This window comes from Prenolepis imparis, unplaced genomic scaffold (genome assembly GCF_030444845.1).
Source record: "Prenolepis imparis isolate NDT839.2.m4 unplaced genomic scaffold, iyPreImpa1.0 SCAF_38, whole genome shotgun sequence".
NCBI lineage: Eukaryota > Metazoa > Arthropoda > Insecta > Hymenoptera > Formicidae > Prenolepis > Prenolepis imparis.
The window spans coordinates 104765-248943 of record NW_028141196.1 but is presented as its reverse complement, the minus strand read 5'-3'; the positions used below and the strand labels follow the sequence as shown (position 1 = coordinate 248943).

At 29.2% G+C, this 144179-nt stretch overlaps 10 protein-coding genes and 4 pseudogenes across 14 annotated transcripts in view; 2 read left to right on the top strand and 12 right to left on the bottom strand.

Annotated features, from left to right (window-relative positions):
* Positions 1–40954, bottom strand: part of LOC145947032 (proto-oncogene tyrosine-protein kinase ROS-like) — a 65277-nt pseudogene extending 24323 nt beyond the window's left edge. Inside the window, exons 1-4 of the transcript XR_014427113.1 lie at positions 40480–40954; positions 38778–38928; positions 38325–38406; positions 37541–38203 (exon numbers count right to left, since the gene is read on the bottom strand). The product of XR_014427113.1 is annotated as a proto-oncogene tyrosine-protein kinase ROS-like (transcript). The remainder of the gene's footprint in view (positions 1–37540; positions 38204–38324; positions 38407–38777; positions 38929–40479) is intronic.
* On the bottom strand, positions 4012–9365 carry LOC145947023 (proto-oncogene tyrosine-protein kinase ROS-like). The gene is made up of 8 exons (XM_083056803.1): positions 9141–9365; positions 8495–8576; positions 7714–8373; positions 6036–7477; positions 5767–5868; positions 5422–5615; positions 4697–5158; positions 4012–4428 (listed from the first exon to the last, which is right to left on the bottom strand). Exons 1-8 carry the CDS (start codon positions 9307–9309, stop codon positions 4084–4086), a joined length of 3456 nt encoding a protein of 1151 aa, XP_082912929.1. The 5' UTR covers positions 9310–9365; the 3' UTR covers positions 4012–4083.
* Positions 15360–16530, bottom strand: LOC145947042 (insulin-like growth factor 1 receptor). Its single transcript, XM_083056815.1, has 2 exons — positions 16065–16530; positions 15360–15796 (listed from the first exon to the last, which is right to left on the bottom strand). The coding sequence occupies exons 1-2, from the start codon at positions 16470–16472 to the stop codon at positions 15452–15454; spliced, it is 753 nt and encodes a 250-aa protein (XP_082912941.1). The 5' UTR covers positions 16473–16530; the 3' UTR covers positions 15360–15451.
* On the bottom strand, positions 20618–28642 carry LOC145947044 (proto-oncogene tyrosine-protein kinase ROS-like). Its single transcript, XM_083056818.1, has 9 exons — positions 28281–28642; positions 26362–26512; positions 25712–25793; positions 24927–25592; positions 23249–24690; positions 22982–23083; positions 22633–22826; positions 21347–21817; positions 20618–21059 (listed from the first exon to the last, which is right to left on the bottom strand). Exons 1-9 carry the CDS (start codon positions 28431–28433, stop codon positions 20721–20723), a joined length of 3600 nt encoding a protein of 1199 aa, XP_082912944.1. The 5' UTR covers positions 28434–28642; the 3' UTR covers positions 20618–20720.
* Positions 32397–35693, bottom strand: LOC145947036 (insulin-like growth factor 1 receptor). The gene is made up of 4 exons (XM_083056811.1): positions 35604–35693; positions 35256–35449; positions 33975–34445; positions 32397–32834 (listed from the first exon to the last, which is right to left on the bottom strand). The coding sequence occupies exons 1-4, from the start codon at positions 35659–35661 to the stop codon at positions 32490–32492; spliced, it is 1068 nt and encodes a 355-aa protein (XP_082912937.1). The 5' UTR covers positions 35662–35693; the 3' UTR covers positions 32397–32489.
* On the bottom strand, positions 35858–37036 carry LOC145947045 (protein sevenless-like). Its single transcript, XM_083056819.1, has one exon. The coding sequence runs from the start codon at positions 37034–37036 to the stop codon at positions 35858–35860; it is 1179 nt and encodes a 392-aa protein (XP_082912945.1).
* Positions 40955–48252: 7298 nt separating the features above from the next.
* On the bottom strand, positions 48253–58561 carry LOC145947035 (uncharacterized; annotated as a pseudogene). Its single transcript, XR_014427114.1, has 12 exons — positions 58488–58561; positions 57789–58192; positions 56734–56829; positions 55890–56080; positions 51618–51856; positions 51281–51439; positions 50380–50514; positions 50213–50302; positions 50045–50125; positions 49275–49504; positions 48998–49157; positions 48253–48913 (listed from the first exon to the last, which is right to left on the bottom strand). The product of XR_014427114.1 is annotated as an uncharacterized LOC145947035 (transcript).
* An 18737-nt stretch (positions 58562–77298) lies between these two features.
* On the bottom strand, positions 77299–78154 carry LOC145947031 (juvenile hormone acid O-methyltransferase-like). The gene is made up of 3 exons (XM_083056808.1): positions 77968–78154; positions 77681–77852; positions 77299–77518 (listed from the first exon to the last, which is right to left on the bottom strand). Exons 1-3 carry the CDS (start codon positions 78152–78154, stop codon positions 77299–77301), a joined length of 579 nt encoding a protein of 192 aa, XP_082912934.1.
* Positions 78155–80222: 2068 nt separating this feature from the next.
* Positions 80223–82352, top strand: LOC145947041 (juvenile hormone acid O-methyltransferase-like). The gene is made up of 4 exons (XM_083056814.1): positions 80223–80250; positions 80631–80842; positions 80967–81138; positions 81801–82352. The coding sequence occupies exons 2-4, from the start codon at positions 80836–80838 to the stop codon at positions 81856–81858; spliced, it is 237 nt and encodes a 78-aa protein (XP_082912940.1). The 5' UTR covers positions 80223–80250; positions 80631–80835; the 3' UTR covers positions 81859–82352.
* A 2123-nt stretch (positions 82353–84475) lies between these two features.
* On the bottom strand, positions 84476–89716 carry LOC145947030 (uncharacterized). Its single transcript, XM_083056807.1, has one exon. The coding sequence runs from the start codon at positions 89714–89716 to the stop codon at positions 84476–84478; it is 5241 nt and encodes a 1746-aa protein (XP_082912933.1).
* A 7300-nt stretch (positions 89717–97016) lies between these two features.
* On the bottom strand, positions 97017–100240 carry LOC145947029 (juvenile hormone acid O-methyltransferase-like; annotated as a pseudogene). The gene is made up of 4 exons (XR_014427112.1): positions 100135–100240; positions 97667–97877; positions 97380–97551; positions 97017–97212 (listed from the first exon to the last, which is right to left on the bottom strand). The product of XR_014427112.1 is annotated as a juvenile hormone acid O-methyltransferase-like (transcript).
* Positions 100241–111360: 11120 nt separating this feature from the next.
* On the top strand, positions 111361–113474 carry LOC145947037 (juvenile hormone acid O-methyltransferase-like; annotated as a pseudogene). Its single transcript, XR_014427115.1, has 5 exons — positions 111361–111791; positions 111928–112099; positions 112270–112405; positions 112765–112909; positions 113046–113474. The product of XR_014427115.1 is annotated as a juvenile hormone acid O-methyltransferase-like (transcript).
* Positions 113475–118685: 5211 nt separating this feature from the next.
* On the bottom strand, positions 118686–122050 carry LOC145947039 (juvenile hormone acid O-methyltransferase-like). Its single transcript, XM_083056813.1, has 6 exons — positions 122009–122050; positions 120125–120335; positions 119838–120009; positions 119529–119664; positions 119012–119156; positions 118686–118885 (listed from the first exon to the last, which is right to left on the bottom strand). Exons 2-6 carry the CDS (start codon positions 120309–120311, stop codon positions 118746–118748), a joined length of 780 nt encoding a protein of 259 aa, XP_082912939.1. The 5' UTR covers positions 120312–120335; positions 122009–122050; the 3' UTR covers positions 118686–118745.
* Positions 122051–131321: 9271 nt separating this feature from the next.
* LOC145947038 (juvenile hormone acid O-methyltransferase-like) lies at positions 131322–132998 on the bottom strand. Its single transcript, XM_083056812.1, has 5 exons — positions 132812–132998; positions 132525–132696; positions 132219–132354; positions 131699–131846; positions 131322–131566 (listed from the first exon to the last, which is right to left on the bottom strand). Exons 1-5 carry the CDS (start codon positions 132996–132998, stop codon positions 131346–131348), a joined length of 864 nt encoding a protein of 287 aa, XP_082912938.1. The 3' UTR covers positions 131322–131345.
* Between the last annotated feature and the right edge of the window lie 11181 nt (positions 132999–144179).

Here is a 144179-nt window from a genome sequence, read left to right as displayed (position 1 = left end):
TTATTACATGGTTAGTCACCCATTACAGAGTTAGTCATTATATATTTTCTTTAGTTCTTTGTATTTTTTTTCAATTAATTTTTTTACACACTTATAAATGTGTTTCTTTTTTCCGTGTTAGTTTCGCTCGTGCGTTATTATCAACGTGTGTTGTACCGTACGATATGTGTAACATAGTACTTTCTGTATTATATCAACACGCTTTAAGTGTGTTTGAATTAACGTGTTGTTAACGAGTTGTAATCGAGAACACTGCAAAAAATGGCCGTGTTCGATGTGTGTTCAACGTGTGTAGAAATAAGACATAACACACTTTGCTCACGTGTACTGAACGGCTGTTGTGTTGATACTACACACTTTGAATAGAATAATACGTGTACAATACACGTAAATGTGTAGTTTTAATATGGTTAGGTGTTATACACACTTCTCGATTACAACTCGTTAACAACACGTTAATTCAAACACACTTAAAGCGTGTTGATATAATGCAGAAAGTACTATGTTACACATATCGTACGGTACAACACACGTTGATAATAAAGCACGAGCGAAACTAACACGGAAAAAAGAAACACATTTATAAGTGTGTAAAAAAATTAATTGAAAAAAAATACAAAGAACTAAAGAAAATATATAATGACTAACTCTGTAATGGGTGACTAACCATGTAATAAAAATGTATAATATATAAGCTAACTAATATATAGACCTATCTATATAACATGCTACCTAACTAAAATATATATATGTAAACACAACTCTATACAAATATATGTATAACAAAATATTATAATTTATAAAATCATTAATAATTGATCAGATCAGTATTAAAAGTTTGTATTTTGTGTTTAAATTCGTATAAAAGAAATAAAAATTTAATATAAACATATAAATAAATTAATCCTACGGAAAATCCATACGAAAAATGAATCAAAAAAATTAGAAATCCCGCTGTAAAACAATTTTAGGGGTGTTCGACGGTCGTAGAAGTAACGTGCAAAATGTTGCATCATGTACATCGTATACACATAATGCAACGAATACGCGTAAAACGTGTAAAAACAACACGCATAGATGCATACATTCAACACACGTGTGTTCTTATTTTACACACGATGAAACGTGTAAAAAGTGTCTACAGAATAACACGCTTAAAATGTGTAAAAGTAACACACTTGTTTTTGCAGTGAAGTGTGTATAACACCTAACCATATTAAAACTACACATTTACGTGTATTGTACACGTATTATTCTATTCAAAGTGTGTAGTATCAACACAGCAGCCGTTCAGTACACGTGAGAAAAGTGTGTTATGTGTTATTTCTACACACGTTGAACACACATCGAACACGCCCATTTTTTGCAGTGTGGTCATAGTCGAGAATCGTATGAAAGCCGATCGAGTATAAAAATATCTACAAGAAGAGAAAATTGTTATGTTAAAAACGTTACAAACGTTATGTGTTTTACTAAACTGTTAATGCTAACAAAAATGACCATAATGTTTTCGTCAGGAAATCTAGGGATTCTGGAGGATCTTTGAAGTTTCGGTCCAAGAAGTTACGAAGAAAAGTATTAACGTGTACTCGAATTTATATACTTTACGCAAATTAAAGGTTTTTTTCATGAAGAAAATTGAATGTTACATATTGCAGATAATACACTATTTGTGTAATTATAAAACTTTATAATACGTAAAATAAAAGAAAGTTTAAAAAAAAAAATGTATATAAACTTTATTAATTTTACGTCACACATTCAAAAATCAATGTTATGTAATCAAATTAAAACGTAAAATTAAATTTAATTCAGACGATATATTAAAATTTTTAAACAATATGTATTATTACACAGTTGGAAAATGTGTTTTCTTGTTAAAAACGGTCCCCGTTAAAATTTTTGTGTTAAATATTTAACACATTCATGTGTTAATTTAACATATTGCTGTTATGTTAATTGGACTGAAATGTTAAATTATTAAAACAACTAAAAAAAGTGTAAAAATAACACAATGTATATCTATTTTTTATTTTAAACAATAAATATGTTCCGTATTATTAGTGACAAGATTTATCTGTTAAAATTTACAGAAAAAAATGTTGATTTTACTTCATTATATAAATGGGGGTGATAAAATGTAAAATTAACAATTTTTTTAGTTAATTTTTACAATAAAACTATATTAATATTACACAAAATTTATTTTAAGTTTATTTGAAGTTTGCATTTATTTTATGTTAAAATATTAACACAATATTCGTACCACCATTTAACATATCCGTATTATGTTAAATTAACACAAAAATTTCTGTGTACCGTTTGGGACAGGTGATATTTGTTAAATTTAACAAAAATTTTTCAACTGTGTATAATATAATTGTTAGATTTAAAAGAAAGAATTTAAAAAATTAATGATTTCGTTGATTTCATTTTTTTTTTGTTACTTAATAAGTTTGTGACACATTTAGATAAATTGTTTTAATTTCTAAAACATTTTTATTTCTCTAGATATGTTTAAAATTACTAATTTTTATTTAAAACTTGCAGAGTAAATTATTTTTTATTTAACGATATTTATATAGAAAATCAGAAAATTTGAGTTAAAGTAATTCGCATGCTCAACAGCTACTAAACATCGAAGTGAAAGATTGGTGCAGTTGAACTTCGAATTGGGGACAATTAATCAATCTATGAATAATATGCGCAATAAGCTGTCACTTTTGCTATATGTGAGAATTTATATACACTATTTATCACTTAATATATATATATATATATATATATATATATATATATATATATAAATATGTATATATGATATATGATATATATGTATGTACATATTTTTATCAGACATAAATCAAAAGTTTATAGCATTGTGCTCTCCAGAAAATTCGTTTGCATTAAAAAATATTTCATAAGATGTTTTTAAATACAGGAATTTATAAAATTTTTATGATCATGAAGAAAATAATAATAAAAATATATATACCATATATATATATATATGTAAAATATAAACATTATTGAAATTTTTGTAATAACAAACGCACTCGTGAAAAAGAAAGTCAAGTTAAGATAGAGTTAATTATTAGAAGAAATTAATTAATTAATTTGAAACTAATATAAAAACTGAATTATGAGACAAAATTCCTTCAACAATCGAAGAAAGTCAAGCTTCCATTCCCATGATTTATTTACTAAGAGAAGTAGTTCTTACTTAGAGAAAAAATAGAAAAAAAAATTTTTTACTTGTTTTAAGTTTTTAATAAACATGCAATGCCATAATGAGATAAGTTGGAATCGTTTTTCAAGAAGTCATTTGATTCTTCTCTGAGATAACATCTATGCAACTAGCGAATTTACGGAGTACGGAATTCTCTACCACTTTCTAATAAAGCATTGACTTGGCCTAATTAAAAAGCGTTTGTCATTTTCGTGCTATGATACTGAATTAATATGATAATAAATAAAACTTTAATCTCTAAAATGATATACTTTTTATTTATCATTCGGTAGATTCTTTAAAGCTAATTTACGAATCGCAAGTTAAATTTTTCTCTTACGTATTAAGATTTTCCTTTGTGACAGATCAGGCTGCATCTACATTCGAGCAGTTATACAACTTCTAGTAAATATATAGTTTATTACGCATCTTTGAAAAATAAATATAAATTATGAAATGACAATAACCAATTCACATACAGATATATAGATATATATATATATATATATATATATATCTGTATGTGAATTGGTTATTGTCATTTCATAATTTATATTTATTTTTCAAAGATGCGTAATAAACTATATATTTACTAGAAGTTGTATAACTGCTCGAATGTAGATGCAGCCTGATCTGTCACAAAGGAAAATCTTAATACGTAAGAGAAAAATTTAACTTGCGATTCGTAAATTAGCTTTAAAGAATCTACCGAATGATAAATAAAAAGTATATATATATATATATATAAACGTATAATACAGTATAATTATAAATATCTCATAGATGTAAAACTCATCGTTTCTTCTTAAAATACACATATACAAACAATTAATTAATTGCCGGCTATATAATATTCATTGATGCGTCGGATTCAATATTGCGTCTTCTGTGTGGCTTCTTAAAGCTATAATATTGTTCAGACAAAATTTAAAGTTTGGTCTGTCATTTGATGCACACCAGCAATGCTGCAATAGTTGGTATAACAAGGATGGACAGTTGAGAGGCATCCGCAATCTGCCTCCCGTGCGTACATAATCCATCACTTCGAGATTAGTTCTGGTAGAGTAAGGTTGCTCACCTAACGATGTAATCTCCCACATTAGTACTCCAAATGACCAAACATCGCTATAAGAAGTAAATATTCCGTCCACTAAAGATTCCTGTGCCATCCAACGAACAGGAAGCAGATCTTCTCCTTTCTAAAATATAATTTCAATAAAGTTAAATCTTCTATTCTAATTATCAATTTTTTCAATAAGTATTCTTAAGCAAAAAACGTTTACTAATATTTTGCATTATACATTATATACATAAATGAATATTGGAGAAATATATATGAAAATATATAAATAGAGTTAATTTTTCTTAAATTCAATTTGACTTAAAGATATACAATAATATTATAAAGACGCAACAATAGAAAAATACTTCCAAATAGTTTTATCTTTTTTAATTTATTATATCTACCTTGCGGTAATAGTCATCCCTGTAAATATCTCTGGCAAGTCCGAAATCACCGATTTTGACGATACGATTCTCGCGATCTCTCGCAGACACTAAGCAATTTCGGCACGCGAGATCTCTATGCACAAAACGCAGCTCTTCCAAATAACAACAGCCTCGCGCAACATCTTCGCAAATGGCGAGCAAGTCATGTAGACGCAAAGCGTGTAAATCAGAAGGTTGGAATATTCGACACTCTCTCAAATATTGTTGCAGATCACTTTCCATTAATTCCAACACGAGTAATGGAAAATCCTCGTCTAAGCAGACAGCTAACAGTCTTAACACATTTTTATGTCTAAAGTGATTCATAAGCTTAGCCTCTTGCAAGAATTTCTTTTTTTCTTCCATGGAAGCACACTTTCCCAACATTTTTATGGCAACGGATGTCTCTGATTTCGGTTTTTCTAAATCCTTGACGTTCACCTGCGAAATTTTGAAAATGAATGTAACTTATATTTAAAAAAAAAAGATAATTTAAATTCATATAACATTAAACATATATATTTCGTTTTATTTCAAGTAATTCAACGAAATAGAATAAAATGCATATGCATGTCTAATAAAAATTATTGTATTACTATCTCTTTTAAAAAGTTGATTTATATAACTTTTACAAAGAAATGTGTATTTCTCATTTCTATATCTAAACATTAATGGCTTAAAATATGACGTTACAAAAATTTTACCATTCCGAATGCGCCGCTGCCAATGATTTTCGTTATTGTGATTTGCTCACGTTTGATTTTAGTCAGCATACATTTATTTGGATTAAATTGCAACGCTGGACTGTATAGCGCATTGAGCTGAACGTTTCCGATAGGCACCTCATGTTGAATCCTAGTCAAAACCTGCTCGTTACCTTCTTTGCGTTGTCGGTATACTATTATAAAGTTATAATATATTTTAATAATATTATGCATTGCAAATTTTAAATATTGCTCTTTTAACAAGTTAACTTTTTTTTAGAAAATCTCTCTACTTACTACATTAATCATAATTTGTAATTTAAAAAATGTGTATCAAATACTTACAACAATAAATAAGATAGCAGATGCAGGTTACAATAACGATAGCAGCAAGGCTTAACATCAATGTTAGATTATATTGTGTAGCTCGAATTATCAAATCATCACCTTTGTTACATAAAAATATAGTTTTAATTTTCTTGTCTTATTTGAATATTTCTACTTATAATTTTATCATTAAAAATATTTAATTCTTAAAATTCTGTAATACATTTATATGCATGTCAAATAAACAGATCATATTAAAATATCTACATATTATCATATTTGCTTACCAAGAGTTTGAAAAATAAATCTTTCATCAGATGGCCATATAAAGTTCTCGTATTCAGGATATGTCAGTATCAAACGAAACTTGTATAAAGTTGCCGGTAGCAAGTTTTCTATATAATACATTACTGTCTCATCATTATTCTTCTCAAAACTATCTGCGATTTGCCACTTTTGCATCACATCATTTTTGTATTCCAGTACGTAATGGACCTTCAAATTAACGCTAGGAATCCACGAAATATTCATATTGTTTATGCTAACTCCGCTCAAAGTAATATTGTTCGGTTGCGAGTACGTGTTCACAGTTTCGCTCAAACTGTCATTATGTATATTGCTGTAGTTGGCTGGATACACACGTACATATACAAAGTATTTCTGTTGTGGCAGCAACGGTTGGATTATTGTAAAAAGTTTGTTGTCTACTTTATTGTTAATAAATGGTTCTTCTATCGGTTGCGTGCTGTTCACCGAGTTAATTGTTTCCCAATATACTTTATAAGTTACTGTCGTACAATTCAGTTTCGTGGGTGGAATCCAATAAACTGCCGCTGTAGTTGGCGTCAGAACCTGAATCGTTACATTTTCCGGTGCATTGAGCTTGCTCACGTTAGTTTTCAATATTACTTCCGAGCTGAATTGCAGGTTCGTCGATAATTGATCAGAGAAAAAATTGCTCACAGCTAGCTTCAGCTTGTATTTTGTAAACGGTGTTAAATTCTGAATATCATAATATTGCTCGTATGTCTGTATATAGAATTCATCGAACTTGTTATTAAAGTTATTATTCAAACAGCTTACGTAGATGATATATTTAGGAGTTGGTATGTTGTTTTTGCATTTGTGCTTGCGAGTCGATTCTGTCGTACTAAATTTCAAAACAATACCTTTCGCTGTTATCTTTATTATTGTAATATTATAAATTTTTTCATCAGGTATAAGGCATTCCGTCCGAGGATATGGTTGTAAGGAGGATGATTTACCAAACGATATTAGGGGATTAAAATAATCCGTGCTGTTTATTATTTGCACGTGTTTAGATGCGTTTTTTTCACTGTCGACAAGTGCATACTTCTTTTTCAAATTATAAAGATAAAAATCTGATGTTTTTAAATTATGTCCTCTTAAATAAATGTTTGTATTATCAGTTATAAAATATCGAGTAAACTGTGCGCCCATTTCAGCAGTTGAAATCAAATTGCATTTATTTATTTTAATGTTCGCCTCAGATAATCCGTGTTTATCTAGCCAGTATAATATTGGCTCCTCTGTATTTGTGATCTCAAATATCATATTATGATAAAATCTTGAAAATAATTTATAGTATGCACAGAAGATCATATTGGTTTCTAAAAAAGGTTGCACATTTTTTCCGTCAAGATCCGATTTCATTATTACATACTGTATATGTGACTCTGCATCAAACATTTCTATCCAGTATAAAAATCTGGAAAATATATATATTATTATATATGTGTATTATAAAACATAATTTTAAACGTGAAGTTAAATAAAATAATAAGCTTAAGTTATAACAATTTTATGATAAGTAATGATTTTATGATTCTTTATATCTTCATTACAAAATCATAGTATATTATTGCAAAATTAGAAAATAATATAAATTCTTAAGTGAAAGACACAAAAGTTTTTATTTTTTCAAGTGAATAAAAGTTAACGTACCCCATAGACGGTTGTACAGTAAAATGAAAATAATTTTCACTGCTCAAAATTTTATAATATTTGATTATGCCATTTTGCCACATTGTTAAGTCCAGCTTTATAATGGATGTCGCTGACAATGAGATGTCAAATTCCATCCAATATAGATTTCTTCCTATCCAATCGATGCAGAGATTGTGGGAATTTTCTTTTAATCTAGTTATTTTCGTAATATTATTTTTATTCATATCCCCTATCATTAAATCTTGTATAAACTCATAATCGGCCTCATGGATCCAATAAATTTTATGTTCTGCTACAGAATAAGTCACTTCTACTGCATTAATATTGCTATTAAAGGTAAAGAGATTGACGTAGGTTCTTGAATCCAGATCCCATATTGAAATGGTATTATTCACTGTAATCAATAATTGAGGTATCGGATTTTCGTGCGTCGTTGATACGTTCATTAAATCCGTATAAGGACCAGCACCAGCTTTAGTATGCGCTCGTACTCGATAATAGTACGTTGTATTAGGTTTTAGATTATGTTCTGTGCATTCCATTGTAGTTAAAATAGTTTTGTCGTCAAAGATTTGAATCTTTTTTAGGTTCTCGATGAACCAACATTGCACTGAATATCCTTGTATCACTTTGTTTTCTTGTTTAGGTTGATTCCACCTGTAAGATAAAATTTAGCCTTTTCATATTTAATAAATTTTTAACAGAATCAATATTTTTATATGTCTATGTTAAATTTTAGAGAAAAAAAGGATATAGACTGTAAACTTTGATTCTTCACCTGAATGTCACAGAAATGTTGAATTTTTCATTTAGAAATCCATTGAACTCTACGAATGCTCTTGGCTCGCTCGGAATTATTCCTAGAGATTTTAAGATAGTACATATTAATATGTTTAAGTTGATTATCTCGGTAAATTAAAAAAAAAAATAATAATATAACGTGCAATGAAAATAAAGAAAAAAGAGAAAAATAAACATATATTTCAAAATTAACATCGCAAGTTTTTAAAATAATGAAATGACATAAAACCTCTGTGTATGTGTGTGTGTGTATGTGTTTCAAGACTTATGTTAGAAAAGTAATTGCTAAGTTATAATCGAAAAACCTTCCAATAAAGTGCCAAACCCTTTTCTAAAATTTCCTATTTCTTCACAAGTCAGTAGTATATTATTTGCGACAGATTTAAAACAAACAAAAAAATAATGAAATTGATGGTGTTATCTAAATTCTGCTTTATTTTACATACAGTTTATACATTTTTTTCTCTCTTTTCGAAAATAAATTTTATATTATCTTTGTTATTAGAAAATAGTTTGATATATTTTTAAATTTAATTTTTACTCTCTTAAATTACATTATACTTACAACTTTTAAATTTTTTGTAAATTTTTTATTAACGTTCTATATATTCATTGCATCTTACCAAAAGATTCTGGGTTCATGGACATATTTGCAAATGTAACTTCATCGACTTCATCGACTTCATTTCTTATAGTCACGCTCTCAGAATAATTCTGATCCGGCTGGAGATTTTGTAAAATGAGATGATTGTTGTTTTCGGGCACTGGAATATCCTGAATAAAATATAACATATAAAAAAAATAAGTAAGGCAACTAGGCCAGAAATTCCACGGTATCTTTAATGATAAATAAAATAGTCGTATATATAAAAATATATATAAATAAGATTTTCATAAAAAATAACATATATATGTCGAAATAACTAAAATGAACATATCATTTTTTGTTTTTAATAATATTAGCTTGATATTTTTATTTATAATTCCATTTCTCATTTATAATGTGTTAAATATTATGTAATTTCATTTTAAAAATATTTATTCCTATTATTTTTCAACATATTTTCTTGCGAAATATCAAACATTATTCTTATATTAAAAAGAACACTGCAAAAACAAGTGTGTTACTTTTACACATTTTAAGCTTGTTATTCTGTAGACACTTTTTACACGTTTCATCGTGTGTAAAATAAGAACACACGTGTGTTGAATGAATGCATCTATGCGTGTTGTTTTTACACGTTTTACGCGTATTCGTTGCATTATGTGTATACGATGTACATGATGCAACATTTTGCACGTTACTTCTACGGCCGTCGAACACCCCTAAAATTGTTTTACAGCGGGATTTCTAATTTTTTTGATTCATTTTTCGTATGGATTTTCTGTAGGATTAATTTATTTATATGTTTATATTAAATTTTTATTTCTTTTATACGAATTTAAACACAAAATACAAACTTTTAATACTGATCTGATCAATTATTAATGATTTTATAAATTATAATATTTTGTTATACATATATTTGTATAGAGTTGTGTTTACATATATATATTTTAGTTAGGTAGCATGTTATATAGATAGGTCTATATATTAGTTAGCTTATATATTATACATTTTTATTACATGGTTAGTCACCCATTACAGAGTTAGTCATTATATATTTTCTTTAGTTCTTTGTATTTTTTTTCAATTAATTTTTTTACACACTTATAAATGTGTTTCTTTTTTCCGTGTTAGTTTCGCTCGTGCGTTATTATCAACGTGTGTTGTACCGTACGATATATGTAACATAGTACTTTCTGTATTATATCAACACGCTTTAAGTGTGTTTGAATTAACGTGTTGTTAACGAGTTGTAATCGAGAAGTGTGTATAACACCTAACCATATTAAAACTACACATTTACGTGTATTGTACACGTATTATTCTATTCAAAGTGTGTAGTATCAACACAGCAGCCGTTCAGTACACGTGAGAAAAGTGTGTTATGTGTTATTTCTACACACGTTGAACACACATCGAATACGGCTATTTTTTGTAGTGAATGTCACGCAGAATAGGCAGAATAAGGATTATTTAATAAGAATTAATAATCGTTTTTTTTTTAATAAATGATATATGAAAATGTTACTCTTTTCGATTCCTGAAGCTATTTTGCTGATAGTTATAGCTAATGATTAGTTTTTTGCAATCGTTAGTTTTAACTTTTCAAAATAAACGAGGTTACTTTTTAATAATCCTTCAGTTATGTTTAAAATTTCAATAATAACGTTTGTATTTCAAGAATAAAAATCTTTAAAATATTCTCTTTTATGTGTATGTGTGTGATTATAAAAATGATATAAATTTTTGTACTTAAAATCTTGTCGAAATTCTTTTTGATTATGGTTATATCTTTTAACCCAAACAAATTCTGGAAAACCCGATACCAAAAACTTTCGATTGACATTGCTACGATATATGAGAATATATATGGCTATATAAATGGATATACTACGAATATTATATACATACATCAATAAATTTAAACGCGGGTAGCTGGTTATTGCTGTTATGTATATTGTTTATTTAACTATTGGCCTTATAAAGTTAATTAATACAATTTGAATTTTATTATACCAATATAGTCGACATTTCTTTATATGTATATAGGACAAATGCAACTATCCTTGATACATCAAAATGACGCTGACACTTTGAATTAATTTAGTTATATAAGAATTAATTTACAAGTCTTATTATATCATTAAATAATTATAATTATTTAATAAAGTAAATTAGTTTTTATTACAAATTGATGAAAAATCACATGAAACACAATTCAAGTGTCATATATATATATATATGTGTGTGTGTGTGTGTGTGTGTGTGTGTGTGTGTATGTGTCTCTGTGTGTGTGTTTATGTATGTATGTATGTATCAAAATAGTGAAAAATTAACAGAACATCTCGTTAATATTAATAATTATTATTCTTAAAAATAGCAATAGAAACACAAACATAATACAGTCAAATTTTAATATTTCGTCTTAATGAAGTTTAACTTTGTACTATATTATACATCCATTTATAAACAAAATAAAATTTTCAAGCTTTATACATCCTTTCTCATTGCATCGTACTTTTTAGTTTCATGTGTAGTTTTATTTTATTATACAATTTGTAATATTATATTATATTACACATATGTGAGTTTGAGTTACTCAAATAAACTGCACAATTACTTGTAATAACATTTAATTGTTTTTTAATAAACAAAAAAATTTCTTAATTGCGTAAAAAGATTGTCCGGGATGATTCTTTGTCAAAGTGGCGATAGCTGATTTCACCATCATAAAACTTTTCAATAAAACGCATAATCTCATCTTAAACATAATAATCTCTTCCTTTGGTGAATGTTGGCGATCAATTTTTAGTCACCAGTATTCTTTTTCTTTTTATTCTATGGATTATTCAGATTTGATCTAATCGACTCGATACTTTATTATGAGCTCGATGAATTCTTTAGAATCTAGTTTGCGAATCGCGTTACTGTCTTCCAATATTACATTTTAATATATCTTTTTATAATCAATCACAATATATATATCTTAGATCATATGAAGGAATTTTTAGTAAATAGTAATTTTTATAATTTTTCGATGGGAACCAATAACAGCACGAAGCAACACGTATTCACTTGATTGTATCGAAGATAATAATATATTTTTGTTGTAATTTCTTTTAATATTTCGTAAAAAGATAATCAATAAAAATGTAAACGAACAATTTATAACCAATCCGAAAATTATAGAATTATAGGTTTTCTGTCACTTTCACCACTATTCTAGCATCAAATATTATCCACGTTGATATTTGTCATATTTTTTGTTTCACTAAAAATATAAAAAATTATGATTACTATTTTTATGCATATTGTATACTATGCATGTTTTTAGAATCCACTATTTGTGCATATTGATGTGTGATGTTTATATGACAGTATATTATTTGAATCAAATAACGCGCAACATTGTCCTTTTTCGTGGCAATCGCAATCGTAACTGACTCCCCAGACTAGACCGATCTGATCATGCTTTATTTGCTGCCCTCTCTTTATGATTCATTTCCCTCAGCTTGATCGATGATACTCAGTGTTTCTTCCAACAGTTACTTATTCCAACAGTTTTCACGAATAATAATATTCTATATATATATATATATATATATATATATATATATATGTATATCCTATATGAGGCGCATTTTTAAAGTAAGATCCGGTTTGAAATAAGAAAAGATCTTGACATATAAATTTAATTCATTATAATCAAAAATTTCTAGCTTACTTTACTGCAATAAATTTTGTGTTCTGCTATCGAACAAGCGAATTCAAACATCGTATTAAAATAATGATTAAAGAGATTAACGTAGGTTCTTAAATGCAGATCCCATTTGAATACTTTTATGCAATACAATCAATAATTAAGGTAATGGATTTTCGTGCGTCGTTGATATGTTCATTAAATCCGTATAAACGTCTTAAATAGCTGATTTCTGTCAAAAAATATTAATGAAACGTTAGTTTGTTAATTAAATGTTAAAATAATAATATATTAAGAATATTAAGATAGTAATATTTTGTAAAATAATAATATATATTTTTTTTCATTCGATCGCTTTTCTACTTGAAAATTTTGAAAAATTGCGAAATTTAATTACGCTTATATTATTGTTTTTGATACAATCGAATATACTACACTCGTTACATTGTACATTGAGTTTAATCGAAGAAAATATACTACAAAATTTTTATAGCTTGATTATATAAATCATTATAATCGATCTTGAAATAGTTTTATCAACTAAGAGTTTTATTAAGTAAGAGAAAACTCAAAATTTATCGAGATACATGGAGGAACATCAATTCGATTAGTGGTATTTAAATCATTGTGAAGATTACATGGAACATTGGTCATAGTCGAGAATCGTATGAAAGCCGATCGAGTATAAAAATATCTACAAGAAGAGAAAATTGTTATGTTAGAAACTTTACAAACATTATGTGTTTTACTAAAACTGTTAACGCAAACGAGAATGACCATAACGTTTTCGTCAAGGAAATCTAGGGATTCTGGAGGATCTTTGAAGCTTCGGTCCAAGAAGTTACGAAGAAAAGTATTCTCGTATACTCTAATTTATATACTTTACACAAATAAAAGATTTTTTTCATGAAGAAAATTGAATGTTATATATTGCAGATAATACACTATTTGTGTAATTAAAACTATATAATACGTAAAACAAAAGAGAGTTTCAATTAAAAAAAATTGTATATAAAGTTTATTAATTTTACATCACACATTCAAAAATCAATGTTATGTAATCAAATTAAAACTTAAAATTAAATTTAATTCAGACGATATATTAAAATTATTAAACAATATGTATTATTATAATATAATTGTTAGATTTAAAAGAAAGAATTTAAAAAATTAATGATTTCATTCATTTCATTTTTTTTTTGTTACTTAATAAGTTTGTGATACATTTACATAAATTGTTTGTAATTTCTAAAACATTTTTATTTCTCTAGATATGTTGAAATTTAGTAATTTTTATTTAAAACTTGCACGGTAATTTATTTTTCATTTAACGAAATTTATATAGAAAATCAGAAAGTTAAAATAATTCGCATGCTCAACGGCTACTAAACATCGAAGTGAAAGATTGGTGCAGTTGAACTTCGAATTGGGGACAATTAATCAATCTATGAATAATATGCGCAATAAGCTGTCACTTTTGCTATATGTGAGAATTTATATACACTATTTATCACTTAATATATATATATATATATATATATATATATGTGTTATATATGTATGTACATATTTTTATCAGTCATAAATCAAAAATTTATAGCATTATGCTATCCAGAAAATTCGTTTGCATTAAAAAATATTTCATAAGATGTTTTTAAATACAGGAATTTATAAAATTTTTATGATCATGAAGAAAATGATAATAAAAATATATATATCTTATATATATGTTAAAATATAAACATTATTGAAATTTTAGTGATAACAAACGCACTCGTGAAAGAGAAAGTCAAGTTAAGATAGAGTTACTTATTAGAAGAAATTAATTAATTAATTTGAAACTAATATAAAAACTGAATAATGAGACAAAATTCTTTCAACAATCGAAGAAAGTCAAGCCATGATTTGTTTACTCCCATGATTTATTTACTAAGAAAAATAGTTTTTACTTAAAGAAAAAATAGAGAAAAAAATGCCTTACCTATTTAAAGTTTTAAATAAACATGCAATGCCATAATGAGATAAGTTGGAATCGTTTTTCAAGAAGTCATTTGATTCTTCTCTGAGATAACATCTATGCAACTAGCGAATTTACGGAGTACCGAATTCTCTACCACTTTCTAATAAAGCATTGACTTGGCCTAATTAAAAAACGTTTGTCATTTTCGTGCTATGATACTGAATTAATATAATAGAAAATAAAACTTTAATCTCCAAATTGATATACTTTTTCTTTATCATTCGGTAAATTCTTTAAAGCTAATTTACGAATCGCAAGTTATATCTTTCTCTTACGTAATAAGATTTCCCTTTGTGACAGATCAGGATGCATCTGCATTCGAGCAGTTATACAACTTCTAGTAAATATATAGTTTATTACGCATCTTTGAAAAATAAATATAAATTATGAAATGACAATGACCAATTCACATACTGATATATATATATATACATATATATATATATATATAATATATATATATATATATAATATATATATGTATATATTATATATATATATATAATACTGACAGTATAATTTCAAATATCTCATAGATGTAAAACTCAACGTTTCTTCTTAACATACACATATACAAACAATTAATTAATTGCCGGCTATATAATAATCATTGATGCGTCGGATCCAGTATTGCGTCTTCTGTGTGGCTTCTTAAAGCTATAATATTGTTCAGACAAAATTTAAAGTTTGGTCTGTCATTTGCTGCACTCCAGCAACGCTGCATTAGTTGGTATGACGAGGATGGACAGTTGAGAGGCATCTGCAATCTGCCTCCCGCGCGTACATAATCCATCACTTCGAAATTAGTTCTGGTAGAGTAAGGTTGTTCACTTAACGATGTAATCTCCCACATTAGTACACCGAATGACCAAACATCGCTATAAGAAGTAAATATTCCGTTCACTAGGGATTCCTGTGCCATCCAACGAACAGGAAGCAGATCTTCTCCTTCCTAAAATATAATTTCAATAAAGTTAAATCTTCTATTCTAATTATCAATTTTTTAAATAAGTATTCTTAAGCAAAAAACGTTTACTAATATTTTGCATTATACATTATATACATATATATTGGAGAAATACATATAAAAATATATGCATAGTCTTCATTTTTCTTAAATTCTATTTGACTTACAGATAAAATATATAATAATATAAAAAGTCGCTACAATAAAAAAATACTTTGAAAAAGTTTCATCTTTTTTAATTAATTATATCTACCTGGCGATAATAGTCATTTCTGTAAATATCTCTAGCAAGTCCGAAATCACCGATTTTGACGATACGATTCTCACGATCTCTCGCAGACACTAAACAATTTCGGCACGCGAGATCTCTATGCACAAAGCGCAGCTCTTCTAAATAGCAACAGCCTCGCGCAACATCTTCGCACATAGCGAGCAAGTCTTGTAGACGCAGAGCGTGTAAATCAGAAGGTTGTAATATTTGACACTCTCTCAAATATGTTTGCAGATCAGTTTCCATTAATTCCAACACGAGTAATGGAGAATCCCCGTCTAAGCAGATAGCTAGTAATCTTAACACATGTTCGTGTCTAAAGTGACTCATAAGCTTAGCCTCTTGCAAGAATTTCTTTTTTTCTTCCACGGAAGCACCCTTTTTTAACATTTTTATGGCAACGGATGTCTCTGATTTCGGTTTTTCTAAATCCTTGACGTTCCCTTTAAACACCTGCGAAATGTTGAAAATTAATGTAACTTATATTAAAAAAAAAAGATAATTTAAATTCATATAACATTAAACATATATATATTTCGTTTTATTTCAAGTAATTCAACGAAATAGAATAAAATGCATATGCATGTCTAATAAAAATTATTGTATTACTATCTCTTTTAAATCGTTTTTACTCAAATAAACTGCACTATTACTTGTAATAACATTTAATTGTTTTTTAATGAAGCGAAAAAAATCTCTTACCTGCGTGAAAAGGTTGTACGGAACGGTATGATTCTTTGTCAAAATTGCGATAGCTGCTTTCACCAGCATTTAACTTTTCAATAAAACGCATAATCTCATCTTAAACATAATAATATCTTTCTTTGGTGAATGTTGGCGCTCAATTTTTAATCACCAGTATTGTATTTTTTTTATTCTATGGATGATTCAGATTTGATCTAATCGACTCGATACTTTATTATGTGCTTGATGGAATTCTTTAGAATCTAGTTTGCGAATCGCGTTATTGTCTTCCAATATTACATTTTAATATATCTTTTTATGATTAATCACAATATTCTAGTAAATAGTAATTTTTATAATTTTTCAATGGGAACCAATAACAAAAATAAATACGAAGCGACACGTATTCACTTGATTCTATCGAAAATAATAATATATCTTTGTTGTAATTTCTTTTAATATTTCGTAAAAAGATAATCAATAAAAATATAATCGAACAATTTATAAGCAATCCGAAAATTATAGAATTATTAATTTTCTGTCACTTTCACCGCTATTTACCCATACGGCACAGGACCTTGCAGCAATATTGCAGCAATATTGCAATCTTCCATATTGCAATGCAATATTGCAGCAACATTATTGAAATATAAATATGGAACGTTGCTGCAATAATGCGATAATGATGTTGCAGCAACATTGTAAAATTATATATATATATAATATTTGAATATTATTAAAAAATATTTTCAAAAAATCAGTTTATTAATTGCATATATGTATAATATAATGTATGTGCAAATTATAATACCTTCATAAAAAAACGTATTATATACAAGTATTTTAAATTATAAAATATTGCCAACAGTCATACATGTAAAAACTTGTTTATTAGTTTTGTAAAAATTGTTACTCAAATTGGCATAATAAACAACTTAAATAGCTTCAACAACAGCATCAGTTCTCGTCCGATCACTGAAGGTTAAGCAGCGTTTGGCACGGTTAATACTTGGATGGGTGGTGACCGCTTGTGAATTATAAAATATTAAAATAAGGAATTATTATCAACTTACACACACACACACATACACACACATACGCGCGCGCGCGCACACACACACACACACACACATATATATGTATATATATATATATAGTTACTATACACGTTTTTGAAATGTTTTTTATTTTATTTTAGTTGGAACAATAAAATATTTGGTTAATCATATATATTAACCAAATTATTTGGAACGGTTTACCAAACTTTTGTTATGTCAACAAAATTGTTTTTTCAGTGTTATTAGGTGTAGATAGGACAATATATTGTTAGAATGTAAAAATACCAATTATTATGTCATTACAAAGCATTATAATATATATATTACATTGCAATATTGCTGCAATATTGTATTGCAATATTGCTGAAAGCGGACATTTTACCGTTGCTGCAATATTGCAGCAATGTTGCAGCAACATTTTGCAACATTTCTGAAATCTTGCAATATTGCAAAGAAATATTTCTGCAATGTTGCTGCAGTATTTTTGTGTCGTAAGGGTAAGCATATAATATTATCCACGTTGATATTTGTCATATTTTTTGTTTCACTAAAATATACAAAATTATGATTACATTTGTATGCATATTATATACTACGCATGCTTTTAGGATCCACTATATGTGCATATTGTTGTGTGACGTTTATATGACAGTATTTGAATCAATTGACGCGCAACGTTGTCTTTTTTCGTGGCAATCACAATCGTAACTGACTTCGCAGACTAGACTGATCTGATCATGCTTTATTTGCTGCGCTTTGTTTATGATTCATTTCTCACTGCATGATCGCCGATACTTACAATCAGTGTTACTCCAACAGTTACTTATTCCAACACAGAGAATATTTTCTTATAATTTACTTTGAAAATCATGGTAATCGTGAGACAATATGGTATGGAAAGAATTTGAAAAATATGCTTGATTAATTTTACTTTACTTTTAGTAAAATTAATCAAACATATTTTATATTTTAATGTAATAGATATTATTATTTTATATTGTGATAAATATTAATCAGAGAAAATATAATATAATTATTCGTGGAAACTGTTCACAGAGAGTTTTAATTTTTTAATTGCACTGCTTTACATTTAAAATTAAAAAATGTTTATATTTACAATCTTCGTGAAAAAAGTAAAAAAAGTGCATACTGTATACCCTATTTAAAATTATATATAGCCTCACATATATCATAGACCATTCTTTAAAGCTTTAAAGGAAACCGTAATTCATTAAGTGATTTTTTAATACATGGAAATGATCATTAAATGCTCTTAATTAATGGTCATATGTTTAAATTAAATGCTTACAAATATTGTCCCGAAGTATAATTAATGCAATAAATAATTGGCAAGTTGTGTTTGCTTGTAGGTATTCTATTCATGTCGATCAATAGTAGCTTTATTCTCTATATAGGATTGCAAGATAAATTAATTTATGCAAACATATACTATTAAGAAGTAAATTTACTACATCGAAAACATAAAAATAATATCTATATTATTCATAATAAATCTAGGAATTTTTACACTCCAATAAAGCATGTTTATTAAAATACTTTATAATTATAATTTAATATTTTATAAATATATAATTTATAAATAATTTTTAAATAATAAATATATAAAATAAATAATTTATAAATAATTATAATATAATTAATTAATAATAATTATAAATATTATATTATTTGTTTTTTTATTCTATCGTTTTTATCGATCACTCATAGTCGAGAATCTCGTAAAAATCGATCGAATACCATAGAAGAAAATTATTATGTTAGAAACATTAAAAATATTATGTGCTTTACTAAAAGTATTCATGCTAATTTAACAATTTTATAGAAAATGAAGACTCATTAATATTAAAAATGTTTATTTTTAAATATAAAAGTTTCAAAAACATATTTGGACTACGTTTTAATATACGTATACGGCCACATTTATAATTATAAAAGCATAATTTTATACTACATAACATCTATTTATAAATGTGGCAATTTTAAATGTAATATTAACAAACTTTATACATCTTTTTTATATCTCAGCTTTTAATATCAAGCTTATATAATGTCAAGCTTTTTGATTATGCAGTTTAAATCATTTAAATAAATTTTTTTAACATCAAATTTTTTGTTTATAGTTTTACAGTTATACATGTAAATTAACATATGTAAAAATATTTAATTTTTTATAATAAAGAAATCTTTTATTGGAGTGAAACTTACAACCATATATAGTAGAGTACTTTTTCTGGAAACTGAACAGAACTGCAATATATCCTAAATTCTACGAGAAGTACGTGATTATTCGTTAGTACTTTTAGTTAAACATGCAATGCCATAATGCAATAAATTAGAACCATTTTTCAAAGAGTCATTTATATCCTCTCTGAGATAACACCTATTGTAGGTCACTGGCGAATTTACGTAGCAAGGCAACAATTCTCCCACTTTCTCATAAAACATTGACTAGCCTTTACATAATTAAAGAGCACTTGTAATTTTCGCGCTATGGTACTGAATAAATGCAATAATTAAAATTTTAATGTCCAATATTAGATGTTTTTTGTATATCATTCGATAAATTCTTTAAAGCTAATCAACGAATCGCAAAATACTATCTCTTTCATTCTTACATATTAAGATTTCCCTTTGTAATAGTTCACGATGCATCTGCATTCGATCAAGTTATAAAACTTCTAGTAAACATATAGTTTATTACGTTTCTTTGAAAAATAAGATTATAAAATGACAATGATCAATTTACTTACAAATATACATAGAGATGTCTAGTACAGACTTATTTTCAAATATTTCAAATAAATGTGCAAAAATTCGTTTTTCTTTAATATACACATGTTCAAATAATTAATTAATTGTGCCGGCTAAATAATATTCATATTGGATGCAATTTTGCGTCTTTTATGTCGCTTCTTAGATCTATAATATTGTTCAGACAAATTTTAAAATTTGGTCTGGCATTTGCTACACCCCAGCAACGTTGCATCAATAGATATAACAAGGATGGACAGTCGAGAGACATCTGCAACCTGCCTCCCTCGCGTACGTAATTCATCACTTCGAGATTAGATTTTGTAGAGTAAGGTTGCTCACCCAATGATGTAATCTCCCACATTAGTACTCCGAATGACCAAACATCGCTCTGAGAAGTAAATATTCCGTTCGCTAGGGATTCCGGTGCCATCCAGCGAACAGGAAGCAGACCTTCTCCTTCCTAAAATAAAATTTTAACAAAGATAAATCTCCTATTCTAATTATCCATTTTTGCAGTAAGTATTCTTAAGCAAAAAATTAATATTTTGCATTATACATTTTGTTAACTAATATTTTGCATTATACATTATATACATATATATTGGAGAAATATATATAAAAATATATACATGGTCTTCATTTTTCTTAAATTCTATTTGACTTAAAGATATAATATAATAATATAAAGACGCTACAATAGAAAAACACTTTCAAAAAGTTTCATCTTTTTTAATTAATTATATCTACCTTGCGATAATAGTCATCCCTGCAAATATCTCTAGCAAGTCCAAAATCACCGATTTTGACGATACGATTCTCACGATCTCTCGCAGACACTAAACAATTTCGGCATGCGAGATCTCTATGCACAAAGCGCAGCTCTTCTAAATAGCAACAGCCGCGCGCAACATCTTCGCACATAGCGAGCAAATCATGAAGACGCAAAGCGTGTAAATCAGAAGGTTGTAATATTCGACACTCTCTCAAATATTTTTGCAGATCAGTTTCCATTAATTCCAACACGAGTAATGGAGAATCATCGTCTAAGCAGACAGCTAGTAATCTTAACACATGTTCGTGTCTAAAGTGACTCATAAGCTTAGCTTCTTGCAAGAATTTCTTTTTATCTTCGACGGAAGCACACCTTTCTAACATTTTTATGGCAACGGATGTCTCTGATCCCGGTTCTTCTAAATCCTTGACATTCCCTTGATACACCTGCGAAATATTGAAAATTAATGTAACTTTTATTAAACAAGAAAAGATAATTTAATTTCTTATAACATTATACAAATATATTTCGTTTTATTTTAAATAATTCAACGAAAATAATGAAGTGCATATGTATGTTTTAAAAATTAATGTATTACTATCTCTTTTAAAATGTTGATTTATATATCCGAAAATATTGTATTCTCATCTTAAGTATATGCCACTTATCTTTATAATATCTTCCACTAAAATAGGCGCCAAAAGGATCCTCTTAATTTAGGAGGAAAATTCTCTAAAGAGATATTCTTAACATGCAAGAATATATACTTGATGAGATGTTTTTTTATCCGTGTATTATTAAAATTATTAATCGATATAACAAAAAACAGTCTTACAAATGGACATATACTTACTTATATAGTTACTTATTACATGTATATTTAAATGTTACACATATAATTGAATATTTTTTATGTATTTGACATAGTTAAATACACATTTTTGCTTATTATGTTATTATTTTTAATATTAATTGTAAACTTATAAATTTATTATAAATTTAAATAATTTTATTTTATTAATTTTTATTTTAAATTTATTATTAATTTATTATATTTATTTATTGCGGCGCTGAAGTTGCAAAAGAAATTAAAAATATATTCTCAATTTAAAAATTGGAAATATTCTTATCTGTTTAGAGGACTTATTAATGCATTTCAAGAAAACAATTTTTTTGGTGTAAGATTTACTAAGAAATGTGCATTTCTTATTTCTGCATCTAAACATTAATGACTTAAAATATGACGTTACCAAAAATTTACCATTCCGAATGCGCCGCTGCCAAGCAGTTTCGTTAGTGTGATTTGCTCACGTTTGATTTTAGTCAGCATAAATTTATTTGGATTATATTGCAACGCAGGACTGTATAGCACATTATGCTGAACGTTTCCGATAAGTACCTCATGTAGAATCCTAGTCAAAACTTGCTCGTTATCTTCTTTGCGTTGTCGGTATACTGTTATAAAGTTATAATATATTTAAATAATATTATGCATTGCAAATTTTAAATTTTGCTCTCTTAATGAACAAGTTAATGTTTTTCTGAAAAATCTCTCCACTTATTACATTAATCATAATTTGTAATAAAAAAATGTGTATAAATATACTTACAACAATAAATAAAGTAGCAGATGCAGATTACAATAACGGTACCAGCAAGGCTTAACATCAATGTTAAATTATATTGGGTAGATCGAATTCTCGAATCGTCACCTTTGTTACATAAAAATATAGTTTTAATTTTCCGGTTTTTTTGAATATTTCTACTTATAATTTTATCATTAAAAATATTTCATATTTAAAATTCTGTAATTCATTTATATGTATGATAATAAACAGATCATATTAAAATATCTACATATTATCATATTTGCTTACCAAGTGTTTGAAAAATAAATCTTTCATCAGATGGCCATGTAAAGTTTTCGTATTCAGGATATGTCAGTATCAAACGAAACTTGTATAAAGTTGCCGGTAGCAAGTTTTCTATATAATACATTACTGTCTCATCATTATTCTTCTCAAAACTATCTGCGATTTGCCACTTTTGCATCACATCATTTTTGTATTCCAGTATGTAATCTATCGTCAGATTAACGCTAGGAATCCACGAAATATTCATATTGTTTATGCTAACTTCGCTCAAAGTTATATTGTTCGGTTCCGAGTACGTGTACACGGTTGTGCTCAAACTGTCATTATAGAGATTGGTGTAGTTGGCTGGATACACACGTACATATACTAAGTATTTCTGTTCTGGCAGCAACGATTGGATTATTGTGAAAAATTTGTTGTCTACTTTATTATTAATAAATGGCTTTTCTATCGGTTGCGTACTGTTCACCGAGTTAATTGTTTCCCAATATACTCTATAAGTTACTGTCGCACAATTCAGTTTCGTGGGTAGCATCCAATAAACTGCCGCTATAGTGGGCGTCAGAACCTGAACGTTCACATTTTCTGGTGCATTGAGTTTGCTTTCGTTAGTTCTTAGTATGACTTCCGATCGGAATTGCAGGTCCATCGATAATTGATCAGAGTAAAAATTGCTCACAGCTAGCTTCAGCTTGTATTTTGTAAACGGTGTTAAATTCTGAATTTTATAATGCCGCTCGTATGTCTGCATATAGAATTCATCGAACTTGTTACTAAGGTTATTATTCAAACAGCTTACGTAGATGATATATTTAGGAGTTGGTATGTTGTTTTTGCATTTGTGCTTGCGAGTCGATTCTGTCGTATTAAATTTCAAAACAATACTGTTCGCTGTTATTTTTATTATTGTAATATTATAAATTTTTTCATCAGATATAAGGCATTCCTTCCGAGGATATGGTTGTAAGGAGGATGATTTACCAAACGATATCATGGGTTTAAAGTAATCCGTGCTTTTTATTATTTGCACGTGTTTAGATGCGTTTTTTTCACTGTCGACAAGTGCATACTTCTTTTTTAAAATATAAAGATAAGAATCTGATATTTTTAAATTATATCCACTTATATAAATGTTTGTTTCATCAATTATAAAATATCCCAGAAACTCCGTGCCAATTTCAGCGATTGAAATTGAATTACATTTATTTATTTTAATGTTCGCCACAAATAATTCGTGTTTATCTAGCCAGTATATTATTGGCTCCTCTGTATTTGTGATGTCAAGCTCTATTTGATAATAAATTTCTAATAATGATAGATTGTATGGACAAAAGGTCATATCGGATTTTAAAAAAGGTTGCACATTTCTTCCGTCAAGATCCGATTTCATTATTACATACTGTATATGTGACTCTGCATCAAACATTTCTATCCAGTATAAAAATCTGGAAAATATATATATTATTATATATGTGTATTATAAAACATAATTTTAAACGTGAAGTTAAATAAAATAATAAGCTTAAGTTATAACAATTTTATGATAATTAATGATTTTATGATTCTTTATATCTTTATTACAAAATCATAGTATATTACTGCAAAATTAGAAAATACTATAAATTCTTAACCGAAAGACACATAAGTGTTAATTTTTTTTAGTGAATAAAAGGTAGCGTACCCTATAGATGGCTGTGTAGTTAAATAAGCAAGCCTTTTCTCTCTGCTCAAGATCTTATCATATTTGACTATGCCATTTTGCCACATTGTTAAGTCCAGCTTTATAATGGATTTCGCTGATAATGAGATGTCATGTTCCATCCAATATAGATTTCTTCCTATCCAATCGATGCAGAGAGAGTTTGCATATTTTTTTAATCTAGTTATTTTCGTAATATTATTTTTATTCATATCCCCTATCATTAAATCTTGTATATCCCCATTCTCCTCTTTGGTCGCCTGGATCCAATAAATTTTATGTTCTGCTACAGAATAAGAAACATCGATTATATACAATTTGCTATTAAAGGTAAAGAGATTGACGTAAGTTCTTGAATCCAGATCCCATATTACAATAGTATTATTTACTGTAATCAATAATTGAGGTATCGGATTTTCGTGCGTCGTTGATACGTTCCTTAAATTCGTATAAGGACCAGCACCAGCTTTAGTATGCGCTCGTACTCGATAATAGTACGTTGTATTAGGTTTTAAATTATGTTCTGTGCATTCCATTGTAGTTAAAGTATTGTCGTCAAAGATTTGAATCTTTTTTAGGTTCTCGATGAACCAACATTGCACTGAATATCCTTGTATCACTTTGTTTTCATGTTTAGGTTGATTCCACCTGTAAGATAAAATTTAGCCTTTTCATATTTAATAAATTTTTAACAGAATCAATATTTATATGTCTATGTTAAATTTGAGAGAAAAAAAGGATATAGACTAAAAACTTTGATTCTTCACCTGAATGTCACAGAAATGTTGATTTTTCCATTTAGAAATCCATTGAACTCTACGAATGCTCTTGGCTCGCTCGGAATTTTTCCTAGAGATTTTGAGGTGGTACATATTAATATGTTTAAGTTGATTATTTTGATAAATAAAAAAAAATAATAATAATTTAACGTGCAATGAAAATATAGAAAAAAGAAAAAAAAACTTATATTACAAAATTAACATAGCAAGTTTTAAAAATAATGAAATGACATACAATCCTTATGAATGTGTGTGTGTATGTATGTGTTTCAAGATTTATGTTAGAAAAGTAATTGCTAAGTTATAAACAAAAAAGCTTCCAATAAAGTGCTAAACACTTTTCTAAAATTTCCTATTTATTCACAAATCAGAAGTATATTATTTGCGACAGATTTAAAACAAACAAGAAAAATAATGAAATTGATGGTGTTATCTAAATTCTGCTTTATTTTACATACAGTGTATACATTTTTTTCTCTCTTTTCGAAAATAAATTTTATAATATCTTTCTTATTAGAAAATAGTTTGATATTTTTTTAAATTTAATTTTTACTCTCTCTTAAATTTACATTATACTTACAACTTTCAAATTTTTTGTAAATTTTTTATTAACGTTCTATATATTCATTGCATCTTACCAATAGATTCAGGGTTCATGGACATATTTGCAAATGTAACTTCATCGTCTTCATCGACTTCATTTCTTATAGTCACGCTATCAGAATAATTCTGATCCGGCTGGAGATTTTGTAAAATGAGATGATTGTTGTTTTCGGGCACTGGAATATCCTTAATGAAACATAACATAAAAATGAAATAAGTAAGGCAGCTAGGCCAGAAATTCCACGGTATCTTTAATGATAAATAAAATAGTAAATATAAAAATATATATAAATAAGATTACCATAAAAAATAACATATATGTCGAAATAACTAAAATGAGCATAAAATTTTTTGTTTTGCAAAAATATAAGCATGATATTTTTATTTATAATTCCATTCCTCATTTATAATGTGTTAAATATTATGTAATTTCATTTCTAAAATATTTATTTCTATTATTTTTCGACATATTTTCTTGCAATATATCAAACATGATTCTTATATTAATAAAAAAGTCACGCAGAATAGGCAGAATAAGGATTATTTAATAAGAATTCATAATTGGTTCCATTTTAACAAATGATATATGAAAATGTTACTCTCTTCGATTCCTGAAGCAATTTTGCTGATAATTAGAGCTAATGATTTAGTCTTTTAGCGATTGTTAGTTAACTTTTTAGAACAAGCGAGTTTACTTTTTAATAATCCGTCAGTTAGGATTAAAATTTCAATAATAACGGTTGTATTTCAAGAATAAAAATGTTTAAAATATTGTCTTTTATGTGTATATATGTGATTATACAAATTATATAAATTTTTGTACTTAAAATTTTTTCGAAATTCTTTTTGATTATTGTTATATCTTTCAACGCAAACAAATTCTAGAAAACAGGATACCATATACTTTCGATTGACATTATCACGTTATATAAGAATAGGTGCATATTCTACATATAACTATTTAAATGGATATCTATATTCATATGGCTATATAAATGGATATACTATGAATGTTATATATATATACATTTTTACTAGTTAGATTGGAATAGATTGCTGTTACGTATATTGTTCATTTAACTATTGGCCCTATAAAGTTAATTGATACAATTTGAATTTTAATATACCAATATAGTCGACATTCCTTTATATGTAAATAGCACAAATGTAACTATCCTTGACACATCAAAATGACGCTGACTTTTTGAATTAATTTAGTTAAATAAAAATTATTTTACAAGTCTTATTATATATATATCATTAAATTATTATAAATATTTAATAAAGTAAATAAGATCTTTTTACAAATTGATGAAAAATCATAAAACTCAATTCAAGTGTCATATACAGTATGTATGTATGTATCAAAATAGTGAAAAATTAACAGAGAATCTCTTTAATATTAATCATTATTATTCTTAAAAATAGCAATAGAAACACAAACATAATCCAGTCAAATTTTAATATTTCGTCTTAATTAAGTTTAATTTTGTACTATATTTGTTAGAATTTAATTTATATCTCTATAAATCCATATATGGCGCTTGAGGTTAGTACTATATCAAGTGCTGCCCCTAGTAACTTATGTATCGAGTATGCGTTCTCTTATATAGCTTTAGCGTATGTCTTTTTGTCCTATCTTGACTTATTTTCCGTCGGTTGTCCTGTGATTATATTTTTTAGTCTAACCAAGTGTTATTATTTATTACTGCATTCCTCATCCCGCAAAGTATACCTGCTACAATACAAATTATACATCCATTTATAAGCAAAATAAAATTTTCAAGTTCTATACATCCTTTCTCATTGCATCATACTTTTTAGTTATTTGTAGTTTTATTTCATTATACAGTGTGATATTATTATATTACGCGTTTTAGTTACTCAAATAAACTGCACTATTACTTGTAATAACATTTAATTGTTTTTTAATGAAGCGAAAGAAATCTCCTACCTGAAAATCCTGCGTGAAAATTAAAGCCGGATACACAGAAAGGCCCTTTTCCTGAGGATTGTCCAGAACGGTATGATTCTGTGTCAAAATCTCGATAGCTGCCTTCACCAGCATTAAACTTTTCAATAAAACGTATAATTTCAACTTAAACATAATAATTTCGGTGAATGATGACGCTCAATTTTTAGTCACCAGTATTGTTTTTCTTTTTATTCTATGGATGATTCAGATTTGATCTAATCGACTCGATACTTTATTATGTGCTCGATGAATTCTTTAGAATCCAGTTTGCGAATCGCATTATTATCTTCCAATTTTTAAAAGTATCTTTTTATTATTAATATAAATCTTAGATCATATGAGGGAACTTCTAGTAAGTAAAAGGTAATTTTTATAATTTTTCGATGAGAACCAATAACAATACAAAGCGACACGTATTCACTCTTGATTGTATCGAAGATTATAATATATCTTTTTTCTAATTTTTCTTTAATATTTCGTAAAAATATGATCAATAAAAAGATAATTGAACAATTTATAAGTAATCCAAAAATTATAGAATTTTTAATTTTTTATCACTTTCACCGCTATTCAAGCATAAAATATTATCCACGTTGATATTTGTCATATTTTTTGTTTCACTAAAAATATAAACAATTATGATTACTTTTTTTATGCATATTGTATACTGTATACTATGCATGTTTTTAAAATCCACTATTTGTGCATATTGTTGTGTGATATTTATATAACAGTATTTGAATCAAATGACGCGCAACATTGTCTTTTTTCGTGGCAATCGCAATCGTAACTGACTCCGCAGACTAGACCGATCTGATCATGCTTTATTTGCTGCGCTCTATTTATGATTCACTTCTCTCTGCTTGATCGATGACACTTGTCAGTGTTTCTTCCAACAGTTACTTATTCCAACAGCTTTCACGAATAATTATATTCTATATATATATATATATATATCCTATATGAGGCGCATTTTTAAAGTAAGGTCCGGTTTAAAATAAAAAAAGATCTTGACATTTAAAAATAATTTATTATAAGCAAAAACTTCTACAAGCTTACTTTATTGCAATAAATTTTGTGTTTTGGTATCGAACAATCGAAATCGAACATCGTATTAAAATCATGATTAAAGAGATTAGCGTAGGTTCTTGATTCCAGATCCCATTTGAATACTTTTATGCAATACGAATCAATTAATCAATACGAATTATGCAATACGAATTAATTAATAAATAATTATGGTATTGGATTTTTATGCGTCGTTGATACGTTCATTAAATCTGTATAAACTTCTAAAATAGCTGATTTCTGTCAAAAAATATTAATGAAAAGTTAATTTGTTAATTAAATATTAAAATAATAATATATTAAGAATATTAAAATAGTAATACGTTGTAAAATGATACGCTATAATATCTTATTCGCAAATAATATTTTTTTTACAGAAATCAGTTTATAACTGTCAAAAATATTAATCCAGTTTAAAATATTGTAACATATTATTTAAAACATTACTTTTACTTATGTAATATATTAATATGAAAATTTAATTAGCAAATAAACGCCTCAAATAGCTGCTTTCTTTAAAAAGTGTTAATTAAGCGTTAATTTGCTAATTAAGTTGTAAAATATTATGTTAAAAAAATTAAAATAGTGATATGTTGTAAATAATATGTTAAAATATCTTATTCTGGATTATAATATTTTTTTCCTAGAAATTAGCTGATAACTGTCAAAAATATTAATCGAGTTTAAAGTATTATAACTCATTATTTTAAAAATATTATTTTTGATTCTGTAACATATATTATTATTATAAATATTTAATTAGCAAATAAACGTCTTAAATAGCAGATTTCTGTCAAAAATATTAATTTGTTAGTTAAATTTTGAAATAATAATATATTAAAAATATTAAGATAGTAATATGTTGTAAAATAATAATATATATTTTTTTTCATTCGATCGCTTTTCCACTTGAAAATTTTGAAAAATTGCGAAATTTAATTACGCTTATATTATTGTTTTTGATACAATCGAATATACTACACTCGTTCCATTGTACATTTGGATTAATCGAAGAAAATATACTATATAGTTTTATAGCTTGATTATATAATTCATTATAATCGATCTTGAAATAGTTTTATCAAGTAAGAGAAAACTCAAAATTTATCGAGATACATGGAGGGGAGAACATCAATTCGATTAGTGGTATATAAATCATTGTGAAGATTACATGGAACATTGGTCATAGTCGAGAATCGTATGAAAGCCGATCGAGTATAAAAATATCTACAAGAAGAGAAAATTGTTATGTTAAAAACGTTACAAACGTTATGTGTTTTACTAAAACTGTTAATGCTAACGAAAATGACCATAACGTTTTCGTCAGGAAATCTAGGGATTCTGGAAAATCTTTGAAGCTCCGATCCAAGAAGTTACAAAGAAAAGTATTTTCGTATACTCTAATTTATATACTTTACGCTAATAAAAGATTTTTTTCATGAAGAAAATTGAATGTTATATATTGCAGACAATACACTATTTGTGTAATTAAAACTGTATAATACGTAAAACTAAAGAGAGTTTTAATTTAAAAAAAATGTATATAAAGTTTATTAATTTTATGTAACACATTCAAAAATCAATGTTATGTAGTCAAATTAAAACTTAAAATTAAATTTAATTCAGACGATATATTAAAATTATTAAACAATATGTATTATTATAATATAATCGTTAGATTTAAAAGAAAGAATTTTAAAAATTAATGATTTCTTTCATTTCATTTTTTTTTTGTTACTTAATAAGTTTGTGACACATTTACATAAATTGTTTGTAATTTCTAAAACATTTTTATTTCTCTAGATATGTTCAAATTTACTAATTTTTATTTAAAACTTGCAGGGTAATTTATTTTTTATTTAACGAAATTAATATAGAAATTCAGAAAATTTGAGTTAAAATAATTCGCATGCTCAACGGCTACTAAACATCGAAGTGAAAGATTGGTGAAGTTGAACTTCGAATTGGGGACAATTAATCAATCTATGAATAATATGCGCAATAAGCTGTGACTTTTGCTATATGTGAGAATTTATATACACTATTTATCACTTAATGTGTATATATATATATATATATATATATATATATATATATATATGTTATATATGTATGTACATATTTTTATCAGACATAAATCTAAAGTTTATAGCATTGCGCTCTCGAGAAAATTCGTTTGCATAAAAAGATATTTCATAAGATGTTTTCAAATACAGGAATTTATAAAATTTTTATGATCATGAAGAAAATGATAATAAAAATATATATATCTTATATATATGTTAAAATATAAACATTATTGAAATTTTAGTGATAACAAACGCACTCGTGAAAAATAAAGTCAAGTTAAGATAGAGTTACTTATTAGAAGAAATTAATTAATTATTTTGAAACTAATATAAAAACTGAATTATGAGACAAAATTCCTTCAACAATCGAAGAAAGTCAAGCTCCCATGATTTATTTACTAAGAGAAATAGTTCTTACTTAGAGAAAAAATAGAGAAAAAAGTTTCTTACTTGTTTAAAGTTTTAAATAAACATGCAATGCCATAATGAGATAAGTTGGAATCTTATTTCAAGAAGTCATTTGATTCTTCTCTGAGATAACATCTATGCAACTAGCGAATTTACGGAGTACGGAATTCTCTACCACTTTCTAATAAAGCATTGACTTGGCCTAATTAAAAAGCGTTTGTCATTTTCGTGCTATGATACTGAATTAATATGATAATATATAAAATTTTAATCTCTAAAATGATATACTTTTTATTTATCATTCGGTAAATTCTTTAAAGCTAATTTACGAATCGCAAGTTATATCTTTCTCTTACGTATTAAGATTTCTCATTGTGACAGATCACGATGGATCTGCATTCGAGCAGTCATACAACTTCTAGTAAATATATAGTTTATTACGTATCTTTGAAAAATGAATTATGAAATGACAATGATAAGTTCACATACAGATATATATATATATATATATATATATATATATATATATATAAACGTATAATACAGACAGTATAATTTCAAATATCCCATAGATGTAAAACTCATCGTTTCTTCTTAACATACATATATACAAACAATTAATTAATTGCCGGCTATATAATATTCATTGATGCGTCAGATTCAGTATTGCGTCTTCTGTGTCGCTTCTTAGAGCTATAATATTGTTCAGACAAAGTTTAAAGTTTGGTCTATCATTCGCTTCACTCCAGCAACGCTGCATTAGTTGGTATAACGAGGATGGACAGTTGAGAGGCATCTGCAATCTGCCTCCCGTGCATACATAATCCATCACTTCGAGATAAGTTTTGGTAGAATAAGGTTGCTCATCTAACGATGTAATCTCCCACATTAGTACTCCAAATGACCAAACATCGCTCTGAGAAGTAAATATTCCGTTCATTAGGGATTCCGGTGCCATCAAGCGAAAAGGAAGCAGACCTCCTCCTTCCTAAAATATAATTTTAAAAAAGTTAAATTTTCTATTCTAAATATCCATTTTTGCAATAAGTATTCTTAAGCAAAAACCGTTTACTAATATTTTCCATTATACATTATACATATACAGGGTGTCCCATTTTAATCTCCCCAGGCAAACATCTCGAAAAATATGGAAGATACGAAAAAATGTTTCAGACAAAAGTTGTAGGACTTGAAGGGGGACAGATGATGAAAATATGGATTTGACCTTGAATGACCTATTGAAAGTCAGGTCAAGGTCATCGTTGTTTTCTTAAATAGAACCCCCTATTTTTTATTGCATATTCTTGTAGGCCTTGTTGAGACGTTTTCAAAACACTACCTATTGATGTCTCTTACGCAAGCCGTTTCTAAGATACGAAGTTTCAAATTTGACATATCATCGGCATTTGCATTATCCAGTGTACACCGTGGGGAGGTTGTTCATTCAAATTGTGTATGTGTGCTTCTTTAGTAAAACTTTTATCTCTCTTTCTCTACCATTTTCTTATTCTTTCCCTTACATTAAAATAACCAGAAGAAAAATAATTAGAGAAAAGTTTTACTACAGAAGCACACAAACACACACATACACACAAAGTCTCCTTTTTAAGGCCACTTGATGTACAAATTTGACTGAACAACCTCCCCGCAGTGTACATTGGATAATGCGAATGCCGATGATATGCCAACTTTGAAGCTTCGTATCTTGGGAACGGCTTGTGTAAGAGACATCAATAGGTAGTGTTTTGAAAATGTCTCGGCAAGGGCTACAAGAATATGCAATAAAAAATAGGGGGTTACATTTAAGAAAACATCGATGATCTTGACCTGACCTTCAATAGGTCACTCAAGGTCAAATCCACATTTTCATCATCTGTCCCCCTTCAAGTTCTACCACTTTTGTCTGAAACATTTTTCTGTATCTTCGATATTTTTCGAGATGTTTACCTTGGGAAATTAAAATGGGACACCCTGTATATTGGAGAAATACATATAAAAATATATGCATAGTCTTCATTTTTCTTAAATTCTATTTGACTTACAGATAAAATATATAATAATATAAAAAGTCGCTACAATAAAAAAATACTTTGAAAAAGTTTCATCTTTCTTAATTAATTATATCTACCTGGCGATAATAGTCATTTCTGTAAATATCTCTAGCAAGTCCGAAATCACCGATTTTGACGATACGATTCTCACGATCTCTCGCAGACACTAAACAATTTCGGCACGCGAGATCTCTATGCACAAAGCGCAGCTCTTCTAAATAGCAACAGCCTCGCGCAACATCTTCGCACATAGCGAGCAAGTCTTGTAGACGCAGAGCGTGTAAATCAGAAGGTTGTAATATTTGACACTCTCTCAAATATGTTTGCAGATCAGTTTCCATTAATTCCAACACGAGTAATGGAGAATCCCCGTCTAAGCAGATAGCTAGTAATCTTAACACATGTTCGTGTCTAAAGTGACTCATAAGCTTAGCCTCTTGCAAGAATTTCTTTTTTTCTTCCACGGAAGCACCCTTTTTTAACATTTTTATGGCAACGAATGTCTCTGATCCCGGTTCTTCTAAATCCTTGACATTCCCTTGATACACCTGCAAAATATTGAAAATTAATGTAACTTTTATTAAACAAGAAAAGATAATTTAATTTTATATAACATTATACATATATATTTTAATATATTTTAAATAATTCAACGAAAAAATATTAAGTGCACATGTATGTCTCATAAAAATTAATGTATTACTAATTCTTTTAAAAAGTTGATTTATATATCCGAAAAAATTGTATTCTCATCTTAAGTATATGCCACTTATCTTTATAATATCTTCCACTAAAATAGGCGCCAAAAGGATCCTCTTAATTTAGGAGGAAAATTCTCTAAAGAGATATTCTTAACATGCAAGAATATATACTTAATGAGATGTTTTTCTATCCGTGTATTATTAAAATTATTAATCGATATAACAAAAAACAGTCTTACAAATGGACATTTGTTACTTATTACATGTATATTTAAATGTTACACATATAATTAAATATTTTTTATGTATTTGACATAGTTAAATACACATTTTTGCTTATTTATGTTATTATTTTTAATATTAATTGTAAACTTATAAATTTAAATAATATTTTATTAATTTTTATCTTACATTTATTATTAATTTATTATATTTATTTTTTGCGGCGCTGAAATTGCAAAAAAAATAGGAATATATTCTCAATTTAATATAAAAAATGGAAATATTCTTATTCATTAAGAATATCTATTAAGAGGACTTATTAACGCATTTCAAGAAAACAATTTTTTTTGGTGTATAATTTACTAAGAAATGTTTATTTTTCATTTCTACATCTAAATATTAATGACTTAAAATATGACGTTACGAAAATTTTACCTTTCCGAATACGCCCCTTCCAAGGTGTTTTGTTAGTGTGATCTGCTCACCTTTGATTGTAGTCAGCATAAATTTATTTGGATTAAATTGCAACACAGGATTGTATAGCGCATTGAGCTGAACGTTTCCGATAGGTACCTCATGTAGAATCCTAGTCAAAGCCTGCTCCTTATCTTCTTTGCGTTGTCGGTATACTATTATAAAGTTATGATATATTTAAATAATATTATGCATTGCAAATTTAAAATTTGCTCTTTTAACAAGTAAGTTAACTTTTTTTTAGAAAATCTCTCTACTTACTACATTAATCATAATTTGTAATTAAAAAAATGTGTATCGAATACTTACAACAATAAATAAGATAGCAGATGCAGGTTACAATAACGATAGCAGCAAGGCTTAACATCAATGTTAGATTATATTGCGTAGCTCGAATTATCCAATCATCACCTTTGTTACATAAAAATATAGTTTTAATTTTCTTGTCTTATTGAATATTTCTACTTATAATTTTATCATTAAAAATATTTAATTCTTAAAATTCTGTAATACATTTATATGCATGTCAAATACACAGATCATATTAAAATATCTACATATTATCATATTTGCTTACCAAGTGTTTCAAAAATAAATCTTTCATCAGATGGCCATGTAAAGTTCTCGTATTCAGGATATGTCAATATCAAACGAAACTTGTATAAAGTTGCCGGTAGCAAGTTTTCTATATAATACATTACTATCTCATTATTTGTCTCAAAATTATCTGCGATTTGCCACTTTTGCATCACATCATTTTTGTATTCCAGTACGTAATGGATCGTCAGATTAACGCTAGGAATCCACGAAATATTCATATTGTTTTTGTTAACTCCGCTCAAAGTTATATTGTTCGGTTCCGAGTACGTGTACACGGTTTTGGTCAAACTGTCATTATAGAGATTGGTGAAGTTGGCTGGATACACACGTACATATACTAAGTATTTCTGTTCTGGCAGCAACGATTGGATTATAGTAAAAAATTTGTTGTCTACTTTATTATTAATAAATGGCTTCTCTATCGGTTGCGTACTGTTCACCGAGTTAATTGTTTCCCAATATACTCTATAAGTTACTGTCGCACAATTCAGTTTCGTGGGTAGCATCCAATAAACTGCCGCTATAGTCGGCGTCAGAACCTGAACGTTCACATTTTCTGGTGCATTGAGTTTGCTTTCGTTAGTTCTTAGTATGACTTCCGATCGGAATTGCAGGTCCATCGATAATTGATCAGAGTAAAAATTGCTCACAGCTAGCTTCAGCTTGTATTTTGTAAACGGTGTTAAATTCTGAATTTCATAATGCCGCTCGTATGTCTGCATATAGAATTCATCGAACTTGTTATTAAGGTTATTATACAAACAGCTTACGTAGATGATATATTTAATAGTAGGTATGTTGTTTTTGCATTTGTGCTTGCGATTTGGTTTTGTAAAGTTCAAGACAATACTGTGCGCTGTTATTTTTACTATTGTAATATTATAATTCTTTTCATCAGGCGTAAGGCATTCCGTCCGAGGATATGGTTGTAAGGAGGATGATTTACCACACGATATTAGAGGATTAAAGTAATCCGTGCTGTTTATTATTTGCACGTGTTTATATGCGTTTTTTTCACTGTCGACAAGTGCATACTTCTTTTTTAAAATATAAAGATAAAAATCTGATGTATTTGCATAAGGTCCACTTAAATAAATGTTTGTTTTATCATTAATAAAATGTGACACAAAGTTTGCGCCCATTTCAGCAGTTGAAATCGAATTGCATTTATTTGTTTTAATGTTCTCCAACAATTAATTCAAGGTTTTTTCTCCAGAATATTAGCGACTCCTCTGTATTTGTGATGTCAAGCTTAATTTGATAAAAAGTTTTAAAAAATGGTGTTTTGTATGGACTACAGGTCATATCGGTTCTTAAAAAAGATTGCACATTTCTTCCGTCAAGATCCGATTTCATTATTACATACTGTATATATGACTCTGCATCTAACCCTTCTATCCAATATAAAAATCTGGAAAATATATATATTATTATATATGTGTATTATAAAACATAATTTTAAACGTGAAGTTAAAAAAATAATAAGCTTAATTTCTTACAATTTTATGATAATTAATGATTTTATGATTCTTTATATCTTTATTACAAAATCATATTATATTATTGCAAAATTAGAAAATAATATAAATTCTTAAGTGAAAGACACAAAAGTGTTTATTTTTTCAAGTGAATAAAAGTTAACGTACCCCACAGACGGTTGTACAGTAAAATAAAAATAATTTTCTCTGCTCAAAATTTTATCATATTTGATTGTGCCATTTTGCCACATTGTTAAGTCCAGCTTTATAATGGATTTCCCTGAGACGTCATATTCCATCCAATATAGATTTCTTCCTATCCAATCGATGCACAGAGTGTGTGTATTTTTTTTTAAACTAGTTATTTTCGTAATATTATTTTTATTCATATCCCCTATCATTAACTCTCGTAGTATATAATCCTCATAATGCTCATCCAATTGGATCCAATAAATTTTATGTTCTGCTACAGAATAAACCACTTCTATTGCATTAACATTGCTATTAAGGGTAAAGAGATTGACGTATGTTCTTGAATCCAGATCCCATATTGCAATAGTATTATTCACTGCAATCAATAATTGAGGTATCGGATTTTCGTGCGTCGTTGATACGTTCATTAAATCTGTATAAGGACCAGCACCAGCTTTAGTATGCGCTCGTACTCGATAATAGTACGTTGTATTAGGTTTTAGATTATATTCTGTGCACTCCATTGTAGTTAAAATAGTTTTGTCGTCAAAGATTTGAATCTTTTTTAGGTTCTCGATGAACCAACATTGCACTGTATATCCTTGTATCACTTTGTTTTCAAGTGTAGGTTGATTCCACCTGTTAGATAAAATTTAGCCTTTTCATATTTAATAAATTTTTAACAGTATCAATATTTTTATATTTCTATGTTAAATTTTAGAGAAAAAAAGGATATAGACTAAAAACTTTGATTCTTCACCTGAATGTCACAGAAATGTTGATTTTTTCATTTAGAAATCCATTGAACTCTACGAATGTTCTTGGCTCGCTCGGAATTTTTCCTAGAGATTTTAAGATGGTACATATTTATATGTATGTTGAAGTTGATTATCTCGGTAAATTAAAAAAAAAAAATAATAATTTAACGTGCAACGAAAATAAAGAAAGAAGAAAAAAAATTAATGATATAAAACAAACAAGAAAAATAATGAAATTGATAGTGTTATCTAAATTTTGCTTTATTTTACATACAGAGTCTACATTGTTTCTCTCTTTTCGACAGAATGCATTTTATATTATCCTTGTTATTAGAAAATGGTTTAATATTTTTTTTTTTATAATTTTTACTCTCTCTTGAATTTACATTTTGCTTACAACTTGTAAATTTTTTGTAAATTTTTTATTAACGTTTTATATATTCATTGCATCTTACCAATAGATTCTGGGTTCATGGACATATTTGCAAATGTAACTTCATCTACTTCATTGACTTCACTTCTTATAGTCACGCTTTCAGAATAATTCTGATCCGGCTGGAGATTTTGTAAAATGAGATAATTGTTGTTTTCGGGCATTGGAATATCCTTAATAAAATATAACATATAAAAAAAATAAGTTAGACAGCTAGGCCAGAAATTCCACGGTATCATTAATGATAAATAAAATAGTATATCTAAAAATATATATAAATAAGATTACCATAAAAAATAACATCGTATGTCAAAATAAATAAAATAAGCATAAAATTTGTTGTTTTGTAATAATTTTAGCTTGTTATTTTATAATTCCATTTCTCATTTATAATGCGTTAAATATTATGTAATTTTATTTCTAAAATATTTATTCTTATTATTTTTCATTATATTTTCTTGCGAAATATCAAACATGATTCTTGTATTAAAAAGAAACTCACGCAGAATAGGCAGAATAAGGATTATTTAATAAGAATTCATAATTGTTTCTTTTTTAATAAATGTTATATGAAAATGTTACTCTCTTCGATTCTTGAAGCGATTTTGCTGATAGTTAAAGTTCATGATTTAGTTTTTTTGCGATTGTTAGTTAACTTTTTAAAATAAGTGAGTTTATTTTGTAATAATCCGTATGTTTTAATTAAAATTTCGATATAATAACGTTTGTATTTCAAGAATAAAAATGTTTAAAATATTTTCATTTATGTGCATGTGTGTGATTATAGAAATTATATTAATTTTTGTACTTAAAATCTTGTCGAAATTCTTTTTGATTATGGTTTTATCTTTTAACCCAAACAAATTCTGGAAAACCTGATACCAAAAACTTTCGATTGACTTTACCACGATATATAAGAATATATATGGCTATATAAATATGGCTATATAAATGGATATACTATGAATATTATATACATACATCAATAAATTTAAACACGGGTAGCTGGTTATTGCTGTTACGTATATTGTCCATTTAACTATTGGCCCTATAAAGTTAACTGATACAATTTGAATTTTATTATACCAATATAGTCGACATTTCTTTATATGTATATAGGACAAATGCAACTATCCTTGATACATCAAAATGACGCTGTCACTTTGAATTAATTTAGTTAAATAAAAATTAATTTACAAGTCTTATTATATCATTAAATAATTATAATTATTTAATAAAGTAAATTAGTTTTTATTACAAATTGATGAAAAATCACATGAAACTCAATTCAAGTGTCATATATATATATATATATATATATATATATATATATATATATATATATGTTTATGTGTGTGTGTATGTATGAATGTATGTATGTATCAAAATAGTGAAAAATTAACAGAACATCTCATTAATATTAACAATTATTATTCTTAAAAATAGGAATAGAAACACAAACATAATACAGTCAAATTTTAATATTTCGTCTTAATTAAGTTTAACTATATTATACATCCATTTAAAAACAAAATAAAATTTTCAAGCTTTATTTATCCTTTCTCATTGCATTATACTTTTTAGTTTTATGTATAGTTTTATTTTATTATACATTTTGTAGTAATATATTATATTACACATGAGTTTGAGTTACTCAAATAAACTGCACAATTACTTGTAATAACATTTAATTGTTTTTTAATAGGGCAAAAAAAATTTCTTACTTGCGTAAAAAGATTGTCCGGGACGGTATGATTCTTTGTCAAAATCGCGATAGCTGCTTTCACCAGCATTAAACATTTCAATAAAACGCATAATCTCATCTTAAAGATAATAATTACTTCCTTCGATGAATGTTGGCGCTCAATTTTTAGTCACCAGTATTGTTTTTCTTTTTATTCTATGGATGATTCAGATTTGATTTAATCGACTCGATACTTTATTATGAATCGATGAATTCTTTAGAATCTAGTTTGCGAACCGCGTTACTGTCTTCCAATATTACATTTTAATATATCTTTTTATAATCAATCACAATATATATATCTTAGATCATATGAAGGAATTTTTAGTAAATAGTAATTTTTATAATTTTTCGATGGGAACCAATAACAGCACGAAGCAACACGTATTCACTTGATTCTATCGAAGATAATAATATATTTTTGTTGTAATTTCTTTTAATATTTCGTAAAAAGATAATCAATAAAAAGATAATGGAACAATTTATAAGCAATCCAAAAATTATAGAATTTTAGATTTTCTATCACTTTCACCGCTATTCAAGCATAAAAATATTATCCACATTGAGATATTTGTCATTTCTTGTTTCACTAAAAATATAAAAAATTATGATTACTTTTTCTATGCATATTGTATACTGTATACTATGCATGTTTTTAGAATCCACTATTTGTGCATATTGATGTGTGATGTTTATATGACAGTATATTATTTGAATCAAATAACGCGCAACATTGTCTTTTCTCGTGGCAATCGCAATCATAACTGACTCCGCAGACTAGACCGATCTGATCATGCTTTATTTGCTGCCCTCTGTTTATGATTCATTTCTCTCTGCTTGATCGATGATACTCACAATCAGTGTTTCTTCCAACAGTTACTTATTCCAACAGTTTTCACGAATAATTATATTCTATATATATATATATATATATATATATATATATATATATCCTATATGAGGCTCATTTTTATAGTAGGGTCCGGTTTGAAATAAAAAAAAGATCTTAACATATAAAAATAATTTATTATAATCAAAAACTTCTACAAGCTTACTTTATTGCAATAAATTTTGTGTTCTGTTATCGAACAAGCGAATTCAAACATCGTATTAAAATAATGATTAAAGAGATTAACGTAGGTTCTTAAATGCAGATCCCATTTGAATACTTTTATGCAATACAATCAATAATTAAGGTATTGGATTTTCGTGCGTCGTTGATACGTTCATTAAATCCGTATAAACGTCTTAAATAGCTGATTTCTGTCAAAAAAATATTAATGAAACGGTAATTTGTTAGTTAAATTTTGAAATAATAATATATTAAAAATATTAAGAAAGTAAAATATGTTGTAAAATAATAATATTATATTCTTTTTCATTTGATCGCTTTTCTACTTGAAAGTTTTGAAAATTGCGAAATTTAATTACGCTTATATTATTGTTTTTGATACAATCGAATATACTACACTCGTTACATTGTACATTGAGTTTAATCGAAGAAAATATACTATATAGTTTTATAGCTTGATTATATAAATCATTATAATCGATCTTGAAATAGTTTTATCAACTAAGAGTTTTATTAAGTAAGAGAAAACTCAAAATTTATCGAGATACATGGAGGAACATCAATTCGATTAGTAGTATTTAAATCATTGTGAAGATTACATGGAACATTTAGTATAAAAATATCTACAAGAAGAGAAAATTGTTATGTTAGAAACGTTACAAACATTATGTGTTTTACTAAAACTGTTAACGCTAACGAGAATGACCATAACGTTTTCGTCAGGAAATCTAGGGATTCTGGAGGATCTTTGAAGCGGTCCAAGAAGTTACGAAGAAAAGTATTCTCGTATACTCTAATTTATATACTTTACACAAATAAAAGATTTTTTTCATGAAGAAAATTGAATGTTATATATTGCAGATAATACACTATTTGTGTAATTAAAACTGTAAAATACGTAAAACTAAAGAGTTTTAATTTTTAAAAAAATGTATATAAAGTTTATTAATTTTACGTCACACATTCAAAAATCAATGTTATGTAATCAAATTAAAACTTAAAATTTAATTTAATTCAGACAATATATTAAAATTTTTAAACAATATGTATTATTATAATATAATTGTTAGATTTAAAAGAAAGAATTAAAAAAATTAATGATTTCGTTGATTTCATCTTTCTTGTTACTTAATAAGTTTGTGACACATTTACATAAATTGTTTGTAATTTCTAAAACATTTTTATTTCTCTAGATATGTTTAAATTTACTAATTTTTATTTAAAACTTGCAGGGTAAATTATTTTTTATTTAACGAAATTTATATAGAAAATCAGAAAATTTGAGTTAAATAAATTCGCATGCTCAACAGCTACTAAACATCGAAGTGAAAGATTGGTGCAATTGAACTTCGAATTGGGGACAATTAATCAATCTATGAATAATATGCGCAATAAGCTGTCACTTTTGCTATATGTGAGAATTTATATACACTATTTATCACTTAATATATATATATATATATATATATATATATATATATATATATATATATATGTGTGTGTTATATATGTATGTACATATTTTTATCAGACATAAATCAAAAGTTTATAGCATTGTGCTCTCCAGAAAATTTATATAAGATGTTTTTAAATACAGGAATTTATAAAATTTTTATGATCATGAAGAAAATGATAATAAAAATATATACATATATACCATATATATATATTAAAATATAAACATTATTGAAATTTTAATGATAACAAACGCACTCGTGAAAAAGAAAGTCAAGTTAAGATAGAGTTACTTATCAGAAGAAATTAATTAATTAATTTGAAACTAATATAAAAACTGAATTATGAGACAAAAGTCCTTCAACAATCGAAGAAAGTCAAGCTCTCATGATTTATTTACTAAGAAAAATAGTTCTTACTTAAAGAAAAAATAGAGAAAAAAATGTCTTACCTGTTTAAAGTTTTAAATAAACATGCAATGCCATAATGAGATAAGTTGGAATCGTTTTTCAAGAAGTCATTTGATTCTTCTCTTAGATAGCATCTATGCAACTAGCGGTTTTACGGAGTACGGAATTCTCTACCACTTTCTAATAAAGCATTGACTTGGCCTAATTAAAAAGCGTTTGTCATTTTCGTGCTATGATACTGAATTAATATGATAATAAATAAAACTTTAATCTGATGATGCTAGAAGTCGGTCCGAGAACTTGGACGTGCTTTATTTGCTGCGCTCTGTATGATTCATTACGCTCTGCATGATCGATGATACTCACAATCAATGTTATTTCCAACAGTTACTTTTTCTAACACAGAGATATTTTTCTTTTAGAATTTACCTTCTTTAGAATTTACCCCAGAAGATCATGGTAATCGTGAGACAATATAGTATGAAAAAATTTTTTAAATATGCTTGATTAATTTTACTATCCTCTTAGTAAAATTAATCAAACATATTTTATATTTTATTTTAATGGATATTATTATTTTTTATTGTGACAAATATTAATCAAAGAAATTTTCATAAAATTATTTTCAAACCATATGGTCTCACGATTATCATGATTTTCAGAGTAAATTCTAAGAAAAAATTTCTCTCTGTGAACAGTTTCCATGAAACTATATATATATAGAATATAATTATTCGTGGAAACTGTTCACAGAGAGTTTTAATTTGTCAATTGCACTGCCTTATATTTAAAATAAAAAATATATTTATATTTACAATCTTCGTGAAAAAAATGAAAGAAGTGCATAAGGTGTATTTAAAATTATATACAGCCTTACACATATCATAGACCTTTCTTTAAATGAAACAGTAATTCATTAAGTGATTTTTTGATACATGCAAATAATCATAAAATGCTCTTTCCAGAGAAATCGTGATTGAATCGATCGTGCAATTGACATCGATTCAACCAATCATTTCTCGCTGGGTTAATGGTCAAATGTTTAAATTAAAAGATGCGGACAAATATTGTCCCGAAATATAATTAATGCAATAAATAATTGGCAAGTTGAGTTTGCTTGTAGGTATTCTATTCACGTCGATCTATAGTAGCTTCATTCTCTAAATAGGATTGCAAGATAAATTAATTTATGCTAATAAGAAGTAAGTTTACTATACATTGAAAGCATAAAAATAATATCTATATTATCCAAAATAAATTTAGGAATTTTTACGCTTCAAGAAAGCAAGTTTATTATAATACTTTATAATTATAATTTAATATTTTATAATTATAATTTATAATTATAAATAATATATTATTTGTTTTTTTATTCTATCGTTTTTCTACTTGTAGATTTTGAAAATTGCGAAAAAAATTTGATTACGTCTGTGTGTGTATAACAATCTTTAATACAATTGAATATCCCAGGTAGCAAGCACACGTCATTTTGACGTCGAATACTAGTCATGTTCGTACGAATGACGTCAAGTGACCAAAAACTGACGTCATATTTGAATGACATTATAATGACGTCTTTATTTTACGTCAGTATGACGTAATATTTAAGTCCTACATTCATTTTATAATGACGTCATTATGTAGTACGTCAGTATGACGTAATATTTAAGTCCTACATTCATTTTATAATGACGTCATTATATAGTACATCAGTATGACGTAATATTTAAGTCCTACATTCATTTTATTTGGTGTCAATCTAAAAAAGGATGCCATTTATTTAAACAATTAATATAAATATATAGATATAGGCATTTAAGAGCCGAACGCAAACGTACAATTTTTATAGGTAGATCCTACATATTAAAATAAAAAATATATATATGCGAATATTTGCAAGCGTACGTCATATTGACGCCGAATGACGTCATTAGACGTAAAAATAACGTCATTTTGACGTTTAATGACGTTAGTTTGCCACTTGAGTACAATCATATCGTGTCGAAGTAACAAAAGCAAATAGAAAGCGTTTGCAACACTTGCGAGCATAAAATGTCTTTTTTTTGGTAAACAATAAAAATAAAATAATGCCACGAGCATTGCGAACGTAAAGTACGTGAAACAGATCACGCGCATGCAATCGCGCAATCATTTATCGCCCATGTTCTGTTTGCTACATCGGCGCGAAAAAATTATCAGTCTCATTGTCAGGTTAGGGTTAGGTTCACGTGCTTTGTGTAAATCCTGCTTGTTCAGACGCAAACAAAAAAATTCCGTATAAATTTTTAATTATTTATTATACATTATATATTTTCTTGATTATATAGTCATTACTGAAATGACTTTTGTTGGAGTCGAATTTATTATCAGTGATAGTGATAATGAAGCATCAATTGCTTTAGTACATTGTTCATGGTTAACGCCACGAAAAAAAGAGGTTTGGTGGCCTCCGTATAAAACTGGTGCACAATTTAAGAAAGCACTCTTCCGCGAAGAAAAGCCAAAAGATCAAACATGGACATTATACGGTATTAAACAAATACTTTTTTCTTGTGGTACGTATACAATATATATATTTATGTGTGTGTGTGCGTATTGAGTATATTGAGTGTATTGAATATATTAATTGTTTATTTAGTTAATATTATTATATATTTTATATTGTGATATTTTTAATTAACAAATTTTATTGCATAAAAAATTAGGTTATGTTTATAAAACTTGAATTTAACTATGTTATCTTTGTTAATTATAGATGAATATCAGAAAGCTAGTAAAAAACTAAAAAAGTGTGAAGAGTTTTCTGATGTACAGTCTTCTACAGTGGAAGATAAAGAGCAACCAAAGAAAAGACAGTCAAAACGAAATTCTAAATACATATCTACTAGTGAAGAAGAGGATGATGAAAGTGATCATTCTTTACGTCGACCACCAAAGATTTCCACATTTGGTAAAAATATTTTTCAATTAGAAATTAAAATTTTTAATTAATAATTATAAATCTAATTTTATCTTTTTGTAAATATTGGAAGCATTTTGTTATCTAAGCATTATTATGTTTAGCACATGCGCTACAAGATAAACATAAAAAATCTTTAACATCAATGCCATCATCAGTATCTATGACATCAAAAGACCCACCAGAAACAGGTATAAAGAAATAGCAAAATATTTAAAAAAAATAAAGCACCATATATTTTTGAAATTTTGTTTTCTAATTTTTCTTTAAATTTGTTATATTACAGTATCGCAACAAGACATAAATTCAGATTCTTCTGAATCTATTCCTGCACACAATACTCCTAGTAGGAGATTAAAAGAGATAGATTTTTTAAATAGAACCACAATACCATCACCATCTTTAACTGTTTCCACAAACATCAGTTCTCGATCAGAGTCTGTAAATTCAACTCTTATTAATGAAGCGAATGGAGTACCATATTTTCGTAGCCTTACTGGTATGTCTTATTATTATTCTATATAATAAAACGATATTTTTTTATATACTAGAATGGTTGCCTATTTATATTAAATTTTTCAGAACAAATTTTTACTGAAATAAGAAAAGTGCGAGAACAAGTTAAAGAAATGTATGGAATATTGAAGCACTCCAACACTCAAGGTGGCATGCTCTCTATCCCAGATAATTGTCCTGTTGAGTTTCCATTGAAAACACGCGAAGAATTGCAACTATTAGAAAATTATTTTAGCTCCCGTGAAAATAAACACACTGTGGTATATATACAGGGTTGGCCATATTAGGTGGACCCATTTATTTAAAAGAAAAACATGAAAAAAAAAACACATTTTTTGCTGTTCAAGTGAAAAATCATTTAGCGTTCGATTGGTGGTTGCTCCATAGCAAAAATCTCCTAAGACTGACGCTTCGAACACGTGCTATCATTAGTCATTATCACATTCCTTGTCAAAGTTACAGTGTTACCAGATGGGTCCACCTAATATGGCCAACCCTGTATTTATTTAAATCACATGTTTTAACATACATATACAGACATATACTATCCCAGCAAACACGGGTATATAACTATTATATTGTCATAATAAAACGAAATGTAACACGCAATATAACACAAAGGTATAAGGTTATATACACGTTAGTAGTAATTTCCTACTCATATATATTACAGCTATATAACATTTAATGTAACATGTAAATAACGTGTTATATAATTTTCTTCAAAATTATATAATACTTACATAACATGTACAAATATTAGTTAAAAATTTATATAACTGTAATGTAAATTATAAGAATTATGTTATAAAACTTATATACTTTTGTTACTGAATAGTTATATATATATATATATATATATATATATATATTGAGAATAAAAATTTTAATTATTGCATACTTGTTACAAACGCAAATACTATAAATATTAAATTATTTAACTAATTTCAAGCAAAACTAAAGAACATTTTGATTAATTTTGCATGGAATTAATTAAAAAATTTAATATTTATATAATATTCGCGTTTGTAACAAAAGTATATATACAATTAAAATTTTTATTCTCAAATGGCTGATATATATATTAATAAAAGGTATAAATTATATTTGTTTTTATATAAAGTTTCTTTTATTCATTATTCATTTTTGAATATATATGTAATATATATATTAATACATATAGACTAATTTTGTACATATTAGACTTTTTAGACAAAAACATAAATATAAATAAGAATAAAATCTATAAGAACTAAAAATTTGTACTATATTTTTATAGATTTTTCTATAGACAAAAACAAAATGATAATAAAATGATAATTATATAATCAGTAACTTGCACGTAATTAATACAAAACGAAAATGAACATACTTTAAAAATGTCAACTTAAATTTATCGGAAACGAAAATAAAATCTATAAGAACTAAAAATTTGTATTCTATTTTTAGATTTTTTTGTAGACAAAAACTTATTTATGCTTATGAAGATTTTGTATAATTTTTTCTTAAGCATCTTGTTAATTTTAAGTGATGTATGTTTCTCAACATAATAACTATTATCATGTCAATTACTTGTGAAAGTACGTTCGCGCACAATACCGTTTCTCATTCCTTTCATATAATGAGTTCGTTGGCCTGTAATATATTCGTTTCCGTTTGAATTATTGCGATCAACATAGTCTCAAGCTTGAGCTGTTGTTTCAAATTTTCATAAATCCTTTTTAGAATATGCAACTCGTGTTTTAGTCCTCCTAAATATCACAAACAAGTGTTATCACAATTAGCTATCCTATAGTAATACATCTCGGTTATTTTATCAGTAATTATCGTAGTATTAATCTTCAGTCTTTCGCGATTCACTTTTTTAATTACTTTCATCATTATTTTGTTCACGTTCGACATCTTTTCCTTTGTCTTCTCTCTGTTTCCGTTGTTTTGCAAAACGCAGCCATATTATCAAACTCGGCTTCCGTGAAATTGGAATGTTTAAAAATAATTTCTCCTGGAAAAAAATATATTATAGAGTTAATAAAATATAAAAAAGTTTTCGATAAATAGGTATGTTTAAATAATATATAGAACATACTTTTCACAATTTTAATAAAATATAGGTTAGAGACTTTAAAATTATTACGGATGCCTTTCCATGAGCAACTTATAGCACATTCATTGGAAAATATTTTGGAAAGAATGCGATGAATAATATCGCGAGGATTATTTCCACCAATTCTTAACAGAAATTGTTTCTATAAACAGAAATAAACAATTAGAAAACTTTCCATATTTTATTATAGTAAGACTATTTGTATGTCGTATCACAAAACAGTTGTGTATATTAAAATAAAAATGCTATTGAAACTTACAAATTGCGTCACTGCTTCGTTGGTCTCGTGCAACAGCAAATCAAAATTACGTATGTTTTCAACCGTTTGTAGGGGTAATAGTTCAGCAATAAGACTAGTCTCGCTGCTCTTCGTTAAAACTGGAGCCTGGTTCCTTATAACATCTTCAATTCGCTGTATCCGTTCTTTTATATCTTGCAATATTAAATTAGATGTGGCTTGGGAGCGTATTATTTCTTTCAGGTTTCTTTCTGCAATGTAATGAATATAATGTTATATATATATATATATATATATATATATAATATTGATGCTTGTGTCGCTAAATGGAAAGCATACATCACATTCACACATATAACATGTACGCATGTGTACACTGCCCGTCATAATTCGTTACATTTTCCTGGCAAATTTATATAAGATGTAACATATTCTACATAAACTTGCTAGGAAAATGTAACAAATTATGACGGACAGTGTACACATGCGTACATGTTATATGTGTGAATGTGATGTATGCTTTCCATTTAGCGACACAAGCATCATTCTATCTTTATTCTTACAGAATGTAAAACAAAGATAAAATGATGCTTGTGTTGACTTGTGTTGCTAAATGGGCTGCTTTCGCGAAATTAAAATGATCCGTGCGCTGTAATTGGTCAAATCTGAAATTTCATTGCATCTTATTGATATTTCAAATTTGACCAATCACAGCGCACGGATCAGTTTAACTTCTTTTATACATGTAGCTATTACTAAATTAATAGCCATATGTATATATTAATACATACTTATTTTTATATTTGAGTCCTCTAGATATCCTTTCATTTCTAGATTTCCTTCAGATAATGGAGCAGATAATGAAGCACCGTCTACAATATTAAGACATTAATATATTATACTATAACTATAATTATTACAATAACTATAATTTTTGTTCATTTCAATAATATGTATACCTTGCAATATTATGGGGAATTCAGAAATATTATATATTTTCTCACTGGATTCAAAACTTGAACTGGAATTTGTGCAAATCTTTTTTTTTTCTGGAAATATATATAGTTTTATAATAATAAAAATATATCATAATAATAATACTAAATACACTACATAATATACATACCATAAGATTGTGAAAGTGGAAAGTTATTCATATCATTTTCCTTTTCTTCATTATTATTGCATGTGTTATAGTTTAATCTTAAGTTGTCCGGACAGGCTGGAATAGTAGAAACTATATTCATACTAATTGGTTTCTCTGTAAAAAAATATTATTTTTTAAACATTTTTCCTGTAAAGCCTTATGTCCACGATGCTAGAAATCAGTCCTAGTTCTCGGACCGAGAAATGTGTAGCCAATAAATATGCAGTTTTTACGGAAAGGCAGCAATTTCATTGGCTACACATTTCTCGGTCCGATTTCTAGCATCGTGAACACAAGGCTGTATAGACTAAATTTCGTACGCATCACTCTCTATCTTACAAAAGATCCCGTACAAAAACGAGATAACTTTATCTGTAGAAATTTTTAATATTTAGAAATATTTTATATTTGTAATTATTAATAAATATGATAATAAATTTGAACTCTATATACTCAAATATGTACATTTTTAGTAAAATAAAGGATGCAAATATATTTAAATTAAATTTTATTTTAAATAAAATAAAAAATCAAGAGACTAATGCATAATTATAATGTACTGGATATCTGACTGTTCCTATACGTCCGCTCGTGTACAAATAGCGATTAAGTCAAACTAAACATAAAAGTCCTCTGTTCTAAATTCATTTTACAAATAACTACGTATTATTTAGAGTTATTAAATAAAAAAGAACGATCATATACGATTATTTACAATCTTCTTAAATTAATAACTCAAATTTTTATATGGTTATTTGCAAAATGATACAGGACTTTTGTGTTTAGTTTGACTTAATCTATCTGCACACGAGCAGACTTACGGGGGCAGTCAGACACCCTGTATACTAAATATAATGAAACAATTTCTTATAATACATACTTTTATAAGTTTTACATGATCGAGACACATAATTTTCCTCTTCTTCGCTGCTAAATCGATTATAAGAAATGCGTTGCCTTTTACCACGTCCCAACCTATCTTCATCAGTTGTTTCATAATTAGAGTCAGCTGCACTTTTCCTTGCAGCTTCTAAAGATGCTATAAAAACAAAAAGTTGATATCTACATTAATCTATGCGTGGGCGTATGAGTTAAGGATAATAATACTAATAATAACAACAATAATAATATATTCAATTTTAACTTATATGATCTAATAATAGTGTAATATAATAACAAGGCATATATACTCAAGATATGAATCCATAAGTACTTACTGCAGTATTTTATGACTTCAACTTCATATAGGTTCCAAGTTTCTACATTCGAGCTTGTATAATTGGCTATCACAACTTTAGCATTAATTTTCCGTGGCGGCCAATAACACAACTGATTATTGTCCTCGCGTGTAAGCCACGATATTGGCACCTCGGAGTATAAACTGTCTGTCAGAAATTTGACAACTGCATATGTCTTTACTATAAATTCGCCCTGATTTTCCATTTTTCAATATAATCTGTAAAAGGAAACAGTATATTATATGTATAGTATATTGCAGTATATAAAATTATTTCACAAATTAAAATATATATATTTCATGACATCAACTATGGCTGCTTTCGCGAAAAATCAAAATGATCCAAATTAAAATAATCCGTGCTGTGATTGCTCAAATCTGAAATTTCATTGCATCTTATTGAAATTTTATTCAATGAAGTTCAGATTTGACTAATCACACGAATTATCTTAACCTGATTATTTTGATTTTTTGCGAAAGCAGTCTATATTATATTGGCAAATGCAAAATTAAAAAATTAAATATTAATATTAATACAGCATACTTGAAAACACTTAACTCACCTTACAAATATTCGTTCAATATAGATAAAACTTGCAAATTTCCAAGTATATAAGTTAGCATTACTTCTCATACAGTACAGATGATTGCAGTAACATTGCAGGAGCGTTGCAGTTCAGGGTTGGCCGGAAAAGTCCAGTGGGTGGAAAAAACCATGGTAAATTCCGGTTTTTACCGTCCCGGATTTTATTCAATGGAATAAATAAACTGGCAAAAATAATATTACATTAAAATATATTTATATAACTTTATGAAAAAATTTGTTTTAATTAATAAATCATATTAATCACTATAATTTAAAAAAAACGAGAGAAATATAAAGTCCTTTTTTATTCAATATATGAAATACATTTTTTTAAAACTTTGAAGATATTACTAAAGTTTATATTAATTTTTGGTCTAATGAAAAAAAAACATAATATGCAAAATTAAAAATTTTTACCATATATTTATTCAAAAATTTATTTAATTTATCGTTTTTAGAAAATGCCAGTTTTTGCCGGTTTTTTTCCGGAAAATACCGATTTTTACCACTGGCATGGACTTTATAAAAAAAATATGGAATTTTGCCAACCCTGTTGCAGTTACATTGAATGTAACTACATTGAATGTAACAAGGTTCCTGCAATGTTACTGCAATCATCTGTGCTGTATAGCTCAAGACAAAAAGGAATACATTACAATGACTTACATTTTATTCACAATCTATTTTTAGAATTATTTATCAGTAAAGCATATAAAAATACGAAACATACAAAAAAATACGAATTCATAAAAAATTTACAGCGCGCATCTAATTGTTAGTATGAAGAAGCGGAATTGTAATATAAGAATCGACCTGATCTATATTTTTCAATATTAAACATTTTTTTTTAATTTTAGTGAGTGGAATTGTTATAATTTCTGAAGCAGTTGTGTTTAAAATGACATATATACCTAGTTTTTCTGAAGCACATGGCACAGTGAAAAGAGATTTTGGATTTAAAAAACGTTTTGCACGAAAGAATAATGTACTGTCCTCTTTAACTACATCCAAAATAAAAACTATAGAATTATCATCAAGTACAGCACACTTATCATTTTCTGTTATTGCAATTTTGAAATTTTCATATTGAACACACGAAATTTTATTTTTACTATAAACAACAATCGGATAGTGTATGATGGAACTCGGTATAATTGGTTGCTGTAATTCTTCAAATAGGCGATTTGATAATTCTTCTAAAGGCTTTCCACATTGATGCAATTTTTTTTTAATCTTCTGCATATTATTTTCATATTTAAAGCAACTAAAATTGTCAAGAGAACCAAAAGTTTTTACATCATTACTAATATGAATAAGATTATGAACATTATGCGACAGATATTCTTCACCATAAATAGTCCCGTAATTAGAAACAAACCATAATAATAACGAATGTGCATAAGTTACAAATGTCGTACAGATTTGTGGATCAGCCATTATTCTTATCGCAACACTAAGGGAAAGAAAGTGATTATACCAAATCGGAGGAATGGTTGACTTTAAAATTACTATTCCAGTATATAACAAAAATTGACGCAATTCCGTAGCTTTCCATTTATCAATATCAACTAAAGGTCGAGGTTTTCTTGCAAATTCAGAAGGAATGCAATGTCTCATATTCATTAAATGTTGCGAAATTAAATTAATATTTTCTACATGTAATCTGTTATTTCTATTTCCTTTTATCCATAATGTCAACAATCGTTTTGTAACACCCAAGCAAACAAGGTGCATATAATCGAGCGGAATTTGTGAAATCATCCCGATGGAAAGCTTTTCCAATATAGAATTGCCTGTGTGATGTTCAATTTGAGTTCGATTTTTAAATGAGTCATCTGTACGTAAAGTATTGTTAATTTCAGGAAAAGTTACTCTATTCATTACAAAGTCACCTTCTTGTATACATTTCGAACATGAAAAATATCCTGTGTGACCTTTCGTATAAGTGATGAATGATTTGGCTGGAGCATCACACAGTATTGCCTTAATACTAACTTTATATTTATTGTTAAAAACAGTTATGCCATTTTCGGAGAGAAACAAAAATTCGTTAACAAAACCGGAGAGAAAATCATTTGCATCGTTTGGTTTACACATACCATGATACACACCAATAACAAATGGCAATGTAGGAATACTAATATTTTCAATCGATCCCATTATAGGCCATAATTGGCTACCAGAACTTTTTGAAATTGGTAAACCATCTATATTTATGTTTATTTTAATTTCATCTGTCTTAATAAATTTGGAATAAATTTCTATGGATCGTTTTAGAGCAGAATTAAGACCGAAATGTACATACCGACCATTACCCATACATTTAATATTTATTGACGCGTTACGTGGTGTATGAACTAAAACTCTAACATCACCAGGTAATTCTACATGACCATGTTTTCTTAATATTTTAAGTAATTCGTTAGCAGTACTGTGAGGTATATTATGATTTATAATTAATCTTTGTAAATCTTCCCGTAAGCTTTGCTTGTTGTCTGTTAATGCAATATTATCTTGTAAATCAGTATTTTCATTGTTTTTAAATGGTGACTCTAACTCTACTGATGATTCTGATGATTCCTCCGATTGGTATATTATATCTTCAAATAATATATTATTGTTACAAAAAATTTTATCAGAATTTACGCTTTTTGCCGCTTCTTCTACTATATTATTATCTACTATATTATTATCTACTACATTATTATCTACTATATTATTATCTACTATATTAGATGATACATTCAGTAAAACATCCGGTAAAACGGATTCTAATGAAATATTACTATTATGTGAAGTTTGATTAATAATTTGATTCCTTCGTCTTTGTGATAAATACCTCACATCTTTAGGCATGCTGACTATAGGATTGTGCTTACACAAGTATTAGCTAATTATACCTAAATAAATAAATATTAAAAGCAAATTATTAAAGTTGTTTTTTAAATTTCGGCTAAATCTATTTCATTTTAAAAAGTTTTAACACAATGCAATTTCGTACTATTTTATTCAAAATTATTGTTCTATCATCTGAATTTACTTTGTATCGTTTAAATGTGTTTTTCTCGAAAACAGTAAACTTTTACAAAAGTATCTTTTTTTTTAGAAAAAGATGTGGAGAATCTGAGGGCTATTCTATAATAGGTTGAAAATATTCTCGTTGACAGTTAATAGTTGTCGATTAACCAATGAGCTGACAAGTTGCTTTGCTATAATTGGTAAATCGGCATTTGTCAACTGGCATCGAGGACATTTGTAATTTATTGTGGAATGATCCTAAAAAAAACTTAAAAATATAAAAAGTTTTGTAAAAATTTTATCTGTTAAAAGGCTTAAAGGTAGTCCATCTCTGGCTCTATGATATGATATAAAGGAATTTTACACGCTATTTTAAAGACCTTTACTTATAATATAAAGTAATTATTATAAATTATTAAAATCCACAGAGTAATATAAGTTATTTGAGAAAAATACTTTTCAAATTTTAACTTCAAAGACAAGTATCTCGATAAAGATGCATTATAAAAAAAATTTATAAATTTATGAGATTAGTTTTACATATTCGCTACAAGAAACATTGCCCACTTTTAGTGAAACACCCTGCATAAACACAATATATATGTGTACATATAAATATACATGCAATATACAAGAGATCATACTTACCTATAGGCTTTACGTCTATCTAGGTGCAGAGATGCGCAGAGAAATCTTTTCTCTCTCTCTTTCCTTGTACTAAAGGAAGTAATCGTCCTTCTAGGTGCAGAGATATGCAGAGAAATATTGTCCCTTTCCTTGTACTAAAGGAAATAATTGTCCTAGGTGCAGAGATGCGCAGAGAAATCCTTGTACTCTCTCTGAAAGTAGTAATATAATTGATGTAAAAGTCTTTCTTTTAGGCTGTTGCAAAATAGAAATTACAAATAAGAATACTTTACACATATCAAATATAAAGCTCACGATAAAGTACAGTAGAAATATGCTATTCACAACTTTGAGGTAAATTTACGTTAGCATACAAATAAAAACTGTTTAATTTTTTATTTGTTAAATAGATAATAAATTTATGCGCGCATGGATTTTGAACTTGATAATAATTAATTATATTTTTATGTTTCACATAAAAATTGACTCGCTTGTGGCTTTATGACTAATATTTATTTATGTAAATAAATAAATTAATCACGATCAAATATTTTTGTAAAAATTGACTCGCTTATGGCTTTATGATTATGACTAATATTATTATAAGTTATACTGACTTGTGAAGTTATAGTTTATTGAAAATTCTGGCTTAATTTTTTTAGCAATGTTCCTTTTTTATCTTTTATTACTTTTTTATTATTTATGACACAGACACAAATGTACGAATCATAGAAACAATCCAGGTAGCAGAATAACGTGTTAAGACAACTTAATGACGTATTCAACAATCATTAAAACGTTATGTATATATAATTTGACATCATTTTGTTATCTGAGTTTAGAATAATTAATTGTTATAACTTACGTGTCCACTCTGTAGCAGCCAAATATCACAGTAGTTTTCACCCAAATGTAAATATCAAAACTTTGAAAAACCAAAACTTTTTCAATAAAATAAGTCCTGCAATAGAAACAAAGCAATAAATAACAAACATAAATAAATTGTAATTATAAATAAATAACAATTAACATATCTAATAATGGGTGCTTTCCTTTTAGCGACACAAGTTGACACAAGCTGACACAATCATCATTCCATCTTTTTTCAACATTCAGGCATAATAAAAGATAGAATGATACTTGTTACAATATTAATATCCAATACAGATACAATATTAATATCCAATGAAGGAATTATTTAATTAAATAATTTATTTAATTTAAAATATATATAATAAAAAAATTTATAATAAAAGTAGTGGAAATGATCAACCAAAACTAGCAATTCAAATTTGTTTTATTTAAATTTCACACGACGTTTCGACCATATGATTCTGGTCCTTTTCAAGTGCAACAAATTAAATTAATTTTAGTTACATCTCAATTTTACACCAAATATCATTAAGCGGAGTTTTTTTTAAAAACAGTCAAAAATTGAAAGTGCAAGATAGCAATCAACTTATCCTTCGGGAAGATAAGTTGATTGCTATCTCGCACTTTCTATTTTTGACTGTTTTAAAAAAAACTCCGCTTAATGATATTTGGTGTAAAATTGAGATGTAACTAAAATTAATTTAATTTGTTGCACTTGAAAAGGACCAGAATCATATGGTCGAAACGTCGTGTGAAATTTAAATAAAACAAATTTGAATTGCTAGTTTTGGTCGATCATTTCCACTACTCTTATTATTATTTTCGACTAGCGAGTTTTAATGACAATTAAAATAACTTGTATTTTAATTAATATCGATAAACATTTTTATCAATAAAAAAGATGCAATTGAATAGACCTATAAGAACTGATAATTGGCTCTTATAAGTGTTTAACTGAACATTCTCTTTATTAGATGTAAATGGTCATCGCTAGACATAATCAGTAAATAAGCATTATTATTACAGGTATTTGTATCATTTACTTACAGCACTTTCGATGAAACAGTTGTCGTTTTTATAAATTTAAACACAGGGCCTCACATGGGACAGCTTTCGCTACTGAATGATTCAGTGCTCTACGCAGCAAGGAGAATGCAGCAATGATTCAGTGCTCTATGCAGCAAGGAGAACGCAGCAATGATTCAGTGATCTACACAGCAAGGAGAATGCTGTAATGCTTCAGTGCTCTACACAGCAAGGAGAACGCTGCAATGATTCAGTGCTCTACACAGCAAGGAGAACGCTGCAATGATTCAGTGCTCTACACAGCAAGGAGAACGCTGCAATGATTCAGTGCTCTACACAGCAAGGAGAATGCTGCAATGATTCAGTGCTCTACACAGCAAGGAGAACGCTGCAATGATTCAGTGCTCTACACAGCAAGGAGAACGCTGCAACAAGATATTTGAAATAAATTATCGATATTTGCACATAATTATGGTGTTTATAATTTAAAATGGTAAAGCGCTTATTCATCCACCTCAAAATGTAACAAAATAGCACGTTATACGAAGAATTTAGATTGCAACGTGGAGCATAACCTAGATTTTTCGAACAGCAATTTTGTAAGATTTCGAACAAATATTAGTAGAAAAGAATAATATAGATCAATTTACTTTAACATGTTGTGTAGAAAATGTTTTGTATATATATTAGCTGATTATTTATAAAGACTAAAAGGATTACCTTTGATATAAATTATCCACGACAATTCCGTGCAGATCACATCAGAACGGGAAACCGGAAAGAGCTATTTCTTCTCAGTAACATGGCTTCCACATATACATACACACACACAGGACACGGAAATGCTTGTTGCGCGGCAAAATTTTAAAATGGCGCATATTACAAAATATATAACATTAAAGTAATGCTAACGCAACGCTTGTTATATAACATGTAATATTTCCATTGTATTGCTGTTATACTGTTATAACCAGTAAATATCAAAAGCATATAACAGTTTTAAAACATTATTATATTGCAGTTACAAAAGAAAATAATGTAACATTAACATTAATAACGTATAACTTCTGTTATATTACGTGTTACTTGTAGGTTATATAATAATTATAATCTGTGTTTGCTGGGATTATTATACTACTACTACTATAACTACTACTACTACTACTATTACTATGTATGTGTATGCATGTGTTGTGTATATGTACATATATGTGTTTATACGTGCATTGATGTTAATTTTTTTTATTATTTTACAGTCATTGTTCTTCTCAACATTAGGAGGTGACACTACTACTGCGAGAACTAATAAAATTTTAAAACACGTTTTAACTAACGAACTTGCGAAAGATTTTAACTTTGCAGGACACAAAAATAAGGAAGCTTTTGAGAAGCTTTCTTTGAAGACTGTGATAATCCGTAAGTTTGACAATATTAAATATTTTACAAAAATTAATTAAAATTAATAAAAAATAAAATTTCTCTCTTGATATAATATATAATTTGTTATAAAATAAATTGTTTAAAATTTTTCTGTTTTGTTTATAGGCGGTGTGCAAATAAAATCACCTTCAACCACAGAAAAAGATATTGAGGATGCAATCAAAACTTGGTTAAAACACGCTTCTGATAGATTAAAGGAAAGTTTGAAAAAAAAATAACAAGAAAGGTTATAAAATTTAAATATTATATTCTACACGTATGTATTACTTTTTATTTTTATTTTGTCTATTTATAAATTAATATTAATTTTATTAATTTTATTTTTTAAGTTTGCTTTATTTATTTTAATAATTGGTTATCAAAACATCTTTTTTTCGTTTATTTGCAAAAATTTATCATTATGTTAAAAATTAGACGTAAACGTAAAGAATTTGTTGGACGGCGCCAACAATATCGAAGAGTAACGCAAGCTGTAAACAAAATATTTGCTGCTAATGTTTCTAATAGAACTTGTAATAATTTGAACCTATCAAACGAAATATATAATGAATCGTTAAATGATTTAGATACTAATAGAATTACAAGTACTAATAATGAAACGAGCAATACTGAAAATTTTGAAAATGTTATTGTCTCTTTAAATTTTCAAAACGATAACTATTTAACCATTGATGCCGTATCTAATTTTTCTAATAAGGTAATAAATAATTCTTCTGACACAGATATAAACAGTAGCTTAGATAATCAAAGTAATTTTATGTATGAATTAAGGAAATGGGCCATTGAAAGACACATATCACATTTAGCTGTAACAGATCTTTTGCGCATACTTTCCCCTTATCACCCAGAATTACCATTAGATTCCCGTACATTATTGAAAACTCCAATTTTTACGCAAATTAATAAATTAGAAACTGGAGAATTTTGTTATTTAGGTTTGAACATAGCTTTGAAAAATGTATTGTCACAAAAGCATACCCAAGAATGTTTAAAACCTGGTGAAACATTAAAAATCTGTTTTAATGTAGATGGTATCCCATTGTTTAAAAGTAACAAATTACAACTATGGCCTATTCTGGGACTTATTAAAAATTTTCGTAGTATTCCATTTAGTATTTCAATTTTTTGTGGTACGTCGAAGCCTAAACCTTTAAATCTTTTTTTAAGGAATTTTATAGATGAATTAAATGATTTATTAGAAAATGGATTTGATTTTAATGGGAATCACTTTAAAATAGAAATTCATAGTTTTATATGCGATGCTCCTGCTCGTGCTTTTTTAAAATGTACAAAGACACATTCGGGATATTCTTCATGTGATAAATGTGTTGAACCTGGAGAATATTATAAAAATAAAGTTGTTTTTACAAGTGAAACAGCTCAAAAGCGCACAGACGAATCTTTTAGAAAACAGATAGATGATGATCACCATCATGGCCCATCTCCTTTAATAGATTTACCTATAGATTTAATAACATCTTTTCCCACAGACTACATGCATAACATATGTTTAGGCGTAATGAGAAAGCTATTAAATACATGGATTGGAGGTCCACTAAACGTTAGATTACCTAACAGAAAGGTACAAGTTCTCTCACAACGTCTCATTAATTTACAGCCATTTATTCCATTGGAGTTTAATAGAATACCACGGTCATTAAATGAGCTAGCGTATTGGAAAGCCACAGAGTTTAGAACTTTTTTGATTTACATCGGTCCTTTAGTTTTAAAAGATATTGTAGACAAAGCTATTTATGAAAATTTTCTATTATTGCATGTTGCTATTTCTATATTAATATCACAAAAACATATAAATAATTTTGGAATTTCATTCGCACGAGAATGCTTACTAACTTTTATCAATCATTGCAAAAATAAATTGTACGGTCTAGAATTTGCTGTTTACAATATTCATCTCTTAACACATATATGCGACGACGTAGAAATTTATGGTCCTTTAGATGAATATTCTGCGTTTCCGTTTGAAAATTATCTTGGTCAATTAAAAAAATTAATAAGATCTTCTAATAATCCATTACAGCAAATACATCGTCGAATTCAAGAAATAAATTGTTCTTCCTTAGAAATAAATAAATGTAACTTAAAAGAAGTCAAAGCTAAATATTTTGTTGACATGGAACATAAAAATGGACCTTTATTAAACAATAATTCTTGTCAATGGTACAAACAATATAAAAAAATCAGTTTTACAAATTTGTCATTTTCTATCAATCGCTACAGCATTGCAGACAGTTATTGTAGTTTGAGTAACGCAGAAGTAATAGAAATACATAATATTGTAAAAACAACAAATGGTGATATTTTCGTTATTGGAAAATATTTTATTAAACAATCACCATTATATCTATATCCGTGCGACTCATCGCTACTTAATATATATATTCTCAAAGATTTTAGTAATCTCAAAATATGGCCTATTAGTCTCATTAGCAGCAAATGTATTGTAGTACCTTATATTGATGATAATACTTATGTATGTTTTCCAATCATACACAACATTGATTAATATTCTTTTATTATTAATTTTTAGTTTAATATTTGTGAAAATTTATTTATTTTAATTTAGCAATCATAATGTGCAATGCATATTGTGCAATTTGAGATAGCTATTAATATAATCACAAATATACATTATTATTATTATGATTCTACAGTTTAATAATAAGTTTTTATATTATATACATATATGACTATTATAAAATAAGTTTTTGATAATTATATTCGTACATAATATATTTAAAAAATTTCTGTTTATATTAAAATTTGATAATTAATAAAAAATTTATATATATACATATATTTACATATTTTATTCAAGTTTTATATATATATATGTGTGTGTGTATGTGTATGTGTGTGTGTATATGTGTGTGTGCGCCGCACTTATTAATTGTTAATTATATTAAAACCTTGCGTACTATAAAAAAATATTAGGAATCAATATTAAATATTAGGAATAAAAATTATTTTAAAGTAAAAAATTGAATAAATCTTGATATATAAATTAGAGTATAAAAGTCTTATTAGTCCTCTATACTCGAATTTGTATTTTTATAGCAAAGTTTTTTCGATTTTATTATTTTAAAATAATTATTCCTAATATTTAATATTTATTCCTAATATTTTCTCTATTGTGCGCAGGGTCTAAGAACGTCTTAATAACGTCATTACATTAATCAGGAAAGACGTCATGCAATGACGTCAAAATGTGGTTCTAATAACGTCATTATATTAATCAGGAAAGACGTCATGAGATGACGTCAAAATGTGGTTCTTTTCGTGACGTCAACAGTCTGTGACATTAGACCGTCATTTTTACGTCATAAAAACGTCAAGTCATGACGTCACAAGTAGTCAGTGACTGACCAATTTGAGACGTCAAAATGACGTGTGGTTGCTACCTGGGATACTACATACATTTTACTGCGTACATTTTGATCGAAGAAAATGCAGTAATTATTGATTTATCAATTATTTTATAATTCGATCATAAAGATTATTATAATTAATCATGAAATAGAGTTTCACAAAGTAATATTCAGATATAAAAACTCGTAATTTATACACATTCACGCAGGCACACGAAGTTGACGTGTTACAAAGAAGTAATCGAGAGACATGAAGGAACATCGATTCGAGTATATCTGAATCATTGAGAAGATCGCATGGAACATTGATCAGTATTGATTACTCATAGTCGAGAATCTCGTAAAAATCGCGTAAAAGAGAAGAAAATTGTTGTCAGGAACATTAAAAATATTATGTGTTTTACTAAAAGTATTGATGCTACTTTAACAATTTTCCAGGAAGTAAGGACTCGTTAATATAAAAAATTCTTATTTTTAAATATAAAAATTTCATAACATATATTATGTTTACGTTTAATATATGTATACGACTACATTTATAATTATAAAAGCATAATTTTATACTACATAACATCTATTTATAAATGTGGCAATTTTAAATGTAATATTAATAAACTTTATAGGTACATACATCTGTTTTTTATATCAAGTTTTTTGCTTATGCAGTTTTAATTATTTAAATAAAATTTTTTAACGTCTTTTTTGTACAGTTTTACAGTTATACATGTAAATAAACATATGTAAAAACATTTAATTTTTTTTAATAAAGAAATCTTCTACTTGAAATAAAGTTTAGATCCGAACACCGTGAAATGGCTTTCTGGAAGCTGACCGGAACTGTAATATATTTTGGATTCTTCCAGAGAAGTACGTGACAGTCCATTAATATTAATACTTTTAGTTATACCTATATTATACGTGCCATTATAAGATAAATTGGAATCGTTTTTCATAGTCATTTGAATCTTTCCTGAGGTAACACATAATCATTTTCTAATAAAGCATTGACTAGCCCTTACATAATTAAAAAGCGCTCGTGATTTTAATATGTATACTGAATTAATACGACAATAATTAAAACTTGAATATCCAAAAAATTAAATCTTTATATATATTCGGTAAATTCTTTAAAGTTAATCTACGAATTGCAAGTTATTATCTTTCATTTTTAAATATTTCCTTTTGTAACAGATCATAATACAATTTTTTACTACTTTTTAAAAGTACCGTTTTTTTTGGCCGAGTGTATCTTTTGACAGAAATCAGCTGATTCAAGCATTAATTTGCTAATTAAATTGAAATTAATAATTTACAGAAATTAATTGATAACTGTCAAAGAAATATTAATCGAATTTAAAATATTATAACATATTATTTACAACATTATTATTTTAGTTTTTATAACAGATTATTATTTTAAAATTTAATTAGCAAATTAACGCTTTAATCAGCTGATTTGAACGCTTTTAACAACTTATTTGTATATTATACCGTATGTCAAAATAATCTGGAATTCACAGAAATTTCAAATCAGACAAGTCGCAATACGGAATTTATAAGACAAAATTAATAATTAGATCACATAGAGACAAAATACAAATAGAAAAAACAAAATAAACAGCTAGTGTTACTTTCATAGTTTGATAGCAATTGAGCAATATTGCATGAATGATTTTCTACAAATTCAACGATTTCTATTTTAAAATTGAAACATTATATTTTTAAAATACTAATTTTTTAAAATCTTTGTTTGTATAATTAAGTATCTAAAAAATCCGTTTTTATATTGACAAGAAAATATCGATGATTACCACCTTGATTTAAAAACTACTTTTTTATGAGATAATTTTTGTCTGAAATTATACATATATTTTGCAATACGAAGTTTTGTATCACAAGGAATTATCTTAGGAGCAGTGGCATATTCAGAATTTTGTTTCGGGAAACTGAAACGGTGTAGACGAGCAATTACATAAAAAAAATTCATATTTAACAATTTAGCAATGGACTATAGTTTTATTGACTTTTATAAACTGCTCAATAAATGCAAAAATGTTGACAACTTAGTTCAGGGACTAAAATAAAATTTTTATTATATATTATTCGTTGACCAACTTTCAAAGGAGGCTCTTGAGGCTGCTTACAATAAAGATATCAGATATTATCGTGAGCATCACACGAAGAAATCCAGTAAACGGGACAGTAATGAAGATCTTTTTAAAAGAGAGCTTTTAAACTCAGATTCATATATTGCGTTATTAGAAAAATGTTAAAAAGCACTGCGTATTTCCAAAGGAAGTCGAACAATTTTTAGAATTCGCAAATAAAAATTAACATATATATAAACAAGCATACATACACTCGCGAATGCATATATTCTCAATTATATTATATTATAGATACATATAATTTTTTATAAACTAGAACAACACAAGCGCGACATTCTTCGATTTTATATTAAAAAGAATAATTATTAAAATAATAATAATTTTTTGACAGAATCAACTGATAACTGTCAAAAAATATTAATCGAGTTCAAAGTACTATAACATTATATTTAAAATATACTATTATTTAAATTTTTACAACATAATATTATTTTAAAATTTAATTAGCAAATTAACTTTAATCAGCTGATTTTTGTCAAAATATATTACTAAAGCGTTAATTAGATAATTAAATTTCAAAGTAATAATGTTATAAAAATTAAAGTAGTAATGTTGATAATACTTTATCCTCGATTAATATTTTTTGACAGAAATCAGCAAATAACTGTCAAAAATAATAACCGAGTTTAAAGTAGCTTATTTCTATCAAAAAATATTAATAAATCTTTTCGTCAATAAAATCGTAATTAGTCTCGATTATCAAATGATTCTTGTAGAAAATTCTATTTCTTTGTTAACACTTTCTGTTCATGATATAAATACTAAATTTTTATTGCACAGCATAATTATTTAATAATTAATTAATATATTTTTTTAAGCATTGATTGCAATACATGCATAAAAATATGTGACTTAATTATGCAATGCATACAAATTTATTATTTAAATCATTAACAGAGAACAAAAAAATAGAATTTTCTACAAGAAACTTTCGATCAAAATATCTGCGCTCCCATTAAATTCGCGCGTCTGTACACATCCATCTCGCTGCATATCTCGCGCAAGACTGACCGCAAGCCGCAAAACTCAGAGCAGCGGTATCGCCAAGCGCAGCTATACGTCCGTCACGCTGCGCGTCTCGCGCGAGACTGATTCTCGATCTCGAGACATTGCGATTGCGAGACTGATCGTCAGCGTCAGTCTCGCGCGAGACGCGCAGCGTGGCGGACGTATGGGTTGTGTTTAACCATACCGCTGCTAAGAGTCTTGCGGTCAGTCTCGCGCGGTACAGACGCGCGAATATAATAGAAGCGCAGATATTTTGATCGAAAAAGTCGTGTAGAAAATTCTATTTATTTTTGTTCTCTGTTAAAGATATTAATAATAAATTGTTATGCATTACATAATTAGTTCACATATTTTCGTACACGTATTGCAATCAACGCATAAAAAAATGCATAAAAATTCAGTATTTAAATCTGAAACAGAAAGTGCGAACAAAGAAATAGGATTTCTACAAGAATCCATTGATAATCGAGATAATCACAACGTCGAAATTAATTATGATTTTATTGACGAAAGGATTTATTTATATTTTTTGATAGAAATCAGCTACTTTAAACTTTAATATTTTTGACAGTTATCAGCTGTTTTCTGTCAAAAAATATTAATCGAAGATAAAGTATTGTAACGTATTATTTACAATATATTATTATTTTAATCTTTTTAACATATTATTATTTTAAAATTTAATTAGCAAATTAACGCTTTATTAATATTTTTGACATACATCAGCTGATGAAACTTAATTTGCTAATTAAATTTTAAAATAATATTATGTTGTAAAAATTTAAATAATAGTATGTTTTAAATATAATGTTATAGTACTTTAAACTCGATTAATATTTTTTGACAGTGATCAGCTGATTTCTGTATCATTCTCTTTAACATAAAATTGAGGAATCGCGCTTGTGTCGTTCTAATTTTTTTAAATCTTTGTTTGTATAATTAAGTATCTAAAAAATCCGTTTTCATATTGACAAGAAAATATCGATGATTACCACTTTAATTAAAAACGACTTTTTTGTGAGATAATTTTTGTCTGAAATTATAATTAATTATTTAGCAATACGAAGTTTTGCATCAAAATAAATTGTCTTAGGAGCAGAGGCATATTCAGGATTTTATTTCGGGACCTGGAACTTTGTAGACGAGCGATTACATAAAAATAAAAATTTATATTTAACAATGAATTTCAACTTATTGGATAACTAGCGTTTCGGACCGCGCGAAGCGCGGTCCTCAAAGCTTTTATAATTCGGACCGCGCTTCGCGCGGTTCTCATAAAGCCTTTATAAAACCTGATTTAACACAAAAGATTAATTGTTCTGTCTGTATTACCGCGAACTACTTCCATATTTTTGGATCGATTTTCACGAAATTTATATCAAATGTTGCAAATTTTTCGAAGATGACTACTATTATTTTTTTTTCACTCCCTGATATTGTATTTTGCGTCTTGTTTTGCATAAATTTAAATATTTATAATTAAAATTTTATTTGCTTATATTAATTTTTTTTGTTATTTTAATTTCCACACAATTTAATATGTTTTAAATCTGAAACATTAGTTTAGTAAATATATATACATACAAATTTTAATTTTTTTTATTATTTAATTATTATACCCATTTTTTTTCCTTACTCAAATATTTTTTGATTACGTCTAATGTACCCACCGCTAACCCGCTATTATTAGCTCTCATATAATTTCATAATTCTTCAATTTACAAAATTTCTCTGTATATTACATTTTTTGTAAAACATTTTTCACTTCCTTCAATTAGATGTCCTTGATTGCTAAATTCATCAATCTTAATTTTTACACTTTCCCTTTTGGTTGCTCTAGAAAATGCCACATAAAGTTGACCATGAGCAAATACAGGATGTGGCAAATAAATCCCAATTTTTTCTAAACTCTGTCCTTGTGACATTTTATTTATTGTCATAGCAAATGATACTCGAATAGGAAACTGTCTTCGTTTAAATTTAAATGGCAATTCCAAATCACTTGTAATTAAATCTATCCTTGGAATGATGACAATCTGTCCTCGAGCAGGACCAGTTAGAACCTCCGCATAAATTAGATTATTTTTCAAATTAGTTACAATAAATCTTGTTCCATTACAAAGTCCTTTCTTAGTATTTAAATTTCTTAATAGGATTATTATAGCACTGACTTTTATTTTAAGTCGATGAACTGGCATTCCAGAAGGTGTCAGAGAGTTTAAAAACTCAGTTGGAAAATTTAATTGCTCCTGTGGATCATCACTTACTAATAAAGTCAATTGAGAGATATTCCCTTTCCTCTCCTTCCATTTGACAAAGGATTGCGTCATTAATTTTAAAAGTATCCTCATTTTTAAGACAAAGTATCGCTCGATCTGGATTTTCTCTAATCCGTTCCATGGTGATTCTATCACCAAAAATCTCATTAATAAGAGATTCTTTTGATATAAAATCTTTGGGGATTTCAATTGTATCGAGATGTAGTCCATCCGTATTTGATAATTTACCATCTCCGAGTTGCATTAGCCAATTTGAAAATTCTTTTTCTTCCGCAGTTCTCATATTTTGCTGTAATTTAACTTGAATTACGTTACTCCATATAGGGTTGTATTTTACAGTCGATTCAATTATAGCTGCTTTTTGTGCATGAGGCACTACTGGGAGATTTTGTTTGAAATCTCCTGCAAATAAAATTACTTTTCCTCCAAATGGTCGAGGATTCTTCATCAAATCCTTTAAAAGTTTATCAACTGCTGTTAAAGCATGTCCAACAGTCATGCTCACTTCATACCATATGATTAATTTGGCATTAATCAATTCTCGTGCAACTTGAGAATTTCCTCTAATATTTGATTTAGCTCCATCATCAATTGGGATTGAAAGCTTAAACAGAGAGTGATAAGTTCTTCCTCCTTTCAGAAGTATGGCTGCAATTCTAGTTGAAGCACATGGAAGAATTATTTCGTTTCTTCCTCGAATAACACTTAAAAATGTGTTAAATAGGTATGTTTTACCACTTCCTGCAAACCCGTCAATAAAAAATAACCTCTGAGGTTCATTTTCATTTTCAATTGCTCGCATGACTATATCGTACACGTGCTTTTGCTCAGCATTTAGTGTCGATAATAAATAATCACCATTCTTTCTTCATCCACATTATACTCTGTTACGTAAATATTTACTGGAGTTGGATTTGGCAATTGGAAGTTCTCACAGTTACTTCCATTATTTATCAGAATTCCTTGTATATGGTTTAAAGCCATATTTTCAGGATTTACATCATTGTTATGTACAAAGTCCTCAATCATGAAATCTTTATATTTATTCCAAATTGTTGGTACATCTGTTGGAGTTCCAAAGATGCAAATGTAAGCAAATAATTCTCGAAGTTGTGCAGGCATATTCGATTCTGTTGCTTCTTCCAGCGTTTTTCCCCAAAGATTATCAGTTTCTACCAAGTTTTTTGCAATTGCTGCATCTTTAAATGTATTATAAAGAACTCCATTTACAGTTCTCAAATCTTCAAAACATTTAGCTCCAGTCACATGTAGTAGAAGAAGACGGAGATAAAATCTCTCAATATCTTTTATGCTTACTGTATAGAGTCTTGAAATTATTTTTTCACCACCTTTTTTGCGTGGCTTCCACTTAGTTTCTTTTTTATCATATACATAATGATAAGGAATATCTGTGTAAATAAAATTCACTGCATTTTCATCAGATTGATTTAATTTGAACCATGCAGTCAGCGTAGTATCTCGAGTGAGCTCTCTCTGAGCAGCTTGCTCTTCATTTCCTGCTCGAAAATAAACCATTTGACGATTAGGCAAATGAACTGCCAATCTGATTACTGTATGAGACCTCATAAACAGATCGTATCCGTTCAGTCTCCACATTGCTTCTGGAGCACTAATATATCTTGCATCCAGGAATGAGTTAATTTCATCTATTTTAATTAGCCTTGTGCCATCTCGTGCTTGCACTTCAATCGCAGCACAGTCAAATCCTTTATGAATATATTTATATAAGTATTTTACGCTCTTCACCGATGAACATATTTCCAAATTGATATGTCGATCATATTTCATGATTAAATATGGTGAATATGGCACCACCCATCGATTATCAACTTCTTTGCCTCTAACAATGTATTTTTTACCAAAATTCCTTCGTTGATACATAGGATATCCATTCACATTAGCATTAGTTTCTTCACGAAACTCTTTTGGAAAACCTTTTGAACATTTTCCATCGTCTCCAGTGCAAGGATATCTGTGGGAGGAATCTCCACAAGGACCATGAATCATGTGCTTCAAAATTTTTAAATTAAGTTCTGAATATCTTTCTTCATCAAGGATTTCAGCCCATATCATCATGTCAATAACTTCTTGAAGTCGGGGCTTATCTTCATCACTCAACATTGCAAGTAAATGCAAATGTGGAAGTCCTCTTTTTTGAAATTCAATCACACCTGCATAAGCAATTATATTTCCAAAAATTTTGTTATGAATTAGATCATTTAAAATCTCTTTGACATCCAAGTTAAATGTTTTAGCGACCAAATCTGGTCGAAATTCTATTAAACATCCATCAAGATTATCCTTAATTTCTGGGCATTGAGGATTGCAAGTCATTGTTAGAAAAATATCTGGTTTACCAAACTTTCTTACCAAAGACATAGCATCTTGGTACCTTTCTTGCATGTTTCTTGGACTGCCCATAAATGAAGATGGTAATATCACAGGTATACCAGCTGTAATTCCTTCATTTTGTGCTCGATTATCTAGGTGATCCATTAATCCCGAATAAAGTTCTGCTCTTAATTGAGGTTGATTTAATTTAATATAATTAAGCCTATTTGCTTCAGTTTTCATATAGGCATCAAGTATAAATTGACATCTCAATTTGCCTGCCTTTTTAAATTGACTAAATTCTAATCTTGGTGCTAACAGGTGAGCATAATAATCCATTTGAGTTACTTTGAATCCTGGATATTTAGGATTATATGATTTAAGTTCTGAATGCCATCCATTGTTACCATATGGATATAACAAAGGATAACACATTGGGTCACACCTTTTGTCTAGAATTGATATTTGTTGAACATCGTTCGAATTTTTATTATAAATCCGAACGTCTCTTTCAAATGGAGGCTCACCATCTACATTCTTAAAGACCACAGCTATTTCATTTGCTTGTGGAGCATTGTATCTTCTTTGATCTTGTTGAGGATTTTTTCTAAAGGACAACATTAAATTTATGGTTTTATTTCCTATCGGATTAAGATCTTGTTCAACTTGACGCATCATCTTGAATGTTTTTGCAAATTCATTGCATTGAAGCATAAAACTTGACAACTCTTTCATTATTTCTGAATCACACTCCTTATTAGCTTTGTTATTCATTCTATGATTTACAGCTTCTTCTGTATCTAAAAAGTAAAGCTGTGCAAATCGCGGAGCTTGCCCATCCGCTGGGCGCATTGCTGTTGAAGTTAAATGATGATATTGCCCATGAATCTTTAAGCAATAAGGAGCATTGTTCACAACATCCAATGGATTTCTATTTCCCGGCGCACCCATTGAAGCCATAGCTAAAGCGCTGTTATATGAACGAATATTATTCATAAAATTTTTTGATTTATAATCATTTCCATTATATAATTTTTTAAGAAAATCAGGACAATTTATTGGCTTTAATTGAAGCTTGCCTTTTTGACAACAATATGTAAATTTTCCATCTTTAGATTTTTCACATGCAAAGTTTAACGATTTGCAAAATTGGCATTCTACATTCATTTGGCCAAGTGTATAAACTGGCACATTTATTTCATGGTCCTTGGCAATTAGCGCAATGTAATGATTTAATTAAATGTTTAGCTTTTTGTCTTCCTTGAACATGTCTCTGGGCATCAGCTTCAAGTCGTTGAGACCTTGCGTCATCATTTTCGTCGGCCCTCTGCTGAGCATGTCTCTGGGCATCAGCTTCGAGTCGTTGAGACTTTGCGTCATCATTTTCGTGGGTCCTTTGCTGAGCATGTCTCTGAGCATCAGCTTCGAGTCGTTGAGACCTTGCGTTATCATTTTTATTGATCCTCTCCTGAGAATTTCTTTGAACATTAGCTTCAAGTCGTTGAGACCTTTCCTCAAAACTCTCAATTATTCGTATTTGTCGTAAGCGCTTGCTTTCGCGACTAACTTTATACAAATTTCCGCCTTTTCTCTTTTGAGGCATACTTGCTACGTCGTACCGTATACGACGTATACGTAGGTATATTATACGAATTGTTAAATAACAATAGAGTATTTTTTAAATATATATAATAGTAATTTTTTAATATATATGTTCTCAAATATATGTTATTGCCTAATTTTATATAAAAAAATTATATCTATCTATATATATATATATATATATATATATATATAAGTGCCGTAATAATTATATTTATATTATTCTATATATATAAGTATTATTTGTCTTTCTGTATGACCAAGAATTATTTATTCATTAGTTCATCGATTTTCTTGATGAATCTTTTCTTTTTCGTGCTTATTATGTTTTATATTAATTCTTTATATAGGCACACAGCAGCTTTTTTTTATAAGCGCATCGCAGCCTTTTTTTATATGCGCACAACAACCTTTTTTTATAAACGCACAGCAGTCTTTTTTTATAGGCACACAGCAGCCTCTTTTTATATGCACACAACAGCTTTTTTTTATAAACACACAGCAGCCATTTTTATAAGCGCACAGCAGCCTCTTTTTATAGGCGCACAGCAGCCTCTTTTTATAGGCGCACAGCAGCCTCTTTTTATGAGCGCACTGCAGCCTTTTATTATAGGCGCACAGCAGCCTTTTTTATAGGCGCACAGCAGCCTTTTTTTACAGGCGCACAGCAGCCTTTTTTTACAGGCGCACAGCAGCCTTTTTTATAGGCGTACAGCAGCCTTTTTTTACAGGCGCACAGCAGCCTTTTTATATAATTCTATATATTTTTCTATCTATCTATATCTATTTTATATAATTTTATAATATAGATTTTTATATAATTTATATAAATTTTTTTTATATAATTTTTATATAATTGAATTTTTAATATCTTAGAAATCTTTTTTTCATATAAGAAAAATATAATAAAAGTGTAATTATTAAATAATATTAATTACAAATATTTAAACACAATTATTACAAATTTCTATATATATAATTATGTAAAATATCTACCGTTTCTCCCTTCACTCTCCCTCTTCAACGTTATAACTTCGTCTATTACTATTTCCTTTCTCGTAAAATTTTACACCTTCGACTCCTTCTTTGTTGTGCGGATTTTATTTATTATAACATTTTCTATTTTATTTGACCTATCCATTATGACATTTAACGTAATTTAATTTGAAACCAGCAATTTATTATAGATAAATTTATTAAATGACTCACGTTAAAAAATCGAAACTCATCCCTAAGGGGTGATTTTTACAAAATTACACCAAGAAGTAATTTTTGAAAAATTTGTGTATGTGTTTTTGTATATGTGTGCAATTCGTGTAAATAAACATTTAAATTGTATTCCTTGACTATAGTAACATTTATCTTCAATATTATTATTTTATGCGTACCACATTTCTTTCAACTGTTCTTTGTAGTTAATGTCACACATCTCTAATTACTACGTATAATTGTATAAATCGGCTTCTAATTAATCAAGATGTCTAAAGAGATAAACGAAAATGCGTGCAAAACCAGTGAGCATAATGTAAGTAAATTTTAATTTCAAAGAGAGAGAGAGAGAGAGAGAGAGAGAGAGAGAGAGAGAGAGAGAGAGAGAGAGAGAGAGAGAGAGAGAGAGAGGAGAGGGAGAGGGAGAGGGAGAGGGAGAGGGAGAGGGAGAGGGAGAGGGAGAGGGAGAGGGAGAGAGAGAGGGAGAGGGAGAGGGAGAGGGGAGAGGGAGAGGGAGAGGGAGAGGGAGAGGGAGAGGGAGAGTGGAGAGGGAGAGGGAGAGGGAGAGGGAGAGAGAGAGAGAGAGAGAGAGAGAGAGAGAGAGAGAGAGAGAGAGAGAGAGAGAGAGAGAGAGAGAGAGAGAGAGAGAGAGAGAGAGAGAGAGAGAGAGAGAGAGAGAGAGAGAGAGAGAGAGAGAGAGATTTTTGTATTTGTGTGTTAAAGATAGAGAGAGAAAGAGAAAGAAAGAAATTTAGATTATTAATCTATATATATATATATATATATATATATATCTTTTTAGGATCAGATCAGTCGCGAACTTAGCGCTGAAAATAATATTTTAAAGACGGAAATGCAGGAGTTACAGCGGCAATTGGCCGTTGCTTTGGCCAAACAACAACCACAGCCCGTAGTGGTGTTGACTGATGAAAATACACAACCTGCAGTGGTGGTGGCTGCTGACGATAATACACAGCCTGCAGTGGTGGTGGCTGCTGACGATCCACAGCCTGCAGTGATACCGCCAGAAGATTTTTTAAAGGATTCATTGCAATGTAAGTATAATAATAAAGAATAATAAATAAAAATAAATATTAAATAATATAATTTTTTTACAGTAAAACAGAAAGCTCGATGGGCAAGAGCCGGAAGAGGCCGACTACGCGGACGCGGACGTGGCCGTGGCCGTGGACGCGAACGTGGCCGCGGACGCGGAAATACAATTATTAATTATATTACCATGTAATAATATATTATATAATTAATTTTTTTCAAATATATCTTCTTTCCCTTTAGCCTCCTTCTTCCTCTCTCTCTCTCCCGCCACAAAACATAACAAAAATTTATTTACATAAATAAATAATTATTTATTTATATAAATAAATTATTATTAATATTATTAATATTATTTTTTTAATATTAATTTATTATTAAATAAATATTTTATTGTTATTAATATTATAAATATTATTCTTTTTATTATTTATTTATTAGTTTTTTAGTTTTATTATTGTTTGTTATTTTTATTATTTATGATGTTAGTTTATTAATTTTTTTTAAATTAATTTTTGTAAACTATAATTTTTACATATAATATTACTCTTATTGTTACGTATCCCATATTGCAAATTGTAGAAAATTTAATTATTAATATTATATTTGGGCATATCTCAAACAAAAGTTGTAATATTTATTCTATGTAATATTTATTCTATGTAATATTAATTTTGAAAAAATAATTAAATTAGCGTATAGAAATTTAAAAAGCAGCGAATTTTATTAAATAATAATTAACAAATAAAAATTTTTAATATATAATTTTTATTAAATATCTAAACATGTAAAAAATACACATATTTAATAATTTAAATAATTATTTTATACCAAATTATATTTTTTTAATTTTTTTATCCTTTTTTTCATCATTGTCATTATTATCTTCTTTCCGCTTTTTATTTTTTTTCTGAAATTTATCTTTAAATTCATTCTTCATACACTCCTCCTTCTTTAGCTCCTCTCGTTTTTCAAATTCTTCTAATGCCATTATTAATACATGATCTAGCCCATCTTCAAGTACTGAAATTTTTTATTTATATATATAGATTAGGTTATATCTTTATATATATGTAATAATATTAATTTAAATAAAACGATTGACAAATTTATAAAAAAATATCATTTTATTTAAATAAATTAATTATTGTTTATATTTTTACCATTTTGAAATTCTTCAATTTCTGTTGATATATTTAATTGATTCATCGTTATATTTAATTTCAAATCCATTTGTTTCATTTATCAGAACATTTTCTATTTCTTTCGGTATATTATTTTCTTCCACAATTGAATTTTCAAATTCATTTGTATTAATTTGATCATCTTCAATTACTGAAATTTTTTAATTAAAAAATATATTAGATTATATGTTAATGTGATAATATATTAATTTAAATAAAACAATTAACAAATTAAAAAAAAAAATATTATTTTAATAAATTAATTATTATTTATATTTACCATTTAGAAATTCTTCAATTTCTTTTTCTATTTCTTTCGGTATATTATTTTCTTCCATGATTGTATTTTCAAATTGATTTGTATTCGTTTGATCAATGATGACATTTAATATGTGAAACCAGCTACTTATATATATAGATATAGATAGATAGATAGTCATTTCTGAAATGACATGTAAATAAAACTCATCACCTCTAAGGGGTGATTTTTGCAAAATCTCACTGAACAAAATAATTTAAAAATTTTTACGATTTAAAAAAAACAATACATTAATAAATAAATGCTCTTACTTAATAACACCATTTAACAATCACGCCACTACCAAAAGATGATTTTATTAAAATTATATGTTTCTCTTTTATAACTACAAAGTTTCTTAACATAAAATAACATTTTTTAAATGCGCACGCGCGTGAGTAGATGCGTGGGTGGGTGAGTTGGGGTGTAAAATTAAAAAAAACCACATAGTAGCCATCTCTAATAAATTTGCTAAATTTTGCTACCAATTTCTTGAAAATCGGTCAATAAATTTGTAAATGCGTGAGTGGGTGCGTTGGTTGGTGCGTATGTAGACAAAACTTAAAAAAAATCACATACAGTAACCATCTTTGAAAAATTTGCGAAATTTTAGTACCAATTTAGTGAAAATCGTTTAATAAATGTGTGAATGCGTGTGTGGATGCGTGGGTGGGTGCGTAAGTAGACAAAACTAAAAAAATCACATATAATAGTCATCCCCGAATAATTTTCGAAATTTTGGTACCAATTTCGTGAAAATCGGTTAACAAATTTATGAGTGCGTGGGTGGGTGTGTGGGTGGTTGCGTGGGTTAGCAAAACTTTAAAAATTAAAAATTTGAAAATTTTAATACCAATTTCGAATCGTTCACCAATTTCGTGAAAATCAGTGAACAAATGTATTAGTACGTGGGTGGGTGCGTGGGTGGTTGCGAGGGTTTGTTAAAAAAAATCACATATAATAGCCATCCCCGAAAAATTTGATAAATTTTGTTACCAATTTCATGCAAATAGATGAAAAAATATATGATTGCGTAGGTGGGTGCGTGGGTGGTTGCGTGGGTGGGCAAAACTTTAAAATAACCATAATGGTCATCCCTTAAAAATATTGAAAATTTTACTACCAATTTCGAAAATATCGGTTAATAAATATGTGATTGCTTGGGTGGGTGCGTGGGTGAAGGTGTAAAACAAAAAAAATCACATATAGTAGCCATCCCCGAATAATTAGCGAAATTTTGGAACCAATTTATTGAAAATCGGTTAACAAATGTATGAGTGCGTAGGTGGGTGCGTGGGTGGTTGCGAGGGTGGGTTAAAAAAATCACATATAGTAGCCATCACCGAAAAATTTGCTGAATTTTTTTACGAATTTATTGAAAATCGGTGAACAAATGTATAAGTGCGTTGGTTGGTTTTTTGGGTGGTTGCGTGGGTGGGCAAAACCCACGCAACCACCCACATACAATGTTTTGGAACACCCTAAACAAATTGGCGTAAATGGCGTAAAAATCTGTAAAAAAATTATTTTCAGGAAAACATACCCTCCTCTATGAGAAAAAAAAATTTTTTTTTAAATGAAAATAAACCCCACAGCAGCCACCCCCGAAAAATTTGCAACATTTTGGTACCTGTTTCACAAAAATCGGTCCACAAATGTGGAAGGAGTTCGCGTACATACAGACAGACAGACGGACGGCACTTATATATATAGATATCAGCATAGTTTTATCGGGTCGAAGCATACGATAAATATTCTCAAATGTTTGGCTGTTAAACAACAAAAACGTATGTTAATTATTGTAATTTTGAAAATATATATTTATTAGAATTATTTTTCGAAACATATATGTCAAAATATATTAGTAAAATTATAAGTTCTTTTCTACAAAAAAAAATATTAATTTATTTTTATTCAATAATTTTTCTTACCGAATGTCATGGCACCAATGCAAAGCATGAAATGAGAATATGTGATCGAATTTCGAAATATACTCCTCGGGCAATTTTTTCGTTTGAATATCCAACACTTCGAATTTGAGTCGTTCCTTGTCACCGTATATTTTGTTTGCGTATTCGATCACATTCTTCATAATATCTGTACCTTTATAATATATATTTTAACAATAATTAATATTAATTGTTATTACATTATTGTGTGTATGTTTGTGTGAGCGTGCGAGTGTTATAATCTTTCGTAATTTATAATTTTCTCTTACCAATCATTGTTGCTTTTGGATCAAGTGCCGGAAGAAGAATATCCTTTGTTATATCTCCGGGTCCACAACCAACATCCATACATTTTCCAGATATATTTTTCAGCTCTTTGGCGAACTCGTTGATTATAAGTGATGCATTGTTTTTGCACATATTATCAAATAAAACGTACTGCGCTGGTTGTACCATGGTTTTAGGATAATGTTTAAATAACTAGAATATAAAAAAATATATAAAATATGAAAAGATATATAATAAGATTGAAGGAAATGAACTAATAAGAGCCGATGCGTCGGCATTTTAATACGCAAATATTTTGTTTGTAATTATTCTTTATTTATTCAGAACGTTTCTGTCTTTTCTTTGGATCATCTTCAGCTTATCGTTTAATAATACAAGTGTTCGGTATAATGTATAAAAACAACACTCACTTTTAACTTTTAATACAATAAGCTGAGGATGGTACAAAAAAGTACTAAAATATTCTAAATAAATTAAGAATAATTACACACAAATTGCGTAATAAACCATAAGAGTTTTTCGTAATTAATTGAAATCAATAAATTTACGTTTTAATTCCGACACACTAGCTTTTATTAGCTCATTTTCTTCAATTCTTTAATATTAATATATATAGTTTTTTTCTCTATCATAATTAAAATATAAAAAAAAATTCAATATGATATGGGGAATAAAAAGAATATTTTACAATACTTTATCGGTATATTTAGTTACAAGTAAAATTATTTTCTAAATAATAGTATTCTCTCACTTAAAAGCAAAGATTGATTAAGATTGTTTGTTGTCATACGAGGAAGAGGATGTATTTGAGAAAGGAGGGAAAGATAGATTCATAACTTGAATTAATTAACAGTCGAAATGTCAGTGGTATTTTTAGACGTTTGGTTAGTGATTATTCAATCAATAAAGGATATTAAAAATAAGTCATTTTTGGGTCCTTCGAGGAACCTAAACTATTTATTGGAAACTGTTTTTAGAATTTTATAGAAACTGAAGCTAAGAATTATTTGTTTACCATGTCCGGGAAATGTTATGAAAATCAAGTTTTATTAGCGATTATATTATTGGAACAGTCATATATGAGTGTTTTTTAAGTTTTACACTTAATGTATCTTCAAAATAAAATCAATTGTATATTTATTTATTAAAAAATAAATACTAGATGTAGAGAATTTAATGTTTAGATATACATAATTTACATTACACATACAGTGTGTGTTGAAAGTCTGAAAATGGTTGAATATTTCATAAACTATGCATTTTAGAAAAAAATCTTTCAAACAAAAGTGGTAGGGCTTAAAAATATCTATTTACTAGTCAGTCTCATTTAAAAGCTACTAGTTGACTTTCAAATAATGTTAAAAAACGAATAATGCAAAATTATAATTTACATGAAACTAAAATTATGTGAAACTCGAGATAATAAGTTCAAATAAATAGTCAAAAGAAGTAGAAAAAAAGTAGAAAAGAATCTTTACGAGTTACCTTAGTAAACTTGTCTCCGCCGCGATTGGGATGAAAATAATAAAGAACTTGTGAGAACGTGAAAGACATGTCTCAACCTATTTTTATATGATACTCGAAATAATCAATTCATTTTGCGCCGAGTTCAATATTATGATTATGCAATAGAACTAGTAATAATTATTACGAGTTATTTGATTAAATTTGCCTACAAAGTAATTGCGACTGGGTTAAACATGCACTTTTTTGTAACAGAGATTACGAAAACGTGAAACATATACTTCTAGACTTATTTGTATACGTATCAAGCAACGCGGTATCAGTGCGAAGTCAAGTATATAATAAAATGCTAATATGATTTACATCAGTGCTCGTAATTAGTTGCCCTTGTCGGGCCGATATCTGAAGCGACGCCTTCGATCCCCCACCAAAAATTGTATCACGATTTCGCGGAAATTGCAATCTCAGCATATTTTTTTTGTAGGGACAATCCTGTCAGGAATGTTGCTTGATATGTATACAAATAAGTTTAGAAGTATGTTTCACGTTTTCGTAATCTCTCTTACAAAAAAGTGCATGTTTAACCCAGTCGCAATTAATTTGTAGGCAAATTTATTCAAATAACTCGTAATAATTATTACTAGTTCTTTTGCATAATCATAATATTAAACTCGGCGCAAAATAAATTGATTATCTCGAGTATCATATAAAAATGGGTTAAGACATGTCTTTCACGTTCTCACAAGTTCTTTATTATTTTCATCCGAATCGCGGCGGAGACAAGTTTACTCAGTTAACTCGTAAAGATTCTTTTCTACTTTTTTCTACTTCTTTTGACCATTTATTTGAACTTATTATCTCGAGTTTCACAGTATGGTTTATTTCGCAATTTGTGTGTAATTACTCTTAATTTATTCAGAACATTTTAGTTCTTTGGACCATCCTTAGCTTATTGTATAAACAGTGAATGCTGTTTTTCATACATTATACCGAACACTTGTATTATTAAACGATAAGCTGAAGATGATCGAAAGAAAGGACAGAAACGTTCTGCATAAATATAGAATAATTACACACAAAATATTTGCGTATTAAAATGCCGACATCGGCTCTTATTAGTTCATTTCCTTCAATCTTTTTATATATCTTTTTATATTTTATATATTTTTTTATATTCTAGTTATTTACACATTATCATAAAATCATGATACAACCAGCGCAATACAATTTATTTGATAATAACAAAAACATTACATCACTTTTAATGAACGAGTTTGCCAAAGAGCTAAAAAATATATCCGGAAAATGTATGGATGTTGGTTGTGGAGCCGGGGATATAACAAATTAAGAATATTCTTCTTCCGGCGCTTGATCCAAAAGCAACAATGATTGGTAAAAAAATTATAAAATAATAAATCAGATTATTATAACATCTCGCGTACGCGCGCACAAATACACACACATACATTGTGATAATAATTAATATTAATTAATATAACAATTATATATTATAAAGATACAGACATTATGCAAAATATAATCGAATACGCGAACAATACGTGTGGTGACAAGAAACGACTCAAATTCGAAGTGTTGGATATTCAAACGAAAAAATTGCCCAAGAAATATATTTCGAAATTCGATCACATATTCTCATTTTATGCTTTGCAATGGTGCTATGACATTCGGTAAGTAAGATTATTAAATAAACGTAAATTAACATTTTTTTTGTAGGAAAGAACTTTTGCATATAATTTTACTATTATATTTTTACATAACTATATTTCAAAAATTAATTCTAATAGATATATATTTTCAAAATTACAATAATTAACATTCATCTTCATTGTTTAACAGCCAAACGTTTGAGAATATTTATCGTATGCTTCGACCTGGTAAAACTATGCTGATATTAAGTATAGCACGTAACACAGTTATCTTTGAGGCCTTAGAAATTTTGGCGCAAGATATGCGATATGCATCATATATGGGGGGGAATATTATTACATTGAAATATGATGTAAAATTATATAGTAGCATAAATTCTGATTGTAAAAATATCTTTAGCAATATTTTAAAATCCCCCGAGTGTACATACACTTATAAATGACTGACATATACAATAGATTTAGTTGCTTTACATTCTTGTATTATTTAACATTTAATTTTGGATACACTTTTTTGTTTTACTTACTGATCGATCTGCGAAGATATCAATATCAAATATATAACAGATGGCATTATCTATAAAATCCCTTTCTTTATATATAAATATTTAAATATTACATGTGTGTGTGTATTGCTTCTATTGCAATGTTTTAACTGTAGACTGTCAATTATCTTTATACAGGACAAAAAAAAGTATGTTGGAGCATTTCATTATTCGGCCCGACCTCGCGAAGAGCTAATAGAAATACTTGAAGATATCGGATTTCAAGTTCATCATTGCAGTCATCGGGAGATAACACTAATGAGAATACAGAAAAGTTTCTACGTAAGTATTTTCCTTGACATGCATGCAAATATTAAATTCCAGAATATGTGATTAATATAACTTTTTAAATATTATTTCTTCTTATTTATTTGATTTGTAATTGTAAATTAATCATATTTTTTTAAATTCTCAATAGCCATACTTACTTCACAATATACTTTTACATTTTTGGACAATATGTCGTATAATCTAAGAGAGGAGTTCATGAATGAGTTTGCACGTAGATATACGGAAATAAAAGTTAAAGAATACAGAGATAGTCAAGGTAATTCTAAGCTGCATAATGGAAAAGAAGAGACGGATATTCTTACTTTATATTCTGTACTAATAGTTTATGCTCAAAAAAATGTTTCTTAGTTGTATATATATCTCTCCATGATCTACGGCAAAAATGGGTATAATTTTTTTCTTTCCTATTTCTTTTTTTAACCCCCTTTTTACAAAACGATTGTATTGATAATATTTACTTGTATTTCTCTCTTTATAAACTAATCTAAAATAATAATATTAACAAATTTATTTTACAAGTATATTGAAGTATGTATTGAAGTAAGTATATTGTGTGTGTGAGCTAAATATTTTATATTTTATTTATATTACATAAGGTACAAAATATATTATATAAGATATATAATATAGTAAAAAATACTTAATACAGTTTTTTTTTTTTAATTGATGGAACGTATCGAAAATAAAAGAAAAAATATTTTTTATAGATTGACAGATTCCATAAACAATGTAAATACTTTATAAATTTGTAAATATTATTTTTACTCTCTAACATGGTTACAATTCTAAATAACACCATGTATGTTTTTATTGCATATAAACAATGTATATTGTTTTGACCATTTTCTATTGTGTTTTTATATTTAATAATTATCTATGATATATGTTTGTACTTGATCTTTGTTCGCGAGCGGAGGAATATCCCGCACCGCGAGAATGCGAATGCGAACACCGGCACAAGCCTCGAGAGAGGCACGCGATCGGGAACGTTGCGCGATATGAATCGCTATCGGATAGGAAGAGAATGCGAGAATGACGAGACGCACAGTATCACAGGCACTGACAGAAGAATTTATTGCACAGACAGTTAAATGAGGAGGCCGACGGGAATTGAAACTGACGGTACGCTGAGGCGTGACTCCGACGATTGACGGAGATCTTGACGCGCGAATGATGTTGCGACGTAATGTCCGGCTCGGTAACCGAGCGGTAACGCGAGAACGGAAATCTTGTCGGGGCGCGGGATGGCCAGCGCGAGCGCGATTACGCCCTTCAGACGCGATTCTTCCCGTCGGTCTTCTCAATAATATTGGCTCTTAATGGCTCTTAATGGAGCGCGACACAGAGTTCTTTGACTGGGTGATCGAGCAATACACCCTGTCCCGCGATGTCCCAGTTCGGTCGATCGTGGCGCGCGAGCGCACGCGAAGTGCTCCGCCAGCGAGCCTTCAGAAATTCACGATCGATGAGAATGATGATGATATCGCGGTTAATTTGGTTTCCGCACTGGTGCAGGGCAAGCGATTCGTAAGGTCGCTGCCGCTGTCGAAAAACGCGAAACTTGCGTTCGCGACACGGCTATTGATATGCGATGTGTCGCGTGCGGCTTCCCAAGAGGAACTGAACGGTAGATGATCCCGAATAGGATCGGCAACTACGAACTAAATTATAAAAACTGACATTCCTTCAGAACCATACGAGAAAGAGAGCGAACGAAGACATACGAACACGCTAGGCTCTCTCTCTCTCTCTCTCTCGTCCTTCCGCGATACCGCGACAAGTAAACACGCAGGAATTTCACGGCCGTTTGACATGAGAACTAAAGCTTAACGAATAACGCGACGCAAATACGTTCGATCTTGAACATACCGCCCGCCTTGGAACGTCGTTCCAATATTAGCTTCAAAATGGAAGACACGTTAATTAGGCGCGTTGTTAGATCCCCGAATCTAGAAGGACGAGAGAGCTTACATGAGGTGTCCCCGAAGGATAGCAACAGATACATGGTTTTGAAGAGCCGCCCGCCTTGACGAAATAACTTAGATAAAGACGCGGCGAAGTACGTGAAGAAAACGCCAAACGCAAAGAATAAATTTCGAATAACACTTGACGAACTAACGCTAAGAACGCCAAATAAAACTAGAAACGCGAGATAACGCAGAATTGAACGAATAGAACCTTAAACTAGAAACGCGAGAACGCGCGATTGTGACTGCGAATACAGCACAATAGAATCGCAAATGAACGCAAATGAGAGCGCGAAAAGAAAGAGGCGGGGCACTGACATCGAAATATGACATGACCGCGAGTTATGAATTAAACTTAGCCTACGAGATTATCGCATTACTTAAGAGTAATCGCAACGAATAAACACATAGAAAATGAAAGACGCAGAGCGAGAACGAAATAAATCGCGAAGAACCTTAAGTTAAACTATAAGTACCAGCTTTACGACGCCGAGAGCGATCGCGAGCGCGGGTCCTTCGGGCGATGAGACTTAGAATTTACGCGAAAACCGGAGGTCAGACCTTGTCCGCCCGAAGATCTGAATCATCTGGTAAGTCTATCGGGAGCAGACATAATTTACCGATAGGGCGAACAAACTCCGATGACGTGGTTTTGACGGTGGCCACGCGCGGAAGGCCATCCGGACCAGGATGAACGCAAGTGACGCGGCCGATTTCCCATTTACATGGAGGAAATAGAGGATTGCGAATGAGAACGATTTTGCCAATGGACAGAGGAAGGTGCGGTTTGCGCCATTTATTTCGCTGCTGTAGAGTATTTATGTAGTCTGCGGACCACAATTTCCAAAAGCGCTCCGCGAGCTGCCGAACGGTTTGCCACCGCGAGAGTCGATTTTCCTTCAATTCCAGAACCGACGGCTCCGGAGGGACCGTTATCGAGGCTCCAATCAGAAAGTGACCGGGGGTCAGAAACTGAAAGTCGTCGAATTCGTCAGACAGCGGCGCGATCGGACGGGAATTTAAGCATGCCTCGACTTGGCATAAGAGCGTAGTAAGCTCCTCGAAAGAAAGAGTGTGATCCCCGACCACGCGATGGAGATGATATTTAACACTCTTTATTCCGGCCTCCCACAGTCCTCCGAAATGAGGAGCGGAGGGCGGAATAAAGTGCCAGCTTATGTTATCCCCGGCGGTGATGTTGAGCAGCTGGGGATCCCGAAGCGTCGCGCCATATGCTTTAGAAAGCTCGCGATCTGCGCCAACAAACGTCGTACCGTTGTCCGAGTAGATGGCCTGGGGAAGTCCGCGGCGAGAGCTAAAGCGATTGAGAGCTTGTATAAACGCGGCGGTAGAATAGTCCCCGACCAGTTCTAGGTGGATGGCGCGAGTAGCGAGGCAAATGAAAAGCGCGACATACGATTTGTGAGACTTAATTCCGCGACCGGCAGCCGAACGAACTTTGATAGGCCCAGCGTAATCCACCCCGCAATGAGCAAAGCTCCTAGACGGAGGGGACACCCGCACGGCCGGGAGATTGCCCATTAATTGCTGCGGAACCGCAGCGCGTTCGCGGACACACGGCACGCACGCATGAATAATAGACTTGACTAGCGTTCTTGCGCGAAGGATCCAATATTCCTTCCGGAGAACACTGAGTGTCAGCTGAGTCCCGCCGTGTAGCGAGCGGAGGTGCGCGTGTGACGCGATGAGCCGAACAAGGGGGTGGCTGGCCAAAGCAATGGGGTGACGCGATTCGTACGGAAGCGGAGCGCAACGAAGGCGTCCGCCGACTCTCAACAACCCGTCGCGATCAAGAAACGGAGTCAGTGGCGCGAGCGAGCTTTTGACAGATACGGGGTTTACTGAACGCAGCGCGCGGAGTTCCGCCGGGAATGACTCGAATTGAATTTGCTTGAGCCAATAAACTTTTGCTTTGGAGAATTCAGCGGCAGAAAGCGCGCTGCCCCCAGGAAACTGAGCAGAATTGCGCGAAAGGCGCCGACAGCAATGAATGAAGCGAAATAAGTAAGCCGTCACACGAATCAATCTCGGCCACGACGAGAAACGGGATGCGAGGTCCCACGGAATGGTCGGAGTAGCGACGTGACAGACGCGAAGTTTCTCCTCTCCGGGAGAATCGTCACTGAAAGGCTCCGGCGCCGCGGGCCAATCATCTGAGGGCAGTCTCAACCATGGGGGGCCGTCCCACCATAGATGATGATTTAAGAGTTCGGCGCTGGAAAGGCCCCGCGAGGCACAATCAGCAGAATTCGTCGCCGTGGGCACATGACGCCACACCACATATGGTGATGTAGTCTTAATATTCGCAACGCGATTTGCTACGAAGGTTTTCCATCGCGATGGATGAGACCGAAGCCACGCGAGCACGATAGTCGAGTCGGTCCATCCGAAACAGGGAACAGAATGCAAATTGAGCGCGTCGCGAACGAACGTGATCAACCGGGAAAGAAGAAGCGCGGCGGAAAGCTCCAAGCGCGGCACGGTCATAGGCGAAATCGGAGCGACTTTAGATTTGCCAGCGATTAATGAGACGAAAACCCGACCGTCGGAATTCGTCACGCGCAGATAAACGACGGCGGCATATGCATGGGTGGAGGCATCTGCAAAGCCGTGCAACTCCGCCGAGGAATCTGAGAGAGAATTAGTCCACCGCGACAGCACTATACGATTGAGATTAGGTAACGTAGAATAAAGAATTTGCCATCTCGCCATGATCGCATCAGGGATCGCCTCGTCCCAGCCGATCCTTGCGCGCCACAACTGTTGCATAACTAGTTTCGCCGCAACGGTCGCGGGAGTGACCCATCCGAGCGGGTCGTACAATCGAGCGATTACCGACAGAATTGACCGTTTAGTATTTGGAGCTGTGGACTCTGTTGACACTTTGAATTGAAATGCATCGTTCGCGGGATTCCAAATGATACCGAGCACTTTGACACTCTCACCCTCAGAGAGATCTTTATGACAGGCTAAACCGTGATCCGAAGGATCGAGATCCGCCAGTAAGACCGATGAGTTGCTGGCCCATTTACGAAGCTCAAACTGACCGCAGCGAAGTAAAGCAATGAGTTGATCCCGCTTATCGCGTAGCGCCTCGATCTGATTGTCACCGAAAATGACATCGTCGACGTAAATCTGCGTTTTTAGAATTGAGGCAGCAAGAGGAAATCGATTACCCTCGTCGTCGGCCAAACATTTGAGCACGCGTAACGCGAGAAACGGAGCGCACGCCATGCCGTAAGTGACCGTAAGGAGTTGAAAATCGCACGGGGCGTTACCTTGAGCCGGATGCCACTTTATTCGCTGAAAATTTACATCGCGAGAATCTAATAAAATTTGGCGGAACATTTTGGCAATGTCCGCGATATAAACATACCGAAATTGCCGCCAGTTGACGATAATTGATCGCAAATCAGTTTGTAGCTTCGGGCCAACGAGTAGGTGATCATTTAGACTAGACCCGTTGGAAGTAATGTACGATGCATTGAAAACCACGCGCAACCTCGTGGTTGCACTGTCCGCGCGAGTCACGGGATGATGCGGAATATAAACTGAGTGTGGCGAAAAGGTGTCATCCGCGACACGACGCATGTGTCCGAGCGTCTCGTATTCGGTCATGAACGCGAGATAGTTGTGGTAAAGATCGGGCTGAGACTTGAAGCGGCGGAGAAGGCATTGTAGAAGACGCTCAGCGGAGCGTTTTGAGTCGCCTATGGCTAAAGGCGGCGGAGATTTGAACGGCAAGCGGACAATATATCGCCCGCTTGCGTCGCGTGAGTGAGTCTCCTTAAAGTGAGCTTCACATTGCTCGTCTTGAGGAGAGTAGATGCGCGACGAAGGGAGCTCCTCGATCTCCCAAAACTTTTGTATGTCCTCCGAGAGGGACGTTAATGATGTGCAATGATGCACTGAAACTGCGTGAGAGGAGCGCGTCGCCGAATCCGGAACGGGACCGGAAATAACCCACCCAAAGATCGTCTGTTGCGCGACGGGATATCCGGGCTGTCCTTTACGAACCCCCTCGAGGATAGCCTCGCTACACAGATCAGCGCCGATGAGCAAATCGATTGATTCGGTGCTGGTCGGATCGGGATCGGCCCACGCTAAGTGGTAGAGATGAGAAAGCGCGGATTTATCGACGACACGTTGAGGAGCATAAGCCGTGAGCGAAGGAAGTATGAGAGCGGTGGCGGATAAATACGCCGAGGAAGGAATGAGAGGAGAAATTTTAATGTAAGCGGCTTGCCGAGCCGTGCCGGCAGCGCATCCGCCGACGCCCGAGATAGACGTAAGCATGCGAGTGCGCTGTAAACGAAGAGTCTGAGCGAGCGCTTCAGAAATGAAGGTGGCTTCCGAGCCTTGATCCAACATAGCTCGGACCACCACTGAACGGCCTGAGGCCGACGCGACGTGAACACGCGCGGTAGCGAGAAGGACCCGCGGTCGCGAGCACAGAGCCGCGGATGCCGAAAGCGAATTGACTGCCGAGACCGTAGCCGACGGCAATTGAGACGGAACCGGCGGCGGAGTGTCTTTCGTCGGAGACACGGAAATTCCTGGCTCAGAATCCGATCCAATGTGCAGCATCGAGTGATGCCGTTTGTTGCACGACCGACAAGAAAATCGGCTTTTACATTCTTGAACTGAATGCAGAGAACTTAGACAATTGAAACACCGTTTGAGAGATTTCACGGTCTCGCGGCGCTGGATCGGAGTCTGAGCGATAAACTTCGAACATTTATTTACAAGATGCTGAGATTTACACAGCGGGCAGGTTATCGGCGAGGACGCTGACGCGGTTGAGGCGGAAACGCGTTGATGGCCTGCGGCCTTTTGATCGTTTCCGGATTTCGAATGCACTTGAAGAGTGCATTCATCAAGAGCTCGAATTCTGTTTCTCACAAATGCGCACAGAGCTTCATACGTTGGCGGAGTGTCGGAGTCAGTCGCTCGAATTGTCCATGCTTTTCTCGTCGCGGGATCAAGCCGATGCACGGCGAGGTGGACGAGAAAGTCGTCCCATAACTCACTCGGCGTGCGTTTGAGCTGCTTCATGGAAGCGACGGAAATATTAATTTTATCAATTAACGATTGAAGATCCGAGGCCGACTCTTTATTTGACACCGGCAATCCGAGCAACGTAGTGAAGTGATGCGCCAAGAGCCGACGCGGATTTTCAAATCGCCGACTAAGCGCGTCCCATGCACTTGAGAAGTTATCCGCGGTAACCGGAATATTGCTTATCGCGTCGAGAGCGCGACCTTTCAACGACGAAGAAAGATAGTGCATACGCGCGAAGTCAGTCAGCGACTTGTTTTTTACGATGAGTGTGAGAAAGCGATCGCGGAAATTCTCCCAGTCTGAGTATGTGCCATCGAACAGCGGAAGTTTAATGGGAGGTAAATAAGAAAGATTTAACGCGGACGCATCCGTAAGCCCGACAACACTCGCATTAAGAGATTGATTTTCACTTCCGATTGGCTCGAGTTCCTCGAGCCAATTCGTCATGAAGTCTCTCGTCTGTTGATAGATGTCCTCCACCACATCGCGGACGTTGTCCTTGAAGTAGCTCACAGTAGGGCGAGTCGCTAGAGGAACGGCCTTGAGTAGTTGAGCGTGCCCGTCCTGGAACAGCATCCAGCTTTCTTGGAGGTGGGAGAGTCTGCTCCGAATCGTGGGAGCAGTCACGTTCGACTTTCCCATCTTCTTGAAGTTTGAGAGCGAGCGCTCGATCGAGTGCTGCACACTGCCTTGCTTTTGCAGGAGATCCTGCATGATTGCCGAAATAGCTTGCGATTTTTGTCACTAAACTCCCGCGATCCGACACGTCCCGGCGATCCGGCTCGAAGGACCAGCAATATGTTCGCGAGCGGAGGAATATCCCGCACCGCGAGAATGCGAATGCGAACACCGGCACAAGCCTCGAGAGAGGCACGCGATCGGGAACGTTGCGCGATATGAATCGCTATCGGATAGGAAGAGAATGCGAGAATGACGAGACGCACAGTATCACAGGCACTGACAGAAGAATTTATTGCACAGACAGTTAAATGAGGAGGCCGACGGGAATTGAAACTGACGGTACGCTGAGGCGTGACTCCGACGATTGACGGAGATCTTGACGCGCGAATGATGTTGCGACGTAATGTCCGGCTCGGTAACCGAGCGGTAACGCGAGAACGGAAATCTTGTCGGGGCGCGGGATGGCCAGCGCGAGCGCGATTACGCCCTTCAGACGCGATTCTTCCCGTCGGTCTTCTCAATAATATTGGCTCTTAATGGCTCTTAATGGAGCGCGACACAGAGTTCTTTGACTGGGTGATCGAGCAATACACCCTGTCCCGCGATGTCCCAGTTCGGTCGATCGTGGCGCGCGAGCGCACGCGAAGTGCTCCGCCAGCGAGCCTTCAGAAATTCACGATCGATGAGAATGATGATGATATCGCGGTTAATTTGGTTTCCGCACTGGTGCAGGGCAAGCGATTCGTAAGGTCGCTGCCGCTGTCGAAAAACGCGAAACTTGCGTTCGCGACACGGCTATTGATATGCGATGTGTCGCGTGCGGCTTCCCAAGAGGAACTGAACGGTAGATGATCCCGAATAGGATCGGCAACTACGAACTAAATTATAAAAACTGACATTCCTTCAGAACCATACGAGAAAGAGAGCGAACGAAGACATACGAACACGCTAGGCTCTCTCTCTCTCTCTCTCTCTCGTCCTTCCGCGATACCGCGACAAGTAAACACGCAGGAATTTCACGGCCGTTTGACATGAGAACTAAAGCTTAACGAATAACGCGACGCAAATACGTTCGATCTTGAACAATCTTAGAACTGATATTAAATTCATAATAAATAGTAATTGAATGATAATTAAACATAATTATTAGAACAAATAAATGATTATATTTTTATACTTTTACTTCTATATTCTATTTCTATATCATATGTCAATATCTCATTTAATATTTATTACTTAAAAATAAAATTGATTATCCAAGTGAATCCTGTTGATGCCATTTCGATTAAAATTGCAAAATAATATTTTAACCGTAATCTTGAAGAAAATTTGCATATAGTTAAAAACAATTTTACTTCCATTATATCGGCAAGAAAACAATTAGAAAAATCTGGAATTTCTTCATGTAATTCTCTGAATATAACATTTAGTCAGAAGTACGAGAAAGTGAGCAGCCTCACCCCCATGGAAAAATATATATGTAAAAATATATGTAGAAATATATGTAATATATTATATATATTTTGAAATATATGTATAATATAAATACATATTTGCATAATATAATTTATATATATATTTAAAAAATATATGTAAGTAAAAAAATAGTTTTATTATATTGAATTTGAATATAATCTATAACAAATAAATATTATATGCTATATATATTTTGAATAATAATTTGTATATATTATTATAATTGGATTTTTCCATATATGTGTGATATCACTTAAACTGTATAAAGAAATATATATATATATATATGTGTGTAATATATGTGTATATATATCTATCATATATATATATATATATATATCACATATAATCTTTATATAGTTATACATATATTAATATAGGATTCTTGCATATATGTATGGTATATATTAACTTTATAAATAGAATTATATTTACATTATATATACATATATATATATATATAATATATATACAAATATATATATTATATTTATATTATGTATATATTTTTGCATATATTACAAATATATATATTCTTTACTTATATTTGTTATATAACCCTAAACGGCAAACAATGATTAAATTTTGTATATGCAAACTTATATTTCATATATATTATAAATATATTTTTACATATATATATAAATATATTTTTGCATATGTATAAATATCTTTTTACATATATACATAAATATATACTATTTATATTTTTTAATAACAAAAAATTATATAATTTTGTATATGCAGACTTATATTTCATATATACTTTTGCATATATTATAAATATATTATAAGCGGCAAAAAATGATTTAATTTCTTATACATTTTATATATGTATTAATATATATTTATATATGTATAAAATATATTTTAGAATATATTTTTGAATATATATTTTTCCATGGGGGCACATTCAGATAAAATAAGAAATTAAAATAGCTACAATATTAACAAAAATAATGGCTTGCAAATTTTAATTAACATTTCTGAAAATAAACAGCCAGTTGATGTGTCACTATGAAATTACAACAATTTTGGTACTTCTAAAGTACGCATCCATTGGCTTGTTTAAGGTAGAATGCACTTTTTCACGATATAAAATGATATTAACAGACAGATGACAAAATTTAAAATTTAATAATTTAAGTTGATATTTTGTCACTCTCTCATTGATACAAATCTAACAAATAATTTATATATTTATATGTATTGTTTATATATACATACGTCTGTGGACGGTACTGCTTCTCACGTTCGGCCGCTAACATGCATGCTTGGAGCGAGGAAAACTGCACCGCGATCCGATTTTTGATTGTTGATACTACTGAACATAATTAAGAAACTAGTGTATAAGTAAAGTTTCTTCAATAACGTGTATAGAGCGATCTAATTTTGGTTGTATATAAGTATAATAAATTACAACAAAATCTTCACAGAAAAAAAAATACGCCAAGTATATAAAAAAATTCGGTATTGTATAGCTAATATGGTTTTGTAAAAATTTTTCTAAAATTGAAAATAAAATTTAAAAATATATTATTTAAAAATGCAGCTCAAAAATAAATATAAAACAAAGCTCAGCCAAGTATAAAAGTATTAACTTATTATCTGATATAAAATTTGTCAAAAGAATATTACTTTTATATTTTTCAGAATGATTATCTGCATAATTAAAACGGTTTAGACCTGCATTGAAAGAATTAAAGTGACAAAAACTCGGGCGTGCCCGGTTCGGAGCAATAAAATGATATAAGTTTTCTAATAAGATTGCTTGAAAACTAATTTATAAAATTAATTTGTAGAGTAACAAGGAAGATTTTTTGTGTTTAAAAATGTTTCATATTAAATGATGTTGTTTTTTTAAATTCTTTTTTTCTCTTATGTTTTTATATTTCAAACTTTATTTGATAGGACTGTTTTTTTAAAATAATTCTTAAATAAAACATAATTTTTAAATAAAATATATTCTTAAAATAAATATTAGAATTTTAATTAATTTGTTGATATTTTACATTTTTTTGCTGCGTTATGCTAAGATCATGTATTTTTAATTAATTTTATTCAAGTTATATATATATATATATATATATATATACTACACAATTATTATATTATTATAAAATCCTAATAAAAATAACAAGTAAGGCTCTGTGTACAATAGAGAAATAAATATTAAATATTAAAAATAGGTATTATTTTAAAATAATAAAATCAAAAAACTCTGATAAAAAAATACAAATTCAGGTATAAAAGACTAATAATGGCTAATAAACTAGTAAGAGCCCTTTATACTCGTATTTGTATTTGTATATCAAATCTTTTTCGATTTCATTTTATTATTTTAAAATAATTCCTATTCCTATTTAATATTTAATATTTATTTTTCTAATGTGCGCAGGGCCTAATCGAAGAGAAAAGTTATTCGATTAATAATTAATCAGTTTCAGCGATTAATTGATTAACCGCAACCATATTAACCGATAAATCGTTTAGTCGAATATTAAATAAGATCGCTCTATACATGTTATTGAAAAAATTTTATTTATACACTAGTTCCTTAATTATGTTCAGTAGTATCAACAATCACAGATCAGATCGCAGTGCAGTTTACTTCGCTCCAAGCACGTATGTTACAATTACAATTTTGATAAATTGATATATTTTTGATTCTGTATGTTATCAAGGAATAGAGAAAAGAAAGAAGCGACGTCAGAGCTAACATAAATAACCACTCCACATTAATTATAAATTCGTATTATTTTTTATATAATCAAAGATTGAGACAAATATTTAATTCTAATATTTTTCAGAATGACGCAGCTTAATTCGTAGAACGTAATAATTTTACTCTATGTATACATAATTTTCACTGCTTTAAACCCCTTCCACAAAGTCCGATAACTTTGGAAGAAGTAGAAGTAAAAGAACAAATTGATAATATACTGCAGAGGAAATACAAAACGAAGAAGTTCAATTAGAAGACGAAAAAACTTTTGATTTTTACATATGAAATTCCAGAAGCGGAAAGAGTTGATCTATTAACACAGATGATGATAATGTATATCTTCCGGAGAAAGTTATTTGTAGTTCTATTGATAAAGCCAAATCAGATGATTATAAAAAATAAGCACAATGTGAACGATTTTATTTTAGGCGTAAGAAGAGGCAGAAAATATATTCGTGAACATTGCTTAATGATTTATTTCGACGCACTGTTTGATTCTGTTTTGTGCACACGGCACTTCGGACATCTATTTCTTTATGTACTTCCACCGAATATTATGTTGTACATTAACAGATCAGCGCAACTGAAGAAAAATAATGCAACAGCGTGGCTCCTATATCACGACGTTGTCATCTCATTTTCCCAAAAATTGAATCATGGAAACAATATTAATATATATGGATGGATTTGGCATTCGATGCTCTTCAATTTTTTTTGAACCAAGCCAGTTGTTGTGCCACTAAAAATCGGAAAAATTGATTCCTCTAAAGTATGCACCCATTGTTTCGTCTAAGGTAGAATGCACTTTTTCACGATATAAAGCGATATTAAAATGAGGGACAAACATGTATCACAGATAATTATTAAAGAAAACGCAATAGAAATTAGTCCATATTATGAATATATTTACAAATACATTGTTTGTATGCAATAAAAACATACATGGTGTTATTTAAAATTGAACTACGTTGTGTGGAGAGTAAAAATAATATTTATTTTACAAAGTATATATACAATGGTTATGAAATCTGTCGATCTATATATGTATATAGAAAATATTTCTTTTTTTCGATACGTACATATTAATTTTAAAAAGAAAATTGTGTATTAAATGATTAATACCATATATTATATACATCTTATATAATATATTTTGTACCATATATAAAATAAATATAAAATATATAATCAACGTACTTCGTAATATAAATTTGATAATATATATTTTTTTAAATTATTCTATAAAGAAATACAAGTAAATATTATCCAATCGTTTTGTAAGCAAAAGGTAGAAAGAAAAAAATAGGAAAGAAAAAAATTATAATTATTTTTACCGTAGATCATGGAGAAATATCTATACAATTATGAAATATTCTTTTGTGCATAAATTATCAGTACAGAATATAGAGCAGGAATATCCGTTTCTTCACTTCCATCACGTAGCTTAGAATTATCTTGACTTTCTCTATATTCTTTAACTTTTATTTCCGTAAACCTACGTTCTAACTCATTCTTGAATTCCTCCCTTAGATTATGCGGCATCTTGTCCAAGAATGTAAAAGTATATTGTGAAGTAACCATGGCTACCGAAGTAAACAAAATATGATTAATTTATTAATTACAAAATAAGAAAAAGTAATATAAAAAAATGATATTAATCACATAGCCTAGAATTTTATTTCTGCACGTATGACAAGGAAAATACTTACATATAAACTTTTCTGTATTCACACAATTTTTCATCTCCCGAAGACTGCAATGATGAATTTGAAATCCGATATCTTCAAGTATTTCTATTACCTCTTCACGAGGTCGGGCCGAATAATGAAGTGCCCCAACATATTTTTTTTTGTCCTGTATAAAGATAATTGACAATCCATAGTTAAAAAATTGCAATAAAAGTAATACACACACACACATAATATTTATATATAAAAAAAAGTGATTTCATAGATAATGCCGTTTGTGCTATATATTTGATATCGATATCTTCGCAGACCGATCAGTGTAAAACAAAAAAGTGTATCCAAAGGAGGAGGGTCAATAAGGGCGTTTTTGTGCCCCCTCTGGATTTTCATAAAACAATTTTTTTTGTCTTGTATGATCATTAGGAATGTCAAAAATAATCATTAGGTGAGAAAAAAATTCGATCCATATAGCCAAAATTAATCATTAGTTTAGGTGTACCACTATGGTATCTAAGCCCTTTTTATGACTAATAAGTAAACTAATGAAATATTTTCGGTCATTATACTGCTTTGCCATAATATTTATGTCATTTTAGACTACAATATGCATTGCCTCAAGATGAAGGTGAATACAATTCATAGTGAAAAAATGTTTGATTACTCCTGACATGGGGTGTTCATAACAAATAAATGATCACTATTAGTTGTCTACAGACTGAAGCCTCTACACCGCGTCAAGGTTGTGATCATTGTAGAGGTTTTAATTTTTTTATCTTTTTATTTTATTATTTTTTATCGAGACTTTTAACTTTTTAGAACTCAGATCACTTGAATCACTTATTCTTTTTGACATGATTACAATTGAACTTCAATTATTGAAATATTGATTAAACAAAGTAATAATATAAGATCCTGGTAGAGGTTAACAATAATATGGATAAAAGACAACGAATTATGTCGTGTGTGAAGTTGCTGCATTCGACTCATGCGACAACTTCACGCATGATGTTTACCATGAGCTATATTCACCTTCATCTTAAGGCAATGCATGTTATAGTTTAAAATGACATAAAAATTATGGCAAAGCATTATAATGACCGAAAATATTTCATTAGTTTACTTATTAGTCATAAAAAGGGCTTAGATACCATAGTGGTACACCTAAACTAATAATTAATTTTGGCTTTATGGATCGAATTTTTTTCTCACCTAATGATTATTTTTGACATTCCTAATGATCATACAAGACAAAAAAAATTGTTTTATGAAAATCCAGAGGGGGCACAAAAACGCCCTTATTGACCCTCCTCCCTTGATACTATAATTAATAATGTCGAATAATACAAGTTTTTATGTAAAGAACTGAATCTATTTTATATGTCACTCATCTATAAGTGTGAACTCGAATTATTTTAAAATATTTCTAAAGATTGAAATTTCACAATTACGCAGAAGTTATGCTACAATACAATTTCACATCATAGTTCAATATAATAATATTCACCTCCATATACGATGCATATTGCACATCTTGTGCCAAACATTCCAAGGTTTCAAAGAAGGCTTTGCAGCGCGTTATATTTAATATCAGCATAGTTTTATCGGGTCGAAGGATACGATAAATATTCTCAAATGTTTGGCTGTTAAACAACAAAAATGTATGTTAATTATTGTAATTTTGAAAATATATATTTATTAGAATTATTTTTCGAAACATATATGTCAAAATATATTAGTAAAATTATATGCAAAAGTTCTTTTCTACAAAAAAAAATATTAAATTATTTTTATTCAATAATTTTCTTACCGAATGTCATGGCATCAATGCAAAGCATGAAATGAGAATATGTGATCGAATTTCGAAATATACTCCTCGGGCAATTTTTTCGTTTGAATATCCAACACTTCGAATTTGAGTCGTTCCTTGTCACCGTATGTTTTGTTTGCATATTCGATCACATTCTTCATAATATCTGTACCTTTATAATATATATTTTAACAATAATTAATATTAATTGTTATTACATTATTGTGTGTATGTTTGTGTGAACATGCGAGTGTTATAATCTTTCGTAATTTATTACTTTCTCTTACCAATCATTGTTGCTTTTGGATCAAGTGCCGGAAGAAGAATATCCTTTGTTATATCTCCGGGTCCACAACCAACATCCATACATTTTCCAGATATATTTTTTAGCTCTTTGGCGAACTCGTTGATTATAAGTGATGCATTGTATTTGAGCATATTATTAAATAAAACGTACTGCGCTGGTTGTACCATGGTTTTATGATAATGTTTAAATAACTAGAATATAAAAAAATATATAAAATATGAAATGATATATAATAAGATTGAAGGAAATGAACTAATAAGAGCCGATGCGTCGGCATTTTAATACGCAAATATTTTGTTTGTAATTATTCTTTATTTATTCAGAACGTTTATGTCTTTTCTTTGGATCATCTTCAGCTTATCGTTTAATAATACAAGTGTTCGGTATAATGAATAAAAACAACACTCACTTTTAACTTTTAATACAATAAGCTGAGGATGGTACAATAAAGTACTAAAATATTCTAAATAAATTAAGAATAATTACACACAAATTGCGTAATAAACCTTGAGAATTTTGCGTAATTAATTTATATTAATAAATTTATAATACGTTTTAATTCCGACGCACTAGCTCTTATTAGCTCATTTCCTTCAATTCTTTAATATTAATATATAGAGTTTATTTTCTCTATCATAATTAGAATATAACAAAAAATTCAATATGATATGGAGTAAAAAGATTATTTTACAATACTTTATCGGTACAGTTAGAAATAAAATTTTTTTCTAAATAATAGTATTCTCTCACTTAAAAGCAAAGATTGATTAGGATTGTTTGTTGTCATACGAGGAAGAGGATGTATTTGAGAAAGGAGGGAAAGGTAGATACATAACTTGAATTAAATAGCAGTCGAAATGTCAGTGTTATTTTTAGACGTTTGGTTAGTGATTATTCAATCAAAAAAGTGTAAGCGCGTATTATGCGAATCAAAACCTATATCGATCTTCCATATAGCGTAAGGAATCTATATTATAGCGGCTTGCCGAACTTTCGGAGCAGGGAGCGCAGCAGAACCAGCAGTTAGCGATGGACTGCCTAGCTCGTCAGACGTATGTGAACGAAGGACAGTTTACCTACCCTGAATATATAGCCCAGTGGGCATTCCGAGTTTTTCGTTTTACTTTATTTCTTTTGTAATGGCTATAGTTGTGAAGCCAGATAAAAGTGATTCTGTTAATTAAAGACTCACTGAGTGAATATCAAAGAGGAACGAAGGACATACAATTTCAATTTTAAATCCTTTATATCTCCTCCCTGTGACCCCCGTCCCTATTACCTGATACTACAAAAGGATATTAAAAATAAGTCATTTTTGGGTCCTTCGAGGAACCTAAACTATTTATTGGAAACTGTTTCTAGAATTTTTTATAGAAGCAGAAACTAACAATTATTTGTTTACCAGGTACGGGAAAAGTTATTAAAATCAAGATTTATTATCGATTATATTATTGGAACAGTCTATTATAGCCCTCAATAGCTATAATTACTTATGTTACATCCGCTTGTCAACGCTCTGGCTACGAAAAACCGCATACGCAGCGAGTCACGCGCGAAATCTTAAAATTGCAAAAATGCAAGCGAAGCGAAGGAGACTTCGAATTTCCTTCGCTTGCACCCGGGACTTTGACCAAGAGGGCTTGTTACCAGGCACCTCCTCCGATCAAAAGACTCCAAAATCCGGCTATAAAACCGAACAATAGATGCGCTCGAGCAGTCGCAAATTAAGAACCGAATTAAGTGTAACGCCGTCGCTAAGATTATAACATACGCAACCCATCGGACGTTCTAAACTATACGAACGTCACGGAACGACCGTAATCCTACACCATTCAAGGATACGACGCGAGCGCGAGTACTCTACCTGAAATAAGAGTTAAATAAAAGTGTAGACAGTTTGAATAAAAATCGAATATATTTATACGAAGATCTACAATTTCTTCATTAAATATATATCCACGGACCGGACCATCCTGACGCCCACGGATTCCCATCCCAAATTCGACGCGACCCCTGTGCCTTTCACGAGGCACACAACAAGTCATATATGAAGTGTTTTAAAGTTTTACCCTTGATGTATCTTCAAAATAAAATCAATTGTATATTTATTTATTGAAAAATAAGTAGTAGATGTAGAGAATTTAATGTTTTGATATACATAATTTACATTACACATATACAGTGTGTGCTAAAAGTTTGAAAATGGTTGAATACTTCATAAGCTAGGCATTTTAGAAAAAATCTTTCAAACAAAAGTTGTAGGGCTTAAAAATATCTATTTACTAGTCTTGTCAGTCTCATTTAAAAGCTACTGGTTGACTTTCAAATAATGTTGAAAAACGAATAATGCAGAATTATAATATACATGAATCTAGAATTATGTGGAACTCGAGATAAGTTTAAATAAATGGTCACAAGAATTAGTGGAAAGGAATCGTTACGAGTTACCTGTGTAAACTTGTCTCCGCCGCGATTGGGATGAAAATAATAAAGAACTTGTGAGAACGTGAAAGACATCTCTTAACTCATTTTTATATAATACTACTTTTATATAATAATCAATTCATTTTGCGCCGAGTTTAATATTATGATTATGCAAAAAAACTAGTAATAATTATTACGAGTTATTTGTATAAATTTGCCTACAAAGTAATTGCGACTAAAATAAACATGCACTTTTTTGTAAGAGAGATTATGGAAACGTGAAACATATACTTCTAAACTTATTTGTTTACGTATCAAGCAACGCGGTATCAAGGCGAAGCCAAGTATACAATAAAATGCTAATATGATTTACATCAGTGCTCGTAATTAGTTGCCCTTGTCGGGCCGATATCTGAAGCGACGCCTTCGACCCCCCACCACAAAAATTGTATCACGAATTCGCGGAAATTGCAATCTCAGCATATTTTTTTTGTAGGGACACTCCTGTCAGGAGTGTTGCTTGATACGTATACAAATAAGTATATGTTTCACGTTTCCGTAATCTCTCTTACAAAAAAGTGCATATTTAACCCAGTCGCAATTATTTTGTAGGCAAATTTATTCAAATAACTCGTAATAATTATTACTAGTTCTTTTGCATAATCATAATATTAAACTCGGCGCAAAATGAATTGACATGTCTTAACCCATTTTTATATGATCCTCGAGAATACGTAAACAAATAAGTTTAGAAGTACCTTCTGCTCAAAAAGTATCCGGAATTTGTAATTTAAACGGCGTGCGCTTGAGATATCTCGAAGATGTTTTTTTCTCAGATTGGTAGCACTTTTGACGGCTTGTATGTCAATTTTCAAATCAATCTGTCGATAAGTTTGTTTACTGCAGTGTTTGAGTGGATCGATAATTAATACTGTCTGCGAATTTTAAAATGTCGAATTCAGTTGAGCAATGAATTTGCATCAAATTTTGTGTTTCCAACGAATTTTCTTGTTCCAATACGCTTAAAATGCTACAAAAAGCCTACGGGGAATCGTGTATGTCAAAAACACAGGCATATGAGTGGTACAAATCGTTTAAAGAGGGCCGTACCGAAGTTCAAGATTTGCCTCGTTCTGGACGGCCATCCACGTCAACTACCGACGAAAACGTAGAAAAAGTAAAGAAATTGATGCTCGAAAATTGTCGTGTAAGTGAAAAAGAGATAGCTGCTGATCTTGCAGCGTTTGAGAGAGAATATTTGTCGCAAACAGCCAGATTTGTGGAAAGACAACTCGTGGATTTTGCATCATGATAACGCGCCATCGCACACATCGCAGCTTGTACGCAATTATTTGACCAAACACTCGGTCCATATCATCGAACAAGCACCGTATTCTCCAGATTTGGCCTCGTGTGATTTTTTTCTCTTTCCAAAACTCAAATTGCCGCTTCGTGGTAAACGTTTTGAGACGCAGTGAAAAAGAATTCGCAGAGCGAGCTGAAAGCCATCCCAAAATCGGCATATGAAAAGTGTTTTCAAGAATGGGTTAACCGCTAGTATATGTGTGTAGCTCAGAATGGAGATTATTTTGAAGGAAAGAAAATAAATATAGAAGAATAATTAACCATTTAATGTTTTATTTACAAATTCCGGATACTTTTTGAGCAGAAGGTATATGTTTCACGTTTCCATAATCTCTGTTACAAAAAAGTGCATGTTTATTTTAGTCGCAATTACTTTGTAGGCAAATTTATACAAATAACTCGTAATAATTATTACTAGTTTTTTTGCATAATCATAATATTAAACTCGGCGCAAAATGAATTGATTATTATATAAAAGTAGTATTATATAAAAATGAGGTAAGAGATGTCTTTCACGTTCTCACAAGTTCTTTATTATTTTCATCCCAATCGCGGCGGAGACAAGTTTACTCAGGTAACTCGTAAAGAATCTTTTCTACTTTTTTTCTACTTCTTTTGACCATTTATTTGAACTTATTATCTCGAGTTTCACATAATTTTAGTTTCATGTAAATTATAATTTTGCATTTTTCGTTTTTTAACATTATTTGAAAGTCAACTAGTAGCTTTTAAATGAGACTGACAAGACTAGTAAATAGATATTTTTAAGCCCTACCACTTTTGTTTGAAAGATTTTTTTCTAAAATGCATAGTTTATGAAATATTCAACCATTTTCAGACTTTCAACACACACTGTATGTGTAATGTAAATTATGTATATCTAAACATTAAATTCTCTACATCTAGTACTTATTTTTTAATAAATAAATATACAATTGATTTTATTTTGAAGATACATTAAGTATAAAACTTAAAAAACACTCATATATGACTGTTCCAATAATATAATCGATAATAAAACTTGATTTTCATAACATTTCCCGGACATGGTAAACAAATAATTCATAGCTTCAGTTTCTATAAAATTCTAAAAACAGTTTCCAATAAATAGATTAGGTTCCTCGAAGGACCCAAAAATGACTTATTTTTAATATCCTTTATTGATTGAATAATCACTAACCAAACGTCTAAAAATACCACTGACATTTCGACTGTTAATTAATTCAAGTTATGAATCTACCTTTCCCTCCTTTCTCAAATACATCCTCTTCCTCGTATGACAACAAACAATCTTAATCAATCTTTGCTTTTAAGTGAGATAAAAATATTATTTAAAAAAAATTTTATTTCTAACTAAATATACCGATTAAGTTGTTGTGTGCCTCGAACAAGGCACTGGGGTTGCGCCGAATTAAGGATGAGGATCCTCGAGTCGACCGGGACGTCGTAGGAAGATAGGAAGATTATTCTCTCTTCTTTTGATTAAATATATTTTTATTTCGGATTGAATATGATTTCGCTTTATTTCTCGTCCTTTCTTTAAATATATATTCGCGTAACATTCGATGAGCGTATATTCGTATTCCTCTCAATAATTCAGGTCTTTGTTAGTGAGTCTCGTTCTGATGTTCTGGTTTCTTATTAGCGATTTCGTTACTTCTCATTCAGATCTTAACTTGCGACTCCGTCTTGATGTTTAGGAGTTTTATTCGAGACTGCCTTCGCGGGCGGGCTCTCCGTCCTATATCCTCTTTGTTTCTTGGATTTCTTTCGGGAGAGGCCCTTGGAAACAGGTCTCTGATTGGTTAGTAATATTCACGCGTTTTTGTTCTAACTGCAAGCGAAGCAGGTTGAAGTCGTAGGTCTTCGCTTGCATCTCGCGGTTTCCGGTGCTTCGCGCGTGTCTCGCTGCGTTAGCGTTTTCACGCGACGAGCGTTTGTCGAGAGCGCTCTTTTATACGTAAAAATATCTTATAATATTCTATAAAAATATTTAGTGAATTCTTATTCCTAGTAACTACTGGTTATAGTTCGGGCTATAACATTCCTCCCCCGTAAAAAAAAGAAAAACGGAGGTACGAAGTTTTTCGCTTTCTTATCTTATTTTTGTTAAGATTATTTCTAATGCTACGTACAGTTATAATTCCCGTTTACAATGTAGTTTTATAATCGTTTCTTATTTCTAAAATCTAGTACTTTGGCTTCTTCTTAATATTGACCTTGGTATGCCAGAGTCATCGACTATCCTAACTGATGGTCGTCTTTTGTTTTTATTTCTTTGTCGTATTATTATCCAAAATACTATAATGGTTATTATAATTAATATTATTATTATTCCGCTAGATGTCATCGGATAGATAAATTGTTTCGTTGCGTAGAAGTTTTGTTCGTTGTTTTGTAAGTCGTTATCTATATCTGTTAATTTGGCTTTGAGGTTTGTTAATTCTAAACGATGTTGTGAGATATTTTCTAGCGTGTCTTCGTTATGTCTTGTTATATTTCCGTCTCCTGGAATTGTTATATTGATACTAGGTAGAAAGGTTTCTAGAACGGTTTCGTATGTTTTTTCTTCTGTTTCTATTATTGTGTCTGGTGTTGTCAGTTTACAATTTCCGTTTAGCGTAATTTCGCCGGTATTTCTTATTATTTTATTTTCGAGCTGACCGTCACATTGTATGGTTATCGTTTGTTCGGCGTCCGTCGAGTATAACCAAGTGTGCTCTTGGTGTAATGCTATCCATAACATGTGGGTCGAGACATAGTGTCTTACATTACATTTGCTCTGATAATGTTGTCGTTGCGTATACATTTGAATTTCGCATGGTGCGTCTAAATCTACGCGATGTATAGGTGAATTGCGTTTACATACATATTGTGTATTAATTTTATTACAATTTCGCAATTCGCTTTCCGTCATTGTCGCATGTGTTAATTTTTCTTTATCTATAACAATTATTTGATTATCTATTTTGATATAATTGTATACATTATTATAGGATGGTGTGGGGAATTTTATTACTTTTACAATATCATAGGTCGGTTGCGCAATTAAAGGGAAACGCAAAATAGTATATATTGTTGTCGGATCACAGTAAGTATATAACAGTAAGTATTAGTTTTCTATAAATAGCTTTAGTCTATTCGTATGCATGCGCACTGCTTTTCTTCCTTTTTTAATTGTGTAGTTTACGTTGGAATTCTTTTCGGTTATTACGTAAGGTCCTGCCCATAGTGCATCTAATTTTTTCGATCGTCCCCGTCGGAGCGTCTCGTCGTATACTAGTACTTTGTCGCCTATCTTAAATTTTGTTTCTTTCGCGGATTTATCGTAGTACCCTTTGGCTTTTATTTTGTCTTCTTTAATATTCTCTTTCGCGAGTTGATTTGACGCCCGTATTCTTTCTTTTAATTCTTGCGAGTAGTCGTCGTAACTATACGTTAGTTTGGGCGGTCTCGCTAGAGCTGTCGGTAGGTCCGCTTGATGCCCGTATACTAATTCGAAAGGTGTATGCCCCGTAACCGTGTGTGGGGTCGTGTTATACGTAAACATTGCGTAGGGAATCCACTCGTCCCAGTCTGTTTGGTCGGCATTTATATAGTGTCTTAAATATTCGGCTAACGTACGGTGTGAACGCTCTAATGCTCCGTTGCTTTCGGGGTGATAAGCTGTTGTCTGAATTTTATCGATTTTAAGTAATTTGCACGTATTCTTAAATATTTCACTTACAAAATTTGTTCCTTGGTCGGTTAGAATTTTTTCGGGAATTCCGTATTCGAAAATTATTTTCGTGGCGAATTCTTTCGCGACCGTGTTAGCTTCTTGGTATGCGATCGGTATCGCTTTGCTAAATTTTGTTAAATTATCTTGGAAAGTTAGTAAATATTTATTTCCGTTATTAGTAATTGTTAACGGTCCGACTATATCTAACGCGCATTTTTCGAATGGTTTACTCGGCGTGTCCGTAATAATGAGGGGTGCTTTTACTCGTCGCGATAATTTATTTTTCTGGCAGGATTCGCATTTCGAGATATATTTTTCGACGTCTCTTGTTAATCCTGGCCAGTTATGTTTTAATCGAATTCTTTTTATTGTGCGTTCGATTCCCTGATGTCCTCCTGTGGGTGCATCATGATATTCGTAGAGTATTTGTTGTTTCTCCTCTTCGGTATATACTCTTGCGTTATCGGCGAGTTTTTCTTCTCTCTCTTCTTCCTCTTCTTCTACTTTGAAGATTTCTCTCTTTCTTCTCTCGCTTGTATCTCGAGTTACGTGTCGACTTAGCGCGTCGGCGTTCGCGTTTGCTCGTCCGGCCTTGTGAATTATCTCGTAATCGTATTCTTCTAATTTTAATCTCCAGCGGATGAGTCTTGATCCGGGGTCCGTGACGTTAAATAGCCAAATTAAAGGTTTATGGTCGGTTATTATTTTAAATTTTGTTCCATAGACATATGGTCGAAAATGTTTAACTGCCCATACGATTGCTAACAATTCTTTTTCGGTCGTATTATAATTTTGCTCTGCCCGAGATAACACTCGGCTGGCGTAAGCGATAGGTCGGTCATTTCCTACCGGTCCCTGTGACAGCACGGCTCCGATTGCGTAGTCGGAGGCATCGGTGGTCACGTTGAATTCTTCGATGAAGTCCGGATATTTTAACACTGGCGCGGTCATTAATTTTTCTTTTAGGGTGTCGAACGCGATTTGTTGTTCGTTTCCCCATACAAAAACTTCCGTCTTTTTTGTTAGTTTTGTTAACGGTTTCGCGATTCGCGAGAAATCTTCAATGAATTTGCGATAGTAGCCCGCTAGTCCGATAAACGATTGTATGTCTTTTATTTTTTGTGGCGTCGGAAAATTTTTTACCGTGTCTAGTTTCGACGGATCGGGTAATATGCCGTTCTCGGAAATAATATGCCCTAAGTATATTACTTCTTTACGTAAAAATTCGCACTTTTCCGGTTGCAATTTTAAATTATGTTTTCGTAATCTCTGTAGTACTTCCACGAGTCTTTTGTTATGATCCTCTAAACTGGATCCGTATATTACGATGTCGTCGAGATAAACGAGACATCTGAGCCCTTGTATCCCTGTTAGTACCGAATTCATTAATCGTTGGAAGGTCGCAGGCGCGTTTTTTAATCCAAACGGCATTCGGTTGAACTCGTAGTGTCCATAGGGGGTTGAAAAGGCGGTTTTATTTTTATCGCGCTCGGCCATCGGTATCTGGTGATATCCTGATGCTAGATCAAGCGTCGTAAAATATTTGGCGTTCCCTAACTGGTCCAATATATCGGTAATATTAGGCAGGGGAAATGAGTCGCCTATAGTTAAATCGTTAACTTTTCGGAAGTCTACTACTACCCTGAGTCTTTGTTTTCCTGACGCATCGGCTTTTTTCGGCACTACTAATAATGGAGCATTCCATTGACTCATGCTTGTTCTAATAATTTGGTCTTTTAGCATTCCTTGCACTTGCTTATTTACTTCTGTTTTATGCTTCTCGGGAAGGCGATATGGTCTTACGTTGACGGGCGAGGTGTCGGCGCGCGTGTTTATCTCGTGCTTTATCGTCGCGGTGCATGTCAGTGGTTCTTCATTTAAATGAAATATATCGCTATATTGTTCGCATATCCGTTGTACTGAGCGTTTTTCTTCGACGTTTAGATGATCCGTGCGTAATAATTGTCAGATTCGTTCGTCGCGCGTTGACGAGTTATGAGTGTCGCCCGTGTGTATCGTGTATACTTTGTGTGCGTTATCTTCACATATGTCTTCTACGGTTACGAGCGGCGTACTAATCTCTACGGTCTCGTCGGTCGTATTAATTATACTGACGGGGCACACAAAATTTTTTGGTTCTACCAGGCATCGTCCGATATATATTCCCGGTGCTGTTTCTTCGGCCTTTATCACGCCTATCTTATTACGATTCGTTGCCGCTTGTATTATCGTTTCGCTACGCGGTTTTAATTGAATTTTATTGTATGGTCGTAATTTTAATACGGCGTTTCCTATTTGAATCTCCTGTTTTTTGTAATTGCACGTGACTTGTTGCTTTTGTAGAAAATCGATTCCTATGATCCCTTCGTATTCCATTGGGAAGTCGTCCTTTACGACATAAATCGCGTGTTTGATTTTTCGGCTGCCTAAATCGATAGTCGCGTAGAATTTTCCTATTGTTCGCGCTTTATGCCCGGTTATGCCGATCAAAGTAATTTTGTCGTTGTATATCTCGGTTTCACCTTTCAGATGTTTAACTTTTATTAAAGAGACAGTAGCTCCAGAATCGTAGAGCATGTTAATCTTGCCGTTCTTTACTTCGCGTATAGGTAGAGTTATTAAATTCAGGCTCGCTGCTCCACGAGGCGTCTGTCGCACGTGAGTCACCTGATATTCTATCGCGCGTGTCTTTTTATTCTTTTCTTCTTGCCGTTCTTCCTCGTCACTGCTATACTCGGATTCGGTATCTCTTTTTCGCGATTGCGGTTTCTTACGGTTCTCAATTTTATTTATGCTTCGCGATTTTTTATTATCGGTTCCCTTATCGCGGTCCGGTGTATTTGTTTTCGGCCTTCCATTTAGAGTCCAACACTCGTCGCGATTATGTCCGCGTTTTTTGCAATAATTGCAGAATTTCTCTACGGTATTTGCGCGAGGGGGCTTGTCCGGTTTTGGGAGCGCGTATTTACTGCTGCGGCAATCGCGTCCGTAATGTCCCGATTTTCCGCATTTATAACATTGCGTGGTTTTATGTTGACCTTGTCGCGGTTGTTGCCCAGTTTTGCTTTGCGATGCATTTGTCATTCGCGATGCGTTAGATCCTATTAACTTTTCTTCTGCGGTTGCGCCCGTTATCGCTTCTTGGAGTGTTGTGTATCGTTGTGATCGCACGAGTATTTTCAATTCGTTACGTAACCCGAATTGGAAATTGAGTAATGCTTGGCTTTGTATGGTTTCTAAAATAGCACGCTTATATGTGCTCGAACGCTTTTCTCCCTCAATCATTGAGCCATATAATTTCCTGGCAAGTTTGTCGACGCGTTGTCCGAAACTCTGTGCCGGTTCGTTAAAGTTTTGCTTGAGCGAATTGAACTCGATTTGTAAATACGCTGTACTCCGCTTACTTTGATAAGAATTTTCTAGTTGGTCTTTCAATTCTTCGAACGTTTGAATGTCTCGTGTCTCGAAATCTTGCATGGCTTTTCCCCGTAATTTAGTAAATAATATTCCTTGAATTAACGCTTCCTCGTCATCAGGATGAATATTTTTAATTGCGTACGTACAGGAGTTTAAAAATTCTTGTAATCGGGTTCGCGTTGTGCCGTCGAACTCCGGTATCATTATTCGCGCCTCCTTTAGTGACATGTACCGTTGTGAGGCATTCCGCCGATTTCGGATGTCACGCTCGGTTCGTCCGTAAGCCATACGAGGCTCGTGCTCTTCGTCCGAATCTCGATCATAAGCGCGTTCACGGGATCTAATCTGCCTATTGTAGCGCCTATCCGCTCCCTGTTCGCGTGTGTGTTCGCGTAGATTCCGTCGATCTCCTGCGTCTCGATTGCGAGGGTAGTCGCGGTGATCACGTTGATTATTTCTGTCTCGCTCGGGAGTGAGTTCGCGTAGATCTTGCCGACTGTCGCATCTCTCTTCCGCATCTTGATTACGGGTGTGTTCACGGAGATGTCGATTATCGCGGTGCCTATTTGCATCCCGTTTGCGTGCGCGTTCGCGGGAGCTTTGACGACTCTCGTCTGATCTCTCTCCGCGTGACCTCCAATCTTACATTTTATTTATTTCTGTCCGCATTTCGATTTGTAAATCTCGTAGGCCTTGTAATACGTCGCGCATCATAGGATTTTCCTCGTTCGCGTTGTTTTCGACGGGTGTCCTATGTTCGGCGGGTGTCCTGTGTACGTCGACTTCTACGCGATGTACGTTTCCGCGCTCTATAGTTTCGCGTAGGCGACCAATTTCGCGGTCCACAGCACCCACGGATACGTCCGCTGCACCATTTGGTGGGGTGTGCATTACCGACATGTTATCTTCGTTAGAGTCAAAATCGCTACTATCGTACGTAGTTGACCATCCGCTTTTCTGTGACGCGTTGCTAGGGGTTTTGCTTGCGCGTATTTTAATTTCTTTTATATTTTCGTTATTACCGTCTGTTCGCGTTTTTAGTATACTTTCGTCAAAACTATCGAAGGGGAACTCGCGTTTAACAATGACGTTCGCGGGTAATTCGTCTTCGCTTTCGCTTGAATATTCGTTCTCTAATTTTCTACGAACTCGCTCGAGTCTTTCTACAGTTAAGGGTAACGCTTGAATCGCTCGTTTGGCTGAGTCGCTATGTAGCCAAGATTTGTTCGCTATCGGTTTCGGGGATGTCTTGTTCCCTTCCGACATTCACGCAGAAATATTATAAGGATCGGACTTACAGTATTACGGTTCGCATCGTTACGCTCTTTATCGCTCGGTACGGCTTGGCTGCTGCTGCTGCAACTCGATCGCTCGTGGGCTGATAACGGCTGGCGGCTCGGTGCTCGTGATTGATACGGCAGGTCGTCGCTCGGTGATGATGCGTTGTCCGTGAGATTGTCGCAGGTCGGCGTTGTCCTTGGGACGTTGGCGATCCTACTCGGTTCTCAGCTGCTTGCTTATCGCTCCTCGTACTGCTTGCGTTGTCCGTCCTTCACTTTCACTGCACTGACTTCTGCTTATTTCCGTCAGCTGTTTTTCTAACTGACGTGCCTGCTTCCACACGTTGTGTATGTGTGTATTGCGGGTCTTATTTTTTAGTATGCTGCTTTCTGTGTTGTACGTCGATTATTTCGACGTGCCTGATTTTTCTAATACTTTTGTATTGTTTTCAGGTCTTCAGGTTCCTGCTGGTCCTGGCGGTCCGTCGGCGCAATCCCACCGCTGCCACCAATTTTGTTGTGTGCCTCGAACAAGGCACTGGGGTTGCGCCGAATTAAGGATGAGGATCCTCGGGTCGACCGGGACGTCGTAGGAAGATAGGAAGATTATTCTCTCTTCTTTTGATTAAATATATTTTTATTTCGGATTGAATATGATTTCGCTTTATTTCTCGTCCTTTCTTTAAATATATATTCGCGTAACATTCGATGAGCGTATATTCGTATTCCTCTCAATAATTCAGGTCTTTGTTAGTGAGTCTCGTTCTGATGTTCTGGTTTCTTATTAGCGATTTCGTTACTTCTCATTCAGATCTTAACTTGCGACTCCGTCTTGATGTTTAGGAGTTTTATTCGAGACTGCCTTCGCGGGCGGGCTCTCCGTCCTATATCCTCTTTGTTTCTTGGATTTCTTTCGGGAGAGGCCCTTGGAAACAGGTCTCTGATTGGTTAGTAATATTCACGCGTTTTTGTTCTAACTGCAAGCGAAGCAGGTTGAAGTCGCAGGTCTTCGCTTGCATCTCGCGGTTTCCGGTGCTTCGCGCGTGTCTCGCTGCGTTAGCGTTTTCACGCGACGAGCGTTTGTCGAGAGCGCTCTTTTATACGTAAAAATATCTTATAATATTCTATAAAAATATTTAGTGAATTCTTATTCCTAGTAACTACTGGTTATAGTTCGGGCTATAACAAAGTATTGTAAAATATTCTTTTTATTCCCCATATCATATTGAATTTTTTGTTATATTCTAATTATGATAGAGAAAAAAGACTAAATATATTAATATTAAAGAATTGAAGAAAATGAGCTAATAAAAGCTAGTGTGTCGGAATTAAAACGTAAATTTATTGATTTCAATTAATTACGAAAAACTCTTATGGTTTATTACGCAATTTGTGTGTAATTATTCTTAATTTATTTAGAATATTTTAGTACTTTTTTGTACAATCCTCAGCTTATTATATTAAAAGTTAAAAGTGAGTGTTGTTTTTATTCATTATACCGAACACTTGTATTATTAAACGATAAGCTGAAGATGATCCAAAGAAAAGACAGAAACGTTCTGAATAAATAAAGAATAATTACAAACAAAATATTTGCGTATTAAAATGCCGACGCATCGGCTCTTATTAGTTCATTTCCTTCAATCTTATTATATATATTTTCATATTTTATATATTTTTTTATATTCTAGTTATTTACACATTATCATAAAATCATGGTACAACCAGCGCAATACGATTCATTTGATAATAAAAAAATATTACAACACTTCTAACGAACGAGTTTGCCAAAGAGCTAAAAAATATATCCGGAAAATGTATGGATGTTGGTTGTGGACCCGGGGATATAACAAAGAATATTCTTCTTCCGGCGCTTGATCCAAAAGCAACAATGATTGGTAAAAAAAAAAAAAATTATAAAAAAATAAAAAATCAGATTATTATAAAATCTCGCGCGCGCGCGCGCACAAACACAAACACATACATTGTAATAATAATTAATATTAATTAATATAACAATTATATATTATAAAGGTACAGATATTATGGAGAATATAATCGAATACGCGAACAATACGTATGGTGACAAGGAACGACTCAAATTCGAAGTGTTGGATATTCAAACAAAAAAATTGCCAAAGAAATATATTTCGAAATTCGATCACATATTTTCATTTTATGCTTTGCAATGGTGCCATGACATTCGGTAAGTAAAATTATTAAATAAACGTAAATTAACATTTTTTTTTGTAGGAAAGAACTTTTGCATATAATTTTACTAATATATTTTTACATAACTATATTTCAAAAATTAATTCTAATAGATATATATTTTCAAAATTACAATAATTAACATTCATCTTTATTGTTTAACAGCCAAACGTTTGAGAATATTTATCGTATGCTTCGACCTGGTAAAACTATGCTGATATTAAGTATAGCACGTAGCACAGCTATCTTTGAGGCCTTAGAAATTTTGGCGCAAGATAAGCGATATGCATCGTATATGGGGGTGAATATTATTACATTGAAATATGATGTAAAATTATATTGTAGCATAATTTCTGATTGTAAAAATATCTTTAGCAATATTTTAAAATCCGCCGAGTGTACATACACTTATAAATGACTGACATATAAAATAGATTTAGTTGCTTTACATTCTTGTATTATTTAACATTTAATTTTGGATACACTTTTTTGTTTTACTTACTGATACGGGTCTGCGAAGATATCAATATCAAATATATAACAGACGGCATTATTTATAAAATCACTTTCTTTATATATAAATATTTAAATATTACATGTGTGTGTGTATTGCTTCTATTGCAATGTTTTAACTGTAGACTGTCAATTCTCTTTATACAGGACAAAAAAAAGTATGTTGGAGCATTTCATTATTCGGCCCGACCTCGCGAAGAGCTAATAGAAATACTTGAAGATATCGGATTTCAAGTTCATCATTGCAGTAATCGGGAGAGGAACACTTATGAGAATACAGAAAAGTTTCTACGTAAGTATTTTCCTTGACATGCATGCAAATATTAAATTCCAGAATATGTGATTAATATAACTTTTTAAATATTATTTCTTCTTATTTATTTGATTTGTAATTGTAAATTAATCATATTTTTTTAAATTCTCAATAGCCATACTTACTTCACAATATACTTTTACATTTTTGGACAATATGTCGTATAATCTAAGAGAGGAGTTCATGAATGAGTTTGCACGTAGATATACGGAAATAAAAGTTAAAGAATACAGAGATAGTCAAGGTAATTCTAAGCTGCATAATGGAAAAGAAGAGACGGATATTCTTACTTTATATTCTGTACTAATAGTTTATGCACAAAAAAATGTTTCTTAGTTGTACAGATATCTCTCCATGATCTACGGCAAAAATTAGTATAATTTTTTTCTTTCCTATTTTTTTTTTAACCCCCTTTTCACAAAACGATTGTTAAATTGATAATATTTATTTGTATTTCTCCCTTTATAGACTAATCTAAAATAATAATATTAACAAATTTATTTTACAAGTATATTGAAGTATGTATTGAAGTAAGTATATTGTGTGTGTGAACTAAATATTTTATATTTTATTTATATTACATAAGGTACAAAATATATTATATAGGATATATAATATAGTAAAAAATACTTAATACAGTTTTTTTTTTTTTAATTGATGGAACGTATCGAAAATAAAAGAAAAAATATTTTTTATAGATTGATTGACTCCATAAACAATGTATATACTTTATAAATTTGTAAATATTATTTTTACTCTCTAACATGGTTACAATTCTAAATAACACCATGTATGTTTTTATTGCATATAAACAATGTATATTGTTTTGTCATTTTCTATTGTGTTTTTATATTTAATAATTATCTATGATATATGTTTGTACTTGATCTTAGAACTGATAATAAATTCATAATAAATAGTAATTGAATGATAATTAAACATAATTATTAGAACAAATAAATGATTATATTTTTATACTTTGACTTCTATATTCTATTTCTATATCATATGTCAATATCTCATTTAATATTTATTACTTAAAAATAAAATTGATTATCCAAGTGAATCCTGTTGATGCCATTTCGATTAAAATTGCAAAATAATATTTTAACCGTAATCTTGAAGAAAATTTGCATATAGTTAAAAACAATTTTACTTCCATTATATCGGCAAGAAAACAATTAGAAAAATCTGGAATTTCTTCATGTAATTCTCTGAATATAACATTTAGTCAGAAGTACGAGAAAGTGAGCAGCCTCACCCCCATGGAAAAATATATATGTAAAAATATATGTAGAAATATATGTAATATATTATATATATTTTGAAATATATGTATAATATAAATACTTGCATAATATAATTTATATATATATTTAAAAAATATATGTAAGTAAAAATATAGTTTTATTATATTGAATTTGAATATAATCTATAACAAATAAATATTATATGCATATATATATATATATATATATATATATGCTATATATTTTGAATAATAATTTGTATATATTATTATAATTGGATTTTTCCATATATGTGTGATATCACTTAAACTGTATAAAGAAATATATATATGTGTGTGTAATATATGTGTATATATTTTTATCATATATATATATATATATATATATATATCACATATAATCTTTATATAGTTATACATATATTAATATAGGATTCTTGCATATATGTATGGTATATATTAACTTTATAAATAGAATTATATTTACATTATATATATATATATTATATATATATATATATATATATATAATATATATACAAATATATATATTATATTTATATTATGTATATATTTTTGCATATATTACAAATATATATATTCTTTACTTATATTTGTTATATAACCCTAAACGGCAAACAATGATTAAATTTTGTATATGCAAACTTATATTTCATATATATTATAAATATATTTTTACATATATATATAAATATATTTTTGCATATGTATAAATATCTTTTTACATATATACATAAATATATACTATTTATATTTTTTAATAACAAAAAATTATATAATTTTGTATATGCAGACTTATATTTCATATATACTTTTGCATATATTATAAATATATTATAAGCGGCAAAAAATGATTTAATTTCTTATACATTTTATATATGTATTAATATATATTTATATATGTATAAAATATATTTTAGAATATATTTTTGAATATATATTTTTCCATGGGGGCACATTCTGGATAAAATAAGAAATTAAAATAGCTACAATATTAACAAAAATAATGGCTTGCAAATTTTAATTAACATTTCTGAAAATAAACAGCCAGTTGATGTGTCACTATGAAATTACAACAATTTTGATACTTCTAAAGTACGCATCCATTGTCTTGTTTAAGGTAGAATGCACTTTTTCACGATATAAAATGATATTAACAGACAGATGACAAAATTTAAAATTTAATAATTTAAGTTGATATTTTGTCACTCTCTCATTGATACAAATCTAACAAATAATTTATATATTTATATGTATTGTTTATATATACATACGTCTGTGGACGGTACTGCTTCTCACGTTCGGCCGCTAGCATACATGCTTGGAGCGAGTAAAACTGCACCGCGATCCGATTTTTGATTGTTGTTACTACTGAACATAATTAAGAAACTAGTGTATAAGTAAAGTTTCTTCAATAACGTGTATAGAGCGATCTAATTTTGGTTGTATATAAGTATAATAAATTACAACAAAATCTTCACAGAAAAAAAAATACGCCAAGTATATAAAAAAATTCGACATTGTATAGCTAATATGGTTTTGTAAAAATTTTTCTAAGATTGAAAATAAAATTTAAAAATATATTATTTAAAAATGCAGCTCAAAAATAAATATAAAACAAAGCTCAGCCAAGTATAAATGTATTAACTTATTATCTGATATAAAATTTGTCAAAAGAATATTACTTTTATATTTTTAAGAATGATTATCTGCATAATTAAAATGGTTTAGACCTGCATTGAAAGAATTAAAGTGACAAAAACTCGGGCGTGCCCGGTTCGGAGCAATAAAATGATATAAGTTTTCTAATAAGATTGCTTGAAAACTAATTTATAAAATTAATTTGTAGAGTAACAAGGAAGATTTTTTGTGTTTAAAAATGTTTCATATTAAATAATGTTGTTTTTTTAAATTCTTTTTTTCTCTTATGTTTTTATATTTCAAACTTTATTTGATAGGACTGTTTTTTTTAAATAATTCTTAAATAAAACATAATTTTTAAATAAAATATATTCTTAAAATAAATATTAGAATTTTAATTAATATGTTGATATTTTACATTTTTTTGCTGCGTTATGCTAAGATCATGTATTTTTAATTAATTTTATTCAAGATATATATATATATAAATATATATATATATATATATATATATTACACAATTATTATATTATTATAAAATCCTAATAAAAATAACAAGTAAGGCTCTGTGTACAATAGAGAAATAAATATTAAATATTAAAAATAGGTATTATTTTATAATAATAAAATCAAAAAACTCTGATAAAAGTACAAATTCAGGTATAAAATACTAATAATGGCTAATAAACTAGTAAGAGCCCTTTATACTCCTATTTGTATTTGTATATCAAATTATTTTCGATTTCATTTTATTATTTTAAAATAATTCCTATTCCAAATATTTAATATTTATTTCTCTAATGTGCGCAGGGCCTAATCGAAGAGAAAATTTATTCGATTAATAATTAAACAGTTTCAGCGATTAATTGATTAACCGCAATCATATTAACCGATAAATCGTTTAGTCGAATATTAAATAAGATCGCTCTATACATGTTATTGAAAAAATTTTATTTATACACTAGTTCCTTAATTATGTTCAGTAGTATCAACAATCACAGATCAGATCGCAGTGCAGTTTACTTCGCTCCAAGCACGTATGTTACAATTACAATTTTGATAAATTGATATATTTTTGATTCTGTATATTATCAAGGAATAGAGAAAAGAAAGAAGCGACGTCAGAGCTAACATAAATAACCACTCCACATTAATTATAAATTCGTATTATTTTTTATATAATCAAAGATTGAGACAAATATTTTATTCTAATATTTTTCAGAATGACGCTTAATTCGTAGCTTAATTCGTAGAACGTAATAATGTTACTCTATGTATACATAATTTTCACTGCTTTAAACCTTCCATAAAGTCCGATAACTTTGGAAGAAGTAGAAGTAAAAGAAAAAATTGATAATATACTGCAGAGGAAATATATAAACGAAGAAGTTCAATTAGAAGACGAAAAAACTTTTGATTTTTACATATGAAATTCCAGAAGCGGAAAGAGTTGATCTATTAGCACAGATGATGATAATGTATATCTTCCGGAGAAAGTTATTCGTAGTTCCATTGATAAAGCCAAATCAGATGATTATAAAAAATAAGCACAATGTGAATGATTTTATTTTAGGCTTAAGAAGAGGCAGAAAATATATTCGTGAACATTGCTTAATGATTTATTTCGACGCACTGTTTGATTCTGTTTTGTGCACACGGCACTTCGGACATCTATTTCTTTATATACTTCCACCGAATATTATGTTGTATATTAACAGATCAGCGCAACTGAAGAAAAATAATGCAACAGCGTGGCTCCTATATCACGACGTTGTCATCTCATTTTCCCAAAAATTGAATCATGGAAACAATATTAATATATATGAATGGATTTGGCATTCGATGCTCTTCAATTTTTTTTGAACTAAGCCAGTTGTTGTGCCACTAAAAATCGGAAAAATTGATTCCTCTAAAGTATGCACCCATTGTTTCGTCTAAGGTAGAATGCACTTTCTCACGATATAAAGCGATATTAAAATAAGGTACAAACATGTATCACAGATAATTATTAAAGAAAACGCAATAGAAATTAGTCCATCTTATGAATATATTTACAAATACATTGTTTGTGTGCAATGAAAACATACATGGTGTTATTTAAAATTGAACTACGTTGTGTGGAGAGTAAAAATAATATTTATTTTACAAAGTATATATACAATGGTTATGAAATCTGTCGATCTATATATGTATATAGAAAATATTTTTTTTTTCGATATGTACATATTAATTTTAAAAAGAAAATTGTGCATTAAATGATTAATACCATATATTAAAGTCAAGATAATTCTAAGCTACGTGATGGAAGTGAAGAAACGGATATTCCTGCTCTATATTCTGTACTGATAATTTATGCACAAAAGAATGTTTCATAGTTGTATAGATATCTCTCCATGATCTACGGTAAAAATAATTATAATTTTTTCTTTCCTATTTTTTTCTTTCTACCTATTGCTTACAAAACGATTGGATAATATTTACTTGTATTTCTTTATAGAATAATTTAAAAAAATATATATTATCAAATTTATATTACAAAGTACGTTGATTATATATTTTATATTTATTTTATATATGATACAAAATATATTATATACATCTTATATAATATATTTTGTACCATATATAAAATAAATATAAAATATATAATCAACGTACTTTGTAATATAAATTTGATAATATATATTTTTTTAAATTATTCTATAAAGAAATACAAGTAAATATTATCCAATCGTTTTGTAAGCAATAGGTAGAAAGAAAAAAATAGGAAAGAAAAAAATTATAATTATTTTTACCGTAGATCATGGAGAGATATCTATACAACTATGAAAAATTCTTTTGTGCATAAATTATCAGTACAGAATATAGAGCAGGAATATCCGTTTCTTCACTTCCATCACGTAGCTAAGAATTATCTTTACTTTCTCTATATTCTTTAACTTTTATTTCCGTAAACCTACGTGCTAACTCATTCTTGAATTCCTCCCTTAGATTATGCGGCATCTTGTCCAAGAATGTAAAAGTATATTGTGAAGTAACCATGGCTACCGAAGTAAACAAAATATGATTAATTTATTAATTACAAAATAAGAAAAAGTAATATAAAAAAATTATATTAATCACATACCCTAGAATTTTATTTCTGCACGCATGACAAGGAAAATACTTACATGTAAACTTTTCTGTATTCACACAATTTTTCATCTCCCGAAGACTGCAATGATGAATTTGAAATCCGATATCTTCAAGTATTTCTATTACCTCTTCACGAGGTCGGGCCGAATAATGAAGTGCCCCAACATATTTTTTTTTGTCCTGTATAAAGATAATTGACAATCCATAGTTAAAAAATTGCAATAAAAGTAATACACACACACACATCATATTTATATATAAAAAAAAGTGATTTCATAGATAATGCCGTTTGTGCTATATATTTGATATCGATATCTTCGCAGACCGATCAGTGTGTAAAACAAAAAAGTGTATCCAAACTTGATACTGTAATTAATAATGTCGAATAATACAAGTTTTTATGTAAAGAACTATATCTATTTTATATGTCACTCATCTATAAGTGTGAACTCGAATTATTTTAAAATATTTCTAAAGATTGAAATTTCACAATTACGCAGAAGTTATGCTACAATACAATTTCACATCATAGTTCAATATAATAATATTCACCTCCATATACGATGCATATTGTACATCTTGTGCCAAACATTCCAAGATTTCAAAGAAGGCTTTGCAGCGCGTTATATTTAATATCAGCATAGTTTTATCGCGTCGAAGCATACGATAAATATTCTCAAATGTTTGGCTATTAAACAACAAAAATGTATGTTAATTATTGTAATTTTGAAAATATATATTTATTAGAATTATTTTTCGAAACATATATGTATTAGTAAAATATATTAGTAAAATTATATGCAATAGTTCTTTTCTACGAAAAAAAATATTAATTTATTTTTATTCAATAATTTTTCTTACCGAATGTCATGGTACCAATGCAAAGCATGAAATGAGAATATGTGATCGAATTTCGAAATATACTCCTCGGGCAATTTTTTCGTTTGAATATCCAACACTTCGAATTTGAGTCGTTCCTTGTCACCGTATGTTTTGTTTGCGTATTCGATCACATTCTTCATAATATCTGTACCTTTATAATATATATTTTAACAATAATTAATATTAATTGTTATTACATTATTGTGTGTATGTTTGTGTGCGCGTGCGAGTGTTATAATCTTTCGTAATTTATTATTTTTTCTTACCAATCATTGTTGCTTTTGGATCAAGTGCCGGAAGAAGAATATCCTTTGTTATATCTCCGGGTCCACTACCAACATCCATACATTTTCCAGATATATTTTTTAGCTCTTTGGCGAACTCGTTGATTATAAGTGATGCATTGTATTTGAGCATATTATCAAATAAAACGTACTGCGCTGGTTGTACCATGGTTTTATGATAATGTTTAAATAACTAGAATATAAAAAAATATATAAAATATGAAAATATATATAATAAAATTGAAGAAAATGAACTAATAAGAGCCGATGCGTCGGCATTTTAGTACGCAAATATTTTGTTTGTAATTATTCTTTATTTATTCAGAACGTTTCTGTCTTTTCTTTGTATCATCTTCAGCTTATCGTTTAATAATACAAGTGTTCAGTATAATGTATAAAAACAACACTCACTTTTAATACAATAAGCTGAGGATGGTACAAAAAAGTACTAAAATATTCTAAATAAATTAAGAATAATTACACACAAATTGCGTAATAAACCATGAGAATTTTTCGTAATTAATTTAAATGAATAAATTTATAATACGTTTTAATTCCGACGCACTAGCTCTTATTAGCTCATTTCCTTCAATTCTTTAATATTAATATATAGAGTTTATTTTCTCTATCATAACTAGAATATAATAAAAAATTCAATATGATATGTAGAGTAAAAAGAATATTTTACAATACTTTATCGGTATACAGTTAGAAATAAAATTTTGTTCTAAATAATAGTATTCTCTCACTTAAAAGCAAAGATTGATTAGGATTTTTGTTGTCATACGAGGAAGAGGATGTATTTGAGAAAGGAGGGAAAGGTAGATACATAACTTGAATTAAATAGCAGTCAAAATGTCAATGTTATTTTTAGACGTTTGGTTAGTGATTATTCAATCAAAAAAGTGTAAGCGCGAATTATGCAAATCGAAACCTATATCGATCTTCCATCTAGCGTAAGGAATCTATATTATAGCGGCTTGCCGAACTTTCGGAGCAGTGAGCGCAGAACCAGCAGTTAGCGAAGGACTGCCTAGCTCGTCAGACGTATGTGAACGAAGGACAGTTTACCTACTCTGAATATATATCCCAGTGGGCATTCCGAGTTTTCCGTTTTACTTTATTTCTTTTGTAATTGCTATAGTTGTGAAGCCAGATAAAAGTGAATCTGTTAATTAAAGACTCACTGAGTGAATATCAAAGAGGAACGAAGGACATACAGTTTAAATTTTAATGCTTTATATCTCCTCCCTGTGACCCCCGTCCCAATTATCGGATACTACAAAAGGATATTAAAAATAAGTCATTTTTGGGTCCTTCGAGGAACCTAAACTATTTATTGGAAACTGTTTCTAGAATTTTTTAGAAGCAGAAACTAACAATTATTTGTTTAACAGGTCTGGGAAAAGTTATTAAAATCAAGATTTATTATCGATTATATTATTGGAACAGTCATATATGAAGTGTATTTAAAGTTTAACCCTTGATGTATCTTCAAAATAAAATCAATTGTATATTTATTTATTGAAAAATAAGTAGTAGATGTAGAGAATTTAATGTTTTGATATACATAATTTACATTACATATATACAGTGTGTGCTAAAAGTTTGAAAATGGTTGAATATTTCATAAGCTAGGCATTTTAGAAAAAATCTTTCAAACAAAAGTTGTAGGGCTCAAAAGTATCTATTTACTATATATAGTCTTGTCAGTCTTATCCAAAAGCTACTGGTTGACTTTCAAATAATGTTGAAAAACGAATAATGCAGAATTATAATTTACATGAATCTAGAATTATGTGGAACTCGAGATAAGTTTAAATAAATGGTCACAAGAATTAGTAGAAAGGAATCGTTACGAGTTACCTGAGTAAACTTGTCTCCGCCGCGATTCGGATGAAAATAATAAAGAACTTGTGAGAACGTGAAAGACATGTCTTAACCCATTTTTATATGATACTCGAGATAATCAATTCATTTTGCGCCGAGTTTAATATTATACAAAAGAACTAGTAATAATTATTACGAGTTATTTGAATAAATTTGCCTACAAATTAATTGCGACTGGGTTAAACATGCACTTTTTTGTAAGAGAGATTACGAAAACGTGAAACATACTTCTAAACTTATTTGTATACATATCAAGCAACATTCCTGACAGGATTGTCCCTACAAAAAAAATATGCTGAGATTGCAATTTCCGCGAAATCGTCATACAATTTTTGTGGTGGGGGATCAAAGGCGTCGCTTCAGATATCGGCCCGAAAAGGTCAACTAATTTCGAACACTGATATAAATCATATTAGCATTTTTTTATATACTTTGCTTCGCACTAATACCGCGTTGCTTGATACGTATACAAATAAGTTTAGAAGTATATGTTTCACGTTTTCGTAATCTCTGTTACAAAAAAGTGCATGTTTAACCCAGTCACAATTACTTTGTAGGCAAATTTAATCAAATAACTCGTAATAATTATTACTAGTTCTTTTGCATAATCATAATATTAAACTCGGCGCAAAATGAATTGATTATCTCGAGTATCATATAAAAATGGGTTAAGACATGTCTTTCACGTTCTCACACAAGTTCTTTATTATTTTCATCCGAATCGCGGCGGAGACAAATTTACTCAGGTAACTCGTAAAGATTCTTTTCTACTTTTTTTCTACTTCTTTTGACCATTTATTTGAACTTATTATCTCGAGTTTCACATAATTTTAGTTTCATGTAAATTATAATTTTGCATTTTTCGTTTTTCAACATTATTTGAAAGTCAACTAGCTTTTAAATGAGACAGACAAGACTAGTAAATAGATATTTTTAAGCCCTACCACTTTTGTTTGAAAGATTTTTTTCTAAAATGCATAGTTTATGAAATATTCAACCATTTTCAGACTTTCAACACACACTGTATGTGTAATGTAAATTATGTATATCTAAACATTAAATTCTCTACATCTAGTACTTATTTTTTAATAAATAAATACAATTGATTTTATTTTGAAGATACATTAAGTGTAAAACTTAAAAAACACTCATATATGACTGTTCCAATAATATAATCGATAATAAAACTTGATTTTCATAACATTTCCCGGACATGGTAAACAAATAATTCTTAGCTTCAGTTTCTATAAAATTCTAAAAACAGTTTCCAATAAATAGTTTAGGTTCCTCGAAGGACCCAAAAATGACTTATTTTTAATATCCTTTATTGATTGAATAATCACTAACCAAACGTCTAAAAATACCACTGACATTTCGACTGTTAATTAATTGAAGTTATGACCTTTCCCTCCTTTCTCAAATACATCCTCTTCCTCGTATGACAAAAAACAATCTTAATCAATCCTTGCTTTTAAATGAGAGAATACTATTATTTAGAAAAAAATTTTATTTGTAACTAAATATACCGATAAAGTATTGTAAAATATTCTTTTTATTCCCCATATCATATTGAATTTTTTGTTATATTTTAATTATGATAGAGAAAAAAACTATATATATTAATATTAAAGAATTGAAGAAAATGAGCTAATAAAAGCTAGTGTGTCGGAATTAAAACGTAAATTTATTGATTTCAATTAATTACGAAAAACTCTTATGGTTTATTACGCAATTTGTGTGTAATTATTCTTAATTTATTTAGAATATTTTAGTACTTTTTTGTACCATCCTCAGCTTATTGTATTAAAAGTTAAAAGTGAGTGTTGTTTTTATACATTATACCGAACACTTGTATTATTAAACGATAAGCTGAAGATGATCCAAAGAAAAGACAGAAACGTTCTGAATAAATAAAGAATAATTACAAACAAAATATTTGCGTATTAAAATGCCGACGCATCGGCTCTTATTAGTTCATTTCCTTCAATCTTTTTATATATCTTTTCATATTTTATACATTTTTTTAAATTCTAGTTATTTACACATTATCATAACATCATGATACAACCAGCGCAATACGATTCATTTGATAATAACAAAAATATTACAAAACTTTTAATGAACGAGTTTGCCAAAGAGCTAAAAAATATATCCGGAAAATGTATGGATGTTGGTTGTGGAGCCGGGGATATAACAAATTAAGAATATTCTTCTTCCAGCGCTTGATCCAAAAGCAACAATGATTGGTAAAAAAATTATAAAATAATAAATCAGATTATTATAACATCTCGCGTACGCGCGCACAAATACACACACATACATTGTGATAATAATTAATATTAATTAATACAACAATTATATATTATAAAGGTACAGATATTATGGAAAATATAATCGAATACGCGAACAATACGTGTGGTGACAAGAAACGACTCAAATTCGAAGTGTTGGATATTCAAACGAAAAAATTGCCCAAGAAATATATTTCGAAATTCGATCACATATTCTCATTTTATGCTTTGCAATGGTGCTATGACATTCGGTAAGTAAGATTATTAAATAAACGTAAATTAACATTTTTTTTGTAGGAAAGAACTTTTGCATATAATTTTACTAATATATTTTTACATAACTATATTTCAAAAATTAATACTAATAGATATATATTTTCAAAATTACAATAATTAACATTCATCTTCATTGTTTAACAGCCAAACGTTTGAGAATATTTATCGTTTCGACCTGATAAAATTATGCTGATATTAAGTATAGCACGTAACACAGCTATCTTTGAGGCCTTAGAAATTTTGACGCAAGATATGCGATATGCATCATATATGGGGGGGGGGGATATTATTACATTGAAATATGATGTAAAATTATATAGTAGCATAATTTCTGATTGTAAAAATATCTTTAGCAATATTTTAAAATCCCCCGAGTGTACATACACTTATAAATGACTGACATATAAAATAGATTTAGTTGCTTTACATTCTTGTATTATTTAACATTTAATTTTGGATACACTTTTTTGTTTTACTTACTGATCGGTCTGCGAAGATATCAATATCAAATATATAACAGACGGCATTATTTATAAAATCCCTTTCTTTATATATAAATATTTAAATATTACATGTGTGTGTGTATTGCTTCTATTGCAATGTTTTAACTGTAGACTGTCAATTATCTTTATACAGGACAAAAAAAAGTATGTTGGAGCATTTCATTATTCGGTCCGACCTCGCGAAGAGCTAATAGAAATACTTGAAGATATCGGATTTCAAGTTCATCATTGCAGTCATCGGGAGATAACACTTATAAGAATACAGAAAAGTTTCTACGTAAGTATTTTCCTTGACATGCATGCAAAAATTAAATTCCAGAATATGTGATTAATATAATTTTTTAAATATTATTTCTTCTTATTTATTTGATTTGTAATTGTAAATTTATCATATTTTTTTAAATTCTCAATAGCCATAATTACTTCACAATATACTTTTACATTTTTGGACAATATGTCGTATAATCTAAGAGAGGAGTTCATGAATGAGTTTGCACGTAGATATACGGAAATAAAAGTTAAAGAATACAGAGATAGTCAAGGTAATTCTAAGCTGCATAATGGAAAAGAAGAGACGGATATTCTTACTTTATATTCTGTACTAATAGTTTATGCACAAAAAAATGTTTCTTAGTTGTACAGATATCTCTCCATGATCTACGGCAAAAATGGGTATAATTTTTTTCTTTTCTATTTTTTTTTAACCCCCTTTTTACAAAACGATTGTATTGATAATATTTACTTCTATTTCTCCCTTTATAGACTAATCTAAAATAATAATATTAACATATTTATTTTACAAGTATATTGAAGTATGTATTGAAGTAAGTATATTGTGTGTGTGAGCTAAATATTTTATATTTTATTTATATTGCATAAGGTACAAAATATATTATATAGGATATATAATATAGTAAAAAATACTTAATACAGTTTTTTTTTTTTTAATTGCTGGAACGTATCGAAAATAAAAGAAAAAATATTTTTTATAGATTGACAGATTCCATAAACAATGTATATACTTTATAAATTTGTAAATATTATTTTTACTCTCTAACATGGTTACAATTCTAAATAACACCATGTATGTTTTTATTGCATATAAACAATGTATATTGTTTTGACCATTTTCTATTGTGTTTTTATATTTAATAATTATCTATGATATATGTTTGTACTTGATCTTAGAACTGATAATAAATTCATAATAAATAGTAATTGAATGATAATTAAACATAATTATTAGAACAAATAAATGATTATATTTTTATACTTTGACTTCTATATTCTATTTCTATATCAGATGTCAATATCTCATTTAATATTTATTACTTAAAAATAAAATTGATTATCCAAGTGAATCCTGTTGATGCCATTTCGATTAAAATTGCAAAATAATATTTTAACCGTAATCTTGAAGAAAATTTGCATATAGTTAAAAACAATTTTACTTCCATTATATCGGCAAGAAAACAATTAGAAAAATCTGGAATTTCTTCATGTAATTCTCTGAATATAACATTTAGTCAGAAGTACGAGAAAGTGAGCAGCCTCACCCCCATGGAAAAATATATTTGTAAAAATATATGTAGAGATATATGTAATATATTATATATATTTTGAAATATATGTATAATATAAATACATTGCAAAATAATATTTTAACCGTAATCTTGAAGAAAATTTGCATATAGTTAAAAACAATTTTACTTCCATTATATCGGCAAGAAAACAATTAGAAAAATCTGGAATTTCTTCATGTAATTCTCTGAATATAACATTTAGTCAGAAGTACGAGAAAGTGAGCAGCCTCACCCCCATGGAAAAATATATTTGTAAAAATATATGTAGAGATATATGTAATATATTATATATATTTTGAAATATATGTATAATATAAATACATATTTGCATAATATAATTTATATATATATTTAAAAAATATATTTAAGTAAAAATATAGTTTTATTATATTGAATTTGAATATAATCTATAACAAATATTATATGCATATATATATATATATATATGTATATATATGCTATATATTTTGAATAATAATTTGTATATATTATTATAATTGGATTTTTCCATATATGTGTGATATCACTTAAACTGTATAAAGAAATATATATATGTGTGTGTAATATATGTGTATATATTTCTATCATATATATATATATATATATATCACATATAATCTTTATATAGTTATACATATATTAATATAGGATTCTTGCATATATGTATGGTATATATTAACTTTATAAATAGAATTATATTTACATTATATATATATATAATATATATACAAATATATATATTATATTTATATTATGTATATATTTTTGCATATATTACAAATATATGTATATATTCTTTACTTATATTTGTTATATAACCCTAAACGGCAAACAATGATTAAATTTTGTATATGCAAACTTATATTTCATATATATTATAAATATATTTTTACATATATATATAAATATATTTTTGCATATGTATAAATATCTTTTTACATATATACATAAATATATACTATTTATATTTTTTAATAACAAAAAATTATATAATTTTGTATATGCAGACTTATATTTCATATATACTTTTGCATATATTATAAATATATTATAAGCGGCAAAAAATGATTTAATTTCTTATACATTTTATATATGTATTAATATATATTTATATATGTATAAAATATATTTTAGAATATATTTTTGAATATATATTTTTCCATGGGGGCACATTCTGGATAAAATAAGAAATTAAAATAGCTACAATATTAACAAAAATAATGGCTTGCAAATTTTAATTAACATTTCTGAAAATAAACAGCCAGTTGATGTGTCACTATGAAATTACAACAATTTTGGTACTTCTAAAGTACGCATCCATTGTCTTGTTTAAGGTAGAATGCACTTTTTCACGATATAAAATGATATTAACAGACAGATGACAAAATTTAAAATTTAATAATTTAAGTTGATATTTTGTCACTCTCTCATTGATACAAATCTAACAAATAATTTATATATTTATATGTATTGTTTATATATACATACGTCTGTGGACGGTACTGCTTCTCACGTTCGGCCGCTAGCATACATGCTTGGAGCGAGTAAAACTGCACCGCGATCCGATTTTTGATTGTTGATACTACTGAACATAATTAAGAAACTAGTGTATAAGTAAAGTTTCTTCAATAACGTGTATAGAGCGATCTAATTTTGGTTGTATATTAGTATAATAAATTACAACAAAATCTTCACAGAAAAAAAATACGCCAAGTATATAAAAAAATTCGACATTGTATAGCTAATATGGTTTTGTAAAAATTTTTCTAAGATTGAAAATAAAATTTAAAAATATATTATTTAAAAATGCAGCTCAAAAATAAATATAAAACAAAGCTCAGCCAAGTATAAATGTATTAACTTATTATCTGATATAAAATTTGTCAAAAGAATATTACTTTTATATTTTTAAGAATGATTATCTGCATAATTAAAATGGTTTAGATCTGCATTGAAAGAATTAAAGTGACAAAAACTCGGGCGTGCCCGGTTCGGAGCAATAAAATGATATAAGTTTTCTAATAAGATTGCTTGAAAACTAATTTATAAAATTAATTTGTAGAGTAACAAGGAAGATTTTTTGTGTTTAAAAATGTTTCATATTAAATAATGTTGTTTTTTTAAATTCTTTTTTTCTCTTATGTTTTTATAATTCAAACTTTATTTGATAGGACTGCTTTTTTTAAATAATTCTTAAATAAAACATAATTTTTAAATAAAATATATTCTTAAAATAAATATTAGAATTTTAATTAATATGTTGATATTTTACATTTTTTTGCTGCGTTATGCTAAGATTATGTATTTTTAATTAATTTTATTCAAGATATATATATATATATATATATATATATACTACACAATTATTATATTATTAAAAAATCCTAATAAAAATAACAAGTAAGGCTCTGTGTACAATAGAGAAATAAATATTAAATATTAAAAATAGGTATTATTTTAAAATAATAAAATCAAAAAACTCTGATAAAAGTACAAATTCAGGTATAAAATACTAATAATGGCTAATAAACTAGTAAGAGCCTTTTATACTCGTATTTGTATTTGTATATCAAATTATTTTCGATTTCATTTTATTATTTTAAAATAATTCCTATTCCAAATATTTAATATTTATTTCTCTAATGTGCGCAGGGCCTAATCGAAGAGAAAATTTATTCGATTAATAATTAAACAGTTTCAGCGATTAATTGATTAACCGCAATCATATTAACCGATAAATCGTTTAGTCGAATATTAAATAAGATCGCTCTATACATGTTATTGAAAAAATTTGATTTATACACTAGTTCCTTAATTATGTTCAGTAGTATCAACAATCACAGATCAGATCGCAGTGCAATTTACTTCGCTCCAAGCACGTATGTTACAATTACAATTTTGATAAATTGATATATTTTTGATTCTGTATATTATCAAGGAATAGAGAAAAGAAAGAAGCGACGTCAGAGCTAACATAAATAACCACTCCACATTAATTATAAATTCGTATTATTTTTTATATAATCAAAGATTGAGACAAATATTTAATTTTAATATTTTTCAGAATGACGCAGCTTAATTCGTAGAACGTGATAATGTTACTCTATGTATACATAATTTTCACTGCTTTAAACCTTCCATAAAGTCCGATAACTTTGGAAGAAGTAGAAGTAAAAGAAAAAATTGATAATATACTGCAGAGGAATATATGTATAAACGAACAAGTTCAATTAGAAGACGAAAAAACTTTTGATTTTTACATATGAAATTCCAGAAGCGGAAAGAGTTGATCTATTAACACAGATGATGATAATGTATATCTTCCGGAGAAAGTTATTCGTAGTTCTATTGATAAAGCCAAATCAGATGATTATAAAAAATAAGCACAATGTGAACGATTTTATTTTAGGCTTAAGAAGAGGCAGAAAATATATTCGTGAACATTGCTTAATGATTTATTTCGACGCACTGTTTGATTCTGTTTTGTGTACACGGCACTTCGGACATCTATTTCTTTATGTACTTCCACCGAATATTATGTTGTATATTAACAGATCAGCGCAACTGAAGAAAAATAATGCAACAGCGTGGCTCCTATATCACGACGTTGTCATCTCATTTTCCCAAAAATTGAATCATGGAAACAATATTAATATATATGGATGGATTTGGCATTCGATGCTCTTCAATTTTTTTTGAACCAAGCCAGTTGTTGTGCCACTAAAAATCGGAAAAATTGATTCCTCTAAAGTATGCACCCATTGTTTCGTCTAAGGTAGAATGCACTTTCTCACGATATAAAGCGATATTAAAATAAGGTACAAACATGTATCACAGATAATTATTAAAGAAAACACAATAGAAATTATTCCATCTTATGAATATATTTACAAATACATTGTTTGTATGCAATAAAAACATACATGGTGTTATTTAAAATTGAACTACGTTGTGTGGAGAGTAAAAATAATATTTATTTTACAAAGTATATATACAATGGTTATGAAATCTGTCGATCTATATATGTATATAGAAAATATTTCTTTTTTTCGATATGTACATATTAATTTTAAAAAGAAAATTGTGTATTAAATGACTAATACCATATATTAAAGTCAAGATAATTCTAAGCTACGTGATGGAAGTGAAGAAACGGATATTCCTGCTCTATATTCTGTACTGATAATTTATGCACAAAAGAATGTTTCATAGTTGTATAGATATCTCTCCATGATCTACGGTAAAAATAATTATAATTTTTTCTTTCCTATTTTTTTCTTTCTACCTATTGCTTACAAAACGATTGGATAATATTTACTTGTATTTCTTTATAGAATAATTTAAAAAAATATATATTATCAAATTTATATTACAAAGTACGTTGATTATATATTTTATATTTATTTTATATATGATACAAAATATATTATATACATCTTATATAATATATTTTGTACCATATATAAAATAAATATAAAATATATAATCAACGTACTTTGTAATATAAATTTGATAATATATATTTTTTTAAATTATTCTATAAAGAAATACAAGTAAATATTATCCAATCGTTTTGTAAGCAATAGGTAGAAAGAAAAAAATAGGAAAGAAAAAAATTATACCCATTTTTGCCGTAGATCATGGAGAGATATCTGTACAACTAAGAAACATTTTTTTGTGCATAAACTATTAGTACAGAATATAAAGTAAGAATATCCGTCTCTTCTTTTCCATTATGCAGCTTAGAATTACCTTGACTATCTCTGTATTCTTTAACTTTTATTTCCGTATATCTACGTGCAAACTCATTCATGAACTCCTCTCTTAGATTATACGACATATTGTCCAAAAATGTAAAAGTATATTGTGAAGTAATTATGGCTATTGAGAATTTAAAAAAATATGATAAATTTACAATTACAAATCAAATAAATAAGAAGAAATAATATTTAAAAAATTATATTAATCACATATTCTGGAATTTAATTTTTGCATGCATGTCAAGGAAAATACTTACGTAGAAACTTTTCTGTATTCTTATAAGTGTTATCTCCCGATGACTGCAATGATGAACTTGAAATCCGATATCTTCAAGTATTTCTATTAGCTCTTCGCGAGGTCGGGCCGAATAATGAAATGCTCCAACATACTTTTTTTTGTCCTGTATAAAGATAATTGACAATCCATAGTTAAAAAATTGCAATAAAAGTAATACACACACACACATCATATTTATATATAAAAAAAAGTGATTTCATAGATAATGCCGTTTGTGCTATATATTTGATATCGATATCTTCGCAGACCGATCAGTGTGTAAAGCAAAAAAGTGTATCCAAACTTGATACTGTAATTAATAATGTCGAATAATACAAGTTTTTATGTAAAGAACTATATCTATTTTATATGTCACTCATCTATAAGTGTGAACTCGAATTATTTTAAAATATTTCTAAAGATTGAAATTTCACAATTACGCAGAAGTTATGCTACAATACAATTTCACATCATAGTTCAATATAATAATATTCACCTCCATATACGATGCATAGTGCACATCTTGTGCCAAACATTCCAAGATTTCAAAGAAGGCTTTGCAGCGCGTTATATTTAATATCAGCATAGTTTTATCGCGTCGAAGCATACGATAAATATTCTCAAATGTTTGGCTATTAAACAACAAAAATGTATGTTAATTATTGTAATTTTGAAAATATATATCTATTAGAATTAATTTTTGAAATATATTTATGTCAAAATATATTAGTAAAATTATATGCAAAAGTTATTTTCTACGAAAAAAAATATTAATTTATTTTTATTCAATAATTTTTCTTACCGAATGTCATGGCACCAATGCAAAGCATGAAATGATAATATGTGATCGAATTTCGAAATATACTCCTCGGGCAATTTTTTCGTTTGAATATCCAACACTTCGAATTTGAGTCGTTTTTTGTCACCGTATGTTTTGTTTGCGTATTCGATCACATTCTTCATAATATCTATACCTTTATAATATATATTTTAACATTAATTAATATTAATTGTTATTACATTATTGTGTGTTTGTTTGTGTGCGCGTGCGAGTGTTATAATCTTTCGTAATTTATTATTCTCTCTTACCAATCATTGTTGCTTTTGGATCAAGTACCGGAAGAAGAGTATCCTTTGTTACATCTCCGGGTCCACAACCAACATCCATACATTTTTCAGATATATTTTTTAGCTCTTTGGCGAACTCGTTGATTATAAGTGATGCATTGTTTCTGCACATATTATCAAATAAATCGTACTGCGCTAGTTGTACCATGGTTTTATGATAATGGTTAAATAACGAGAATATAAAAAAATATATAAAATATGAAAAGATATATAATATAATAAGATTGAAGGAAATGAACTAATAAGAGCCGATGCGTCGGCATTTTAATACGCAAATATTTTGTGTGTAATTATTCTTTATTTATTCAGAACGTTTCTGTCCTTCCCCCATGGAAAAATATATATGTAAAAATATATGTAATACATTATATATATTTTGAAATATATGTATAATATAAATACATATTTGCATAATATAATTTATATATATATTTAAAAAATATATGTAAGTAAAAATATAGTTTTATTATATTGAATTTGAATATAATCTATAACAAATAAATATTATATGCATATATATATATATGCTCTATATTTTGAATAATAATTTGTATATATTATTATAATTGGATTTTTCCATATATGTGTGATATCACTTAAACTGTATAAAGATATATATATATATATATATATATATATATATATGTGCAATATATGTGCATAATATATGTGTAATATTTTGCATATATACATAAATATATACTATTTATATTTTTTAATAACAAAAAATTATATAATTTTGTATATGCAGACTTATATTTCATATATACTTTTGCATATATTATAAATATATTATAAGCGGCAAAAAATGATTTAATTTCTTATATGCACTTATATATTTTATATATGTATTAATATATATTTATATATGTATTTAAATATATATTTATATATGTATAAAATATATTTTAGAATATATTTTTGAATATATATTTTTCCATGGGCGTTTCTTTGAATCATCTTTAGCTTATCGTTTAATAATACGTGTTCGGTATGATGTATGAAAAACAACATTCACTATTTATACAATAAGCTGAGGATGGTCCAAAGAAAGTACTAAAATGTTTTGAATAAATTAAGAATAATTACACACAAATTGCGTAATAAACCATAAGAATCTTTCGTAATTAATTTAAATTAATAAATTTACGTTTTAATTCCGACTAACTGATTGAGTTAACGGACGATCTTTGTTAAAACAGTTTGGAATAATTTAACATTCTTTCTTGCGACCGTTTTATCATACCGAATTATATACATTAATCATACATCTAACAAACTGCGTTTAATTGGATCGCCTGTTCGATGAATTTTAAAATCGGACACTAATGAATATGATGGACGTACATGAATCGAAAGTTAACGAAAGAATATCGTAAATGTATGATTGATTCTCTAGCGTTTCCTTTCGTAAGTATCCTATTAATATGTTATCGTTTCTTATTATTTCTTTTCGCTAACCCATACAGCATTGAATGATTGTAGAAACATATTGCATAGATCTAACATTATAATATTGCATGTGAGTTGTGAAATATTCATGCAATATTACTGCAAGAATGTGGCAACAGTAAAATTTCCGCTTTTAAAAAAATTACAATGTAATACTATGGTATTATTACGGTGCAATATATTAAAAATAATATTAAATAAAACTTTTTATTTCGATATATTACGCGCTTTCATCATTATGTTTACTTATAGTAATTTAATGTAGTAAAATATATATATTTCTATAATTATTAACTTTAAATTAAATAAATTCTAGTTTATGCTGATGTTATAAAACATTATTGATGTTATAACATCAAGCGTTAAATCTAGCATTTACTCGACATTTTAAAGTTAAGAGACAATTGTACCTTTAGTCTTAGAGCTAATTTCATCAACTTTATATAATTCTCCTGACTATAACTTAAGTACGAGATAGATAGTGAATCGCGGGTCGCATAGCGGTAAATGAAGGAACTAACGATTTGACTGAATACTATTTTTTTATAATATTTTTGGAATGTTGCTGTAAGATTTTTCATAAAATATTACAGTTATATGTTTCTATAATGTCCCTACAGTATTACAATGCAACTTGCAAGATTGTAATATTACTGCAATGTAATTGCAATGTACTGTTTTTGCAAATCGTATCGGTTCCTATTGTTTTCTATCGATTTTTTATCAGGGATGTTTTCTGTTGTAACTTTACGATAATACATTTATAAAATACGTTTTCAATTGTTTATGGTTGATGCATGATTAAAAATTATAGGTTTTTTCGTAATTGTTCGTTAAAAAACTTAAAACTTTTTTTATTCTAAATATACAATTGATTACGAATAGATTTTCAATCATTTTTGATAAATTCCAATAAAACAATAAAACAAGTGTGCAAATTGGAAACTTGCACATTGCTTCCTCACCATTCTATTTCGCTCATTAATCTTTCTCTATGAGCAAGCTAGTTTTTCAATTTTGGCTTCCTCATAGAGGAAGCTTAATGAGCGAAATAGAATGGTGAGGAAGCAATGTGCAAGTTTCCAATTTGCACACTTGTTTCATATAAAATAACATTTTTTGTCACGTATATATATGTGTGTATGTATGTATGTATGTATGTATGTACTTCCTTTTATATGTTCCTTTCGTATGTTTCTTTCGTAAAATTTTCATTTTTTGAAAAATTTAAAATTTCATAAAAAATAAATCCCTTTACCGATTTTCGTCAAATTCAATACCAACCAACCTTTAATGATAATCTATTCGTGTAAAAAAATTTAAACCGATATCTCAAAATTTACGAAAATTAGAGCAATCACGCCCTTTTTATAAAAAATTCAAAATTTTATAAAAAAAGAACCACTTAGCCGATTCAAGCCAAATTCAATACCAACCAACCTTTAATGATAATTTATTTGTATAAAAAAATTTAACCCGATATCTCAAAATTTACGGAAGTTAGAGAAATCACGCCATTTTTTAAAAAAATTAAAATTGGATTAAAATCTAAAACACTTTATGAATTTTTCTAAAAATTACAGTAAATAAAAGTGTTGTACTACTTTACTTGTGTGCAAAATTAAAGCGCTGTAGCTCAAACAGTTCTTGAGTTATGGACGTTTGAAAAATCCGTTGATGGATACGTACATACATACATACATACAGACATTTTGTAAAAATGTGATTTTTCGATGTTTTGGAACATTCTAAACACATTGGCATAGAAATCCGGAAAAAAAAATTTTTCACGAAAACAAAGCTTCCTCTATGAGGAAGCAAAACAATATATCACAATAAGAATTTTATCGTATTCTAACAACTAAATCCGCTTTTTACAGAGAATGAAAGAAAACGATAAAAAACGTTTCTTTCGAAATCTAAAAAGTAAAACAATAAGAAACGATAAAATTTTCTACAGATCGTATCGGTTCCTATTGTTTTCTATCGATTTTTTTTATCAGAGGGGTATCACGCATTCATTCTGTCTAGTCGTTTCTTGGCTCATGAACCTTGGAACAATGTGGCTAGAGATCCATTATGGATGATCTTAATTTAACTTAAGAAAGCTTTTCTCGGACAAGACGATGAAAGAAAGTATCTCAATGTATAACTTTACAGTAATCGTTTTTTCTTTTATTTTTTATGTTATAACTTTCTACGAATTATGTCATTTGCGCTGAAGATGGCCCAAAAATAGGTCCGAAACGTCCGCTAATATGTAATTTAGTCTGTACACATTATCTAATATAAGTTAAGTAAGAATTTTAATTTTCTTTTTGTTTTTTATTTTTGCGTTCGACCGTCTACGCCAGGCTCAAAATTGCTAATTAATTTTGTATTTAAAATAATTATGCAATCTGCTTAACTCATCTGCTTCAATTTTGCTATAATATTGCTATAGCATTATACTTAATTTTTTTTTTATATTATATTATATTTACAACCTTCCTATTTATGATCCAGCAATAATTGATATTTGACTCCTCTTTCATTTGAAAGAGTTTGTACGCTATATATATATCGTACGAATATAGGTGTCTCTCTATTTTTCACATTTTCATAATTGTATCACGATGTACGAGATGACACATATTTATATAATTATAAATAAATTAAAATTCTTTGGCATTAAAATTCAATGATATGTTTCGTTTATGTGTATATGAATGTGTTTGTATTTGTGTGTATATGTGCATAATAATTATACGAATCTGATAGAATTGTTGTATTCAGTACAGAATCAAGAATCAAGCGAGAGGACGGTTTTAGATTTGAGAATTGTAGAAAAAAATATCAGGTCAGGATATACAAGAAAAACAACAATATTTCACATTTAGCTCAACTACGCATAAATTACACTCGACACACACATTAACATTACCGTAATAATATTAATTTATTTTGTTAATAATGTCAGCTTTTTTTACGAATTGCTTTATACATATAATTAACGCGATGATACTCAATTTAAGATCGAATTGTGTTTTTTTCAACCATCGACATATATTATTTTGTTATATATATATTTCTGTTTTATATAAAATTAATTGTAGAATATAATTTCTTCATTACGAGTTATCAATCACATAATTATTAAAAATTATTATTAAAAAAATATTAATACTTTATTAATATATTAAAAATTTATTATTGTAAGAACAATATTAATACTATTAATTAAATCCAAACTTTTCATAAACAATAAGACAAAGTTTTGAATCTTTCAACGATTTTAAAAAGACAGCTCACAAGTAATCCTACTCAAGAACTAATAACTACTGCTAACTCTTAAATATGTTATAAAAATATGTTATGGAATATTTCATAAAAATTAAAATAATAATATGTTTTAAATAATACGTTATACACTATAAACTCGATTAATATTTTTCGACAGACATCAGTTGATAACTGCGTAATAAATATTAATCGAGTTTATAATATTATAACATTATTTGAAACATATTATTATTTTAACTTTTATGAAATGTTTTATAACATATTTTTATAATATATTTAACAGTTATCAGTTGATTTCTATCAAAAAATATTTGAGTTTATTATAACATATTATTTATAAAATTATTATATTTTAACTCTTATAATATATTATTATTTTAAAAATTAATTATCAAATTAATGCTTTAATCAGCTAATTTTTGTCAAAAAATATTAATCGAGAACAAAGAATTATAATATATTATTTACAACATATTACTAATTTAATTTTTATAATATATTATTATTACTTTGAGATTTAATTACATCACTAGAACAACACAAGTGCGCGCTACCAGTTGCGCCATTCTTCTATTTTATATTTATAAAAATGTTATATTTAAAACAATAATATAAATTTTGTTTAAACTAGATTAATGTTTTTCGACAGAAATCAGCTGAAATCAGCTAAAACGTCAATTTGCTAATTAAATTTTTAATTAATAATATATATTGTAAAAATTAAAATAATGAAATATTTTAAATAATATAATATGGTACGTTAAACTCAATTAATATTTTTTGACGGTTATTAGCTGATTCTGTAAAAAATTTTTTTTTTTAAATATCTTCTTTTTAAACATAAAACGGAAGAATGGCGCGTTCATGTTTGTCCTAAAAAAGATATGTAAAGTCGAAACTCCCATATATCTAAGTTTATTGCTGAAGATGATAACCTTGAATTACACAGGAAAAGAGTCCTGTCCGAACACCAAGTGAGTCGACGTGAATTACAATTTTCCATTTGTCTGGCTGATCTATAAGAAATTACATCGAGAAATTCTCTTTGTCGGCGCTTTCAATAAAAGCCGATCCAAGCTAGATCCTCAAATTTTACATCGGATACAAATTAAATTTAAAGGTACAAATACACTATAAAACGTTTACGAATAATTATTTAAAAGTATTTTAAATGTTGAAACTATTTGTTTCAAGTTAATGTTTTGTTGATTCGAGTTATAAGATACATTATATTTCAATCGCGATAAACTCAATGATCAACTACTGTTAAAAATTCCGAGACAGATGAAATAAATCAATCTTTTAGGTTACATAAATTTATGTTCCCTTGCTATTAAATTTATGATTTTATTTGAAGAGTTGGAGTAAAACAGAAGATCTTGTATCCTTCAAAGTTTCTCGGAAATATAGCCTGTTTTATGTTTCTCATTAATTTATTCTTGCATTTGAATTTCATTGCTTTACAATTTTATTTTATTTTAATTATCTGAAGAGAAAAACATATAACTAACATTAAAAAGCGTTGATATTATTGTATGATGATATGTAAATGTTAAATTTCGATAAACTAATAAAACTAATAATGTTATTAAATTATATATTTTGAATTCTATATAAGAAACATTTGGAAGCGATAAAATAATATATGTAGTCGAAATTTAACATTATATATAATATTATTGCGTACATATTTAAATAACATATTTAATAATCTACAAAATTTGTAGAAATGTCAATTGTGCTGTTATAATGTAATAAAAAAAACTTTAATTGATTCCCTCCCTTAACTTTGTGTAACCATGCGATAAACTTAACTCTATTTCAATTTTGCTAAAATATTGCTATAGGTAATAGCATTATACTTTATATTTTCGATTTATATTAATTCTAAATCTTCTTTTCTATGGTTCAACATTAACAGAATCGATAGATTTTTGACTTTTTTTTACATGACGTTTGCAATATAAATAGATGTCTATTTATTTCTTTATATTTTCATATATGTATCATGATGTATGAGATAACAAATATTTATATAATTATAGATAAATTTTATATGTCAACATAATAAATTTTGAATTTTGCACATTAATTTCAAATGATTTGTTTTGATATTCCGTTTATGTGTATATGTGAATATGTGTGTTGATATTCGTGTGTCTCTATATGTTATGATACTGATAGTCATAATGGATAATAGTCCAAAATTTTTCGCACATATCCGATGACAATTTACGCGTGCTCAGCGTAATATAAATACATATATAAAAGCAGTGGTTACATCGAGGCACAAATACACAAAGAAAGTTTGCCACGGTTTTATTACTATACAGCCAAAAATGGAACTGGAAAATGAACAGGAGGAATTTGGTGAGTCGAAAGATATTTTACAAAATTAAACAATTTTGATTGCCGATTTCATAAACAGATAATTAAGATATAGAGCGCTAATATTTCTTGTTTTCTTCGCATTTAAAATGTCTACTACGTACAAGAAGATTTTCACAGTGGCTACTGCATACGAGAAAATTGTTAGAACGAAGGGGAATGATTGCGTTCACTCATATTAATCGTCAATCGAATGGACTTCAATTAAATTGATTCACTTCGTCGTAGAAGGAAGGGAAGTCTTTGATTACATTTGCTTAAATCAATCATTAATCGAAGAGATTCGCATCAAATTTGTTATGATTAATCATTAATTAAATAATTTTCGATTAAATTTTCTCTAATTAATTGTCAATCGAGCAGTCTTCGATTAAATTTGCTCGGTTCAATCGTCCATCGAATGACTTTTAATTGAATTCGCTCATACTAATCGTTAATCGAACTCTTCGATTAATTTCGTTTATATTAATTGTTAATCGGATGACCTTCAATTGATTTCGTTCATATCAATCGTTAATTAAACAACCTTAGATTAATCTCGCTTATATCAATCGTCATCGAATGAACTGCGATTAACTTTTTTTTAAATCAATCGTTAATTCAAAATATTTTAATTAAAATTGTTTTATCAATTATTTAATTTTCAAAAAGTAATTAATATTTTTTCAACCTTGAATAGAAGGGAAATGTTCGATTACGTTTGCTTAAATCAATCATTAATCAAAGAAATTTGCATTAAATTTGTTATGTTTAATTATTAATTAAATAATTTTTGATTGAATTTTTCCAAATTAATTGTCAATCGAGCAGTCTTCGATTAAATTTGCTCGGTTCAATCGTCCATCGAATGACTTTTAATTGAATTCGCTCATACTAATCGTTAATCGAACTCTTCGATTAATTTCGTTTATATTAATTGTTAATCGGATGACCTTCAATTGATTCCGTTCATATCAATCGTTAATTAAACAACCTTAGATTAATCTCGCTTATATCAATCGTCATCGAATGAACTGCGATTAACTTTTTTTTAATTAATCGTTAATTCAAAAAATTTTAATTATAATTGTTTTATCAATTATTTAATTGAAAAAAATTTAATTAATATTTTTCCAACCCTGGTTAATATGCATTATCGCTCGTGCGCGATATACTCTATGAACAATTTATGTTTAAAATTTGGAGACCGAAGAAATACTATTCAAGTGTATCATACAAATTTATATTCGCTTGGCATTTATATCATTTATCTGAAAATTGAAAAAAAAAGAAAATTTGTATTCTCCAAAATATTTTGGACATATAATCTGTTAGATGATTTGCATTAATCTATACTTGTATTTGAATTTCATTGTTTCAAAATTTTTTTTAATTAACTAAACTAAAAAACATGTAACTAACATTAAATAGCCTTGATATTATGATCTTATAATATGTAAATGCTAAATTTCGATGAACCAGTAAATATATGTATGAATGTATATATATGTATATTTATATACACACACACCACGTACATATTCATGTACATACATATACATACATGTACATTCATGTACATATATATATACATATATATATGTATACATATTCATATTTATATGTGTGTATACATATATACACGTATACATGTATATGAATAAAATTTCTGTCATAAATGTACATCATTGAATTACTTTTTCCGGATTTTATGGAAAAAACATTTGGAAGCCAAAAGATAATTATCTGTCGAAATTCAGTATTATTTATAGAATATATATTAAAATATTACATACAAAATTTGTAAAACGTTAAATGTGCTATCGTAATGTAAAAGAAAAAAGTTAAAATTATTTTTCTTTTATAAATATGTGCTGTGTTTAACTCTATTTGAATTATGTTATAGTATTGCTATAGTTAGTAAATATAATTATATCTTATATCTTTGATAACATATTATATATATTATATTTACATAAATCATTTTTTTTTCTAGCGTTCAACATTATCAGAATCGATAAATTTTTGATTCTTTTTTCATTTGACGTACACTATATATATAGAGATGCTATGTATTTCTTTAGATTCATAATTGTATCACAATGTATGAGATAACGAATACTAATATAAGTATAAATAAATTGAAATTTTTTATACATTAATATCAAATGATATGTTTTAATGTTTTGCTTGTGGACAGTAAGTGAATGTGTTTTGTATTCGTGTATATGTGTATGTTATAATTTGTTATAATTTGTGATGTTATGATAGCACGCTTGTCTTCAATCCGAAACGAAGAATCAAACGAGAGAACGATTTCAGATTTGAAAATAGTAAAAGAATTTCGGGCCAAGATACATATATTAAGAGGAGAAAGATATCTCACATTCGGCTTTAGTGTAAAAATTCCTTCCGATAGCAATTAACGCTAATAAACTAGCTCTACTAAAACAAGATTACAGTTGCTAAGTAATATTGCGATCAAAGTTTTCAAATAAAATACTTGTGCACTTCACGTGGGCCATACTTTCGTCCCTGTAATTTTATCATCGATTTATAGATTTTTCTGTTATTATTTTATGTATTGTCGTAAAGTGTGAATTTTTATTTTGATATAATTTATTGGCCAAGTCTTCCAATTTGTTACATTTAAATACTCTAGTTTCACGTATACATATATTCTCGCGTTTTAGATATATATACTCAATAAATTTAATTTAAAATTATGACTTTTTCAGCTTTCACGTTAGAAAGTATACTTTGTAATTTATTATAATTAACACTTATCTCTTATCTAACATTTCTTTTTGTCAATTTGATTTTTTTTTATTTATCTTTTCTGATCATCAGGAAACCTAATAAAGAAGGGACGTTTCCAGTTCGCGATCAAATATCTTTATGGGTTAGAATAATTTAACAGAAAAAGAATTTTGCCTTCAGTCCGCGTTGCATATATGACGGATCTCATTATATATTTAGTTTTTAGTGGTGTTATTGAAAAGCATTTAAAGAACATCCTTCAATTATCGTAGATCAGCAAATTTGACTTGATAGATTGTAGTAATTTAAAGATAAATTTAGATGTAAATATTTCTGACGCATTTTTGCATTACATGCTGGCTACTATAATGGAAAGAGTCAACGTTTGCACGACAGACTGTATAAAATGTATAAGCAATTATGAAACGAAATCTTTCCCAATCTGAAAGATTGATGAAGAGATAATATAGCGATGACAAAAAGGAAATATATATATTTTTCAACAAAATAATGATTCAAGCTTCAACACGTCTTAAATTTGTTAGTAAACAGACTTTTAATGATAGATAACTTATAATGCAGAACTCCCCCTTTTTTTATCAAAATATTACTGTAATTTAGATTAATTTAAGTAAAGTAACATGATGATATTTAAGAATATAGAAAACACACATAAATGTTTGCAAAAATAAATATTCAATTTAAAAAATATAAAAATGATAAATAATTACGAGTTATCAATAACATAATTATTAAGAAATATTATTTAAAAAAATATTATGCTTTATTACTATATTTAAAAATTTTACGACAAAATTTTGAATTTGTCAACAATTTTAACAAGACAGCTCACAAGTAATCCTGATAACTACTGATAACTGTTAAATATGTTAGAAAAATATGTTATAAAATATTTTATAAAAATAAAAATAATAACAAGTTTTAAATAATATGTTATAATACTATTTAAAAAACATATTATTATTTTAATTTTTATGAAATATTTTATAGCATATTTTTCTAACATATTCAACAGTTATTAGTTGAATTCTGTCAGAAAATATTAATCGAGAACAAAGAATTATAATATATTATTTACAACATATTACTATTTTCATTTTTATAATATATTATTACTTTGAGATTTAATTACAACACTAGAACAACACAAATGCGCGTTACCAGCCGCGCCATTCTTCTATTTTATATTTATAAAATGTTATTTTAAAAAAAATAATATAAAGTTTTTAAACTCGTTTAATATTTTTGACAGTTGTCAGCTGATTTCTGTCAAAAAATATTAATCGCAGATAAGACATTATAACATATTAATATATTATAATTTTCATAATCTAAGTAAATTTATGTTTCGATATATAAGTATTTTTTTACATATATTTAATTGTAAAGTATTATTTTTTCAGCTTTTATTTAAAAAAGTAGACTCGAATAAACGTAAGAATTAGAT

Excerpts from the sequence above, each read along its gene's own strand:
- LOC145947023 (XM_083056803.1), bottom strand. The coding sequence starts at position 9,309 with ATGTTATATTTTATTCAGGATATTCCAGTGCCCGAAAACAACAATCAT. Across the intron at positions 8,374-8,494 it reads AACATTTCTGTGACATTCAG|GTGGAATCAACCTAAACAAG; the intron begins GTGAAGAATCAA and ends TTTATCTTACAG. Across the intron at positions 4,429-4,696 it reads GGGATGACTATTACCGCAAG|AAAGGAGAAGATCTGCTTCC; the intron begins GTAGATATAATA and ends ATTATATTTTAG.
- LOC145947042 (XM_083056815.1), bottom strand. The coding sequence starts at position 16,472 with ATGTTAAAAAAGGGTGCTTCCGTGGAAGAAAAAAAGAAATTCTTGCAA. Across the intron at positions 15,797-16,064 it reads GAAATGACTATTATCGCCAG|GAAGGAGAAGATCTGCTTCC; the intron begins GTAGATATAATT and ends ATTATATTTTAG.
- LOC145947044 (XM_083056818.1), bottom strand. The coding sequence starts at position 28,433 with ATGTTTAAGTTGAAATTATACGTTTTATTGAAAAGTTTAATGCTGGTG. Across the intron at positions 25,794-26,361 it reads CATGAACCCTGAATCTATTG|GAAAAATTCCGAGCGAGCCA; the intron begins GTAAGATGCAAT and ends CAAAATCTCTAG. Across the intron at positions 23,084-23,248 it reads ATTTATTTTTCAAACACTTG|GTGACGATTCGAGAATTCGA; the intron begins GTAAGCAAATAT and ends TATGTAACAAAG.
- LOC145947036 (XM_083056811.1), bottom strand. The coding sequence starts at position 35,661 with ATGTTAAGCCTTGCTGCTATCGTTATTGTAACCTGCATCTGCTATCTT. Across the intron at positions 35,450-35,603 it reads CTGCTATCTTATTTATTGTT|TATACCGACAACGCAAAGAA; the intron begins GTAAGTATTCGA and ends ACTTTATAATAG. Across the intron at positions 32,835-33,974 it reads GAAATGACTATTATCGCCAG|GAAGGAGGAGGTCTGCTTCC; the intron begins GTAGATATAATT and ends ATTATATTTTAG.
- LOC145947045 (XM_083056819.1), bottom strand. The coding sequence starts at position 37,036 with ATGGGCGCAAACTTTGTGTCACATTTTATTAATGATAAAACAAACATT.
- LOC145947031 (XM_083056808.1), bottom strand. The coding sequence starts at position 78,154 with ATGGTACAACCAGCGCAGTACGTTTTATTTGATAATATGTGCAAAAAC. Across the intron at positions 77,853-77,967 it reads TCCAAAAGCAACAATGATTG|GTACAGATATTATGAAGAAT; the intron begins GTAAGAGAAAAT and ends TATATTATAAAG. Across the intron at positions 77,519-77,680 it reads CATTGGTGCCATGACATTCG|CCAAACATTTGAGAATATTT; the intron begins GTAAGAAAAATT and ends GTTGTTTAACAG.
- LOC145947041 (XM_083056814.1), top strand. Across the intron at positions 81,139-81,800 it reads CAATGGTGCTATGACATTCG|GACAAAAAAAAGTATGTTGG; the intron begins GTAAGTAAGATT and ends ATCTTTATACAG.
- LOC145947030 (XM_083056807.1), bottom strand. The coding sequence starts at position 89,716 with ATGCAGGATCTCCTGCAAAAGCAAGGCAGTGTGCAGCACTCGATCGAG.
- LOC145947039 (XM_083056813.1), bottom strand. The coding sequence starts at position 120,311 with ATGGTACAACCAGCGCAGTACGTTTTATTTGATAATATGCTCAAATAC. Across the intron at positions 120,010-120,124 it reads TCCAAAAGCAACAATGATTG|GTACAGATATTATGAAGAAT; the intron begins GTAAGAAAAAAT and ends TATATTATAAAG. Across the intron at positions 119,157-119,528 it reads AATATGCATCGTATATGGAG|GACAAAAAAAAATATGTTGG; the intron begins GTGAATATTATT and ends ATCTTTATACAG.
- LOC145947038 (XM_083056812.1), bottom strand. The coding sequence starts at position 132,998 with ATGGTACAACTAGCGCAGTACGATTTATTTGATAATATGTGCAGAAAC. Across the intron at positions 132,697-132,811 it reads TCCAAAAGCAACAATGATTG|GTATAGATATTATGAAGAAT; the intron begins GTAAGAGAGAAT and ends TATATTATAAAG. Across the intron at positions 131,567-131,698 it reads ACAGAAAAGTTTCTACGTAA|CCATAATTACTTCACAATAT; the intron begins GTATTTTCCTTG and ends AATTCTCAATAG.